The sequence below is a fragment of the Zingiber officinale genome, chromosome 5A, assembly GCF_018446385.1.
Source record: "Zingiber officinale cultivar Zhangliang chromosome 5A, Zo_v1.1, whole genome shotgun sequence".
NCBI lineage: Eukaryota > Viridiplantae > Streptophyta > Magnoliopsida > Zingiberales > Zingiberaceae > Zingiber > Zingiber officinale.
The window spans coordinates 101,297,588-101,441,766 of record NC_055994.1 but is presented as its reverse complement, the minus strand read 5'-3'; the positions used below and the strand labels follow the sequence as shown (position 1 = coordinate 101,441,766).

Here is a 144,179-nt window from a genome sequence, read left to right as displayed (position 1 = left end):
ACCTCTTCATCTTCTGTATCTGTCTTTATCAGTCGTTGGAAGACAACCTTGCTTGAGAATTTTATTAATGACTACAAAAATGCAAATTCATACATACTTAACCATAATATATTGTATTCAAATTTGAACTATTCTCAAATAAATTTCTTACTGTGAAGAAGGTTGAACAATAAATAGACTTGTTGTATGTCCTACCAGACGAGGATGTTCCCCCTAAATAGAATCTTGCAATACGTATCTATTATCTCCCCATTTGTCAACATCTCTCCATTCACACCAGATAAGAGGGAATACACATTTAAAGCAAAGGGTGGCTCCTCCCAAACAAATTCATTTGTAAATCTACAAAATAAAGCAATGATTATAATTTATAGAATTTAATTATAGAACCATATAATCATCTAAATTAGAAAAAGTATATAATTGTCTTGACTTATAAATTAATTACATCAACTATGTAATTCACATACTTTAGTTTCTTCAACACTTTTAACAAGTATGCCACATCTTGATCTTGTTTTTTTTCTTCGAAGTCTTAAATTGCTTCTTCATAAACTATATCCATCAATATAAAAGAATTTTAAATAGTGAATTAAATCAAATAAATTACTATAAATTTTGCAAATATCTACTTACATCAATGGCTTGTTTCTTGATTTGATTTTGTGAAGCAATCCTATCTACATCATTCTCTGCCTCTTCTTTAGATTCATCTTCCTTTAATTCTACAATCTCTCTTTCTTCTTCCATATCATCCACATTAATTTTTCCTTTTCCCTTCTCCAGCACATCATGTTCCTTTAAACTTTTTTCCCCTCTCCTTGTCTTGAAACGTTCTCCGCAGGCTCACATATTTGTATATTTCTTCGCTGCCTCTTAGATAAAATTTGGAGCCACAATGGACTATCAATTGAAGTATCTCTGTAATCATAGCAACTTCTATCACATCCTCTCCTACTTCTAGTTGCAAAAGCTACTGGTTCGCATTGAGGATCGTCTACAGACTCACTATATTGAGATTGCATGCCTTTATTTTCTAATATTTTAAGTAAGTCTTTCACCCTATCATTCAAATGCATGTTCTCTATTGTTAGCTCCTTAACTCTGTTTGATTGAATAATGCAATTACAATATTCCTTATTACTTTGCCTTCCTTCTTCATTTACTTCAAACTGTGATGTGGCCATTCCACGTGTAATGTCATCAACACCAACAAGGTTCTCAACCAATGATTTCTCATATTGGGTAGGGATTAGGTCAATCAGAACCTATCAAAATATTTAAACACATGTTTAAAAGATTCCTTTTAACCAAACTAAGGTCACAGTAATTAAAATTTACCTCTTTAGATGAGACTCGATTGAACAAATCCCTTACCTTACTAATATATGAAGGAATATTCCTTCACTTATTTATTCTTGCTCCTTCTATTTTGTAAGGTTTTTGGATTGGAACATACTCCAAAAATCATGCCTGATTTACCATCTGATGGCAAGTGTTAACTATTCATAAATGTACGTAAATTTTTGTTAAATTTACCATCATTTTTAAACTTACTGCCAAAAGACCAGCAAAGCCCTTTAGGTAAGGGAGGTTGGTGTTAGAATGTGTTGTCCGAGTTAAAAAAAAAATATGTCCCCAATCTTAGGTAATTGTGGAGCCATAAATTCATGGATAGCTTCAACCTAGTTGAATCTAGCAAGATTCTCAAAATCATCTACTATATCTATAAGACATAACGGGACCTTATATGTACTAGAAGAAAATAAGACACAAACAAATATATACAAAAATAGAATTTGTAAAATAATAGAACATCATCTTCTCCTTCAACGCGATTGCCATAAAATTTAAGCAACTCCTCAATTCTTGATCTAGTAGCTTCTTTTTTGTTTGAGAAGTATGTTAGAAAGATGTCACCGCATGCTTTATTTGAATTGATCGGAATCGAAGCTCCTCGGTCTGCAATACCAAGCAGCAGTGAAGCGTCTCTTCTTGTGAAGGCAACGAGAACGCCTGACCAAGTTAAATGATTAGTTGACATCTACCAACATATACATAAGTATTCGCCACAAGGTGGGCCTGATACGATATCGTACCAGGCCCTCGTTAGGCCTGATACGATATCGTATCATGCCCATGTTAGGCCTGATACGATATCGTATCAGGCCCACGTTAGACCTGATACGATATCGTATCAGGCCTAAAGCCCCTTATTTGCAATATGAACCCACTATCAGTGTCATTAGCTGACAAAAATATTCACCTTTACAAAATATTGGAGTTTACTATACAACTACTTTGTAATAAAATTACATTGTACCTGAGAATCTGAAGGTTTGAGTACTTGAATCCCAATTTTGAAATATATTGACCAAAATACCATGGATATACTGCATATCTTGTATGTCCAAAAAAATGTTAAAGGATGACTGTTTGATCACTGTTATATGTCAGTCATGTAAAATCACAGATCCATGATGCCTTCCATTCTTTGTGGATGTTTGAAAAAAACTTTTAAAGTGACCTAAGACACTGCTCTAATGCAGCTTCTGTCCAACATGAATCCTAAATTTTGAAAATTTAAAAATTTTAAAACCATTCTCGTTGAGCTTTTCAAAATCACAGAGTTTTAGATTAACAGAGTTTAGAAAGGTGATACCTTTACAGATAATTCAAGTGGAGAGGACGATACGCCCGATCCCCTTCTTTGTGCCATTATAAAAGAATATTATTGACGGAAACCCTAAAATCCTACACCTGAGCCTCGCAAACACTGGATTTTTTGGTCTAAATACTAGATGTCGCTTGATCAAGGTACGAAGACATTACGTAGGGTTTCACTAGGGGGATGATTTCGTCACAATATTGGAGTTGCTATCGGAGACTTACGAAGAACACCCAGGCATGCTCGAGTTGATAGACGAAGGGAGAAAAATGATCACACTATCATTTTTAAATCAAAATAATTCAAAATATGGTTCGGATACCTGAAAAATCATAACGAAAGAGGGGAAATTGACGAGAGGGTTAAAATAGAAATTTCACATGATTTAACTAAGCCCTTTGATAAATACAAAATTATGATACATTTTTTAATAAATATAATATCCAAAAAAAACGTCTTTTTGGTGAATTATCGAATTTCTAAAAGTCTGTGTTTAGACGTCACTGGATGCTGTAGCTACTCGTAATCGGCAGCCGCCTCGTGATTTTGACGATACAGCACGAGGCCACGACTCTAACGCAAACCTCCACCGCTAATTAATTCCTTGAATATTGTTATGCCGGGTTAGTTCATCATGACGTCACAATAACGGCGAATACGATGGTCGTGGGCAAAATGATTACCTTTTGGACATGATTGAAGGGCGTTTCAGGGCAAAATGAATAAAGAAATCCATTTTAGATTTAATTGAAGGGCATCGTATTAATTAAATAGGCAAAATGATTCGAGAGACCCCTTTTGAGATCAATTAAAGGGCATTTTTATTAAATGACAAATTTAAAGTTTATCGATAGTCCAAAATGATGCTTTATGGATATAGATGTGATACTTTTATATTAAATTTAATTCAATCAAAATTATTATATGAGAAGATTTTTTATTTTAAATTATTTTTTTATTAATTTGACCAAAATTATTTAAATTTATTAAAATTAATTTAAAAATATTACAGTGGTGAACACTACTAAATTGGTATAATAGTATTGAAATAAAAATTTTTGTTTAGGATTAAAAAAATATTAAAATAGGTTTTAATTATTAAAAAACTGTATTCGATAAAAAAGAAACAGACGCCATGTTTGACCTTTTTGACCTTGTAAATGAGATGCGGATTAAAGATATTCTTGCACTGCGCGTGGCGTGTGACGCCAGCAGTGACTCCGTCTGACTACGCCTTCAGTCTTCGACGCCATTTGACCATTCAGGGTGGAGCCTGTCGACCCTTATGCACCATCCCAAAAACCCCTGAGCAGCAGAGATGCGAATCTATAAATAAGCGAGGCATCTCTGCCCCTTCACTGTTCATCGTACCTCGCAGCCCTCGATCGCCCCATGACGAACTCCAGCGGTAGCACCTCGAGTAGAGTTCCGGCCAGCCAAGCCCCTCCGGCGGCGCCGCTCCGCATCATCCGGATGCCGGCGTCGAAGCCGTGGAGGCGCCCGAATCGCCCCCCGCCGCAGGTGTTCTGCGTCGACCGAGCTGGCTTTCGCGAGCTAGTTCAGAGTCTCACCGGTGCGCCGCCGATGAATGCGCCACCGTCCCACTCCTCCGAGCCAGTGATTGAAGCTGGTTCCGCGGCGCCGCCGCCTTCAGGACCGCCGGTGGCGATCAGTGATCGCCTGCAGAGCTGCGTCGAGGAAGAAGGCCGTGGATTTGGAGAGGGACATCAGAATGTATGGCTGTCGACGGCGAGGCCAGCAGCTGGAGATTGGATCGACACTTCTATTGCTTGCTTTGGATTTCAGCAGCCGGTGGCGAGCAGTGATCGCCTGCAGAGCTACGTTGAGGAAGAAGGCCGTCGATTTAGAGAAGGATATAAGTATGTATGGCCGTCGCCAGCGAGTCCAGCAGCCGGAGATTGGATTGACACTACTACTGATTGCTTTGGAATTCGGCAGCCGGTGGTGATCAGCGATTGTCTTCAGAGCTACGTCGAGGAAGAAGGCAGTCTATTTGGAGAGGAACATCAGTATGTATGGTCACCGCCGGCGGATCCAGCAGCCGGAGGTTGGCGATCTAACTGAGAACTGATGATGTGGGAAAATTTTAAAATTAATAAAATTAATTATTATATGTAATTCAGAATTTTAAGGGGTGATTGTTTGGGGGGTTTGGAATGGGAATGGAATGAAACATGATGTTTGGTTTGGAGAAATGATGGGGGGTCTCACAGATTCATTCCTCTAAACATAGGAATGAACCATTACCCATAGAAATGGGTGGTATAGGAATCATTCCCATTTTATTATTATTGACAATCATTCTTATTCTCATTCTGTTTCCCTTACCCGAACCAAGTAATCTTTATGATTTATTTGTCTAATATTTAATATAATGAAAAGAAAAATGATATGATAATCTTAGGAAAATGTCCAGAGATACACATATAAAGTGTTGAACTCATGAAAAGTAGAAGTAAAAATAATAGGTTTATATATATATATATATATATATATATGCATATCGCGAAAAAAAAAATTAATAATTACACGTTTACAAATGAATAATGTTAGACTCAAATGGACTTTTATTCCATAAATCAAGTAAGAGATCATACTCATGGCCATTGCAAAAAGCGCATGCATATATATATATATATATATATATAAATATTCATATCAATTTATTTATTACTATATCTAAAATTTAAAATAAATAATTCACTTTATTAAATTTAAATAATCATTTTTCACTACACACTATATCAAATAGACAAACATCTTAAAATTTTTATCATCCTTAATTTTTTTTATTATTTTCTTCTCTTTCTTCTATTTTTTATTTTTTATATTTATGGAATTAGTGGAATGAGAGAGATTAAAAAAAATGAGTGGAAAGAGAGAGATTAAAAAAATTATTATTTTATTTTTAGGGTGGAGGTTTTATTCCCTAAATTTAGAAAACCACTATTCATTAAATCTAAATTTAGGGAATGGATAGAATAACTAATGCAGAGGGTTTTTAGTTACCCTATCCAAAATTTAGAGTAAAATCTTTGGATAGGGTAGCTAATGTGGATGCTCTTAGTATTTGAATATTTGGACAAATTCTGCTACAGTCAAAACACGCCTGCACAAGAAAATATTAATGACATCTACGTTCACTCAGTGAAATGAATAATTATATTATTGACTTGATCCACCGGCCGCCCTAAGGATAATCAATAAGATTAACTGAAATTATGATTTTTTTTTTAATTAATACTCAGAACATCCATATATTTCTCCATGTATATGTAGCCCTCACTTTCATATCACTTTTTTTATTAACTTCCATTTAATTTTAAGAAAAAATACAATAAAAGACATATAAATTTAAGAAAAATACTACTTCATACAAATACAAATATTTTATAAATTTGAAATTGAAATACAGAGGTAGAAACCATATTCACTTTCTTATTATTATTATACTATTCCAAATGTGTCACTGATTGTTGCACAACCTTATTCAATTAATCAATTAGGCATACTTTTTCTTTGTCTTTCCTCTTTGCTACCTTATGTCCCATTGGACGAGATCGGACTTCTCTATCATCTAGATCAACAGTTGTGTTAGGATTAGAAGAGTTAGTATATGCACCTGATGATTTTGATGTTCTTGCTTTCTTTGTAGTCCGTCGCTCTGAGGATTGAGGAGCATACATCAGACTATCTTTCATAATCCTCCACACATGTTTATATTAGAAAGTAGTTTTAAAAGTACTCTTGTATTCTTCATGTGCTTACACCATCAAATCCTCTTCACTCCATCCGTTTAGTCGATCATTATACCATTTAGTTTAGATTCCATTATATCTATTCACAATCTTTTTCAATAAAACTCAATGTGATTTTGCTTTCTTCGCAATTCTCTTTTTAGCTCCCATATCTCGATTGGTATTATAGTATGTCGCCATCCATTTCCAAAAAGACTCACTCTTCTGGGTATTACCAACTACTAAATCTTCACTCATAATTGTGTAGGTCGTTGCAAGGAGCTTATCATATGCTACTGATCCGGTGGTAAGGTGGGGCCCACCCGGCAGGAGGTCAAAGTAGTCAACGTCCTAGGCAGCCGTCCGATCAGGCGAACTACCTCCCCGATCAGCAGGAAGAACAACCAGTCCGACACTTCGATGACTCGGTCAGACACCGAGCTTCCGATGCTTATAAAGCTCAGAGCAGGGAGGGACGAAGGTCGAGCGGCCTCCCCGCTCGGCTAATCAGTGGACGCAGCCTCGACCTGGCAGGCAGGACTCCCTCACTCGGCAGGGCGGAGCCGAGTAGCAGGTCATCGGCCGAGCGGACGCTCGGCCCGGCCATTGTATCACCCAAACGATAAACTAGACGAGCGGCTCTCCCGCTCGGCCTAATAACAGACAAAAGGGGCGGTTGGTGATATCTTCCTAAGGACCAGCGTCACCGATGGGCTACATGGTTGACGGCATGGTCGAGCAAAGAATCGTACGGGGGAAGCTTCCACTGTCACGTCAGGGATATACTCGGGTTGTTCGGGTATGGCGTCAGACACGCTTTTCTGACACGTCCTTTCCAGGTATGCTTTGAGAAGCACACATACCTTGGGAAGTGTGCATGCGCCTCCCGGTAGCCCTATATAAGGACCCCCAGGCTTTGACGGAGGTATGTTCACTACTGTAGCTACAGTTACGCTGCTGCTCCTTTCTTCTCTGCTTCGTTCGTTTGCCGCGGGTATCTGACTTGAGCGTCGGAGGGCCATCGCCGGGGAACCCTTCCCCGGCTCGGCACTAACGACTTATGGTTACAGGCTTAGCTCATTGGAGGTTCACGCCATCTTCAGTTGACATCCAGTCAGCGTGAGCGCCACCTCCCCAGCGTCCTTCGACTCACTCTCGGACAGGATCAAATTTGACGTCGTCTGTGGGAACGTACCTGAATCCGAGCCGAGGAGATGGAGGAAGTTGGACGTCTCCACACCGTGACGCTCACCCCAGAGGAACTCGACGCGCTCATTCAAGTACGAGTGGCAAAGATAGCTGAGCAGCAGCAGCAAAAGGCACTAGCCGACCGGCCGGAGCAACTCTCCATATGGGGACAGAACAAGATGTCGACCGACACTCCAGGAGAGGTTCTACCAGCGCTCATTCCATTTCACCGGGCATTATTTCAGACGCCCTCAGAGATTGCTCAGGCCAACCAGGATAAGGGCTCTTCATCAGATGAGGCCCCCGTTCGGGATGCAAGAAAGGGCAAAGCGCCCTGAGCTGATTCTTCGCCCGAGCGGATCAACCGACAATTCTCCGAGGACATTCTGTAGGATCCGTTGCCGAGGCACTACGCTCCCTTGGCGATCAGAGAATATAACGGGTCGACCGACCTGGACGACCATCTCGGTAAGTTCGATAATGCTGCTACCCTTCATCAGTACACAGAGGGAGTCAAGTGTCGAGTTTTCCTCACCACTCTCTCTAGCTCAGCGCAACGGTGGTTTCGGAGGTTGCCGAATGGGTCGATTAGAAGCTTTAAAGACTTCCGAACGACGTTCCTTCACCACTTCGCGAGCAGCAGACGCTATCAGAAAACAAGCGTAAGCCTGTTCTGTTGGTTGGTCCTAGGAAGATCGTATCGGTTCCACTGTACAAAAATTTTGTACAAGTGTCGAATCTTTCCTAACAACTTATTGTGTTCTTTAGAAATTAAATCCGGAATTGCAAACGGAACTTAACATTATTGATTCCAAATTTAACTTATCTGTTCTTAGTGGTTTAGATTTGGATCACAAACGATACTTAACATTATAGATCCAAATCCACCTAGGTTACAAATTTAATTACATATTTATTTCAAAAATTGGCTCCCAGGTCAAACATGACGAGGCACTTGGCCTTCTTGGGTATGGGAACATCTACCACTGCCTCGACAAAGCCTCTTAACGAAATTCAATATTTAATTCCCTTATATAACACTAGGTTTAACCAAAAGGAACAATCGAATCACAAGATCAAAAATATAAGAAACACAAATTCGAAACAAATTCGAATATCTAGAATCTCTAGCCTCTTATGTTTAGAATTTATACAAAGAAAACTAGTATAATGCGGAAAACAATTACTAGTTATACCTTTCTTTGTAAGCAATAACCTCTTGATCTTCTACCGTAGTCCTCTTCTTATCTCGGACGTTGTGTGGGCAACAATCTACCTAGATGAGAACCACCAACACCTTCCTTCTTGCAAGATTCGGCCACCAACCTTCAAGCTCCAAGGGATGCAAGAGCAAAGCCTCCTTTCTCTCATTCTTCTCCTAGCAAGAACCGGCCATCATCAAGAGCTCCAGAAGAGAGATGAACCAGCCACTAAAGAAGAAGAGAAGAGGAGAAGAATATGGCCGGCCACACCAAGGAAGAGGAGAGGGAATACTAGATGATATGTTGTGTAAGGTGAGGCACCTCTACCCCCTCTTTTATATTTCTTGGTCTTGGCAAATAAGGAAATTTAATTATAATTAAAATTCCCTTATTCTCTTAGCCATTGGTTAATAAGGAAAATTTAATTAAACTTTCCTTTTAACACTCATCATGGCCGGCCACATCACAAGCTCCAAATAAGGCAAGTTTTAAACACAAAATTAAAACTTCCTTATTTGTTTCCGGAAATTTTTTAAATAAAAATTTCTCTAATAATTTTTCTCTTCATGGTTGGTTATAAAAGAAAATTTTATAAATTAAAATCTCTCTATTAAAACATGTGGATGATTTCCAAAAAGGAAAGTTTTCTCTAAAATTAAAATCTTCCTTTCAATCTACAAATAAGAAAAGATATCAAATCTTTTCTTAATCTTTTGTAGAAACTTATAAAAGGAAATATTTAATTTTAAAACTCTCTTTTTAAATCATGAACATGGTTACAAAAAAGAAAAGTTCTATCAAAAATTAAAATCTTCCTTTTAACTACAAATAAGGAAAGATATCAAATCTTTCACTTAATCTTTTGTAGAAAGCAATAAAAGGAAAGATTTAAATTTTAAACTCTCTCTTTTAAAACCATGATATCCACATAAGAAAAAATTTTAAAATAAAATCCTTTTAATTTTATTAAGGCCGGCCACAACAAGCTTGGGCTCCAAGCTATGGTCGGCCCCCCTTCACTTGGCTCATCCCTTGTCTTGGCCGACCCAAGCTTAGACTCCAAGCTTGCTTGGCCGGCCATATAAGGGTGGGTAGGAAGTGGGTATGTGGTGGGTATAATTCTCTATATACAAGAGGCTACGATAGGGACCAAGAAGAGGAATTGGTTTTGGTCTTCCGATGAAATTAAGCTTCCCGTGTTCGCCCCGAACACCCAACTTAATTTCATCAATAATAATTCATACCACTAAAAAATTATTATTGAACTACCACACCAATCCCAAATTACATTTTTGGGCTCCTTCTTATTATGAGTGTATTAGTCTCCCTGTGTTTAAGATGTCGAATGTCTACTAATTAAATGAGTTACTGACAACTCTCTTTAATTAATATCTTAGTCCAAGAGTAGTACTACTCAACCTTATTGTCATGTCGAACTAAGTCCACCTGCAGGGTTTAATATGATAATCCTTATAAGCTCCTCTTGGGGACATTACTAGGACACAGTTTCCTTCTATAATTAACAACACACACTATAAGTAATATCATTTCTCAACTTATCGAGCCTTTTGATTTATCAAGTTAAATCTCACCCTTTGATAAGTTAAAGAAATGAATACTAAATATATGTGTTTGTTATTATATTAGGATTAAGAGCACACACTTCCATAATAACTAAAGTCTTGTTCTTTTATTAAGTCAGCACAAAAAGAACTAACCTTAAATGGTCGTGCTCTATACACTCAGAGTGTACTAGTGTAATTTTATAGTTAAGATAAACTAATACCAAATTACACTACCACTATTCCAATAATTTGTTCCTATCCATTTTAGTCATGAGCTACTGTTTATAATTTATAAATAACCGATAACATAATCTTCTGTGTGTGACACCACACACCATATTATCTACAATATAAATTAATTGAACAATTACACTTAGCATATAAATGTAAACATTTTTGACCAATGTGATTCTTTATTTCAAAATAAATGTTTACAAAAACTAAGCTTTTTTAGTATACACTCTAACATATTCTCCATGAAGCAGGGCCAGAGGGAGACTCTCTGAGCCTACATCCAGCGCTTCAGCCAAGTGGTGATGGATATCCCCTTGAGTCTCGCCCGAGACCATGATGAATGCGTTCACGCAAGGGCTCGTGGACGGGGACTTCTTCCGGTCGCTCGTCAGGAAGCCTCCCCGTGATTACGACCACATGCTGAAGAAGGCCAACGAGTACATCAATGTAGAGGAAGCTCAGACAGCAAGAAGGAAGGAGGCGTCGTCCGTGTAACGACCCACCTTTCTACACTACTACTACTCTCTAAAGGTGACCGTTACTTGACTACTAACTCTACTTAACCAGTACGCTACTTAACTTCGAGAAATCCCTACCGAAAAATTTCGGCAGAGTCTCCCCTGTACCGGTGACCCCAAACTGGGATACAAACACTATATACACAGCCACAGGCGGCTGGAACATATTTTTCACAACCACGCAGAAATAATAACACGACACTAAAAAGAAACTATTCTAGCAATAGAAAACTATATAGCTCCAACAATAGGAAATAACTCAACTAACAATGCGGAATAGACTCAATTAATCAACATAGACAAAGGAAACAACTAATACAATCTCTATCAACTTAATAACTGAAAGAAAACTCAAAAGGAGTCTTGACAGTTTCCTTAGCAATCTCATGATCTCTCCATAGTCCTGGCATCACACACCGTCACAGCATCTCCTTGTCGCCTTCCTTTCATACTTTAGCTTTTCCTTTATCTGCAGTAGGAGGAAATGCAGTCTATAAGCATAAAGCTTAGTGAGCGCTATCTACTCACAAAAACTCGATATGCATGTATATGAATAAAAACATGCTAAAACTGAATGCTAACATGTAAAGCTACTCATGCTCATAAATAACAAAGGAACTAACTGAAAAGCTAACATGTAAAGATAATCATGCTCATAAATAGCAAAGAAATCTAACTAACTGAAATACTAAACATGTATAGCTAATCATGCTCATAAACCAATAAAGGAATCATACTAACTGAAATACTAAACATGTATAGCTAATCATGCTCATAAATAGCAAAGAAAACAACTAACTGAAAAGCTAACATGTAAAGCTAATCATAGAACTATCATGTGTATCAATAAGAAACTGAATTGATACCTAAGCTAAACTAATTAATGCTAAACTGAGTTTAACTTGTATTCACATAACTAATTGGTGAAGTTTTGAAAACTATTTACATAATAGATTAAAATAATAATCATGCTGCTGATGGGCCCGGCAACTGTACTTGCTGTGCGCGCATCCCTAACTAAACCCGGGATTGCAAGTTCCGAGTCTAGTAGGGTTTACTAGGTTATCTAAACCTAGGGACGACTGTGGGAGCCCAACCCAATGGATATCTAATCCAGTACAGTGCCACTGCTGAAAATAAAATACTGATTTCATAGCTAATTTTCTTACCTTGCTTTAACTAGGTTATCTGAACCTAGAACTAGGTTATCTGAACCTAGAGGCGACTATGGGAGCCCACCCATTGGACCGTAGTCCCATATAAGCTGAAGCAAGACTAAATAAGTTATTTTAAATGCTTCTACTGCATTTACTGAGCTATTAAAATGTCTACTGTAGCATTATATTGAGCCAAGCATCTTATCAAGCACTTGGGGTGCACTAGAACACACTCTACGTACTGAAAATCTGTGTACAAAGCTTAACATAAATCTGCATGCAAAGCTTAACAAAAATCTGTGTATTAAGCTTATCAAAATCTGCATATTAAGCTTATCAAAATCTGCATACTAAGCTTATCTAAAAGCTGCATGCAATACTTATGAAAATCTACTTATTAAAAATCTGCATACTTTACTTATGAAAATCTGCATGCTATAAAAATAGAACTGCTCATGTTATTCTAATAGCAAGGGGACTAGAAATCTAAATCTGTTCATGTAGTTCTAAGTCATTAACCAAAAGGCTATTGGGGATGCGTGGTCATACTTAAAGACTTTTCCCTAAAGGTGGAGTTACTTGACTAAATTGCTGTTGCTTCTACTGTGAATGTGCCATATCATACTCTAATACCTTGGTTGGGCATGAATGAAATTGGTCAATAGGTGCATGTGAAATAACTGATATGTGACTAAAGAAAAGCCATAACCTTAGATATACGAGATGGAGAGTCAACTTACACATACAGCTAATGGTATACTCTTTTATTAACAAGAGGGATCAATCCAATAAATCTAATGGGAATTGCTACTGTAAACTCAAAACCATACTTGTTCTACATGCTACATTTATATATATCATTTCTGTTCCTCATATGCACCAACCGAAACTGGGCAATGAGGGTTGTTCGTGCCCATTGCAGCAAGAAAAGGAAGTCTAAACTAATGTGCCAATTGAAAAACAGCTAGGGCTAATTGGCACAAACCAACCTGCACAGCAAACCTAAAAAGAAAACTACTTGTGCCCTTTTCATTACTCAAATCAAACTTCATGCTAAACCAACAAACAAATTTATACCATCTCAAGTTAATTGCCTAATCCTTCACGTTCTTAATCTGGAATCCCAAACTACCCAGAAGAAGAAGTACAAAACACAAAACTCGTGTAGAAATCCAAATCCTCAATTCACGGCAGAAATCTTCAAAGACAAAACTCTTTCGAAAACCAATCGAAGGGAACTACTCCTACTGCAGGTGAGAAGCAACTCACCTTTGCTTGTCCTTGCACTTACAACCGAGAAGAAGGGAAGGAGGGCTTCTAGGGCTCGGGTAGCAGCTTTTCCGGCGTGTTCTCGGAGCTCTCGGGCTTCTCTCCGTCGGGAACAACCACCGTGGATGAGGGACGGCTGGAATCAAGTCTCGCCGGCGCCGGAATCTCCAACCCTAGCTCGCTCTAGGTTTCCGCCGCAGCTTTGCGCCGTCGCGAAGGAGAAGAGCGAAGGAGATTAGGTTTTCGGGAGAAAAAGTTGGGTTTTCTTAAAATCCCAAAACTTATTTCCTTTTATAAGTATTCGGATATAACCCAACTATACTATAACCTTATTTAACTCTATATAAGATTAACATAAATCTCTTATCCCAGCTGGTCAAGCCGGTTTGGCTTGGTTCAGTCCGACCCGAGGTCGCGGGTTTGAACTTCTCCTCCAACATTTTTTTTTTTTAAACTTCTTTGGTTTTGTAAAAATACTAAACGATCTCCAAAAATTACGCAAAAATACTCTAAAGATTTCTAAAAATCTCTAGAATATTTTAACAGTATTTTCAAATATTTTTATGGATGTTTGAAACTCAGAATAGGGAAAATTGGGGCGTTACAGTCCGAGCCGTCCTCGACGACCGAACAAAGGCCGTCGATCAGCCATCAACCTCCGAGATGACCTCGAGCTGAAGGAGTACGCACACATCAGGAAGCAAGGCCACACGTCGTCCAGCATATTGCCGCTGAGCGGCCAAGACCCAAGGGGAAGGTATGGACCCCTTTGTTCTGCTCATTCCATCAGTCCGCAACTCACAACACCCGCGATTGTCGCGGATTCAACTCGGTCGCCCAACCGGCGCCTAAGAGTTATTGTCGTCGGTCCCCCTCTTCTGACCGACGTCACAAGCACCATCATTCCGGTCATCAAGAGGACACAAGAAGATCCCCGTAGCCACCTCGTCGAAGAAGCACCGATCCGACCAGAGCCGCACACGACCGAAGCAGGTCGTCTGCTCGTGAGGAAGAAAATAGAAGTAACACCGCACCCATCGCTGGTGGGCTGACCAGCGGGGACTCCAATCGGGCCCGAAAGTCTTATGCTCGACGGTTGGAGATCCATACTGTAGGTTGCAGCAGGGAAAAGGCGAGCGGCCCAAAGATCAGCTTCGGCCCCAATGATCTTGAAGGAGTTGAAGTGTCGCACGATGACGCCCTCATTATCCGAGCGATAATCGCCAACTATATCATTCATTGTGTATTTGTTGATACTGGTAGCTCGGTCAACATCATCTTCAAAAAAGTGTTCGATCAACTCCAAATCGATTGCGGAGAGCTACTGCCGACGACAACCCCACTGTACGGGTTCACCGGTAATGAGGTCCAACCGATCGACCAAATCAAGTTGGTCATATCACTTGGGGAGGAGCCGCTCAGAAGGACAAGGACCAAGAATTTTATTGTGGTAAACGCCCCCTCCGCCTACAATGTCATCCTGGGCCGACCGACCCTCAATGAATTCCGAGCAGTCGTCTCGACCTTCTGCCAGAAAATCAAGTTCCCAGTGGAGGATCGGGTCAGAGAAGTAAGAGGAGATCAGTTGGCCTCTCGGCACTGCTACATCAAAATGGTCAGGACAGAAGCAAAGTCCGCTCGAAAGACGCCCCGGCTGGAGGTAAGTGCCATAACTGAGAAGCCTCCTTTAGTTTATGAAGAAAAGGAGGAAGTACAAATACATTCGGGTCGAGCAGAAGCAACGACCTTCATACCGTCTGACCTGGAAGCCAAGCAGAAGGCCGAGCTGATTAGATGCCTTCGCCAGAATCATGATGTCTTTGCATGGTCAACGCATGAGCTGCCCGGCATTTCCCCAAGCGTCGCACAGCATGAGCTCCACGTCCGACTGGATGCTCGGCCGGTGAAGCAAAAGAAGAGAGACTTTAGTACTGAGCAGAATCTGATTATTCGGGCGGAGATTGAGAAGCTACTAGAGGTCGGCCATATACGCGAGGTTCAGTTCCCGAGCTGGCTCGCTAATATTGTGTTGGTCTCCAAGCCAGGCAATAAATAGAGGGTCTGTATCGACTTTCGGGATCTTAACAAGGCGTGCCTAAAGGACTTCTATCCCTTGCCCAGGATAGATCAGATGGTAGACTCCACGGTCGGGTGCGAGTTGATATGCATGCTAGACGCATATCAAGGATATCATCAAGTGCCGCTCGCCCGTGAAGACCAAGAGAAAGTCAGCTTCATCACTGCCGATAGTACGTACTGCTACAACGTAATATCATTCGACCTAAAGAATACAGGAGCCACCTATCAAAGGCTGATGAACAAAATGTTACGATGGCAGATCGGCCGCAACATGGAGGTATATGTCGATGACATATTAATTAAATCCCTCCGAGCCGCCGATCTCTGTGCAAATATCAAGGAGACCTGCCAGACCCTCCGGGCGTACGGAATCAAGTTAAATCCTCAGAAGTATTTGTTCGGTGTAAAAAGTGGGTGCTTCCTGGGATATATCGTCACCGAGTGGGGCATTGAGACAAACCCCAGCAAGGTGAAGGTACTTCAAGATATGCCACCACCTAGAAACTTGAAGGAAGTCCAACGCCTCACCGGCCAGATAACAGCATTATCACGATTCATCTCCAAGTCATCTGACCGGAGCCTTCCTTTCTTTAAGATTCTGTGCCGAGCCACCAAATTTCAGTGGGACGACGAGTGTGACCAGCCCTTCAAGGAACTCAAGGCGTATCTGAACTCGCTACCCGTTCTAGCTAAGCCTACTGTTGGTGAACGACTCCGGATCTATCTGTCTTTGACCGAGCACGCTGTCGGCTCGGCACTGATTCGGTCGAACGGCAAAGAATAGCTAGTGTACTTCTTGAGCTATATATTAAAGGATGTTGAATCTCGCTACACCGGTCTTGAAAAGCTTGCATTTACATTAATACTCGACGCACGAAGGCTCCGTCCTTATTTCCTTGCTCACACTATCATTGTGATGACCAACAGCCCTCTGGGAAGAGTTCTGCTTAACCCAGAGGCGTCCGGCCGATTGATCAAATGGACAACGGAGCTCAGTGAGTTCGATATCCAATATCAACCTCGAACGGCCATCAAGGCGCAATCCTTGGCAAATTTTATCACGGAGGTACAAAACCCTGAACCCGACTCGATCTGGAAAGTATACGTCGATGGGTCGTCCATCCAGCAGGGTAGTGAGATTGGCATACTGCTTATATCCCCACAAGAAGAGTGGGTGCAGTTGTCCGTTTGACTAGAATACCGGGCAACTAACAACGAAGCTAAGTATGAGGCACTTATAACCGGCCTACAAGCCGCTCGACATGTCGGCGCTAGCAAGATTCTTATCCACTCTGATTCTCAATTAGTCGCTCAATAGCTGAGTGGAACATTCGAGATCAGTAATACGCGGCTCAAGTTATACGCCGAAGTCTTCGAAAAGTTGAAGGCAAACTTTCAGGAGGTAATCATCCAGAAGATCCCCCAAGCAGAGAACCAAGCGGCGGACGAGCTGGCCAAATTGGCAAGCTCACTCTCACTAATCGTCATTACGCAGCCGATTGAGCAAGTATCTTTGGTGGCGCACATCAATCGGATGGAGGGGCTCACTTTCCCTAGCGATTGGAGAACGGTCATAGCAGAGTTTCTACGATCGGGAGCTACGCCGTCCGATCGAGAGGAAGCTCGCTTATTGAGAAGAAGAGCTGGTCGTTTCACCCTAGTCGGGGACCAACTCTACAAGAAGGCCTTCTCCAGGCCATTGCTTAAATGTGTCGGGTCGGACGATGCTGACTATATTCTGAAAGAAGTACACCAAGTCTCCTGTGGAGGATATTCGGGCAGTCGATCGCTAGCGAGGAAGATTTTGTTGGTCGAGTACTTCTGGTTGACTCTACAGGAGGATGCCGCTCAGACAGTACCTAACTGCCTGTCCTGCTAGAAGTACCACCACCTCTCCCACTGGCCAACTGAAGAGATGAAGGCTTCCATTGTGTCATGCTCGTTCGACCAATGGGGCATGGATATTGTGAGACCCTTCCCTATGGCGACCAGACAGCGAAAGTTTCTACTCGTCGCAGTAGACTACTTCTCCAAGTGGGTTGAAGCCGAGCCACTGGCGAAAATAACCGAACAGATGATCCAAAAATTTATTTGGCAACATATCATCTGTCGGTTCGACATCCCGTGCCGACTCATCTCAGACAATGATAGACAGTTCGCCGGATGGAAACTTAAAGAGTGGTGCGAGGGGTATGACATCCAACAGGCTTTCACCTCCATAACATACCCTCAGAGCAACAAACAGGCTGAAGTCGCCAATCGGGAGATCTTGCGGATTTTGCGAGTTCGGCTTGACCACATCGGAGGTAGCTGGGTGGACGAGCTCCCCGGCATGTTATGGACAATCCGCACAACCCCTAAGGAAGGCACGGGGGTAACCCCGTTCCACCTGGTGTATGCCGGTGAGGCGGTCGTCCCGGTCGAGGTTGGAGTTGAATCCAATCAAATGTAGCACTACAGCGAAGACAACGCTGAGCGGAGGCTTCTAGAGCTGGACTTTGTGGATGAAACATGTGACAAAGCAGCTGTTCGGCTGATGGCTTATAGGCAGAGGATGAGACAGAACTACAATCGGCGAGTGATCCCGAGGTCGTTCCAGGTCGGCAACCTCGTGTGGAAGAAGGTGAAGCCGGTTGGTGACGTCACTAATTAAACTAGAAGCCCCGTGAGCTGGACCATTCAAAGTCGTGGAGAAACTCCGCTCAAGCGTCTACTACCAGAGGATGAAGACGGGTAGAAACTAGAATGCCCTTGGAGCCCGAACCATCTCCAGATGTACCGAGCTGGATGAAAGGTGCGCCGATGTAATTAAGGTGTACCCCCCATTTTTCCTGTTTCCTTTGAGCGCAGGATTGGAATGAAAAACAAAAGATTACCAAAATTATCATCGAGCGGCGACGTTAAACCCAAGTCTCCACCGACCGTCAAGCGGCGACGTTAAACCCAAGTCTCCACCGACGGTCGAGTGACGACCTTAAACCCAGGTATTCACTGAATCGTCGAGCGGCGACGTTAAACCCTTGAGTCGATCAGCGACCTTAAACCCAAGTGGTATGATCCTAGCAAATTTATCAGTAATGAAAGTACGGTCGTAGCAGCCGATCGGGACTATACAGACAGATACTAGCAAAAGAACAACATATGAAGAAAAATCACAAAAAGATTTCATTGATGATAAGTCAAACACTGTTGAGCAGCAGGAATACATTCAGAGCTTCCAAAAATATTCTCTATAGACCCCTCGCTCACTCGATATAGTCGAAGGCTTCATCGGGAATGGAGTCGAGGAGCTGGACGCAGTTAACATCGCTGTCAGACATGGCTTCGGAGACGTGGGCGTTCGCCTTGAGCTGACTGAGCGTCGCGTTGATGGCCAGCTCAAACGATCGGACAATCCGATTGGTCGCCTTTTCCAGGAATTGGTCCGAGCGGAGGTATTGTTGCCTCAGGACCGCGAAGCGGCCCAGTTCAACCTCCTATTAGGCTGTCAGTGCAGCACGGGAGGCCTTCAGATCCTCTTCAAGGCGCCTCACTTGATCTTGGAGCTCCGCCTCTTTAGCCGAATGGCTCTCTCGCTTGACGACCAAAAATTTTTCCGCATTCTTTAGCTTCTCGCCCAACTGACGAGCCTCCTGGTTTTTTAGTTCCAGGTCGGCATTAGCTCATTGTTTCTTTTTAGAGGCCAGCTCGAGTTTCCGATCATAAGTCTTTAGTTGTGCCTCGATCTAACCCAACCTGTCAGCCTGGTCAGCCGACTTCTACTGCTCCACTATGAGGAGTTGTTGGGCCTTTTCCAGGTCAGCCCGCAGCTGAGTGATCGGTGGCCCCTGGGAGGAAAAGGAAGCACCTCCAGAGATTTTGAGCTTCTTCAGCTCATCCTCCACTTGAGCCAACCGCTAGCACATGGCAATGTTCTCCACCCAGAACTGCAAGCATTAGTGTTGATCGAAGGTAATTCATGAATTGATGAGAATACTAACCCCGGTGGACATTTTCAAATGACTATCGGCGAGCGCGCCAGGGGGTTTCACCATCGTTCGTGCCCTTGCTTCCTCCCAGACACGAGCGAGCCAACCACGAATGTAGACCTGATGTTGGGGAGAGCTAGGCTGGTCGCCTGACGCAAGAAGGTTCTCCGTCGGCAAGCGAAGCATGGCGGTGATGGATCGTCACCCGCTTGGCGCCGATTGAGAAGAGGTTGTCGGGCCGGAAGCTTGGGCAGGAGGGACTGGAAGAATATCGAACCATTTTATCCTCCACCTAGCCGGAGGCAAGGAAGTAATCGGCTGAACGGCGAGCGGCTCCGGTAGGTCAGCCAAAGATGGAGTCCGATCAGAGGAAGTAACCTCCACTGTTTCAGGGGTGGCTGGAGCTGGGGTGCCTCCTCCCGCCGAAGCTTGTATGGCCGAAGTGGCGAAGCAAGAGGGTGTGTCCGTTCGGCATCTCTTTCGAGTAAGCGGTACCTCATCGCCCGAGGACCCTGAGCCCTCAGCTTGGGCAAGTGGCACTTCTCGAACTGGGCGCGGGTCAGCCGCCCCTCCTACGCTGGGCGTTCGATCGGCGGTCCCTTCGCCCACAGTTGGGGTCTCCCTAACTGTACCCTCTTGAGAGCCGACGGGGGTCAAGCCGAGCCGGTCCATCTCCTTGGTTACAACCGCGTCAATCTCAGCTTGCTTGGCCTTCATTATGTTGGCTACCCGATCGTGCATCATGATGTCAGCTGCAAGAGAATAAAAGAATCAGTTAGACTTAAGGGAAGAAGGTTGAGAAATTTCATACCTAGACTGCTCGGGAGCTTCGTTCGAATTGGACTGAGCCCGAACACGTACATCACACCCTCCGACAACAACTTATGGATGTCAAAGTTCAGGTCGACCAGCATGTTTACAGCATGGAGGTAGTCTGATCGAGTCTTGTACCTCTTCAAATCGGGTTGAGAAGGAAGCATGACCTGCCATTTGGTCTGGTAGCTTGGCCGCTCGGGGAGTCTCAAAAAGAAGAAGTATTCCTTCCAGTATTTGTCAAAAAAGACCAGACAGATCCGGGATTGGAAAAGATAAGTGCCCAGCTCGGACTGTTTAGGATAATAGAAATAATGGAAGACCTGAGGGGTCAGTGGAATGTTGTGCACTCGGAACAACACTACCACGCCGCACAGCAGGCGAAAGGAGTTAGGAACAAGCTAAACAAGCGGAACACAGAAGTAATTGCAGACCTCGGTTATGAAGGGGCGGACGGGAAACCAAAGACCGACCACGAACTGGTCTCGGAAGAAACAAACCGTGCCGACCGACGGATCATTGGGCCGATCAGATGGAGAGGCTAGAACTATTTCATGGTTGGAAGGAATGCCAAAGGTGTTCATCAAACTCGTGGCGTCACCCGCGTCGAACCGGGTCTCCATGGTAGTATACCAGAGACCGGGAGTGGGGTCGGACAGTTGCGAAGAGCTCGCCATGGCCAGAAAATGAAAAGGCAGAAGGTTCGATGGGAAAGATGGCTGGAAAACACAGAAAACGAAAAGCTACGGAGGTGGAAAGAACAGTGAAAAGTCAGGCTAGAGGGAAAAGCTTACAGGAAGGGTGAATGTAGTCGCTGCTGAAGGAATTTGGTGATCGACGGAGCACGGAGCACGGAGTACGCAGGAGATCGTCGACGATTAGTAGGGAAAAAACAGGGAAGTGAGCGAGGAGGAGGAGCGAGGAGAAGGGCTCGGCCGACCAAAGCCGTCCGATTTAGGGCACGAGGATCAGAATGCACATCCAGCCGTTGAATTTAAATCGCCAAACGTCACATCAGCAGCTGTCACCTCGGACATGCGGTGACTGTGATGACAACGCGTGGTGCCCTCCCACAGGGCAGCATTTAATGGGCGTGGCTGCGTGCTCGGCCTTAATGGGGATGATTTGCGTGTATCCCGAGGAGATTCAAGTTGCGTCAGCATTGACTGCCCGGCTCACGCCCCTCTGGGAACAATGAGGAAAAAATATCCAAGTACAAAGGCTCAAAGCGCCGATCGACACAGAAAGATCAGTCTTACATAGGTCGATTGGAGTCCAAACTACCCATTGGCCGATCGGCCAATCGGTCACTAGACCACTTGTCCAGTCAGTCGGACTTGCAGCCTCCTTCGACTAGACTTGAGGAGGAGGCACATGATTCGGTGGTAAGGTGAGGCCCGCCCGGCAGGAGGTCAAAGTAGTCAACATCCTAGGCAGACGTCCTATCAGACGAACTACCTCCCCGATCAGCAGGAAGAACAGTCGGTCCGACACTTCGACAGCTCGGTCAGACACCGAACTTCCAACACTCATAAAGCTCAGAGCAGGGAGGGATGAAGGCCGAGCGGCCTCCCCGCTCAGCTAATCAGTGGACGCAGCCTCGACCCAGTAGACAGGGCTCCCTCGCTCAGCAGGGCGGAGCCGAGTAGTAGGTCATCGATCGAGCGGACGCTAGGCCCAACTATTGTATCACCTAGATGACAAACTGGACGAGCGGCTCTCCCGCTCGACCCAATAACAGACAAAAGGAGTGGTTGGTGATATCTTCCTAGGGACCAGCGTCACCGACAAGCTGCATGGTTGACGGCATGGTCGGGCAGAGAATCGTACGGGGGAAGCTTCCACTGTCACGTCAGGGATATGCTCAGGTTGTTCGGGTATGCGCGTCAGGCACGCTTTTCTGAAACACCCTTTCCAGGTATGCTTTAAGAAACGTGCACACCTTGGGAAGCATGTATGCCCCTCCCGATAGCCCTACATAAGGACCCCGGGCTTCGACGGAGGTATGTTCACTACTGTAGCTATAGTTACGTTGCTGCTCCTTTCTTATCTACTTCATTCGTTTGCCGCCGGTAGCTGACTTGAGCGTCGGAAGACCATCGCCGGGGAGCCCTTCCCCGGCTCGGTACTAATGACTTGTGGTTGCAAGCTTAGCTCGTTGGAGGTCCACGTCATCTTCAGTCAACATCCAGTCAGCGTGAGCACCACCTCCCCAGCGTTTGTTGCTAAATGATTTTGAAGTTGTTCATCTGTCATGGCTCGTATATCTATTACAAGGAGTTGATGTGCTTGGATAAGTTGACTCACTTTCTTATTATTATTATACTATTCCAAATGTGGCATTGATTGTTGCACAACCTTATTCAATTCATCAATTATGCATACTCTTTCTTTGTCTTTCCTCTTTGCTACCTTCTGTCCTATTGGATGAGATTGAACTTCTCTATCATCTAGATCAATAGTTGTGTTAGGATTAGAAGAGTCAGTATATGCACCTGATAATTTTGATGTTCTTGCTTTCTTTGTAGTCCGTCGCTCTGAGGATTGAGGAGCATACATCGGACTATCTTTCATGATCCTCCACACATGTTCATATTAGAAAGTAGTTTTAAAAGTCTCTTGTATTCTTCTTGTGCTCGCACCATCAAATCCTCTTCACTCCATCTGTTTAGTCGATCATTATACCATTTATTTTAGATTCCATTATATCTATTCACAATCTTTTTCAATAAAACCCAATATGATTTTGCTTTCTTCGCAGTCCTCTTTTTAGCTCCCTTATCTCGATTGGTATTATAGTATGTCGCCATCCATTTCCAAAAAGACTTACTCTTCTAGGTATTACCAACTACTAAATCTTCACTCATAATTGTGTAGGTCGTTGCAATGAGCTTATCATATGCTACTTTTCATACTGTTCGCTTGCTATGATCTTCATCTGATTCATTGTCCATCTATGGTGCTTGATTAAGAATAATATCGTCGGACCCTATTTTAGATGAGAATGAAGGAAATTGTGAATCGAGGACTGTATAAGGTATTTTTATACTTTTATCACTATCAGTTGCATCAACACTAGCTCTTTTCAATTCATTTGATTGAATTTTCGGTGATTGAAGTGGATTAATTCCATGAGATGGAGCTTACATGAAATATTGACTACTCTGCTAATATTCTAGAGGATATATATAAAACAGAGCTTGAGGGTCGTCACTCAAAGAATTTGAATAACTTTAGAAATTATAGTAATATGATGATAGATATGGAAAAGTCTGGAAATTTGGTGGGTATTGAGTGGGAAATGGAAGTTGAGGATTGAGAAAATTATGACGAACTTAAAAACTTTTTTTATTAGAATTTTCGTCGATATTTAAAGAATTGAATAAATCCCTCGGAATGTGTTAGGACATAGCTAACAGAGTAGGTTTATTTAGGGGGCGTTTGGTTTACGTTTTCCACGCTGTTTTCTGTTTTCATTTTCTGAGAAAATGGAAAACGTGTTTGGTTTGCGTTTTCCACGTTCATTTTTAAGAAAATGAGAGAGTGTTTTCTAAGAAAAAGAAAAACGTGAAAAAATCATTTTCTAAAAAAATGAAAAACGCGCATTTTTCAGAAAATGAAAATGAAAATAGGGCAAACCAAACGTACCCTTAGTTTTTCATATGATTACGTTTTTCATTTTTATTATTTTAATTTAGACAAGAAAAAAAATGTGCATGGAAACAAGATTTTCAAGAACTTCTAAAGGGCTCTGCTTTTGTTTATACTGGAAGGAATTGTTAAAATCATATGATTACATTTTCCATTTTTTTTATTATTTTAGTTTTGTCAAGGAAAAATGTGCATGGAAACAAGATTTTCCTTATTAAAATGAAGGATTTCTCAGGGGTTCTGTGAATGTCTCTGTGTATTTCTCAGGGGCTCCTTATGAAAGGATATTTATGATGGATATAACAAGAAAATCATAAAAGTGATATGAAAATAGGAACACCCTACCTCATGAAGATCATTCCTCGGGATCGAAAATTCCAGGCGGCGGCCTTGAGAAATGAAGCAAGAGACGGCGGAAAACGTTGATCAAACTTTGACACCTCCATCCATCTTCGGAATCAGAGTAAGGTTCAAATTTGACTAAAAGCCTTATGTAATGTACTTTGTAATCGCAGAAGCATTAGGCTAAGTCCACCAGCCCAACTCCTTCCAAGCCACAAGTGCTATCCTTCGAGACCAATTCCCAATCAGGTTTCCAAACCAATTCCCGATCAGGCTTCCAAACCAAATCTCGGACAACCTTCCAGACCAATTCTCGGTCAGGCTTCTAGACTAAACCCCGGACAAGCTTCCAAACTAATTCCTGGCCAGGCTTCCAGACTAAATCCCGGATAGGCTTCCAGACCAATTCCCGGTCGAGCGTCCAGGCCAACTCCCAGTCGAGATTCTAGACTTTCACCCCCAGTACGAGTTATAAGTGAGCATGCTCTCACACCTCCAGACTCTCGCCCCAGTGCGAGTTATAAGTGAGCATGTTCTCAAGCCTCTAGACTCTCGCCCCAGCGCGAGTTATAAGTAAGCATGCTCTCACGCATCCAGACTCTCGCCCCAGCGCAAGTTATAAGTGAGCATGCTCTCACGCCTCTAGCTCAAGTTATAAGTGAGCATGCTCTCACGCCTCTAGCTCAAGTTATAAGTGAGCATGCTCTCACGACCAACGACCTCTCGATCGGGATTCCAAACTCTCGCCCCAAAGCAAGTTATAAGTGAGCATGCTCTCACACCTCCAGACTCTCACCCCAGCACGAGTTATAAGTGAACATGCTCTCATGATCAACGACCTCCCGGTCGGGATTCCAGACTCTCGTCCCAGTGCGAGTTATAAGTGAGCATGCTCTCACGTCTCCAGACTCTCGCCCTAGCACGAGTTATAAGTAAGCATCCTCTCACGCCTTCAGGCTCTCGCCCCATCGTGAGTTATAAGTGAGCATGCTCTCACGACCAACGACCTCTCGGTCGGGATTCCAGACTCTTACCTAGCGCGAGTTATAAGTGAGCATGCTTTGATGACCAACGACCTCCTAGTCGGAATTCCAGACTCTCACCCCAGCGCGAGTTATAAGTGAGCATGCTCTCGCGCCTCCAGACTATCGCCCCAGCGCGAGTTATAAGTGAGCATGCTCTCACGCTTCCAGGCTCTCACCCCAGCGCTAGTTATAAGTGAGCATGCTCTCACGACCAACGACCTCTCAGTCGGGATTTCAGACTCTCACACCAGCGCGAGTTATAAGTGAGCATGCTCTCACGTCTCCGAACTCTCGCCCCAGCGCGAGTTATGAACAAACATATTCTCGCACTTAACAACCCATGGGTCAGCTTTCTATACTCTCACCCCGAGCAGGTTATCGACAAGCAAAGCATTCTCTAACCACCCCTCAGGGTCTACATATAATAAGAAAGTGCCAGGGAGGAAAAGAAAAAAGAAACATGAATAAAGATCGGAACCCAACCAGATTTGTATTTATTTGATAAAATATAGAAGACACTCCTCAAAATCTCATTTTTGCATTTGAGACATCTAAGTGATCAGAGTTATCTTCTAGTATCAGCAGTCGGTCGACACTTTGGGCAAAAGTGTTCCGCTTGACTTGCTTGCTCCAGATAAGCTCGCGCCTGAATAAGCTCCGCCTTGGTGGACTGAATAATGCGACGTTGCTAAGCAATAGTTTCCTCTTTGAGCCAGTTTTCTTCTTGAAGAAGGGTTATAGAAGAGGTGTGTTTCTCTTTCAAATATATCAGGAATTGGGCTTGGTTCTCCAGGTTTGAATAAGCTTTCTGTTTCAACGCTACTTCAGCCCGGGGCCGAGATTTAACGGCCAACCAAAGTTCCTCAATTTCTCGGCGAAGAGAAGATTGAAGATCTCTATCCTGCGTCATCTCGGCTAAGGTCGTACTCCTTTGGGTAAGCAGTTGAATCATTTGATCCAATTGTTAACGAAGGCGCTGCAATTCATTCGACTTGGAATTCAAATCCATGGTTAAGGAACGCCAGTAGAAAGAAAGTACGATTTTATGGATGGCGATCATCCTCTTTTTACTATCCCCTGACCAGTTATACTTAGGTATTAAATCTATGACTAGATCACTATGTAAGCTAAAATCAAAAAATAATAACTTAAAAATAGAAGTTCTTGAATTAAAAACAATCTTAGCAAAAACTGTGCTCTTTAGAAATGTATGATAAGTTAAAGGAAGAAAATGAAAAATTGAAAGACCAAATTAAAAAATCTAGAACTTCTGCATGTCTTAATAAAAATGCCTAGAAAAATTATAGAAGTTTAAATTGATATCTTAAATATCATAAGGGGTAAATTAGAAAAATATTATAAAAGTATATTCCAAAGAAATTTCTTATTAACCCTGTTGGTAAAAAATTATTTTAGGTCCCAAAATCCTTTTTAAAATAAATAAAGGATTATGCATGTTTAGAAATATTAATTTACAAAACCAAGTTTGTATGTTTATAATAATTATTTCTAAATTTTTTTTTTGTTACAAGAATAGAAAATCTCTTAGTATTAAATTTTTTAGAATTTTTATTCAAATAAAATATTTTTTTAATTAAAAATCATAATTTAAAACTTAAAATTCTTCGGATAGGTATTTTGAAAAATCTAAGTGATCCGGTGGTAAGGACGGGGGACCCTCATGGGAGGAGGGTCAAAGACACGTGGAGGTCAACCCCAAGTTCGCGCCGAACGAAGGATGCTGGGCCGAACGGAAGGATGCCCTGCCGAACTGACATTTGACCAGGAGCTTCCCGGGCCGGATAGAAGACAACCCGACCATGGGCGGGTTTCCGACGCTCATAGTGAAAAGGGTCACCTGGCCGAGCGGATAGCCCGCTCAGCCAAAACATAAAGCATCGTTGCTGTGGAACACTCTCAGCCGAGCACCCGGTCCAGCACGTATGACCGGTTGGACGAAAAGGGACTGCCGACCGGCCGGACACTCGCCATATAGTAAGGAGAACAGGACAAGGAAACATCCTCTGACAGCGGGTATGTCCGAGGAGCAGGCCATACGCAGGATCTTATGACAGGGGTCCGCTGTCCCGTCAAAGACGTGCTCGGACTGTAGCAGTAAGGGGTCAGGTAAGCTTTCCTGACAAGCCCATATGGAGGTATGGGCTAAGGACACGTATTCGCCTCGATATGTGTGCGTGAGTCCCTTTCCAACCCTATATAAAGGGCCTCACCTTTCACCGGAGGTACGCATTCTACGATTCTTGGAGCCACTTTCTTGTTGAGCTTTGCCTGACTTGAACGTCGGAGGGTCGTCGCCGGGAACCCCTTCCCGGCCCGACTTCTGTGCAGGTTCACCGGAGGTCCGTGCGGACAGTCAGGAAATCTACGTCAGTCGTTTGGAGAGCACCACGTGCCCAGCGTCCGTTGATTCAGCTTTCGGACATGATCAATTTGGCGCTGTCTGTGGGAACGCTCCTGCATCCGATCGGAAGCAATGGACGAAGCTGGACGACCGCACACGGTGATGCTCTCCACGAAGGAGCTCGACGCTCTAATCAAGGCAAGAGCAGCTAAGCTCGTGGAGCAACAGAGAGAGAATGCGCAAGCCGAGCGGCTGAGGCAACAAACAACGTCAGCATCAGGTGGCCGAGCGGAGGCAATGATCCCCGAGCGGAGGTAATGATCCCCGAGCAGACGCCTCCCCCGAGACAATGATCCAACCGGCATTTAAGGGGGAGCACCGCCGAGCGGATGAAGATGGATTGTGACTTGGATCAACCATGAAGCGTAAATTATCTCCAGCCTTTCCGAGGCAGGGTGAAAGGTGCACCAATATAAAGTGTGCTGTATATTTTCCATTTGGCTGTATATTTGAAATGCAGGAAGCAAAATGTTAAAACACAATTGGCATTATCTGCCGAGCGGCCTATCTTCATGGTGTATAAGATCCGAGCCACCGACTCAATGGCGAAGACCCCGTGTTGTTCGGCCGGACGTAAAATTATCCGAGTCAAAGGCTTAATAGCGAAGACCCCTGTGCCGTTCGGCCGGGCGTATAATTACACGAGTCAAAAGCTCGATGGCGAAGATCTTGTGTCGTTCGGCCGAGCGTAAAAATTATCTGAGCCAAGTGATCGAAGACGAAGACCCCTCGCCGCTCGGCATGGCGTATATCATCCGTGTTGAAATTAGCCTTAAAGGCCGTCGAGCTCTGACGTTAACAATCGAGAGATGAGCCGGCGTCTATAAACCCTCCGAACGGAAGACCGTCGAGCTCCGACGTTAAAAATCGAGAGACGAGCCGGCGTCTATAAACCGTCCGAGCGGAAGACCATCGAGCTCTGACGTTAAAAATCGAGAGACGAGCCGGCGTCTATAAACCGTCCGAGCGGAAGACCGTCAAGCTCCGACGTTAAAAATCAAGAGACGAGCCGGCGTCTATAAATCGTCCGAGCGGAAGACCGTCGAGCTCCGACGTTAAAAATCGAGAGACGAGCCGGCGTCTATAAACCGTCTGAGTGGAAGACCGTCGAGCTCCGACGTTAAAAATCGAGAGACGAGCCGGCGTCTATAAACCCTCCGAGCGGAAGACCGTCGAGCTCCGACGTTAAAAATTGAGAGACGAACCGGCGTTTATAAACCCTCCGAGTGGAAGACCGTCGAGCTCCGACGTTAAATATCGAGAGACGAGCCGGCGTCTATAAATCATCCGAGCTGAAGACCGACGAGCTCCGGCGTTAAATATCGAGAGACGAGCCGGCGCGGATAAACCCCCCGAGCGGAAGACCGCCGAGCCCGACGTTAAAAATCGAGACGAGCCGGCGTCTATAGTCCGAGCGGAAGACCGCCGAGCTCGACGTTAAAATCGAGACGAAGTCGGCGCCTATAAACCATCCGGCGGAAGACCGCCGAGCCCGACGTTAAAATCGAGACGAGCCGGCCTATAAACCCTCCGAAGCGGAAGACCGCCGAGCCCGACGTTAAAAATCGAGACGAGCCGGCGTCTATAAATCATCCGGCGGAAGACCGCCGAGCTCCGACGTTAAAATTCGAGAGCCGCCGCCTATAAACCGTCCAAGCGGAAGATCGCCGAGCTCCGACGTTAAATATCGAGAGCGAGTCGGTGTCTATAAACCGTCCGAAGCGGAAGACCGCCGAGCCCGACGTTAAAATCGAGACGAGCCGGCCTATAAACCGTCCGAAGCGGAAGACCGCCGAGCTCCGACGTTAAAATTCTAGAGACGAGCCTATAAACCGTCCTAGCGGAAGACCGCCGAGCCCGACGTTAAAAATCGAGACGAGCCGGCGTTAAAATGGTCCGAGCGGAAGACCGTCGAGCTCCGACGTTAAAAATCGAGAGACGAGCCGGCGTCTATAAACCGTCCGAGCGGAAGACCGTCGAGCTCCGACGTTAAAAATCGAGAGACGAGCCGGCGTCTATAAACCGTCCGAGCGGAAGACCGTCGAGCTCCGACGTTAAAAATCGAGAGACGAGCCGGCGTCTATAAATCTCCCGAGCGGAAGACAGTCGAGCTCCGACGTTAAAAATCGAGAGACGAGCTGGCGTCTATAAAACATCCGAGCGGAAGACCATCGAGCTCCGACGTTAAAAATCGAGAGACAAGCCGGCGTCTATAAATCATCCGAGCGGAAGGTCGTCGAGCTCCGACGTTAAAAATCGAGAGTCGCGCCGGCGACTATAAACCCTCCGGCCAGAAGTAATGCTGTTTAGCGGTAATTCTAGTTAAAGCCATGCATGTATTCAACTAAGCGAGTTCGGCGGACCAAGTGTGCAAGCGAGCGGGTTACCAAGAGTACCCCGTAAACATCTGACGAAAATCCCATTTGCGAAACGAGATATATTCAGCCGAGCGGAATAGCTATACAAAATACTTCGTGAGAAATCCCTTGCAAAATGCAAGAGAGGTGGGATGATAGGCGATTAACGAGGAGAAGCGGAGGATGGTTTCTTGGATGCGCCGCTCGACACTACGGGCGTCTAGTCAGTCGGACTATGCGCCTCCTTCGACTAGACTTGAAGGGGAGGCATGTGATCCGGTGGTAAGGACGGAGGACCCTCATGGGAGGAGGGTCAAAGACACGTGGAGGTCAACCCCAAGTTCGCGCCGAAGGAAGGATGCCGGGCTGAACGGAAGGATGCCCTACCGAACTGACATTCGACCAGGAGCTTCCCGGGCCGGACAGAAGACAACCCGACCATGGGCGGGTTTCCGACGCTCATAGTGAAAAGGGTCACCTGGCCGAGCGGATAGCCCGCTCGGCCGAAGCATAAAGCATCGTTGTTGTGGAACACTCTCAGCCGAGCACCCGGTCTAGCACGTATGACCGGCCGGACGAAATGGGACTGCCGACCAGCCGGACACTCGCCATATAGTAAGGAGAACAGGACAAGGAAACATCCTCTGACAGCGGGTATGTCCGAGGAGCAGGCCATACGCAGGATCTTATGACAGGGGTCCGCTGTCCCGTCAAAGACGTGCTTGGACTGTAGCAGTAAGGGGTCAGGTAAGCTTTTCTGACAAGCCCATATGGAGGTATGGGCTAAGGACACGTATTCGCCTCGATATGTGTGTGTGAGTCCCTTTCCAGCCCTATATAAAGGGCCTCACCCCTCAACGGAGGTACGCATTCTACGATTCTTGGAGCCACTTTCTTGTTGAGCTTTGCCTGACTTGAGCGTCGGAGGGTCGTCGCCGGGAACCCCTTCCCGGCCCGACTTCTGTGCAGGTTCACCGGAGGTTCGTGCGGACAGTCAGGAAATCTACGTCAGTCATTTGGAGAGCGCCACGTGCCCAGCGTCCGTTGATTCAGCTTTCGGACAGGATCACTAAGTTTTTGGAAAATTACAATTATGTGTTTGAATACATAGAAACCTAATTTTTGGACTAATAAAACTATTTTTAAAATATTTATTTCTCAAAAAAATTATAACAAGTCAAAAAAAAAATTCGTATAATCTTTATGTTAGAAATTCTTATCCAAAATTTTTTCTACTAATAAAATCATTGAATTTCTGTTCAAAAATATATTTTTGTAAATTTTGAACCTTAAGACAAATTTTCAAAATTTAAACTCATTTTTTTTGTAAATGTGGTTATTAAATTGTGAAAATTTAGATTTTTTTTATAATTGAAATATGTTTCCTTACCTTTAGAGAAGTTTCAAATTCTTTATCTAACTTTGCATTTCCCAACTTTATTTTAGATGTGATCAAAGGAGGAGAATGAGAGTTGAGAGCTTAAGTCTAGGGGGAGATTATATTTGTACTTTTGTAGCTTGCAAATGTTACAGTTTTAACTATGATTTTGACTATGACTTTTCTCTAACTCTAACTCGAGTTGATACACATCAAAAGAGAGGAGATTGTTAGTACCCCAAGGTAGTTTTGATGTGGTCAACCGAGTTAAATTAGGTCTTGTGTATATTTAATACTATGTTTAAATGTGCAGGAACTTAGAAGTACAAGAAGTCGAGCGAAAGACGCAGCTAGCGAGAAGGATGACACGGGAGAGAGTCGACAGGCTCGGTGCGTCCGAGGGATGAGGTGCTGTGGAAGAGTACCTTGACAGATAAGAAGGAAGCGTGTGACGTTTCCGAGGGATGAGAAGCCGGAGTTGAAGCTGTTGGTGCGGTTAACACTAACGGTCTAACTCAGGTTTTGATGAATGACAAATCAGGTTAAGTTAGGTTTGTTGTGATCTAACACTCTGACCGAGTGTGCAGACGAAGTCCAGACAGGTCGAGACGCGTTCTCAGGAAGGGGACATTAGGCATCGATCTGGCTTAGATCCATTTCAGATATCTAAGTCGAGATCGTAACTAGATTCTAGTCTCGGAAAGACGGAATCTAAGTCATACTCTTTATATTAAACCTATAAATTGTGCTAACACCTTGTTTTGCAGGATATGCCTTATCTATTTGCCTCGGACTAACCTTGTCTTGCAGGAAAGCTGTCCTCTGGAGAAAGGTGGCCCGGGCGCCCGGAAGGGATCCGGGCGCCCAGGAGGTGAATTTTATCCAGATTACGCATCGCCACGTGGAGCTCGTTGGTTGGACTTTCCACGTCTTACCAGGGCGCCCGGAAGGGATCCGGGGCGCCCCGAGCCTCATATAAAAGGAGAGTCAGAGGGGAGGTTAAAAACAACAACTGAAAGAAAGTCTTCTACTGCTTGCTCTGCGCTCCTGCGACACCAACAAAGCTCCGACAACATGCTCCTTCACCTTTTTGTTAAATTCTTGTCGGTATTTGCTTTATTTCCATTAGCATTCCTGTACTTTAGTTTGTAACAATTTTCGAACTGCTAGTAATTGCCCATCGAAAGCACCCTTGTGTGCGGGCCTTGGAGTAGGAGTCGACACAGGCTCCGAACCAAGTAAAATCAGCTTGTGTTATCATTGTCCTTTTATTTCCGCTGCGCGTAACTCTTTTCGAACAATTTTGTTTATCGATATTCACCCCCCCTCTATCGAACGCTTACGATCCAATAAGTGGTATCAGAGCAGGTACCGCTCTGATTTGGTGCAACCACCAATCAGACAAGAGGGGATTTGTTTTAAATTTTTTTTCCTTTCTTCGGATTTCAGTGTTTCGTAAAATTCCAAACTGGTATAATTACCTTTTTGGAAATTTCCTTCCGTCGTAAATACATCTAAATTGGTGTAACACCAATTTAGCTATTTTTTCCTGCACTACTAATCCAAGACCAAGTCTTGGAACCGGGTCGGACCACATCAGAATGCAAAAGAGCTGTGGGACAAATTGATCGAGCTGCACGAAGGAACCAGCGACGCCAAGGTAACGAAAAGGGATTTACTATTAAATAGAATATTTAACATAAAATGCAGGAAGGAGAAATGGCGAGTCAGCTACACGCGAGGATCAAGGACATCCTCAACGGACTCCACGCGATAGGCCACCAAATGGAAAATAGGGATCTGATAAGGTACGCCCTAAATGCTTTCCGCGTAATTCCTTGTGGGCATCCATCGTGGATGCCTACAAAATTTCTAAAAATTTATCAAAATTAAAACTAGATGAACTCTTCTGCGAATTAGAACTGCATGAGCAAACTAACGCCGAGGTCGAGAAAGGTGTAACCTTATTTGCAGGTTCCTCAAGAGAAAAGAAGAACAAGACTGAACCTGAAGAAGACTCTGATCAGAACTCTGAAGACGAAGAACACCTGGTGAACCTGGTAAGGAAGATGTTCACCAGGAGAAAAAGGAGCTTCAGCAAAAAGGACCTTCAGAAAATCAACTCTCCAATCGATTCAAGGAACGTGACGTGCTTCGGTTGCAACAAAAAGGGCCACTACAAGAACGAGTGCCCGAAATTGAAGAACGACAAACCAAAGCTAACCAAAAAGAAGGCGCTCAAAGCAACATGGGACGACACTTCCTCGGACGAATCAGAAGCCGAAGAACAAAAGAACCAGAGTTACCTCGCGCTGATGGCCCGCGAAGAAGAATCGGAGGATGAATCGGAAGACGGGTCCAAACCCGAATCGAGCCACGAGTCCGTACTCGTTTCCGAAGGTTCCGAAGAGGTATGCTAAAATCTAAACAGAAAATTTTTTAAAATTATTTCCTGCTTAAACAATAAATTAGTAAAAATAGAAAATGAAAATAAATTACTCCTTGAGGAAAATCAAGACCTCAAGGAACAAATCAAAAGCTCAAATCCAACTCAAGATATAACACTTAAGGAGGAGAATCTAACACTAAAAACAGAAATTAATAATCTAAAGGAAATACTAGAAAAATTCACAACGAGGTCCAAAAACTTAGATTTAATTTTAAACAATCAAAAAGCAAGTTACAACAAAATTGGACTTGGTTACAAATCAAGTTCAACTAAAACCTTTAAATCATTAATAACCCAACACAAACCAACACGTAAAGCTTGGGTTCCGAAAGCGTGTCTCACCACGCAAGTAGGACTTAACCAATTCTACATACCTAAAGAAAAAATATATTATATAAATTCAAATAAACCAAAACCAAAATACAAACCTAAATCAAACAACTCAAAATCTAAAACCCACCAAAAATTAAACTATCACCAAGTTAATTATAATTATAAAAGAAATAGACATAAACCAAAGAACAAAAATTAAATTAATGGTCATTAATTCAGGGGGAGGCTCCAGAATAGCTGGTACCTCCAAAACTAACCTACCCGGCAGGGTAACCCCAACCAACCTACCCGACAGGGTAATTAGGACTAGTTAAAAAGGGTTCAAGTTTAACTTGAAAAATGGTACTGGTGAAGTTTTGGATGATAGTACGTTAGGGAAGCTTAGTCTATGCATGTCTAGGAAGATATGGCTTCGACCTGGTGCATCTGGCTAAGTGGAACTGACTGAAGCTACCCTTAATGAATCCTAACCAGTTAGACCAAGGTTTTGTACTAAGTTCAGTGGATAGGAATATTTGGAAAACCTCGAAGGCATGGTTACTTTAATGATGTCCGAGTGACTCACCATAGCCTAGAAGTTTATCCAGAGAACGCCTATTTGTTGAACCCAAAGCTAAACCTGAATCTAACACAAGTTAAAAACAAACCCTAAAGTTGTACCTAATTCATCTCACAAAATTATAGGATTCCCTGATTGACAACATAGATCGGGTGAGATGACTAAGAAATTTAAATTAATTCAAATTAAAATTAAATTAAATTAAAATTAATTCAAATTAAAATAATATTAAATTAAAATTAATTCAAATTAAAATAGTATTAAATTAAAATTAATTCAAATTAAAATAATATTAAATTAAAATTAATTCAAATTAAAATAATATTAAATTAAAATTAATTCAAATTAAAATAAAATTAAAATTACAATTTTTTTAACTGAAAAATTTATTCTCAAAATTAAACTTAATTTTTTTTAACTGAAAAATTTATTTTAAAAATTAAACTTAAACTTTTTTTAACTGAAAATTTTATTTTAAACTTAAATTTTTTAACTCGAAGGGCTGACCGGACGTCTGGCAGGTAAGTAAGTCATTGGAGGGGAGTGACTGTGAGGACGCGTTCCCGGGAAGGGAACATTAGGCATCGATCCGTTTTAGAACCATTTCGGATATCTAAGTCGAAATCGTGACTAGATTCCGGTCTCGAAAATACGGAATCTAAGTCATACTCTTTATATTAAACCTATAAACTGTGCTAACACCTTGTTTTGCAGGATATACCTTATCTATTTGCCTCGGACTAACTTTATCTTGCAGGAAAGCTGTCCTCTGGAGAAAGGTGGTCCGAGCGCCCGGAGGTCCAAGCGCCCGGGAGGTGAATTTTATCCAGATTGCGCGTCGCCACGTGGAGCTCATTGGTTGGACCTGCCACGTCTCACCAGGGCGCCCGGAAGGGATCCGGGGCGCCCCGAGCCTCATATAAAAGGAGGGTCAGAGGGGAGCTTAAAAACAACAACTGAAAGAAAGTCTTCTACTGCTTGCTCTGCTGCTCTGCGCTCCTGCGACGCCAACAAAGCTCCGACAACACGCTCCTTCACCTTTTTTGTTAAATTCTTGTCGGTATTTGCTTTATTTCCATTAGCATTCCTGTACTTTAGTTTGTAACAATTTTCGAACTGTTAGTGATTGTCCATCGAAAGCACCCTTGTGTGCGGACCTTGGAGTAGGAGTCGACACAGCCTCCGAACCAAGTAAAACCAGCTTGTGTTAGCATTGTCCTTTTATTTCCGCTGCGCGTAACTCTTTTCGAATAATTTTGTTTATCGATATTCACCCCCCCCTCTATCGAACGCTTACGATCCAACAGAAGCTTGCTCAAAAAGAAGGCCGGAAGATGAGCCTGGATGAGCCCAATTTCGGATGGACGAAATCACCCACGTGATCTAAGTAGTAGAAAAGCAAACGGAGTACTATGGAGCTGCTGGAGGCGCCCTCAATAGCGTTGAAGGCACCCTCGCGCCTTTTTGGTGGAAGGCGCCTTCAATCCCTTAAAGGCGCCTTCACGCCTTTATGGAAAGCGTCTTCAACCCTTTGAAGATGCCTTCTATTAGGCAAACAGTAACCGTTAGCGAAAATAGAGTTTATCTTCACATGGATAAAAATTGTCACGCTGGAGGTGCCTTTAAGCCTATTGAAGGCACCTTCCAGTCTTGGATAGAATTTTTCAGGAAATATAAAAAGACCCCCGAAGCTAGGAAATATTTAACAAATTAAATATTCATTTTCTAATAACTTTCTGAGCATTCAACGAGTGCAAGAGACTTCTCCGCCTTCACCGAAGGAGATCTTTAGTGATTTCTTTTGTCTTGAATTAACAACCACGTAAGTTATAACAAAGTAACTTTCTTTGTCTCTTTATTTTATTAGTTGTTAAATTGGTTTAAGTTAATTGTGCTAATAATCTTATTTGAAAGATCAAGAAAGATTCATTTTAAATTTACAGGCAATTTAACCTCTCTTCTTGTAGGTCGCACGGGTCCTAAGAGTATTTTCTTGTTGACGATTTTCTCTAGAGTTCTCTTTTGTGGCTACTCAATTATATGACAATTATATAATTGAGTCAAATGTATGCTTGGTTTCATCTAAATTGAATGAGGATATTTGTTGATCTCAAGGGTTTATCAAATGCATAAAGATATTCATGTGGCTGTGGCTGATCTACTTCACTTATATAATTAATGAGTTGTTAAGACTTAAAAAATGGCAAGTGAACCTTGCATTGCATGTTTGTTTTTGTTTGCTTATCCTAACTCATGTGTTATTACAGTATATTGTGATATCGGCTAGCGATTGAGATAGAAAAAATTGATGGTAAAAAAAATGATAAAAAAAAAAAAAAAAAGGAGAAAGATGGAATTTGAAGTAGTATTTTAACTCTTTTTAAATAGTCTCTTTATGTCAGAAAAAATTGATTAATTCGAGTCAAAAATTAAATTAATTATTTGTTTAGTTTAATTTTTTATTTTTATAAAAAAACAGTTTTGTTTTTTTTTAAATTTTTTAAAATTTTAATTTATTTAATCCAATTTTAACCGAATACTTAATTAAACAAAATCACACCGTAATAGTTAGACATATTTAAGATTTTGAATGGAGAAATATCTTAAGCATTTTTTGTTTAATTTCAATCGGATAAAAATTACTATATGAAGAATTTTTATGCATAAAATATTTTTTATTAATTTAATCAAAATTGATCGAAATTATTTCAACTCGATTAAAATTTATTTTTAAAATAATGTAGCAATGACGCCAGCAGTGACTACGTCTGACTACTCAGTTCGATTCCATTTGACTATTCAGGTTGGATCCTGCATGGCGGCCCTCCTGCACCATCCCAACTTCCGCTCAGCGGCGTCAGCGTGATGAACTTTTACGCGTGACCTGCACAAGCGATGCGAATCTATAAATAAGCGAGGCATCTCTTCCCTTTCTCTGTTCATTGTACTTTGCAGCACTCGATCGCCCCATGATCAACCCGTGGGAGTACCTTAAGTAGCGCGAAGTCCCGGCCAGCCAAGCCCGCCCCGTGGAGTCGCTCCGAATCATCCGGATGCCGGAGTCGAATCCGTGGAGGCGCCCGGAGTGTCCTCCATCGTTGTTGTTTAATCAGCACCGATCAAAAGCAAAAGGAAATTGAACTGATCAGTCGACCGAACCCATGGATCGGTTAACCGAACGATCAATCATTAAAGGCATAGTAAATACGAATTTCGGCAAAACTCGACGAACAGGGAAGGAGTCTGTTCGGTCGACCGAACAGAGGGATCGGTCGATCGAACCCTTAATGGTCATTAATTGTCGAAAATCGAATCGGCATCGAATCTCAGCCAAGAAGGAAGGGAGCTGGTTCGATCGACCGAACCCAGGGATCGGTCGACTAAACATCGACAATTCTTATATAAAGAAGCTCGAGGTCTGAGGTTGTGCAACATTTTCTGATTGACTAAAAGTTCTCCTCTGCGCAAGTCACTCGTGCTACAAGTCTTCTACAACTCTTCAAGTTATTCCGTCCGGAAGTATCGACCAAGCTTCAATTTCCATATTTGTCGGTATATTATTTTAACTTGCATTGTATTCATTTATCAGTAAGATAGTAGGTTGTTACTAACTTGCTCATCTGTACGCACTGCTTCTTTTTGATATTTTCGAAAAGAAGAGTTATAGTGGATTGGCCATCGATGCAGTCAAAGATTATCGGCTTTAGAATAGGAGTCGACCTAGACTTCGAACCAAGTAACCGAACGAGTCTCTTTTTACTTTCCGTTGCACGACTTTATTTTTAATCTCTTAAAAGAAAAGTTTTTTTTTATAAAAGCATGATATTCCCCCCCCCCCCCCCCTACCCTATCGTACTCGTTCGATCCAACAATTGGTATCAGAGTCTTATAGCTCTAAAAGAACTTAATCGTTTTTCAAAGCATTTTTTAAAAAAACTTTCTTTTCTCTTATTTCTTTTCCTTTTCTCTTAGAAGTTTTTTTTATTACTTCTTTTTCCAACACTAGTAATCTCAAGATAAGAGTCTTGAAAATATGTTTGTTATTTTTTCAAGGATGTCGAACTTTTACCAAGAAGGATACAGCACTGTCCGACCTCCACTGTTCAAAGGAGAAAATTTTAGTTATTGGAAAAATAGAATAGAGTGTTACTTGAAGTCTGATATCGAGCTTTGGTTCACAATATTGAAAGGCTACACACCTCCGACGAATGACGGGACACCATTAGAACCAGAAGATTGGACTCCCCTAATGATCAAGAAGACACAACTAAACTACAAGGCGATCAACATCATTCAGTGTGGGCTCACAATGGAGGAGTTAAATCGAGTTGGCCCCTACGACAACACTAAGGAACTATGAGACTGCCTAGTAAAACTACACGAGGGGACTGACGAATCAAAAGTAAATAAACGAGACCTTTTATTAAACAATTTATTTAACATTAAAATGCTTCCTGGAGAAACGACATTGCAACTACACGCTCGACTAAAGGACATTCTCAACAGTCTCCATATGATCGGACACAATCTGGAGAACCGCGACACAATAAGGTACGCACTAAATATCTTTCCGCTGAATGTTTTGTGGGCATCAATTGTAGATGCTTACAAAGTTTCTAAGGATCTTTCAATTCGTAAGTTAGATGAGTTATTTTGTGAATTGGAATTACATGAGCAATCTAATGTGAGCTATGTCGAGAAAGGAGTTGATTTGTATGTAGTTTCAAGCAAGGAAACCAAATCAAGAACAAAGAACGAGTCAAAAAGTGAGTCAGACTTTGACTCAACAAATGAAGAAGAACTAGTTAGCATGGTCCGAAGATTGTTGACAAAGAAGAAATTCAGAAGAAGTGTCAAAAAGACACTACTTAACCAGATGCAAAACAAATCAGAAATGATTTGTTACGGATGCAACAAGAAGGGCCATTTCAAAAATGAATGCCCAAATCGGAAGGAAGAAAGACCCAAGTCAACAAGAAGAAAGAAAGCCCTTCATTCGACATGGGACAAGTCATCCTCCGAGGATTCCGATGCGGAAGAACCAAAGCATTCTAGCCATCTTGCCTTTATGGCAAGAAACGAAGAATCCGATTCCGAGGAAAAGTACGAGTCCGGAAACTACAACGATTCCGAGATCGACATCGAGTCTGAGAGAAGTCACGGATCCGCATCCGTTTTCAAAGGTCCAAATATGGTAACGATTTATTGGAAGTCAAATTTATTTAAAGTTGGTAAATGTTTGTTTAGAAAATTATCAAAATTCAAAAAACAAAATAACTTGCTACTTAAGGAAATAGACCACTTTAAGAAGCAAGTTAACTTGAGTGACTCGACTAACCATGTCGGAACTTCAACTCAAGTTGCAAAACTTGAGGAAGAAAATTCCAAATTGAAAGGTCAAGTCGAGTGACTCAAGAAAACGTTGAAAAAGTTCGAACTGGGATCCAAGTATCTAAATATTGTACTTGAATCGCAACGAGCCGTGTATAACAAATCAGGACTTGGCTATCAAGTAATGGTATACACTTAGGCGCATTTAATAGTATCCTCCCCATCAGAGTCACTGCTATTATTTTGTGTGACCGAAGACAACCCAACTATTGATTTTATTTGTCATAAAGTTAGGTTGACAAAATAATAAAATTAATGGGTAAAATCTCCTCTTACAAATGTTTGAATTAGTATACGTCCACACTATCGTGGCATACTAAATTCACGGTGTTTTCAGGTGTTGGTGAATTTAAATTATATTGTTTGAGGGATCAATATTATTTTAAATTTTAAAGTTTTGACCAAATAACTTATTTTGTGATTCTCAGGATTTCAAAATGGCTTTCAATCCTCTTGCTATTATTTAAAAAGAAAACAAACTTACTGGTCCCAATTATATTGATTGGAAACGAAACTTGGACATTGTTTTAACTGTTGAAGGGTACAAGTTCGTACTTTTTGAGGTCTGTCCTAACGTGCCTGATAGCAATTCTAGTGAAGAGGAGATTGACAGACATAGGAAATGGATCAAAGTAGATGAAATGACGCGGTGTTACATTTTAGCTTCTATGTCAAATATGCTGCAACATCAGCATCAGGCCTTATCCACTACCTATGACATGATGTTCAATCTCAAAGAACTCTTCGGACACCAGAATCGGACTGCCAGGCAGGAGACCATGAGAAACTTAATAACGATCACCATGACTAGGGGACACCCGTAAGGGATCATATCCTCCAGATGATGGCTCATTTGACGAACTATCCTCGCAGAAACGAAAACAATAAAAGTATATCTCATTTATTAGTTATTGAAATATGTTTAATGGTGTTATCTATCAGTACCTGGTGTGTAGATACGGGAGTCACTGATCATGTTTGTAATTCATTGTAGGGGTTCCAGGAAACCCGACGACTACATGAAGGGGAGATCACTGTCTACATGGGTAATACTACGAAAGTGGCGACTGTTGCAGTGAGAGATGTTTATTTATCTTTTGATAGGAATAAAACATTGATTTTGAGAAATTGTCTTTACGTACCATGTTTTAAAAAGAACTTGATTTCAGTTTTAAATTATTTATGGATGGATATTCTATTTCTTTTAATGACAAAGTAGTTATTAAGAAAAATAGGAAAGTTATCTATTCTGGTACGTTGGTTGGCAATTTGTACACTCTTAATCCAATAACTCCCATGATGCAACAAATGGAAATTAATAACACATCTTCTAATTCTAATAAGAGAAAACATCCTTTGGAAATGAACTAAACATATCTTTGGCATCTAAGGTTAGGTCATATTAACTTAAGTAGGATTCAAAGGTTAATAGCCGATGGACCTTTGGGTTCATTGGTGGTGGAAAACTTTCCAATCTACGAGTCTTGCTTGGAAGGAAAAATGACCAAGAAGCCTTTTAAAGCACAGGGGTATAGATCTAAAGAAGTGTTGGAATTAGTTTATTCTGATTTGTGTGGACCTATGACTATCCAGGTGAGAGGTAATTTCGAATATTTTGTCTCTTTTATAGACGATTATTCGAGATATGAGTATATTTACTTGATGTGCCGCAAGTTTGAGTGCTTTGATAAGTTCAAAAAGTACAAGGCTGATGTGGAGAAACGTCATGGTAAAAGTATCAAGACACTACGGTTTGATCGTGGTGGAGAGTACCTCTTAGGAGAGTTTAGGAATTACTTATCAGAGGCCGGGATTTAATCCCAACTATCTGCACCTAGTACACCCCAACAGAATGGTGTGGCGGAATGAAGGAATAGAACTCTTATGGAAATAGTTAGATCGATGATGAGTTATTCAGAATTACTAAATTCATTTTGGGGATATGCTCTGGAAACGGCGGCGTACATTCTGAACTTGAAACCTTCTAAGTCAGTACCCTCTACTCCCACATAATTGTGGAACGGGCGTAAGCCTAGTTTGAAACACATTCGGATTTGGGGTAGTCCAGCACATATGCTGAAGGAAGACGCTGATAAGTTGGAAACACGTACAGAAGTTTGCTTGTTTGTGAGTTATCTTAATGGAACGAAAGGTGGTTTGTTTTATAGTCCCAAAGATCAAAAGGTCATTGTTAGCACCAATACCTAATTTTTAGAAGAGGATTATGTAATGAACCACAATCTCATGAGTAAAATTATTTTTGAGGAAATAAGAGAGGACACGTCTAATTTAATACCAACGGTACAAGATGAGATATCACAAAAAACTACAACATGTGTCACAAATGATGCACAATTACAGGTAGTGTCTCGTCGTAGTGGGAGGGTTGTTAGGCAACCTGGTAGATTCATGTTTTTGGGAGAGTCTTCGGACTTGATCCCCGGAGAACATGAACCTGATCCCTGAACATATGATGAAGCACTCCAAGATAAAGATGCAGCATCTTGGCAAAGTGCAATGAACTCTAAAATAGAATCTATGTATTCTAATCAGGTCTGGGAGCTTGTAGAACCACCAAATAGGCATGTTGAGGGGATGAGAATTAGATGTATGACAACATTTATGGCATCATAGTCTTTTAGTATAAGTCGAAGATTGTTGGGATGTATACTATAAGCCTAGCTTTTGTATGAACACCTGTTTTAAATATTTTGAAATGAGAATCACTTTGGTCAAATGTTTGCATTTTATATTTATATATATGTCAATACAGTTGTCTATTTAATTTATATTGTAGATGACATGGTGTGTGGTGTCACACAAAAGATTATGATATCAGTTCCTTATAAATTATAAATAGTAGCTCACAACCAAGATGGATTGAGACAAACCATTGGAACGGTTGTAGTGTAATTTGGTATTAGTCTGTCTTGACTATAAAATTACACTGGTACACTATGTGTATATTGAGCAGGACCGTTTGTGGTTGTTTGATTTGTACTGACTACATAAAAGAACAAAACCTTTATTATTATGGATGTGTGTCCTCTTAATCCCTATATAATAGCAAGCACATATACTTAGTATTTATTTCTTTAACTTATCAATGAGTGAGATTTATTCGTTAAATCAATAGGCCCGATAAGTTGAGAGATAGTACTGTTTATATGATGTGTTGTTGATTATAGAAGGAATCTGTGTCCTAATTATTTAGACTGATGATGCCCCTTGAGGAGCTCATAAGGATTATTATGTAAACCCTGTAGGTGGAGTTAGTCCGACATGATAATAAAGTTGAGTGATACTACTTTTGGAATCAGATGTTAATTAATTAAGTTGTCGGTAACTCATTTAATTAACGAACATACAATATCTTAAACACAGGGAGATTAACGCACTCATGATAAGAAGAAGCCCATATTGTAATATAGGATTGGTACGGTAGTTAAATAATAATCCTTTAGTGGTATGAGTTATTATTGATAGACTTGAGTTGAGTGTTCGGGCCGAACACAGAAAGCCCAAGCCCATCAGGAGGCCTAAACCAATTCCTCCTCTAGGTCCCTATTATAGCCTCTATATAAAGCATCACATCCACCCATCCATGTTTTTGGTTAATCTCATCTTCCTAGGGTCGGCGGCAAGGATTATAAAAGGAAGTAGGTGGCGGTCCCAAAACCTAATTTTCCCACAATTCTCTTCTCTTCCTTACTAGGGCATGTGCTTCCTCCTTGCTAGGGTCGGCACCTCTTCTTTGCTAGGGTCGGCACCTCTTCTCCTCCTTGCTAGGGTAGGCGCCTCTTCTTCTCCTTGTGGGCGGTGGCTTGGAAAAGAGAAAGAAGAGGAGAAGGAGCCCCATCCTAGAGCCTCTCTTGGTGGCCGACAGCTTGGGAGAAAAGAAGGGAAGGGTGCTTATTGTCTTGGTAGATCGTCGCCCACACAACGTCCAAAAAGAGGTGAGGAATACAACAGAAGATCAAGATGTTTTTGGCTATAAAAGAAAGGTACAACTAGTTCTTTGATTCCGTTGTGTAATTAGTTTAGTTTTCTTTGTATCGATCCTGAATACCAACACAAGAGGCCAGCGATCTTGTACCTCGATCAAGATGTGCTTTGATCCGTCAAGTACTTGCTCGATTGATCAAACACATGTCTGATCGAACATGTGAGTTGTTAGGAAAAGTTATGTACTTGTACAATTTTTGTACAGGGGAAATTGAAACAGAACGGAATTCCAACGCCTTCACATATGACCGGGGATCAACATAAATTTACCAATATCAAGTTCAAAAACCTAGGATCAGTTGCCTTTGGAAACAATGACAAACTAAAGGTAATTGGTACAAGTGAAATTCAATTACAATCTAATTTATCAATTAAAAAGGTTTTACTTGTTGAACATTTTCATTATAATTTGCTTAGTATAAGTCAATTATGTGATTCAGGATTTAAGGTCAAATTTCTTTCTTCTAAATGTTTAATAAGTTACAATGATTCAGCTACAATATTACTAAAGGGATTTAGAGATAAAAATATATACTCAATTAATATACCTAAAACATTACCAAAGTATTTTTTAACACATCAAGAAGATAGATAGTTGTGGCATAGGAGATTAGCTCACACCCATATTAGGAATTTAATAAAATTAAACAAAAATGGATTAGTTAAGGGTCTACCAAAATTAGGAAATCTTGAAAATAAGTTTTATAATTCTTGTCAAAAAGAAAAACAAATTAAATCAACTCATAAATTAACTAATCAAAATATAACTAATAAAATACTTGAACTCTTACATCTAGATTTATTTGACTCTCATGGTATAAAATCATTAAATGGAAGCCTATACTATTTAGTAATTCTTGATGATTTTTTGAAATACACTTGGGTTAAATTCTTATCTAATGAAACTGAAACTTTTGAGACATTTAGAAATTTCTGCAAACAAATAGAAAATGAAAAAGAAGTTAGAATTAAGAAAATTAAAGTGATAATGAAGGAGAATTCAAAAACCAATATTTTACTAATTTTTTGTTTAGAAAATGGTTATTACTATGAATTTTCATACCCAAAAACTCCACAATAAAATGGCCTAGTAGAGTGCAAAAATAGAACTTTACAAGAAGCTGCAAGAACAATATTAAATAAATACAATTTACCTAAATATTTTTGGGTTGAACCTATTAATACATCTTGTTATATCCAAAATAGAATTATAATTAACAAAAGTCAAAATAAAACATCTTATGAAGTTTATTTTAATAAAATTCCTAACATAAAATATTTTAAAGTCTTTGGATGTAATGTGCATATTTTAAACCTTAAAGATTGATCAGGGAAATTAACTTCAAGGACTCAACAAGGAATTTTTCTTGGTTATTCATCTACAAGTAGAGCCTATAGGGTTTATAACAAGACCACCTTGAAACTTGAAGAAACCATTAATGTAACTTTTGATGAAAATAATATCATTACTCAACTAGGTTCAACCAATCAAGAGGAAGAAGAACAATTAACACAAACCAAACAACCTGAAAATTCTAATCCACGAATTTTAAAATCAAACGCTAATCATCCGATTGACCAAATCATAGGTAATCCTAAATTAAGGGTTCAAATAAGATCCGCCTTTAGAAACTGAAGTCAAATAGCACTAATATCCAAAATTGAACCTAAAACCATTAATGATGCATTGTTAGAGCCCGATTGGGTAATTACGATGCAAGAAGAGTTAGGTCAATTTGAAAGGAATCAAGTTTCGGATCTAGTCCCTCCACCAAAAGGAAAGACAGTCATTGACACCAAATGGGTGTTTCGAAATAAATTAGTTGATCTCGGAGAAATCATAAGGAATAAAGCTTGATTAGTTGCCAAAAGGTTTAGTCAAGTGAAAGACTAGATTATGACGAAACTTATGCCCCGGTAGCTAGACTTGAATCAATTAGAATATTGCTAGCCTACGCAGCATATAAAGGATTCAAATTATACCAAATGGATGTTAAATCCACTTTCTTAAATGGGCAAATTAAAGAAAAAGTTTACGTAAGTCAACCGCCTGGTTTTGAAGATCTTGAAAACCCAAACTATGTCTTTAAGCTAAAAAAGGCATTGTATGATTTGAAACAAGCACCTAGGGCTTAATATGAAAGATTGTCTAGCTTTCTAAAATCGAAAGGGTTTAAAGAAAGTCAAATTGATCCTACACTTTTCATTAAAACTCTGAATACTGACATTTTCATAGTCCAGATTTATGTAGATGATATAGTATTTGGCTCAACCAGCTCAAAATTCTTAAAAGAATTTGTCACTTTAATAGAAAATGAATTTGAAATGAATTTGGTTGGTGAATTAAACTATTTTTAGGGCCTTCAAATCAAACAAACTAAAGATGGTAACTATGTACATCAAACTAAATACACGAAGGACCTACTTAGAAAGTTTAATGTGGAAAACTCAAAAGAAATTAAAACACCTATGACCAGTAACATTAATCTAGATAGTGACGAAAATGGTAAATCAGTTAACTTAAAATATTATTGAAGCATGATAGGTAGCCTACTCTACTTAACTGCAAACATACCTAACATTTTATTTGCAGTAAGTATGTGTGCACGTTATCAAACTTGTGCAAAAGAGTTCCATTTATCTTTAGTTAAAAGAATTATTAAATATCTTAAAGGAACAATTAATGTAGGAATGTAGTATCCTAGAACATCACAATTCGACTTAGTTGGATATTCTGATTTGGATTATGCCGGATGTAAGTTAGACCGAAAGAGTACTAGTGGAGGATGTCAATTGCTAGGATCTTTAGTTAGTTGGTTTAGTCGTAAGTAACATTGTGTTGCCTTATCTACCACTGAAGCCGAATACATAGCAATGGGTGAATGCGTAGCTCAATTGCTATGGATATCTCGTACCTTAAAAGACTTTAATCTTGAATATAAGAATGTAAAAACTTATATTGATAATATAAGTTCTATAAATCTAACTAAAAATCCCGTATATCACTCTAGGACTAAACATATAGACGTTAAACATCATTTCATAAGGGATCATGTATCCAAAGGAAATATTGAACTTAACTATATTGAATCTAAATCAAACTTAGCTGATATTTTTACTAAACCATTACCTAAAGCTGAATTTAGTAACTTAAGAAGACAATTAGGGATGTGTTTTATAGAGTAGGCTTCTTAACATGTTTTTGAAAAATATTACTTAGTAGTTTTTCAAAATTAATTTTGTAAACTTTCCCTTTCAAAATTTTATTTTCCAAAATTCTTTCAAAATATTTTTATTTGTCTGGAGTAGTCTAGGCTCTTCCCGTAGAATTGCATGATCCTATAGCTTTAGAAGCAAGCATCTCACAAGCACAGTAGGATCCCTTGCTTGTACAACCTAGAATGGGTGGGATGCTTAGGACTTAGCCTAAGATTTCATATGCTTATTGTTGGGACCTTGACGCCCGCTAGAGGCGGGTGAGCGGGGGTGAATAGCGTCTCACCCAAATCATCACTTCTTACACTTGTTAGTACGCAGCGGAAAACAGAAAACAAACTAACAAGAAGAAAGCTAAGCCCTATAAGCAATAAGGAAAGACAATAAACCAAAACAAACCGTAAGACAAGGCATTTACGTGGTTCAGAGATTAGTGCTATGTTTACTCTAGAGTGTGGATGAGGAAAAGAAAGGAATCAACGATAGAAAGTTATCATTGGAGGAAGAGAAAAGAAAGGGTGAAGAAATCTTTTCCTTTGCACACTTGTTTACCTTGATAGAGGAAGGAGAATACTTATGATGTAATTTTGTAAATAAAAAAGGATGCATGCGTCATTTTTTGGTACATAGTGTAATTTTGTGAGTTAAAAAGGCTACATGCGTCATTTTTTTTTGTATATGGTGTAATTTTGTGAATGCAAAAGGGATACATGCGTCATTTTTTTTCCATTCGCTGCTTTCCGTCCGATTTTGAGGTGATCGATTTTGACTCCAAAATTATCCGCTAATGGATTGCGTTACTTTCCCTTCGGAAAATTTTAATGAAGTAAACGACGGAAACTTTTCCACCGTGGAAACTTTTCCTTAATTTTACTTTCCACTCTCCCAAGTAAACAGAGCCTAGGACTCCTACTCCACGGCTATCTGTAAGGTGGACGATCCCAATCAGTCGGTGGATGACTCCCCAGAAACCTCCGGCTAGCTCAAACCTCCTGCTCGATGGAGAAACCTCACCACAACCATGATCCAAATACTCTTAGATTACAAGAAGAGCTTAGAGGCTTTAGAAGACTACTAATAGGGGTTAACCACCTCTATTTCGTCAACCATGCCCAAACACCCCGAGCTCTATTAAATAGAGTTCGGGAGGAAAACACCAAGTATTTTCCTGCCACTAGTCAACTGGTGTATGCACCAGTCGACTAGTCCTTTAAGTGAAGCTGACTGTTACCCAACGGTCGGCTACCAGTCAACTGCTATAGTGTACCAGTAGACTGCTACATTGTACCATTCGACTACTACAGTGTCGCTACAGTACTGCTACAGTGTCTCTGCAGTACTGCTACAGTAACTCCTAAAACCATAGGATTTTGCGCCGAGTACAATCACTCAACACTCATCCTCGCCCGACCAACCTAAATCTAGCCTTCCAGCCTCCTTCATCAGCCTCGCATCCCTCGGATGTTTCCCCATCCTTCATGTCTTGCCTTCTGGAGTTTCCTTCGGCCTTGTCCTTATTGTCGGGTCTTCCTTTGCCAAAAGGCTCCTCACTTCCGAGACTTCATCTATTGTCAAGTCACACTTAGACTTACGTTGTCAAGACTACATACTTGGACTTACACCGCCAAGACTCATCCTTGGACTTTCCTCCTTTGCTAAGATCACACTTGGACTTTCCTTGTTGTACCTGTATCATGCACACTCACAATGCATATCAAATAAAACAATAAACATAACTTAAATCTTTGTCCAAACATCAAAACCTAGGGTACTCAGATTGCTCCAACACTTATGTCAGTGCATCGCTATAAATCTGGGCTTTAAATAACATACATTGATCAATTTGAGTTTACTAGCTAGTAACAACCTAGTCAGTCCCAAATGCTCAAATTGACCAACCTAAGTCAATAGCTACTATCTTATGGTAGTTAGCATTATACTAAGGTTGGGCATTTAATCATAAGGATATTTTTTTAGTTTTTTTTAACCATGCTTGGCTTTTTAGAAATTATCAATTTTAGGGGGAGCTTCGAGCTAAATTTTAAATTTTACCTTACAAAATTTCAAAATCTTTTCCTTTTTATAAAATCATTTTCAAAATTATTTTCATTACTTTTTAGAAATTTTTTCAAAATATTACTGTAATTTTCAACTTTGTGGCAATTTTTCAAAATTTTACACTTCTCAAATTTTTCATAATTTTCAAAATTATTTTTCATTTTGATATAACTTGATAGAAATTTTTAAAATTCCTTAATTTTTCAAAGAATCTTCATATTTTTTTTTTCAAAATTTTACTCTTCCTAAATATTTTTCTCTTACTTCTATTTAAAAATAATAATAACAATAATAATAAAAAATAAATAAAAAAGATTTGCTCCACTTTATCTTTACTAAATTTTATCTTTCTTAGTATTCCAAATCTTAACTTCATTAACTTTTTAAATAATTTTCAAATTTTATACTTTTCGAAAGATTTATATTTCCTAAAACTTGTTACAATCTTCAAACATTATTAAAAAATTACTAAATTTTTAAACTTTATCTACTTTACGAAATTTTAATTTTTCAAATAATTTCAAAATTAAACTGGGTTGTTAAATATTTAAACTTTAACTTTTTGCAATCAAAGGTTTAATTTTCTTTCTAGCATTCTTACTTATACTTATTCTTTGGTTTATGAGTTTTTCCCTATTTTTGATGTATGTCAAAGGGGGAGAGGTAGTAAATTCAGGGGGAGTTAGTTAACTCGGGGGGAGAGTTAAAATTAAAATTGCTTGTTTATTTAATTTTTGCATATTTTAACTTAACTTTGAATTCTAATTGTCAAACATCAAAAAAGGGAAGATTGTTGGTACAGGTTGCACCAGAATCAAACCTAAGTTTTGATGTTGTCAAAGCTTCAAGTTAAGTTTTGTTGTGATCTAACAAGTTGACTAAGTGTACAGGTTGTTTACTTAACCGAGAAAGACCTAGTTGGAGGCTAGTCAGGAGAAGTTTTAGCAGATCGTGGAACCCAGGTGAAAGTCCAAGTGGGTCAAGAGGACCTGACACTTGGCGGTGTGATCGAGAGGTCTGGAGGACCGAAGATCAAGAGAAAAGTCTTGGCGAGCCAATCAAGGCTAAGTGAAAAGTCTAAACTAGATTTGGAGGATCAAAGTTTGGCAGGTAGGTTGAGGTAAACAACTAGAGGAGCGACAGTGAGGTCGGGTTCCTGAAGGGAACAACCTAAGGTCGTTGATCCAACTGAAAAACCAGGAAAGTTTCCAAGTTGAGATCAAAACAGTTCTACTATCTTATATTACTTACACATTATTATATTATTGTGCTAACATCTATTTTGCAGGATTATTGTCTAACACTGTTTTGTAGGTTCGGCCTGATCGGTCGACCGAATCGGAGGATCAGTCGACCGAACATGGGAAAATCAAAGTAATTTTTAGATCAGGCCAGAACATACCAGAGTCCAGTCAAAGCTTGATCGATTGACCGAACAATAAGATCGGTCGACCGAACCCTTATGACTCAGCACAGACTAATTCAATCAGCACCGATCAGAAGCAAAAGGAAATTGAGCTAATCGGTTGACCGAACCCATGGATCGATCGACCGAACGATCAATCATTAAAGGCACAGTAAATGTGAATCTCGACAAATCTCGATGAACAGGGAAGGAGCTTGTTCGGTCGATCGAACAAAGGGATCGGTCGACCGAACCTTTAATGGTCATTAATTGTCGAAGATCGAATCAGCATCGGATCTCAACCAGGAAGGAAGGGAGCTGGTTCAGCCGACTGAACCCAGGGATCGGTCGACCTAGCATCGACAATTCTTATATAAAGAAGCTCAAGGTCTGAGGTTGTGCAACGTTTCTGATTGATTAAGGGGTGTTTGGTTAATGAGTTTGGGAATGAGGGAATGGAATGATAGTAAAAGATAGTGTTTGGATTGTGGGTTTGAGAATGACATTTTGGGAATAATTACTAGATTTATGGGAATCAACCAAACTCATATAACTTGATGGGTTTCATTTCCATTCTTATTCACATTCCACCCTACTATCAAACTCATACCCATAGTCATTCCCATCATTTAACCAAACGCCCCCTAAAAGTTCTCCTCTGCGCAAGCCACTCGTGCTACAAGTCTTCTACAACTCTTCAAGCTACTCTGTCCGGAAGTACTAACCAAGCTTCAACTTCCATATTTATCTGTATATTATTTTAGTTTGCATTGTATTCATTTATCAGTAAGATAGAGGTTGTTACTATCTTGCTCATCTGTACGCACTGCTTCTTTTCGAGGTTTTCGGAAAGAAGAGTTATAGTGGATTGTCCATCAGTGTGGTCAAGGATCACGGGCCTTGGAGTAGGAGTCGACCTAGACTTCGAACCAAGTAATCGAATGAGTCTTTTTTTACTTTCCGCTTCACGACTTTGTTTTTAATCTCTTAAAAGAAAAGTTTTTATAAAAGTGCGATATTCACCCCCCCCCCCCCTCTATCGCACTCATTCGATTCAACACTTAGGCCAGGTGTTATACCTAACAGATCATCCCAAACTGCCCCTAGTCATACCTGGGCGGGACAGAAAGGTGCTACGCGACAACAAGGCCAGGGAATCGTAACCGCATGTCAGAGAATAACTACTGTATGTCAGGGAATATTCTAATGGTCTGCGGTCATCTGTGAATGAAACCTTCTTTCAGTCCATGAGAGGGTGCCACGCGTCCTCCATCACCTGACAGGTCCTGACACCCGACATTCTCTGGCATCGGTCAGGCTCTAAAGGTACGCACTTTAATATAAAAAGGGAGGTCTTCTCCCTTGAGCAGGTACGCTCTTTCGCACATTCGCACTTGTCTTCTACTTTTCTTTCTTCTTCGTACACTATTCTTCTGGGGAAAAAGTACCTGACTTGAGCGTCAGAGGGCCTACTCCGAGGACTTTTTCCCTGGTTTCTGGCCTCTAACATTCTGTGTGTTTGTCTAAGTGTGTGCAGAGCTCCAAGTACCGAAGTACCGTCGTCTCAGTGACCATCGTTCGTTAGCACCACGTGAGGGTCCATTCTCTTGGGCACGTGTGATAAGGGTGTCCCAGCCGTCTCTCCGTCAACCCCAACAACAGCTCATCCGACCTTCATTTAACTGAGATTCTGAACAAGATCAATATATTATTGGTGTTAATATATATTGAGTTGCATACATATAATCATTAATTCCCTCAGGATAGATAGTTAGATAGTGTATAGTATTATTGTCATCCTAAAGTGTAGGGTTAAATTCTAATTAATAGTTAATAGTTGGGTGTCTGTCCTCCTCCTCCAGACTAATAGTCACTCATATTTTTTTTTTCTGTGTTGATTTAAGAGTAAAAAATAAAGACATCAAATACAATATTAAATTTGTTAATGACACTCTAAACATAACGGGAAATGTTTTACATGCATAGATGCACATGATTTTTTATTATTATTATTATTATTATTATTACTTTATATATATATATATATCCTACCTAAAACTAATTTTCATTTAGATAAATTATTTTTAACATAGATATATATATTTATTCACAACTAAATCTATCTAATATTCCTCATTAGTGATTATATTAATTCAATTTAGACATTTGTATAAATAAATATATGAGAAAATTTAAGAACTAAGTCACAACGCATATTTAAGATTTTAGATGGGTTATATGAAGATTTTGATTGGAGAAATATTTTGAGAATTTTATATTTAATTCAATTGGATCAAAATTACTATATGAACAATGTTTTTTTAATTAATTTGATCAAAATTATTAAAAATCAATCAAAATTAGTTCAACTCGATTAAAATTAATTTAAAAATATTGTAGCAGTGAACACTAAATTATATAAACTGTAATAGTTATAATATTCGGCAATTTATCAAAGGGCGCACGTGAAAATCTGAATTTATCAAAAGGCGTACACTATTTTTTTATTTACCAAAGAGCATACTTTTTTAAATGCATTTCCTATTTTACCCTCCTGATAATTTGACTTTTTCTATTGTTTTTCTTTTCTTTTCTTCATTATATTTCTCTCACCTCTCTCTTTCCTCTGTCGGCAGAATATAGGAATAACATTATTCAATTTTTAATCACATTTTAATACATTTGAAGATGCCAAAATAAATAATAGACATCATATTTGGACTCCTTGCAATTTTAGAAATCCACAGGAACTGAAATGGGTGCAATCGGAGCTTTCTAGGTCGATCAGTGGGTTTCGGTCAAAACCCACTGATGGACCTAGAGAGCTCCGATTGCACTCATTTCAGTTTCTATGGATTTCTAAAATTACAAGGAGTTCAAATATGGTGTACATTATTTATTTTGGCTTTTTTTATAGATGTTAACAAGCAAAATCAAAGAATCGGCATAAAAGCCCACGTTGGGCCTGATATGGAATGATATCAGGCCCAACGTGGGCCTGATATGATTCCATATCAGGCCTAATGTGGGCCTGATATCATTCCATATCAGGCCCATGTTAGGCCTGATTTGAGTCCATATCAGGCCCATGTTGGGCCTGATTTGAGTCCATATCAGGCTCAATGTGAGCTTTTTTGTCGATTCTTTGATTTTTGCTTGTTAACATATATAAAAAGCAAAAATAAATAATAGACATCATATTTGAACTCCTTGCAATTTTAGAAATCCATAGAAACTGAAATGGGTGCAATCGGAGCTCTATAGGTCCATCAGTGGGTTTTGACCGAAACTCACTGATCGATCTAGAAAGCTTCGATTGCACTCATTTCAGTTTCTATGAATTTCTAAAATTACAAGGAGTTCAAATATGGTGTCCATTATTATTGTTGGCACTCCTAGTGGTAGACCAGAGGTTTTGAAAACCCCTAAATCTCTCTTTTCTTTTTTTTCCCTTTTTTTTTGTTTAGGCCTGATATGAAGAGATATCATGCCCATGTTGGGCCTGATATCTCCCCATATCAGGCCCAATGTGGACCTGATATGAGAGATATCAGGCCTAGTAACAATAAAAAATAAAAAAAATAAAAAGAAATAAAGAGAGATTTAGGATTTTCAAAAATAATAATGGACACCATATTTGAACTCCTTGTAATTTTAGAAATTCATAGAAACTGAAATGGGTGCAATCGGAGCTTTCTAGGTCGATCAGTGGGTTTCGGTCAAAATCCACTTATGAACCAAGAGAGCTCCGATTGCACCCATTTCAATTTCTATGGATTTCTAAAATTGCAAGGAGTTCAAATATGGTGTCCATTATTTATTTTGGCTTTTTATAGATGTTAACAAGCAAAATCAAAGAATCGGCAAAAAAGCCCACACTGGGCCTGATATGGACTCAAATCAGGCCCAACGTGGGCCTGATATGGAATGATATCAGGCCCAACGTGGGCTTTTATGCCGATTCTTTGATTTTGCTTGTTAACATCTATAAAAAGCCAAAATAAATAATGGACACCATATTTGAACTCCTTGCAATTTTAGAAATCCATAGAAACTGAAATAGGTACAATCGGAGCTCTCTAGGTCCATAAGTGGGTTTTGATCGAAACCCACTAATTGACCTAGAAAGTTTCGATTGTACCCATTTTAGTTTCTATGAATTTCTAAAATTACAAGGAGTTAAAATATGGTATCCATTATTATTTTTTGGCACTCCTAGTGGTGGACCAGAGGTTTTGAAAACCCTAAAACTCTCTTTATTTCTTTTTTTATTTTTTGTTATTACTAGGCCTGATATCTTCCATATCAGGCCCACATTGGGCCTGATATGGGGAGATATCAGGCCCACATTGGGCCTGATATGAAGAGATATCAGGCCAACGTGGGCATGATATCTCTTCATATCACGCCTAAACAAAAAAAAAGGGAAAAAAAGAAAGAGAGATTTAGGGTTTTTCAAAACCTCTGGTCCACCACTAGGAGTGCCAAAAATAATAATGGACATCATATTTTCACTCCTTGCAATTTTAGAAATTCATAGAAACTGAAATGGGTGCAATCGGAGCTTTCTAGATCGATTAGTGGGTTTCGATCAAAACCCACTGATGGACCTAGAGAGCTCCGATTGTACCCATTTCAGTTTCTATGGATTTCTAATATGGTGTCCATTATTTATTTTATCTTTTTATAGATGTTAACAAGCAAAATCAAAGAATCGGCAAAAAAACCCACATTGGGCCTGATATGGACTCAAATCAGGCCCAACGTGGGCCTGATATGGAATGATATCAGGCCCGCGTTGGGCCTGATATAGAATGATATCAGGCCCAACGTGGGCTTTTATGCTGATTCTTTGATTTTGCTTTTTAATATCTATAAAAAGGCAAAATAAATAATGGACACCATATTTGAACTCCTTGCAATTTTAGAAATCCATAGAAACTGAAATGGGTGCAATCGGAGCTCTCTAGGTCCATCAGTGGGTTTTGACCGAAACCCACTGATCGATCTAGAAAGCTCCGATTGTACCCATTTCAGTTTCTATGAATTTCTAAAATTACAAGGAGTGAAAATTGTTGGTTGCTACTCGGAAAACCTAGAGGTTCCACTGTACAAAAATTTTGTACAAAGGTCTGAACCTTTTCCTAGCTACCATGTGTTCTTTTAAATTAAATTTTGGATCGCCTGCGGAACTTAACACGTTTGATCCAAAACTTAATCTATTCGTTCTTTTAGGTTTTGACTTGGGTCTCCTGCGGAACTTAACACGTTCGACCCAAATCACCTTAAGTTATTAATTCCATTAAATATTAATTTCCATAATTGATTCCCAGTACTGACGTGGCGAGGCACATGGCCTTCTTGGATATGGGAGCAACCACCACCGACTAGACAAAACCTTTTATGGAAAGCTAATATTTAATTTCCTAAAATAACTTTAGGTTAACCGAAAAGAACAATCAAATCACAAGGAAAAAAAAACAAAAGAACACAACATCAAAAAACATATTCGAAATACTAGAATCGCATGCCTCTTGTATTTGGTATTATTTCCAAAAATAACTAGTATGATGCGGAAAGAAAAATTACTAGTTATACCTTTTAGAAAGACCTCTTGATCTTCTACCGTATTCCTCTTCTAACCTCGGATGTTGTGTGGGCAATGATCTTCCGAGATGAGAAACCACCAAAGCACCTTCTTTTCCTTTCTTTAAATTTCGGCCAAGCACAAAGCTTCCAAAAGATGAAGATCTTTTCCACCAACCAAGCTCCAAGGGATGTAAGCTTTCTCTCCTTCTTCCTCAAGCTAGATCCGGCCACCAATTAAAACTCCATGAGCATGAAGAGGTTCGGCCACAAAGAGAAGAAGAAGAGAAGAAGAAAGGGCCGGCCACACCACCAAGGAAAAGAGGGAGAAAATAATATAGAGTCCTTAGCCTTGAAGCCTCCTCTACCCCCTCTTTTATAATCCTTGGTCTTGGCAAATAAGGAAAATTTAATAAAAACTTCCTTAATTCTTTTGCCATGAAAAGAAAAAAATTATTTAATTAAAAATAATTTTTCTTCTCCAATTTATTTGGCTGGCCACACCATAAAATTTCCAAGCAAATAAAATTTTAAACACAAATTCAAACTTTCTTATTTGCTTCCGGAAATTTATAAAATTTCTCCAATAATTTTTATCCCTTCATGATTGGTTTATAAAAAGGAAATTTAGTAAATTAAAATCTTTCTTTTAAACATGTGGATAAAAAGAAAGTTATCTCTAAAAATTAAAATCTCTTTTAATCTACAAATAAGGAAAGATATCAAATCTTTTCTTAATCTTTTGTAGAAACTTATAAAAGAGAATATTTAATTTTAAACTCTCTTTTAAATCATGAACATGGTTAAAAAGGAAAGTTTTCTTAAAATTTAAAATCCTCCTTTAATCAACAAATAAGGAAAGATTTCAAATTTTAAACTCTCTTTTAAACATGTAGATGATTTACAAATAAGGAAAGTTTTTACCAAAAATTAAAATCATCCTTTTAAACTACAAATAAGGAAAGAGATTAATCTCTTCTCTTAATCTTTTGTAGAAAGTTATAAAAGGAAATTTTTTATTTTTAAACTCTCTTTTAAAATCATGATATCCACATAAGAAATAATTTTAATAAAATCCTTTTAATATTCTAGTGGTCGCCACCCAAGCTTGGGACCCAAGTGGTCGGCCACCAACATGACTCATCCACTTGATCTTGGCCGGCCTTAGCTTGGGTTCCAAGCTAGCTTGGCCGGCCCCATTGGATGGGTAAGAAGGTGGGAATGTGGTGGGTATAAATCTCTATATACAAGAGGCTACGATAGGGACCGAGAGGAGGAATTGGTTTTGGTCTCCTGATGAAATTAAGCATCCCGTGTTCGCCCCGAACACACAACTTAATTTCATCAATAATAATTCATTCCACTAAAGAACTATTATTGAACTACCGCACCAATCCCAAATTACATTTTGGGCTCCTTCTTATTATGAGTGTGTTAGTCTCCCTGTGTTTAAGATAACAAATGTCCACTAATTAAGTTACTGACAACTCACTTAATTAATATCTAGCTCCAAGAGTAGTACCACTCAACTTCATCGTCATGTCGGACTAAGTCCACCTGCAGGGTTTAACATGACAATCCTTATGAGCTCCTCTTGGGGACATTCTCAACCTAGATTACTAGGACACAGTTTCCTTCTATAATCAACAACACACACTATAAGTGATATCATTTCCCAACTTATCGGGCTTATTGATTCATCAAACTAAATCTCACCCATTGATAAATTAAAGAAATAAATATCAAATATATGTGCTTGTTATTATATTATGATTAAGAGCACACACTTCCATAATAACTGAGGTCTTTGTCCCTTTATAAAGTCAGTATAAAAGATACGACCTCTAATGGTCCTACTCAATACACTCTTAGTGTACTAGTGTAATTATATAGTTAAGATAAACTAACACCTAATTACACTACGACCTTCCAATGGTTTGTTCTTTTCCATCATGGTCGTGAGCTACTGTTTATAATTTATAAGGTACTAATAACATGATCTTCTGTGTGTGACACCACACACCATGTTATCTACAATATAAATTAATTGAACAACTACATTTATCACAAATGTTGACATTTGATCAATGTGATTCTTATTTCTAGATAAATGTTTATACCAAAAGTTAGGCTTTTAGTATACACTCTAACAATCTCCCACTTATACTAAAAGACTAAGCTACCATATCTGCTGTCATACATCTGATTCCCATGCCTTTCAAAAAACTCTTGCCTTAAGGACCTTAGGTTATCATCTGATGCAATCTAGGCGGCAACAACTTCTCCTCGTTATACAATTTCTCGTATTGGGTAGTACTTGCGCTCTATTGTGTTTACTTGTCTTATAGACTCATGGTTTCTTAGAGTTTGTTATTGCACCATTATTATTACAATAAATTGTAATAATCTTTGGACAAACTAGAAATCATATCTAAGTCTATCTTGAGGTAATTAAGTCATTCAGCTTTTATGGCTACCTCACAGGCTTGCCATATACTCAGCTTCTATGGTGGAGTCCAGAAAAACACCTATGCTTATCACTCTTCCATAGTTATGACTTTTCCTCCTAAAGTAAACACAAAACCCCGAGGTCGACTTATTATTGTCCCTATCCGATTGGAAGTCAAAATCCGTGTAACCGGGACCAAAATAACGCCTTGTAAGCTAGCATATAATCTCTAGCGTCTCTAAGGTACTTTAATATATGCTTTATCGCAGTCCAATGTCCTTGTCTAGGGTTACTTTGATATCTCGCTAACTATGCCCTTGGCAAACAGATTTTGATCTTGCATAGCATACATTAGGTTGTCTAACGCCAAGCATAAAGAACCGCCTACATGTCCTCAATCTCCTTTGATGTCATCGAGACATCTCTTTAGATAAAGACACTCCATGCTTAAAAGGTAAGAAACCTTTCGAGGAGTTTTGCATGCTTAAAATGAGCAAGGATTTTCCGATGTATCAAGCTTGGGATAAGTAAAATATATTTTTCTTTCGATCCCTTATTATTTTGATCTCAAAATATATACATTCTCCCAAGTCCTTTATATCGAATTATTTGGACAACCATACCTTTACTTCGACAACATTTTGATATTGTTTCCAACTACCAAAATGTTATCTACGATAGTACAAGAAATACCACCACGCTTCCATCACACCTTTGTATACACAAGACTTATCCGTTTACTCAATAAATCCATAGGTCCGGATTACTTTGATAAACCAGATGTTCCAAGATCTTGAAGCTTTGCCTCAATGACCGATTGAGCTTACACAAGATGCTCTTAGCCCTTTGCAATGAACCCTTCGTTGCTTTATATGGATGCTTTCATCAAGACTTCCATTAAGGAATGTCTTGACATCCACCGCCAAATAGATAAAAGAATCCAGATAGACTTAAACATGGCTACCAGTGAAAAAGTTTCCTTTTCATCAAGCCTTGCTTTGAAAGTTACTACCTTCCTTTCTATCCCTCTTTCCTATTATAGACCTTTTACACCCAAAGGCTTTTACACCATTTGGTGGTTCTACAAGCTTCCAGATTTTATTAGAATACATATATTCTAATTCGTTATTCATTACTCTTGCCAAGATGTTGCATCTTTATCTTAGAGTGTTTCATCATATGTCCGGGGATCATGTCCTCCAGGGATCGAGTCCAAAAACTCTCCCAAAACATGAATCTTTTTAGGTTGCCTAACAACCCTCCCACTACGACAAGGCACTTTCTGTAATTGTGTATTATTTGTGATACGTGTTGCAGTTTCCTTGTGGTATCTCATCTTGTACAGTTGGTACTAGATTAGACATGCCTTTTATTATTTCCTTAAGAACAAATTTTCTTATGGGCACATGGTTTATTACATAGTCCTTTTCTAAAAATCGGTCATTGATGCTAACAATAACCTTCTGATTTTTAAGACTATAAACCTACTTTCATTTCACTAGGATAACCCATAAACAAGTGAATTCCTGTCCAACTTATCATTGTCTATCTTCTGCATATGTGCTGGACTACCCGAATCCGAATATGCTTCGAAATAAGCTTACGCCTATTCAGCAATTCTATATGAGTAGAGAGTTCTGACTTTAGAAGGTACTATATTCACTCCCGTTTCCAGAGTATATCCTTAAAATGATTTTGATAATATTCTTAATAACTCATCAATCTACTTATTTCCATAAGAGTCTTATACCTTCCTTTTCCTACACCATTCTGTTGGGGTGTACCAGGTGCAGTTAGTTTGGATTGAATCCCTACTTCTGATAAATGACTCCTAAATTCTCCCAATAGGTACTTGCCACTACGATCTTACCGTAGTGTCTTGATACTTTTACTTTGTCGTTTCTCCACATCAGCCTCGTACTCTTTGAATTAATCAAAGCACTTAGACTTGCGGCACATCAAGTAAATATATTCGTATCTCAAATAGTTGTCTATAAAATAGATGAAATATTTGAAACAACCTCTTGCCTGGATGCTCATAGGATCACACAAATCAGAATGAACCAATTCCAATATATCTTTGACTCCATACCCCTTAGACTTAAAAGCTTCTTGGTTATTTTTCCTTCCAAGTAAGACTCGTAGGTTGGAAAGATTTCCACTACTAATGAACCCAAAAGTTCATCAGCTACCAATGAATCCTACTCAAGTTAATATAACCAAGCCTTAGAAGCCAAAGATATAATTGGTTCATTTTCGAAGGTTACTTTCTCTTAAAGTTAGAAGATGTGTTACTAATTTCCATTTGTTGCATCGTGAGAGTTATTGGATTTATAAATTGCCAACCAACGTACCAGAACAGATAACTTCCCTCTTTTTCTTAATAACAACTTTGTTATTAAAAGAGGCAGAATATCAAGTTCTTTGAATAGTTTAGAAACTGAAAACTAGTTCTTTCTAAACTTGGTGCGTAAAGACAATTACTAAAAAATCCATGTTTTATTCTTATCAAAAGATAAACATCTCCCACTGCAACAGCTACCATTTTTACAGTAGTGCCCATGTAGACGGTGTTTTAATTTTCATTTAGTTACCGGGTTTCCTGGAACCCTGCAATGAATTGGCATCTGTATCTACACTCCAGGTTCTGGTAGATAACACCACTAAACATGTTTCAATTAATGAATTAAATACACCTATATTGTTCTTAGTTCTAAGAAGACAGTCTACCTTAATGTCCAAGTCCTATTTCCAATCATTACAATTAGGATTACTAAGTCTTTCTTATAGTATGACTACTAGGGGATTGACAAACATTTTAAATCCTAAGAATCACAAAAATACTTGGTCAAGATCAACTCCTTAAAAATCCCCATGAATTTTGTATGCCACGATAGTGTGGACGTATACAAAATCGAAGAGGAGATTTTATTCATTAATTTTATTATCTCGTCAACTTTACTTTATAACGAATAAAATTAATAGTTGATCTGTCTTTGATCAAATATTTGGTCAAAAACTTTTAAATTTAAAAAAAAATATTGATTTCTCAAACAATATTATTTAAATTCACCAACACCTCAAACACCGTGAATTTTGCATGCCACGTTAGTGTGGACGTATACAAATTCAACATTTGTAAAAGGAGGGTTTTAACCCATTAATTTTATTATCTTGTCAACCTAACTTTTTGACAAATAAAATTAATAGTTGGTATCATTTGGTCACACAAATAATAGCAGTGACTCCGATGGGGAGGATACTATTAGATGTGTCTAAGTGTATACCATTACTTGACACTAAGTCCATTAATAAGATTATGCCCCTTCCGTTGGGGAAGATCACACGCCTTTAAATTCCCACCACAAAATGGAAGTCTGGTAGTGATCATAATCAAGCCATCCACATCAAGGAAGGCACTCAGAGCCAACGCGCAAGCTTGTTTGCATCACTTACAAACCAGTAATGGAGACCATGAGATTTACTTAAAAATCCCTCTCCCACTTAGTTATTTATAAATGAGGAATTTTAACTATGCTAGCCTACTAAATATGTAAACTAACATGCACACACAGCACAATATAAAAGCAATAAATAGAAAATTCTAATTTTAAACTATTATGGCTTTTATCTCTTGTTGTCCTCCGTGTGTTGTCATCCCAAGCTGCTGCCATATTTGGCCACTGCCATCGGGTCTAGCTGTCGCATCCATCTTGCTCCTAGTTCCGTTGTGCCTCTGGTCCTTAGAAGGTTCCACGCTTTGCAAGATTCGATCCGCGACATAAATAGAATTTTACATTTTGATCCTATATTCCTCGAAGGAATGTACATGTAAACTAGATCGAACATAAAATAAAATTTACATTCATCGATCCTATATTCCATAAAAGGAATGTACATGTAACTAGATCAAAAATAAAATCCTAATAAAACTAAATATATCTCCTGCTGTATTTTATAATACAATCATGCACACACAATAAAATGCCCTTGACATGTCCAAGGGTCCAATCACACACATAATAACTATAAGCCATAATAGTTGGATCCTGCATCCACAAATTAGCACATCCTACTATTATCCTGCCTAAATTATGTATCACATGTGCATAATTAAGCTAATACCAAATACACAGAGGCAAAACCCTAGCTCTGATACCAATTGTTGGTTGCTACTCGGAAAACCTAGAGGTTCCACTGTACAAAAATTTTGTACAAAGGTCTGAACCTTTTCCTAGCTACCATGTGTTCTTTTAAATTAAATTTTGGATCGCTTGCGGAACTTAACACGTTTGATCCAAAACTTAATCTATTTGTTCTTTTAGGTTTTGACTTGGATCTCCTGCGGAACTTAACACGTTCGACCCAAGTCACCTTAAGTTATTAATTCCATTAAATATTAATTTCCATAATTGGTTCCCAATACTGACGTGGCGAGGCACATGACCTTCTTGGATATGGGAGCAACCACCACCGACTAGACAAAACCTTTTATGGAAAGCTAATATTTAATTTCCTAAAATAACTTTAGGTTAACCGAAAAGAACAATCAAATCACAAGGAAAAAAAACAAAAGAACACAACATCAAAAAACATATTGAAATACTAGAATCGCATGCCTCTTGTATTTGGTATTATTTCCAAAAATAACTAGTATGATGCGGAAAGAAAAATTACTAGTTATACCTTTTAGAAAGACCTCTTGATCTTCTACCGTATTCCTCTTCTAACCTCGGATGTTGTGTGGGCAATGATCTTCCGAGATGAGAAACCACCAAAGCACCTTCTTTTCCTTTCTTTAAATTTCGGCCAAGCACAAAGCTTCCAAAAGATGAAGATCTTTTCCACCAACCAAGCTCCAAGGGATGTAAGCTTTCTCTCCTTCTTCCTCAAGCTAGATCCGGCCACCAATTAAAACTCCATGAGCATGAAGAGGTTCGGCCACAAAGAGAAGAAGAAGAGAAGAAGAAAGGGCCGGCCACACCACCAAGGAAAAGAGGGAGAAAATAGAATAGAGTCCTTAGCCTTGAAGCCTCCTCTACCCCCTCTTTTATAATCCTTGGTCTTGGCAAATAAGGAAAATTTAATAAAAACTTCCTTAATTCTTTTGCCATGAAAAGAAAAAAATTATTTAATTAAAAATAATTTTTCTTCTCCAATTTATTTGGCTGGCCACACCATAAAATTTCCAAGCAAATAAAATTTTAAACACAAATTCAAACTTTCTTATTTGCTTCCGGAAATTTATAAAATTTCTCCAATAATTTTTATCCCTTCATGATTGGTTTATAAAAAGGAAATTTAGTAAATTAAAATCTTTCTTTTAAACATGTGGATAAAAAGAAAGTTATCTCTAAAAATTAAAATCTCTTTTAATCTACAAATAAGGAAAGATATCAAATCTTTTCTTAATCTTTTGTAGAAACTTATAAAAGAGAATATTTAATTTTAAACTCTCTTTTAAATCATGAACATGGTTAAAAAGGAAAGTTTTCTTAAAATTTAAAATCCTCCTTTAATCAACAAATAAGGAAAGATTTCAAATTTTAAACTCTCTTTTAAACATGTAGATGATTTACAAATAAGGAAAGTTTTTACCAAAAATTAAAACCATCCTTTTAAACTACAAATAAGGAAAGATATTAATCTCTTCTCTTAATCTTTTGTAGAAAGTTATAAAAGGAAATTTTTTATTTTTAAACTCTCTTTTAAAATCATGATATCCACATAAGAAATAATTTTAATAAAAATCCTTTTTAATATTCTAGTGGCCGGCCACCTAAGCTTGGGACCCAAGCTTTGGCCGGCCACCTACATGACTCATCCACTTGATCTTGGTCGGCCCTAGCTTGGGTTCCAAGCTAGCTTGGCCGGCCCCATTGGATGGGTAAGAAGGTGGGTATGCGGTGAGTATAAATCTCTATATACTAGAGGCTACGATAGGGACCGAGAGGAGGAATTGGTTTTGGTCTCCCGATGAAATTAAGCATCTCGTGTTCGCCCCGAACACACAACTTAATTTCATCAATAATAATTCATTCCACTAAAGAACTATTATTGAACTACCGCACCAATCCAAAATTACATTTTGGGCTCCTTCTTATTATGAGTGTGTTAGTCTCCCTGTGTTTAAGATAACAAATGTCCACTAATTAAGTAAGTTACTGACAACTCACTTAATTAATATCTAGCTCCAAGAGTAGTACCACTCAACTTCATCGTCATGTTGGACTAAGTCCACCTGTAGGGTTTAACATGACAATCCTTATGAGCTCCTCTTGGGGACATTCTCAACCTAGATTACTAGGACACAGTTTCCTTATATAATCAACAACACACACTATAAGTGATATCATTTCCCAACTTATCGGGCTTATTGATTCATCAAACTAAATCTCACCCATTGATAAATTAAAGAAATAAATATCAAATATATGTGCTTGTTATTATATTATGATTAAGAGCACACACTTCCATAATAACTGAGGTCTTTGTCCCTTTATAAAGTCAGTATAAAAGATACGACCTCTAATGGTCCTACTCAATACACTCTTAGTGTACTAGTGTAACTATATAGTTAAGATAAACTAACACCTAATTACACTACGACCTTCCAATGGTTTGTTCCTTTCCATCATGGTCGTGAGCTACTGTTTATAATTTATAAGGTACTGATAACATGATCTTCTGTGTGTGACACCACACACCATGTTATCTACAATATAAATTAATTGAACAACTACATTTATCACAAATGTTGACATTTGACCAATGTGATTCTTATTTCTAGATAAATGTTTATACCAAAAGCTAGGCTTTTAGTATACACTCTAACAAAAATATGGTGTCCATTATTATTTTTGGCACTCTTAGTGGTGGACCAGAGGTTTTGAAAACCCTAAATCTCTCTTTATTTCTTTTTTTTTATTTTTTTATTTTTTGTTGTTACTAGGCCTGATATCTTTCATATCAGGCCCACATTGGGCCTGATATCTCCCCATAGTGGGCCTGATATGAAGAGATATCAGGCCCAACGTGGGCATAATATCTCTTCATATCAGGCCTAAACAAAAAAAATGGAAAAAAAAAAGAAAGAGAGATTTAGGGTTTTTCAAAACCTCTGGTCCACCACTAGGAGTGCCAAAAATAATAATGGACATCATATTTTCACTCCTTGTAATTTTAGAAATTCATAGAAACTGAAATGGGTGCAATCGGAGCTTTCTAGATCGATAAGTGGGTTTCGGTCAAAACCCACTGATGGACCTAGAGAGCTCCGATTGCACCCATTTCAGTTTCTATGGATTTCTAAAATTGCAAGGAGTTCAAATATGGTGTCCATTATTTATTTTGGCTTTTTATAGATGTTAACAAGCAAAATCAAAAAATTAGCAAAAAAGCCCACATTGGGCCTGATATGGAATGATATCAGGCTTTATGCCGATTCTTTGATTTTGCTTGTTAACATCTATAATAAGTCAAAATAAATAATGTACATCATATTTGAACTCCTTGTAATTTTAGAAATTCATAGAAACTGAAATGAGTGCAATCGGAGCTCTCTAGGTCCATCAGTGGGTTTTGACCGAAACCCACTGATCGACCTAGAAAGTTCCGATTGCACCCATTTCAGTTCATGTGGATTTCTTAAATTGTAAGGAGTCCAAATATGGTGTCCATTATTTATTTTGGCTTCTTCAAATGTATTAAAATGTGATTAAAAATTGACTAATGTTATTCCTATATTCTGCCGACATAGGAAAGAGAGAAGTGAGAGAAATATAATGAAGAAAAGAAAAACAGTAGAAAAAGTCAAATTATTAGGAGGGTAAAATAGGAAATGTTTTTAAAAAAAATGCGCTCTTTGGTAAATACCAAAGTAGTGTACGCTAAATTCAGATTTTCAAGTGCGCCATTTGGTAAATTACCGTATAATATTATTGAAATAAAAATATTTTTAAGATGAAAAAAATATTAAAATACTGTCTTTATTATTAAAATAAAAACTCTTTCAATAAAAAGCATAAGGACACCTATTCAATGTAAATGAGACACAGTCATGCGGGATAAAGAAACTCTCGAACTACGGGGAATGTGACGCCAGCAGTGACGACACCTTCATTCTTCGACGCCATTTGACCATTCAGGCTGGATCCTGGCGGCCGTCCTGCACCGTCCCAAAAACCCCTCAGTGGCGTCAGCGTGATGAACTTTACGCGAAAACCCCCTCAGTGCCGTCAGCGTGATGAACTTTTACGCGAGTCGTGACCTGCAGCAGCGATGCGAATCTATAAATACGCGAGGCATCTCTGCCCTTTCACTGCTCATCGTACCTCGCAATCCTCGATCGCCCCATGACGAACGACCCCAGCGGTAGCACCTCGAGAAGCGTCGTCCCGGCCAGCCAAGCCCCCCCGGCGGCGCCGCTCCGCATCATCCGGATGCCGGCTTCGAAGCCGTGGAGGCGCCCGGAGCGTCCCCAGCTGCAGGTGTTCCGCGTCCACCGAGCTGGCTTCCGCGAGCTAGTTCAGAGGCTCACCGGCGCGCCGCCTACGAATGCGCCACCGCCCCACCCCTCCGAGCCAGTGATTGAAGCGGGTCCCGCGGCGCCGCTGCCTCCAGGACCGCCGGTGGCGATCGGTGATCGCCTGCAGACCTACGTCGAGGAAGAAGGCCGTCGATTTGGAGAGGAACATCAGTATGTATGGCCGTCGCCGGCGGATCCAGCAGCCGGAGATTGGCGATTTCAGGGTCATTAACTGAGTACAGTTCTGTTGACATGGGAATTTAAAATAAATAAAATTAATTATTATGTGTAACTCATAATTTTAAGTAAGCTTTTATGATTTATTTGTCTAATATTGAATATAATGAAAATTGGCAAAATAAGAAATGCGATTTTTTTTTTAATAATTACACGTGAACAAATAAACGTTCAACTATTTTAATCCGTTCCATTGCACCAATTCCGTCAAAGTCAAAACGCGACAACTGACGCTTCATCATTGAAAATATTAATGACATCTGCATACACGTCAGTGAAATACATAATTATATTATTGACTGGGCAGTGATTTATGGCCGACATCATAATAATATAATATATTAATAACTGGTAGTTTTTAAAATTCATTTGCTGTAAACTGGCCAGCGTATCTATTCAATACGAAGCAAGTTAAAATTATATAATTACGTTTTTTTAGTTTCATTATATTAATTTGATGTAGTTCAAGTTCTTGATGATTTTCTAATTTTAGTGGTCTTTTATAGCCTCTCAAAAACTCTATTCGAGACTAGAAGACGTCTCTAAGATAGTCCAAGGTGTCTTCCATCAGGTAAGTCTTATCCGTGGAAGATAAAACCTTATCTCTGCTAATGGTCACTGGAAGGCACCTTCTATAGGCTAGAAGGTGTCTTCGATGAACAGTACGAAGGTGCATTCAAAGGCTTAGAAGGCGCCTTCGATGAATAATGCGAAGGCGCCTTCTAAGCCTTTGAATGCGCCTTCGGTACTGTTTATCCGAAAATGGTTAACTTTCTTTGTTAACCATTTTTCTCTTCGCTCGCTTAGGTGATGCTCTAGTCGTTCGGAATTAAACTCACCCTAACCTAACTCCGGCCTTCTCCTCGAGCAGCCTTCCTCTCCGCCTTCGGTACTCTTCTGCAGTACCTCGTCTTTCGAATGCACCGAGCCCGTCGACTCTCTTCTCGTGTCATCCTTTTCGCTAGCTGCGTCTTCCACTCGACTTCTTGTGTTCCTAACTTCCTGCACACTTAGACAAGGATCAAATACACACATGACTTAACTGAACTTGGTTAACCACATCAAAATTATCTTGGGTACTTACACAAGGCTCCGCCCATCACTTCTCCTGGGCACGACTCATCGTCTACTCCCGGTTGGTTCCAATGCTAGCCAGACCCCAAGGCTCCACTCATCACTTCTCCTAGGCATGACTCCCAGTCTACTCCCGGTCAACTCTAGCATCAGTCGAACCCCAGGGCTTCGCCCATTATTTCTCCTGGGCACGACTCTCAATCTACTCCCAATCGTCCCCAACGCCGACCGGACTCCAAGGCTCCGCCCATTACTTCTTCTGGGCATGACTCTGAGTATACTCCCGGTTGGCCCTAATGTCGGTAGGACTCCCGGGGGCGGATCTTCTGGACCAGGAATTCCTGGTCCCCCCCCTGGACCACACAACTGGTATAAAACTGAGCCCCTCACGTGTAAACCATGTGCACACGCCAGCGCCCAAGACCTCCAAAAACCCTAGCCCTCACAAACTCTCCTCCCTCGAGCGTCGAAGTGTCGCCTCCCTCCCTCCAGCGCCCCCGGCGACCTCCCTCGTCGCCTCCGGCCTCCAGCACCTCCCCTCCCGCGACCTCAAGCGGTCTCCAGCATCGCGACGACCTCCCTCCTACGACCTCCAGCGACCTTCGTGACCTCCAGCCTGGCGAACTCTGCTCCTGTTGCCTCCCTCGTCGCGGCGACCTCCCTCCTGGGACCTCCAGCGCCGCCCTCCAGCGTCCGCGACGACCTCCAGCAAAAGCCCCATCCAGCCCCTCCACTAGCCAGCATCGCCGACCTCCAGCCAGCATCACCGACCTCCAGCGCCGCTAGACCACATAATCGGAGACCCCAGCAACCTCCCGTCCTCCACCTCCAGCGGCCTCTAGCGACTAGCATCTCAGAAAGTAAGAACTTTTTTAATTGTTGTTGTGGTTTAGGGTTTAGCCTTTTTAAACTGAAATTATTTAGCTACATAAAGAAGTTGAATGCAAACTTTAGAATTCTCAAGCTTAAATCCACTAGCAAAACCAAGTTTGAGCTTGAAATCAATCTCCAAATTTATATACCAAACTAAGCCTGTGGCAAAGTTCAGTCCATCTCGACCCTTTTACATACTTGCTTCTAATACCATTGCGGTGCAAACAGGAAATATGCTAGGCTAAAAGGTATGGATACTTTTGGATATCCATTTTAACGATTTATTGAACAAGTATTTTTGGACACCATGACAGGCATGGGATGGATTGGAATTTTATGGATATGGGTAGTTGGTACTCGAATAAATTTATTAATATTATATAAAAATAAATGTTATTAGAATCACTAATTTCTTATTTTTCTTCTTTCATGGACAAACAAGTTGGATGCTAGGTGATACCTATGATACATTGCCCGTTTAATCGGGTATGGATGCCCAAGTTCATTATATGGAATGGGCATGGATTTGCATAGATAGAATAATTGATAACTTCATAAACAAATTTGAGAATTTTTGTGCTCACCATCAAGATAAGGTTTCAGCTTGGACTCTAACAAATCAATATTCTTCTCCAAGTAATCCATGCAGTAGACAAGGCCTAAAGGCACATAAAAAATAGTTAAAAAAAAAATAGTATCTACATACAATTGTTGTAAAAGTGTGTAAAGGAGTTGTTTCACTGATCTTACCTCTATTTGGACCAAGAGAATGCTTCGACATTACATCATTGAGTTTTATTAGATCATCAATATTCACGACACATTTATATCTGTTTATGTCTTGCAGTTATCTTATACAACCATCTAATTTATGTCTTTTTCCCATATTGATATTGTTCAGGTACAAGAAAAAAAATCATGGCATTTGGCTCTTCATTAGCATCATCTTTCACTCGACGATGTATGAACGATGAGCAATGTGAAGCTCCCCACATATTATGTAATTGTGGGTTACGAACTATTCTCCAAACATCATGGACAAAATTTAATCCAAGAAGGCGATTTTTTTCATGTCCAAAATATAGAGTAAGTTTTTGTTATATCAACACGGTATTGTGAGTTTTATTATTGAGTTTTAATTAAGTTGATTTGAAATTTAGCAAAGAGGATGTGGCTTTTTATTATGGTATGACCCAGAACCGTCAGAGAGAAGTAAGACAATTATTAATGAGTTGAAGAAGAATAACAACAAATTAAAGTTGAAGATTAGTGAATTGAAGAAATATACTAGTTACAAGGGTGGAGTTGAATACAAGGATGTTTTGGATGATGGGAACAACAATCATATAATAATGCAGTTGAGTGATGAAATATGTTCATTGAATAGGAAATTCAGAGTTGCTATCTTTGTAGTTGTATGTACTTGGATTGTGATGATGAGTATGTGGTTGATGTAACTTATTTTTTGATGTAATTTGATATTGTGATGTAATTCTAAATGGTGTGACGCTTATATGACAGTTAGCTAATGGTTATTGCTAATGTATTTCTAGTTAATTCCCATTATTATTCTATTATCTATTTGGTTTTGTAAACATGTTGATTTCTCAAAGGCTGGTCTATAATTGTCTATTGGGCCAGTGTTTGGATCGTTGAATACTATTCAAATTCATCAGGAAGTGATTCCATGGTTTATCATGGATGGCTTTGTTGAGTTGATGAATGCTCTAGAACTCTAATTTGCTTCATTGGTTAGCACACTTGGTGTTTTGTGGTGATGGCTGTGAAAACAAATGGAGCAAATGTATGTGATAAAAGCATTTCTGATCTTGTTCATGTTCCCTAGTGGCAACAGGAAGTGATTCCATGGTTAGCGGAACATCAGGAAGATTAGAATTGTTATCTGTTTCTCTTTTTCTTTTGCTTTCTTTCTTGTGAGACTATCCGAATTGAGGTATTATTTGAGTAGGTGTTAGAGCACATGTTCTTTCATTGGCAAGTAGATAAATTCCATGAAAGATAATGTGAATATATTTGGTGATTGAAGCTAAACACACCATGAGCTTGCATTTTTTTTTCTTTTTGATTTTTGACAAAGTAAACCAAGCTGATATTTATCCGTCAACAATCAATAAAATGGCATACTGCCCAAAAGAACTGATAAGATGAAATATTGACCGTAGCATAATCCATCACATTCATAATTAATGTGATTTGTTTTTCACATTTAATGTTTGGGTCAAATGAAAGCTCTGGATGCTTATGATTCAACATATCCTTTTCATACCAACCATCAAACACAGGATTAATGGATCATTCTGATATAAGTCTACAAAAAGCTACGTAATACTTGTAAAGTTGACCAGCTAGAGTTCGAATTGCTATGAAGTTCTGAACTTAGCAGCTCAAAACAAAAAAAATGACAAAGACAACCATAGGGAATTTGCCAGCTGACTAAATTAAACTGTAGCTTCTCAGAAGTGGACAAATCCAGCCAAATTCCATCCGAATATAAACTCTATCTTCTTAGAAGTGGACAAATCCAACCGAATGTCATCCGAATATAAACTGTAGCTTCTCAGAAGTGGACAAATCCAGCCGAATGCCATCCGAATACCAGCCATATATCACCTACTACAAGCTGAGCAAAACCAACCGAACTTTAGTTTAATACTAAAGAAGTAAACTCAAATCAACATGAACTTTAGTTTACCACTAAAGAAGTTTTCACAAAATCCAGCCCATCAAAAATTACACTGCTTCCAAATTTAACAAAAACGTACAAAATGTACAAAACTTGAAATTATAGCATTACATACACACTTTAATCACCAACCCCAAGCAAAAAAACCACTATACCTTTTGTAGCATTATTCCAGGTAATTTGTCGGAAAATTACCAAGATGAGATGGTTGATGCACCTATGACATAATAGTATCAAGTATATTATCAAGTGTATACTCAACTGTAAACTATTTAAAAAACCAAGCTAATTTACTAAATGGTGTAATCATCTAACTATAGTATTAGTGAAAGCAATGCAAGTTGCAATCAGTGTAGCAGTGGCAAATGCAGCTAACTATAGTATCAGTGAAAGCAATTCAAGTTTATGAAGTTATCAATTATTCTATCTATGCAATCATGAACCAAAATTGAATAGTCGAAGTCGAATCAGTGCAGCAATGACAAATGCAGCAATGGTCTCTCGAGGTCTATTTGTACTTTCCAAATGATCTTGTTGCAATCAGTGCAGCAATAGCAAATGCAGCTAACTACAACAACAGTGAAAGTAATTCAAGTTTATGAAGTTATCAATTATTCTATCTATGTAATCTTGAACCAAAATTGAATAGCCGAAGTGAAATCAGTGTAGCAATCAGTGCAGCTAACTACAACAGCAGTGAAAGCAACGGAATTTTGCAATAATGTGAAAGATTGTGAACTTGTATTAAAAATAAATACCTAAGAAAGTTGTGATGCCAATAATGGTGGGAATTGAGTCTCAGTCATATTAACACTATCAACAGAGCTACCAATTGTTGGCACGAAATTTATAAGCTAAGACAAAAAAATAAAATACAGTTTTAGATAGTTATAACATAAATTTAACAACAAATAATACCAAATAAATAAAAAATTGAAAGTTATGGAGTAGAGACCATTACAATCGTTTGTTTTACTCGATGCTTTTCTTTCCCTTGAAGTCTTCTCTAACCCACCTTTCAACCTTTTACCTGAGATTGCTTTCTTCTTGGTTTTAATTCCTTTCACTCTAGTAGAGTTCCCTTCACCATAATCAAATTCTCAATATTCTTGGCTCACTTTTGATTTTTGGATATTCGATTCATTAAGTTGTAACTTATCATCCACCATTTTACACAAGCTCAACATAACATCTTTAACAACCTTGTAAGTGTCATCTCTTTCTGCTGCCTTGGTTAACCAACTGAACATTCAACCCACACAAATCTTTGTATCGCATGTTTTGAAGTACTTTTGGATCCAAACTAGCATTATTGGCCATTGAATCATTAACTCCAAAATATCCAATTTTTACTTTTCTTGTCTACCTTTTCAGTACATACTGACTTTGGATCTTCATGATATTATTCCATGTAAATATTTTCAGAATATGAGAACACAAAATTTCAGCAAATTCATATTTTCTGCAACTACACTAAATTTTTTCAGACTTGTTATCAAGTGTAACTATATGATAGTTTCTCTTTTTGTGAAGAGTAACTTTATATTTTGTAAATGTATCAACATCCTCACAAATTTCAAGATTAGAATCATGAGATAAGTACCACTCTTGTTGAAAACACTTGTATACCTCAGGAGTATAAATTTCACTAGCATACTTTAAAATCTCAATAGGAAACATTAAATATGGAATAATTGTACTTGATCTGAAATCAGCTTTTAATTCCTCATATCGACGATCATCAAGGAGTCTTTGGAAGTGATTGAAGAAGTCTAAAAACTTGTGTTTATAAGTGACATATTTTTTCACAATACTATTCATACTCTCACTTCTTTGGGTTGTAGTCATATCTGCACAAAACATTTATCATCCATATACTAAAGCTCATTTCTCCTTTATGTGGTACATGCGCCTCAACCAATCATTGTCTTCAAGTGCATACTTGGCCAACATCATTGTTCCATGCTGAAATAAAATCTTCCTCTTCATCAAAATCATATACACACGAGGCAAAATCTTTAGCAAAGTCTCTAAATTGAGAAAAAACTCCACTCCAATGTATGGCGGCATTTTGATAAATGTGCCAAATGCACAAACGATGATGTGTTTCAGCCTATCTAGAAGCTAATGTCTTTGCCATTGCTGTATCTTGATCTGTAAAAATAGTAGTTGGTTTTTTCTCACCCATAGCTTTAGTTAATGTATTAAACAACCACTCAAAAGGCAAACTGGTTTCATCATATAATAAAGCAGCACCAAAAAGTATCGATTGTTTATGATGATTTATGCCCACAAATAACGAATTGACCGACCTTCATTGTTTTTTTCTGTAGGTTGTGTCAAAGCAAACAACATATCCAAAAGTAGCATAATTAGCTCTCATCTTAGCATCGGACAAAAAAATATCAGTAATCAAATCATCTTCATCAACTTGAATAGCATAAAAAAAATTAGGATCACCAAACTGCATTTGCTGCAAATACTCCAATATACCCTCTGTATCCCTAACTCTCATATTTATTGTTCTTTTAGATTGCAAGTAATTTTTGTAATTCTCAGGAATAAATCATAAATTCTCCCTCCCACCTACTTGTCTCACCATAAGATCATGAGATGCTTTTGAGGGGATTCCCACATCACTTGCAATCTCAATCTGTTTCACTGCAGAAAAAGGTATATTTCTATGACTTCTATAGAGGTGAGTTTTGTTTGGACTTGAGAGATAATGATTATGCTCTTTAACAAATTACACTTCAGTAAACTTGCTTTTTTCGATTACTAATCTTCATTTTAGCCTCACAACCAAACCTAGTTTCATCACGACTTGCTTTGAAATAAATATCTCGTTTGTCTTTTCCTCCTTTGCCTTGGGCACAATAATAAAAAATCTTTATCAAGTAATTTACCTGATTTATCATTGTGGATTTTACCTCTCCTTACGCAAAATCTAACTTTTTTAGCATATGCCAAATAAAATTGATATGCATCTTCTTCTGTATCAGATTCCAACCCCAATTGTGGTATATCCAAATCTGTTTCAATGTTTAAGCCTATAAAATCAAACAAACAAAGAAAAATATATTAAAAGTAAAATTCGATATATTGAAACTCCATACATTCCCAATATGAATCTTATTACCTTCATCAATAACATCAAAGTCATCTTCCCGACTAGCTTCATTTTCTTCAAAGTTCAAATTACGACAACTCGTAGATTCACCCTCCATGATAATTACTTTGATCTAGCGGGGAAAAAACACAACGAATAGTCTAAAAAAACAACGACGAAAAATTATTGTATTGCAGTAGCACTCAAACACAAATATAATAGTGGAAATCCTTCAGCTAGATAAATAAAGAGTAACTAATGAATCATATAAAGTCTAATGCATGAAAAAATATTTTTAAATAAAATTTTCAGCTAGTAGACTCCATTACAGTGAATCACTAAGCTGGGGAACTTCTAAAAAAATAGCAACTCAAAAACAACGCATCAATAAGCTTGGGAACTATTTGGTGCAAAGTTGAAAATCACTAGTAACTGCCAATTGTGGAAATCGGGCAGCAACACATTCAGGTTTGCAAATTGTATATACAAAATCAAATTTTCAACTACTATTACCTATTTGGTGTAAAGTTGAAAATCATTAGTAACTGCCAATTGTGGAAATCGAGCAACAGCACATTCAGGTTTGTAAATTGTATGTACAAAATCAAATTTTCAACCACTATTACCTAATCCAGGGAGGGAGGTGGCTGGAGGTGAGGGAAGTCGTTGGAGGTGGTTGGAGGTCGCTGGAGGCAGCGGGAGGGAGGTCGCTGGATGGGGCTTTTGCTGGAGGTCGTCGCGAACGTTGGAGGGCGGCGACGCTGGAGGTCATAGGAGGGAGGTCGCCGCGATGCTGGAGGTTGCTCGAGGTCGCGGGAGGGGAGGTGCTGGAGGCCGGAGGCGACGAGGGAGGTCGCCGGGGGCGCTGGAGGCCGACGCTGGAGGGAGGGAGGCGACGCTTCGAGGCTGGAGGGAGGAGAGTTCGCGATGGCTAGAGTTTTTGGGGGGTTTTTGGGTGTTGGCGTGTGCACATTGTTAGGACCTTCAGATAGCGGCTAGAGAGGGGGGGTGTGAATAGCCGACCCCAAATTCGCGTTTCTTCCTACAATTTTAGTTAGCGCAGCGGAAATACAATGTAGAAATGAAACAAAGAATAGCAAACCTTAAACTCGACGATGTAACGAGGTTCGGAGATGAAACTCCTACTCCTCGGCGTGTCCGTAAGGTGGACGAAGCCTATCAATCCGTCGGTGGATGAGACCCCAGAAAACCGGCTAATAGAAACTCCTTCTAGGTGGAGAAACCTCGCCACAAACTTCTTGCAACAGCAAGATAGGAGTACAAAGATACAGCACAATACAAAGGCAGTAAGAATGTAAAAACACAGCTTGCCTTCTCGTCGACTGGATGAAGCAGCAACTTCACGAAACACCTACAACAGCAGGAACCAGCCGAAGGAATCTTCCACGAAGCTTCAGGAAAATGAGAGCTCAGCAAAGCTCTAATTGCAGTAAGATCAGAAAGAAAAGAGAGGCAGCCAGAGCTCACAAGCCCTTCCCTGTAGAAACCCTCTTATATGAACCTGCGAAGAAGACAAAGAAGACACAGAGAGAAATCTAGCCGTTGTGTCTCAACGGCTAGACCTGGACCGATCAGGCCATAGCCTGATTGGTCCAGGACATTCTTGATCGGTCTGTGGACCGATCAGGCCCTAGTCTGATCGGTCCCCAGACCGATCCCACCTCTGTGTGAAGAGAGGTTGTCGATCCCTGATCGGTCTGTGGACCGATCAGGCAATGATCAGTAGCTTACTGATCGTTTTCTGATCGGTCTGTGGACCGATCAGCTAACCTACAACGAACCACTGTTTGGTTACTGATCGGTCACCAGACCGATTAGATAAACCTGAGTATCACTGGATCGGTCACCAGACCGATCCAATGCCTTAGAGCTTCTCAACCCTAAATCCTAAAGCCTTCCCGGTCTAGAGAACGAGCTACCGAGCCCTCTCTGACCTAGTCTGGAGAAACGAGCTACCGAGCCCTCTCCGACTTCCATGTCCGGTCCAGAGAACGAGCTACCGAGCCCTCTCTGACCTAGTCCGGAGAACGAGCTATCGAGCCCTCTCCGACTTCCACGTCCGGTCCAGAGAACGAGCTACTGAGCCCTCTCTGAGCTAGTCCGGAGAACGAGCTACCTAGCCCTCTCTGACTCCATCCGGTCCAGAGAAAGAGCTACCGAGCCCTCTCTGACCTAGTCCGGAGAACGAGCTACCGAACCCTCTTCGACTTCATCCGGTCTAGAGAACGAGCTACCGAGCCCTCTCTGACCCTGTCTGGTCCAGAGAACGAGCTCCCGAGCCCTCTCTGACCTAGTCCGGAGAACGAGCTGTCGAGCCCTCTCCGACTTCGTCTGGTCCAGAGAACGAGCTCCCGAGCGCTCTCTGACCTAGTCCGGAGAACAAGCTGCCGAGCCCTCTCCGACTTCCCATGCCAAGCTTCCATACTTGGACTTCTCCCGTGCCAAGCTCCCTGCTTGGACTTTTCCGTGCCAAGTCTCCATACTTGGACTTTTCCCGTGCCAAGTCTCTATACTTGGACTTTACCGTGCCAAGTCTCCATACTTGGACTTTTCCCGTGCCAAGTCTCTATACTTGGACTTTACCGAATCAGGTCAACTCAAGTCGGGTCAACCAGGTCAACCTTGACCGAAGGTTGTACCCACAATCTCCCAAGTTTGTATTCTTGTCAAACATCAAGATATAACTTTTCTATTCTCGTCAAACATCAAAATACAACTCGAGTCAGGTCAACTCGAGTCGGGTCAACCAGGTCAACCTTGACCTAAGGTTGCACCAACACACATGGTTTGCATGTGAGGGGCTTAGTTTTATACTAGTTGTGTGGTCCAAGGGGGACTAAGAATTCCTGATCCAGAAGATCCGTCCCCGGACTCCTGGGGTGCAGCGCACCACTTTTCATGGACACGACTCCTAATCTACTCTCGGTCAACTCCAGTGCTGGTCAGGCTATCGCTAGGGGACAACGCTGTTAGGGAATCATAATCACTTGTCAGATAATAACGACTATTTGTCAGGGAATATTCTGATATTCTACCATATACAAGCCACATAACCTTCTTTTGCTCAATGGAACTTCGTCGTACATTCTTCATCATCCAACATACTTTGACATCCGACATTCTCTAACGCTTCATTATCATGGAGGTTATGCGAGGCAATATAAAAAATGGGGTCCTATCTATTGTCCAGGTACGTGCGTACACACGCATCTATTACAGTTTTACTTTTTCTTGTACTTTTTGCTCGGCCCTTTTTTTTGACTTGAGCGTCAGAGTACTTGTGTCAAAGACCTCTTCCCTGATTTTCACCTTAACGCTCCCGTGTGATCTCTCTATGGTGTGTGCAGGCTCATGGTACCACTTTCGACGTCTCCTCCCCGCTCCTCTTGAAGATCTAAAAGTCTACAATGCATCTTCGGGTCCAGAAGTCTAGTTCTCTTTTTATCAATGTTTTCGCCCTCGTCACCAACCCCGTCTAACTCAGCTTCCGGACATGATTAATCAGTATCTACTCCGAGATACCTTTAAGACGACTTTGCAAAACCACCACGACTGATCACATGTCCATTTCGATACTAACCGAAGGTAAGAGACGACGTGATATAAGAGAAGAACCCAGATCCAACTTATGCCTGTTGGCTAGTACAATCCGATGGCACAAATTGGGATAGCAACTTGTTGTCTGGCGGCGGGAGTTGGCGCCTTGTTGGTCGTGCTAAACTTGCTGTTAACAGCTTATTGTAGGGTGCTGGTCACACAGCTCCAGAGTACAAACTCACAAAAATGTCTAGCTATGTTCTCAAGATGAATTTCTGGTGCACCTCTGTGATTTCGATTTTACAAGAAGAATTCAAAGACTTATTCCATTGTTTTGTCATAGAGAAGGGTACCGCTATGTAATGATAAAAGTATTCTTTACCAAAACAATGAACAATGTTTGGTTGACTTTGAAATGAAAGTTTATATTGTTGTTTGATTCCATCGTGAACGGTAAATGATCGCGTTGTCATCTCCTGAAACATCACAGTCCAAGCATGGAGGTGAAGCTAATGGAAGAGTGCATGCCAAACCAGGAATCCTCCCTTTCCCCTGTTTCAAGGGAACCCAAACGGATGCCCTGTGGACTTGGAATGATCCCATTCCCAACCTGCGTTACATCGCAGCGAGTCCTCTGACTGCATCATTCATCAAGATGGATTTCAGGCAGAGACCTGCTGCTCGTCGCCGTGTTTATGATGATTTCACTCCGCCCCATGAGCTTGTTCAAAAAGACGACGAAGAATTATTCATCATTAATCTCACGGGTATATTTGTTTTGTTTTTTTTTTTGGCAAGAGGGATTATTATTCATTCCTGTGGATGATTATTAATATTTCATGAAAAACTCACACTGCAGGCTTCGCCAAAGAACAACTCAGGGTCCAAGTGAAGAGACCGAGCAGAAAAGTAGTGATCATCGGCGAGCGCCCCCTCGCCGACGGCAACCGCTGGAGCCGCTTACACAAGGAATTCAGCGTCCCCGACTGTTGCAACATACGAGGCGTCGGCGCGAAGTTCAACGACGGAGTTCTTTGCCTTTCGCTGCCGAAACTGTCCTTCAAGTCCCCTCCGAAAGAGGAAAAGTATGAGAAAGATAAATTTGGCGACACAACGGAGCCGGGGAAGAGAGGACTCGATGCGCCGGCTCGCGCGATGCCTGAGCTTAGGCTCGGCGATTGGAAGCTTAAGGTTGGGAGGTTGGACTTCGAGCTGTATGAAGTCAAGCAGCTTGCGATGACTCTGGCCGGCGCTGTGATCGTTGCGGGAGCACTGGGAATGTACATGCATCATAAGCTGGCTCAGACTGACGAATGCTGAGCTTTGAATTGTGCTTTGATAGCCATTTAGTTCTGATCCAATCTCCAACTTGTGAATGGAAGGATAAATGAAGAATGTACAAACTCATTAGAGCAATACTCACAGAACGTTTAGAAAAGATATCTTCAGGATTAACTATTTAATTCAATTAGCATTAATGAAAGGTTTCAGTTGGTACGCTAGTAATATTTGCCATTAATGAGATATGATTCGATTTAGAACCGTTCGATTAAGACTGAGACTGTCTTAAAAAATAACTAAGATGATATTTGTGTGGAGCTTTGCTTTAGTGACTAAAATAGTGGCTTGACTCGAGTCGAGTCGCTTGGTCGACTTTACCCACACGTGCAACGCACGCTCGCGTCGGCCGTGCGGTTCAAGTGAACCTAGGGTTTTGGGTGGTTTTGCTGAAAGGTTTCAGTTGGATCGTCTCCTTTTCTTCTAGAGGCTTCGAGGCCGAGATCTCGACTCGTTCTCGCTTCTTCTCCTTTCTTCTTGGTTGTCTCTCGTCGTTCGTCCAGGGTTTGGCGAGATGTCGTTCGGGTTGCCGGCTTATGGCATTCAAGCGATGCTCAAGGAAGGGCACAAGCACCTCTCTGGTCTCGATGAGGCCGTGCTCAAGAACATCGACGCATGCAAGCAGCTCTCTGACATTACACGCACCTCGCTCGGCCCCAACGGTTTGTCTATCCAAAGATCTTTCTTTTGAGCTCAAAGTGCCGATCTCATTTATTAACCCCAGTTATCTATAAGAATGTCGGTTACGCATTGTTGTTTCAGTCTCAAAATCATATCCAAGTGGTCATTTTGTAGGTGAACTGCTTCTTATTGAATTATCTTAGATAGATAAATTGCCTTGGGGTTCCATTCTGGTTCATGAAGATGCCAAATAGGCCGTGCGCATCTGTTTGGCCTTACATCCTTGCCTTTTTCGTCCTCTTAAGTTAACTTGTCACATTACAAACTGTATATAGATGTTTAGCTTTCTTTTTTGTTCGTTTTTGGGATTACGAATTGTTGATCTCATTCACGAAGGCTATAATATGATTGAACTTCACATAACTTTGATTTCTTATCCGAGTTCAGCTAATGCTCTTTTGATTATGGTACTTGTTAGGTATGAACAAAATGGTTATCAACCATCTGGATAAGCTTTTTGTGACAAATGATGCTGCCACTATAGTGGATGAGCTTGAGGTGCAGCATCCAGCTGCAAAAATTTTGGTGCTAGCTGGAAAGGCCCAACAGGAGGAGATTGGTGATGGAGCTAATCTAACCATATCATTTGCAGGAGAGCTTCTTCAGAATGCAGAGGAACTGATTAGGATGGGTTTGCACCCTAGTGACATAATAAGCGGTTATACAAAAGCCGTAAATAAGGTTATTTCTGTCTTGAACTAAACACTGTTTAGTTTTAAATGCACAGATTTAAGGCCAGCTTAATTTATACTTCTCTCATCTTTATGATTAGACAGTTGCAATTTTGGATGAACTGGTGGAGAAAGGATCAGAAACCATGGATGTTAGGAATAAAGATGAAGTCTTTAACAGAATGAGAGCTTCTGTTGCAAGCAAGCAATTTGGACAAGAAGATGTTCTATGCCCTCTCATTGCTGATGTGAGGATTTCAGTGCTTCACCCATTCAATTATTGGTTTTGTTCTGACAATTGGTTTACTGTGCTATCACATGCAGGCGTGCATCCAAGTTTGCCCAAAGAATCCAGCAAACTTTAATGTTGACAATGTTCGAGTTGCCAAACTACTTGGAGGTGGTTTGCACAATTCATTAGTTGTACGTGGTATGGTCTTGAAGGGTGACACTGTTGGTACAATTAAGCGGGTTGAGAAAGCAAAGGTACTATCTATAATGGTTCTTAGATGTGCTTTCTTATTGGTGTTGAAATTTGACATTTTAGATGGCTGTGCTGGTGTAGACCCAAACTCGACAAAGAGTTACTATCCTAATGTGTTGCAACAAAAATAACCAGTGGAAGTGTATATACTTTGGAATATTAGTGATCTTTTCCCACCTTACTGATCCTTTTAGGTGACTTGTATGTTCTTCTGTTTCTTTTATTAAGTTATTACTATCTTTTCAAAATCTGTCATGGTTGTTGATGTTGGATGGGTGAGGAAGGAGGAAAATAGTTGATGTTACACTATGTATCCCTATCACATCAAGGGAACAATTTTTTTCTTAGGACAAATCCATCAAGAGGAGAGAAAGGGGGGTAACTATGAAGGAATCCAAAAGAATTGAGAAAGAATCATCAAGAAGAGAGAAAAAAGGATATAGAATCCACCTTCAAAAGGATTGAGAAGGACTCTACCTTATTTAGGAAACATGAAGAAACACATCTTCAAAAGAATAAGTTAATTCATTCATTTGAACTATCCTATTTACAATGAGACCTTTATAGATTATAGACAAACTTAGAAACATAGGAAGTAAGAAAAAGTGAAAATTCTCTAACATAAGTTGTGTCCTGAACCTAAGTATCTATTCCATACAATACAGTTTCTCAAGTATCAAACAAACATACTTATATATATGCACATATTGGATTTCATATGATGATTCTTTCTTGTGGGTGACTATCAGTGTTCTAAATGGCATCCCGCCAGGCGTCAACTGCATCGCCTCAGGCAAAGGTGGTGCTTTAGGTGGTAACTCACCTTCTTCTGCCATCGTTGCGCCTGGAACCACTGCTGCTGCCGCTGTTTCACTACAGCAACGCGTCCAAACGCGTTGCGGCCCTGTGACGAGTCTGGATGTGTTGTGCCCTGGATGCATCATTTGTGCTTGAAGATGGGCCCGAAAGCGTCACCTGAGCCCCACGACGGGCCCGGATGCATCGCCTGACCAAAACAGGGTGCGTGGTTTAATTAAACTTTAGGTTAATAATTTTAATCAACTCCTAGCTATGATTGAGATAATTTAAATAGACTTAATTAAAGTCTAATAAAATTATCCTATTAATTATATATATATATATATATATATATATATATATATATATATATATTATTTTATTTTATTTTTGAATATTTAGATTAAATTTTTTATATTTAATTAATATATTTTATTAAAAGTAAATATAATAATAATAATGACTATTTATAATATTATATTATAAAAAATAGTAAAAAAATTCAACCGTCTACGCACGGCCTCGGTAGCCGAGGCAGTAGGCTTGCCACCGCCTACCGCCATTTACAATACAGAAGTTCTGCATGATTATTTCTTTCCATAATATATATAACATTAGTTCTGCAATTAATTGCAATACAGAAGGATGTCCAAACGAATATATTATCATTGAAGTTCAATTGAGTTGAGCCAGGATGTTTTGCATTTCGATTATAAAAGTGACTGTCACTTGATGCTTGATTTCTAGAATAGTGAAATGGATTACCTTCTCTTTCTTTAACACTTTGATATTCATGCTCCAAAACATGATGAACAACCTGTCCCAAGGTTTCCACATGTGCAAGACATTCTCGGAGAAGCTAAATTACCTTCTTAGTTTCTCCATCTCTACCTCACACGAATCACGTTTTGGTGGGAAGGATAGGGTTGGTCTAAGACATCTAGCTATCCCAACTTAGGCTATGATGCAAAATTAATTAAGGACGAGGAAAGAAAAGTTGTTGAAAAGATAGTAGTTGATGCTACACTAGATAACCAAACCATGTGAGAGAATAGCATTCTTTTTATAAGAATCCAATAAGAAGAGAGGAAGGGAGATAATTACCAAGGATCCATCTTCAAAAAGAATTGACAAGGAAACCAGTTTATTCAAGAGACATGAAGCTATCCATCTTAAAACAAAAAGAGTAAGATAATTCATATTTATTTTTTTTTAAATTAAAAAAATTTACATAATTTCACTTTTATAGACTAAACAAACTTAAAAAGAAAGAAAAAGAGTAAATTCCTTAATAAAAATTGTGCTTGCAAAGTTGCAATCCAAGTATCCATGTCACCATAATAAAAACTTTCAAGTACTAATATAAACATATTTTGACTGTCATTAAGTAAGCTTGAGTGTGCTATTTGAAGGGTTGCTCTGATTATCGCATCAACCCTTATGATTGGATTGATCAAAGAACAAGCAATCTAAAGGGTCCAGTGTTGTATAGTTGGAAAATTTAGAACTCAAATTGTTAGCTCCTAATCAGTTGCCATTAATTTATGAAAATGTTGTCCTTGTTATGAATTTTGGATTAATGTGTTACGAAAACACATGATTGTGTTCCTGCTCTAATTCGTTGTTGGGAAAACAGAATCATACTGATCTGTTTTGGTTTCAAATTCTTATAACAAACAAGTTATAGGCTAGCTCATCTTATTCGGATGGGAGAAGATGCTAGTAGTAACTCTAAATCAGTTCCTATATCAATATGCAATATAACGGATAGAGAGACACACCAAATCCGGTTTGGTGGTAGGGCTACATTCCAAGAACTAAACTTACAAATGTATACAGTATTATTATAGTTAACTAAACCAACGTAATATATTACCATGTACAGCTTTCATAGTAATGCCCCACATCAAACATTAGAAGCAATTCAAGAGAAACATTTAATTAGGGCATATTGGAAGATCTTGGACCTTGTATTTCATGTCAACAGATGATTACATCCAAGTTGGTGGTTATTTCAGAAATGTTTTCTGTGACGTACTGGACTGTAGGATTGCATAGCAGATACAGTCCCAGTGATTCATCTCACATGGGAACAGAATCAGTTTGGGATTGAATCAAATCAAATTCCAGGCAAATGTTAGATTGAACAGGTAGAACTGGTTTCATGAATTTAGTCTATCCTTGAAAGAAGTATAGTTATTGTATCAGGCTTTCTATTTCACAATTGATCTTACCAAGTCATTCCTTGGTAGTGTTGTGGATCTTACAAATTTGGTATAAGAAAACAATCTTTCGTGCAATCAATTTTTTTCCTACGCAGACAAGTTCTCTTCCTACTTGTTAGTTTGCCAGCATGGCATTCAGATATACAAGTAATTTTCCATATTTTTTTAAAGAATTATACATCTAATCAAAAGCAATTTTATGGTATAAAGTCTTCTTCTTCAAACAATTGCAAATGTGATTGTCTTCTTTAAATATTAATTATTGATCTCTAAGTTTTCACCTTTGAACAATGAAATCGTGAAATTTGCACTTGTAATAAATAATAATGCTAACTGTTTTCAGAATTTATCAGTAGTTTAGTTAAAGTAACTTAAGATTTTTCCCATGGAGTCAAAGATCTTTCACCATTCACGTAGATAGTAGTCTTGACAGTCTTTTTCTCAAAAATCTGTCATTTCACAAATAAAAACTAAAAAAACAATGGATTTAAGTTCAGGCAGTGGCATGTATATTATGCTACAGTGAGGAAAGCAAGAATGGAAAATTAGGATAGTCATTTTTCCCTGTGAAAGAAAGGCTAGCGACAGTGAAAGAGAGATGAGCCATCTCCTCAAAAGAAAGGGGGTGTTGCAGCATTGCACTTGCAATTCAAGGACAACCTATTAATTGGAAAAAGATTTGGCTGCTTGAAGTTAGAGCTGGAACATAATACAAAGCTATTGAGGATAGTAAACCTAGGTCTGATCCGTATTTTGAATTGGTTAAAAATTCATGTACCTCCATATTTGAGATAGTAAAATGAACCCAGATCTGTTGAGGATCAGATAGGGATCATATGATTTGGTTGGAAGAATTCTACAGTAGACTGTACTTTGAGATGCATGTGTTTCCTGTGGGTGGGTATCTTTTGGGAAATTCCTGCCCATGGAATATAGAGGATTTATTTCTCTGAAAAATGTTAAGACTCACCACCATCCTTACTTCTTTTTCTATTTGACAATTTGTTTGCTTGTCTATACTCATAATCTAATGGCTAATGCACTTCCCTTTTGATAGATTGCTGTATTCGCTGGTGGTATTGATACGTCAGCAACTGAGACAAAGGGAACTGTTCTTATTCACACTGCAGAACAGGTACTAAATCTGTTACCTAAAAATTCATGTGTGTATGGCTCTTTCTCTATTCCTTCTTTCATTTTTGGTTTGGGCAGTATAATAAGTTTTGGGTGTGATTAATTGTTTTGATTTTTTTTCCTGTTTATGTCTAAAGAAATTTCTGATAGTTTGTAACTTTCTTGTTCACCATAGCTAATGTAGGTTAGTTAAATATGTTGCAGCTAATTAAAAAAATTACAGATGTTGAGTGGGATATGAAAGTTACAGGAAATAAAATAATGCTACCATTTGCATAAAATATAGTACAAGAGCTGATAGGTTAAGTTGTTATAGAAGTCTTTTAGTAAATGATAATATATTTTAGCAAATACTCTTTATTAGCCCCTTATAAAACTCCCGTTTCAATTAAATCCAACTGACATGGAATAACAACAGTATGTGATTGTTGATAATATGAGTAATTTAATTTATAAATTATATTGTTTATTATTTTTATTGTGTTATTATGCTATTTCATAAGCCAATATGGTATCTTATTATGATCGAACATCATTGTAATCTTTATATCAAATTATTTAATTTTTCTAACAGTTTCTTATTTTGCCATTCATACAAATCTGATAGGTTGATACTTTAGATTTTCTTTAACCAAATGGTCTTGATGCTTGCACTTATTTTGACAACCACGCTATCTGCTAAGCCTACCAACATAGATGGTACATTCATGGGATGCACTGATTCTGGTTCCTTTGTGTAACTACTCTCTTTGCACAAATTTGGTCAAGTATATGGAGTGATACATAGATTGACTTAAAAATTATAGGCCTTATGATGCAGTCATAACTCATTGTTTTTAGAATTTTTTGGATGGTTACTCATTTATGCCCAATGTACAATTCAATTTCCCAATTGTGAGGATTAGACAAAGGGTTGAATACTTTTATAATTTGCAGGTTGGAGTTTGTTGCACAATATGCATCATATTTATTTGTTTACTTGCTCACGGTATTTCTCATTTCTGTATATATGAATATGTCAGAACATTCCAATAAGCCAGCCAAGACTCACTAACAAAAAAAACTCAACATCAGTTAGCCAAATCCACCTCATCCCACTTCCCAAGTCCAAAACTATAACTTAAAGCCCATTATCATTACTTCTCTAATGTTTTTTTTGTGTGTACACGTGCGCATTTGTACTTGGGGACATGAACCTTGCATCTAGGGTTGAGCAATCGGTTAAAACCGAACCGATTAAACCGATAACTGAACAAACCGAACTTGTTTTGAGCCGACTGAACCGACCAAATTTTTCAAAAAAAAAACGAACCGACCGAACCAATAAAACATCGATTAATTTGGCTTTTGACCGAAATAATCGAATTTTTTGATCCGGAATCTATTGCAATCAATTCCGGCATCACCAATCAATAAAACATCGGTTAATTTGGCTTTTGACCGAAATAATCGAATTTTTTAATCCGGAATCGATTGCAATCGATTCCGGCATCACCAATCAACTGGGAATTAGTTTATCGCGAGGAATCATGAAGGAACTAGCCCCAATCAATTGGGAAATGTCCCCAATCGATTGTGACATCCCCAATCGTTCCCCAATCGATTGGGGAATGTGGGTTTGTCGCAATACTCAGTGAAGGAACTGACACCAATCAATTGGGCTGCATGGGTTCAACTTATAATATCAGTTTAACCGAATTCCAATTTTCAAAACCGAAACCGAACCGATTAAACCGATATAACCGATATTTGAAGGGAAAAAAATGAATTTCTGAATTAACCGAACCAAACTTTTAATTTTGGTTGGTTTGGTCGGTTTATTCGGTTTAACCGAACTTTTGCTCACCCCTACTTTCATCAGCAAAAGAGCTGTCTATCACCTTCTAAACAGTGAATTATTTCATTCTGTACTCAAATCTTCCATTGCATTAGTCGTGTTTTAGGATCTTTGCTCATGTCCTGCTGTATACTACTCCATATTACTTCAATGAAACCTATGAAATTTATCATTTGTCTTCAACTGTGGAGGTGAGACAACTGGTTGGATTTTTGGTGATATTTAGATTCTAGTAGTATTGACACTATTACATTTCTAGACTTCTATGCATCAAACTGCTTGGAGGATGTGCTTTAGTGCTAGCAATGTGTGCTCTGGGGATAATATGCTTATATCTATTGTGATGCAAATAATCTTTAATTTGCAGCTAGAAAATTATGCTAAAACTGAAGAAGCTAAAGTTGAGGAGCTTGTCAAAGCTGTTGTTGATTCTGGGGCAAAGGTGGTTGTCAGTGGTGCAGCTGTTGGAGATATGGCATTGCACTTTTGTGAACGCTACAAGTAATTAGTTTGTTTCCTTAACGCTAGCAGTACCTCTTGTTTTACATTTGGTTGATTTTTACTAGTCTTCTTGGAGGGAATTTTGTTATGGAGGGAACTAGGATGTGAAGTTGATGCGTAATGTAAAATTGTTTATGTTTTTTCAAAGTTTTTATTAATTCAATATTGAAATGATTATTTTGGCCTGTCCTTCTAGCGTAGTTACCATGTAGATATTTTGTTTAGTTTCTTATCAGTAATATTTTAGGTTGTGTCACATTGTACCTTTATCTAGAAATCTTCCAAGGATTGCCATATATGCATTTGATATCCTATGCATACCACCAGACTTTAGAAACCTATGCTGAATTTGTTTCTAAGATTTTCAATGAACATGAGACTTTCACATAAATTAGGTTTAGCCTTGAGATTTCTTGGAAGAAGAGGCCTGCAAGTTGGATATGCGAAACCAAAGCATAGATTTAAGTTGTGTTTTTTGAGCACATACATGAACTTATTCCCACAACCATGTAAAAATGGGTAAATAATGATGCAATAGATACAATCTAATTTTGCTTTAATTTTTTACTTTTAAAATTTCAGACTTATGGTTCTAAAGATCAGCTCTAAGTTCGAACTGCGAAGATTTTGCCGGACAACTGGTGCTGTGGCGCTTGTGAGTTGATTTTGAGTGCACTTTTCTTGGAAAAAAGGCTTCATAATTTAACAAATTTTTTTGTCACAGCTCAAACTCAGCCAGCCAAATCCTGATGAACTGGGATATGCTGATTCCATTTCCGTGGAAGAAATTGGTGGTGCCCGGGTATTTTTCTTTTTTTTTCTTTGTACTGATTTATGTTTATTTTTTCTTTTTTGGCGCATGCTTCTTAAGTTGCATGCTCACTTTCTTTTGGACAGGTAACCTTAGTGAAGAATGAACAAGGTGGGAACTCAGTCTCTACAGTGGTCCTACGAGGTAGTACTGATAGTATACTAGATGACCTTGAGAGGGCTGTTGATGATGGTGTTAATACCTATAAGGTGAGCCACCATGAAGTTATCCTTGGAATATGTTGTCTAACAGTAGGGTCTCTGATTACTGTCACAGGTATCTGAATGTTTCACATGACTGAACAATTTTCTATTTATTGTTTCCATCATTGATCAGGCAATGTGCAGAGATAGTCGCATTCTTCCTGGCGCTGCTGCAACTGAGATAGAGTTGGCCAGAAGGCTGAAGGATTTTGCATTGAAAGAAACTGAGTAATTTTTCCTTTCTGATTTAATCATGACTTCTTGACTCACAGATTTTCAACTCTTGCAACTAATCTGTGTGTATTTAAGTATCATAGTCTAAGATAAAAAAAAAGTCTTATATTTTTGATTCTAGAAAGGCTTCATTGGATCTGATCAGACCATATGTATATCTCACATTTGTTTTGATCCATTGTAAGGAAACCATTGTTAAGAACTTGGTGAAAAATATTACTAGATGACTAAATGGAATATTGTTTTATTGATGTGCTCACAATGAGCATAGGCAGTACCTAGGCTTGTAAGAGGCACCGACTCAGGGTATTTATATTATCTGCCATAGAACTTGTTCCAATATGCATGCTTTCAAATATCCATCCCTGATATTTTGGAATTATAGTGCTATTTCATGCTTTGGTTGAGCTAAGTGAAAAAAAAGTTTCATCCTTAGCTGTCACTATGTGATTGAATAAAAAATGTTGTGTTTAGATGTTTTAGTTTCTTGTGTAAGGTCTACTCTAAGGTTGATAGTTGTATGTAGTTAATAGTTTAGTTCACAATAAGCATTTTACATTAGGTCTAATGGTGTCCTTGTTTAGTGTAATTCATCTCTTGACTTTATCTGAGAGCAATTAAAATCACGGTCTAAGATCTTGTTCTGTTATGGTCTGCATGGGCGAAATATTTCTCTCCGTCCGCCAACTGACACATGGAACAACACAATACTAGATGCTGAACCTGCTGTCCAATTTGATGAAGGTTGAGCTCTAGATTCCCCTTTTCCACCACTCATGTCATCCACAAGGCTTCGACAATGAATCAACTCTTCCCTATGTTCAGTGCTGCTTATGTGCATAACTATATTATGGCCCTTGTTACCCTTGGAAACCAGTAAGTCATGTTATCCTTTTCCTGCCACCTGCATATATCAAGATTTAAATGAAGCAAAAGGTGATTTCGCTCACCCTGAGCGCCCCTCATTGCCGGCCTCACAGTGAGATGAAGGACGGTAAATCACGGTACTGAGCAACCTCTTAGGTGGGAGGACATTTAATCCTGGGAACGATCTCCAAAATCGACCCTTGCCCAACCACCCGAGTACCAACTCGGCTACACCTATGGGGGCACATATATCAATATTTAAAATTTGACTAGGATGTTGGCATGAAGCTTGTAATCCTGTAATCTCCTACATAAATCCTGTCGTGCCTCCTCTCAATCAGAGAACTAGACCAAGTTGTTGGCTTGCAAGGTTGTAAACAAAGTCCTACATTGAAAACACATGGAAAATATCATGAGTTTATAAGTGAAAGATATCTCCATTGGTATAAGACCTTTTGGGTAGAGCTCAAAAATAAAACCATGAGGGCTTAGGTCTAAAGTGGACAATATTATACCATTGTGGAGATATCTAAATTTCTTTTGGTCCTAACAATTGGTATCAGAGTCTGGACTGCTAGAAGGTCTAACCGCTGTGCACAAGAATTATGGTCTAATTGAGTTATGTGAGCAGAATATTAACCTCGAACAAAGGAAGTGAGGGCTCTCGTGTCCGGATCAAGAGGACCATACACTAGGCAGGAAGTCTTAGTTGCGGCTAGGCAAGGAAGTCCTAGTGGATCGAGGGGCAAGAGGACATGGTGGGTCAAGGATCAGACGTGGGAAGCCTGTGATCCTTCATTTGAAAAGGGGGGGGGGGGGATTGTTGGGTTGCAAGGTTGCAAACAAAGTCCTATATTGAAAATACATGGAAAAGATCATGAGTTTATAAGGGAAATATATCTCCATTGGTACAAGACCTTTTGGGTAGAGCGTAAAATCAAAACCATGAGGGCTTATGCCAAAAGTGGACAATATTATACCATTGTGGAGATATTTAAATTCCTTTTGGTCCTGACACAAGTCAAGGTTCAAATGGGTCCCTTCTCATTTCTTAAGAAAAAAAAAAGAAATAAAAAAAAAAGTTGCTAGATTTTAAGGATTAAAAAAAAAGGAGATGACAGTAATTTAAAATGCAAATTGTTAAGTGCCCACTTTCCTCTTTTTTTACTTCAGTGTTGCTTCATTCGTCGAATGTTACCTGCATAGATAAGGTGAGATAGATGATTGGTACACATCTCCTTCCTTTCTCGGAGTAAAATGACCTGAAATATAGTCTTCCCTGTCTCTCTTCTAAGCTTAGAATAGGCGTTGAAACTTTAGTCTCAATTTTGTTTGCTATTATTCTTTTTGTGCATTGGAATTTACTACAATTTGCTAGAAATGGGGTTATGGAGAGATATTTTTTTATCAATCAGATAGTCTCATGCTAAGAGTTGAAACATGTTCCGATTTATTGGGGTGAAATGTAACGGTACTTTGGTGTTAATGAATGCAAGGATTAACATTTTGATGCTGAAAATTTCTGTCTGGTTATGATAAGTATGATTCATATTGACACACAAATGTACCGACTTAGCAGATCTGCTTCTCTAACTAGCCTTTTCTTTTCTCCAGGGAAATTTTTATTTTGGAACATGTTGCACCTTACCTACAACATCATCCATGAAATGTATATTTAGTTTATTGTGTCATTTATTTATTCCAATAAATACATAAGGAACTAAAATATAACATTCTTGTAGAATTTTAGAATAGAAAAATTATTGTATTACATTCATCATGGAATAACAATTAAATGAGTGTATATGTCTTGATAAAACCTTGACTTAAAAATGCCAATGTGGAACTAAACTCACTACACCTATTAACCTAATACTCTTTAAATACTCTGGTTCAAGTTGGTGCATAAATACTCCCATGCATGCAATAGAGTGAAGGAAAGAAAGCACTTGAGTGTCCTAAGTATGGATAGAATAGCTCAACCCTTTGCTAAAACTAGCAAACTGAGAACATGTCTTTTTTGTTCAGGTCCTCACTAGAGATGAAAATGATAGCTCAAAATCTCGAACCTTTGCCAGAAATAGAAAATTGAGAATATGATGTTCTCTATTTAAGTTTTCACTGGCTCCACTGGTGCAAGTGCAAAGCAAAAGGAAGATTGGAGAACTAGACATAAGGAGAAGTGGCAATTTAAGGAAAGGACCAGAGATGGAGGTTCTTCTGTGCTCAACATAATACCAGATTGATTCAACATTAATTATATTTTCACTTCTTTGGTATTATGTTTCACTTCTCAATAATTCTCTTTCTTAATCAATGATCCAACAACAATGATATTTCTACTCTCTTCTTTGGTATTATGTTTAGCTTCTCAATAATTAGAAGTCTCTTTTAGGATAGTATTTGTTATGCGTAGAGGGTACTAATCTTTCAAGTTTGTCAAACTTGGTACAGGCCAAGACATATATTTGTATTGCTCAATGCAATGCTGGTCCTAGGTTGTCACGGGTGAGATATGTACAGTGGTGCCAATTTGGTTTCTCCGTCCTCTTTTGAGAAAAATTCACATCACCCATATTGAGTGAAACTACCATAAATTAATTTCATGAATATATGACAGTACCAACCAGTACTGTTAGTAGTCAGAAGTAACTCTAGTATCTTGTTGGTATCATCTGACTTGAAATATGTAGGAAGGACATCAAATTAAGTTACTTTTGTAGTTTAATGCATAGGTAGAAGAAATGATATTAGACCTATAGGACTGATACTCAGTGTTTGGGTTAATTATTTAACACATGTTGTGGTTGTTTTAACCATGCATATGTTTGTTTTGAGTAGATCTTGTATGTTTTTTCAATCCAAATGAATTTTGAAGTTGGGTTCAACATGTTCAGGAAAACTGAGTTCCTTTGAGAGTCCTATCTATAAGAGAAAAGGGAGAGCTGTACACTGAACTTTTTGCTGGATGGTTGTTATGAATTGCAGAACCAGGGAGGCTTGAAGTTGTTTTAGAGTGTAAACAAACAAACATACGAGGATGGACACACTGGCAAATTGGGAGTCAATAGCCCAACGATACTGAAATTTCTACTGCTATCAGTATGAAGTGTTGTAGGAGGGCTAGGTTATTAATTTGACCAGCAATGCTGAAATTCCGGCTTTTATCAGTTTATAGTCTTGTAGGAGTCAGCCTTATAGATCTGTGTCCTACACAAAAATTATGATGAATTTAGCTAGTTAAATGATCAAGATATTAACCAGGACTTTACAGTGTCTGTAATTTATAATTAGTCCTTTATCACAGGTGCCATGCTTCATTTTGTAATTACCAATCTAGAGTCAGTACTTGATGAATGCCCTAAGACTTATTTGTTTTTTTAATTCCTATATATATATATTCAAGTGTGTGTTTTTGTTGTTTAATCATCAATTGGTGTTAATTGACACTGCTAATGGACTTTGGGAACTATCTACCTTAGACATTCAACTTAACCAATTTTACTTTCTTTGTTTCACAATTGCAGCTTGGATCAATATGCAATTGCAAAATTTGCTGAGAGTTTTGAAATGGTGCCTAAAATCCTTGCTGAAAATGCTGGACTCAATGCAATGGAGATAATTTCTTCCTTGTATGCTGAGCATGCTAGTGGAAATTCATGTGTCGGCATCGACCTAGAAGAAGGGGTCTGCAAAGATGTCTCAACCATGAATATTTGGGACATATATGTGACTAAGTCAGTCCATCTTCCAATTCCTCTGCTTCATAATAAATTAAATATTTGCAATTGAAACTTAAGGCTCATCTTCCTTTTTCTATCTTTTTGTTTTTTTTTGTTGGTTTTTTGCACATGCTAATTCAGTTGTTTAATCCTATCATTGTAATTCATCTATGGCTTCTGCTGCTTTCTTTTTGTTTTGTTTCCTGTTGTGAAGAAGGGTAGGCAGAGAGGCTCTTGAAATTAATATAATGAGCATGGCAGTATTAGTTTCTAAAGGATTTGTTAAATTCCTGGAAATGTGAATTTAGTGATTAAGCTAGTTGTGCATGCTTCATACATAATTGAAATCAGCCCAGCTGTTTATTTCTCTTAGATATTTGGACAGGCAAATACGGAGGACAGATTGTTTTGTAAGTTTGAGAAATTGGATAACATGACTGTTCTCACATTCATAACTCTGTTTATTACATAAATTTGAAGTTTCCGTAATATTGCATCAATGAATGGCTCTCAAGTTCACTTCAGAAAACATAGAAGAATTGTTACATAATTTAGGTTATAGATGTATGTTTTGAGTCTTATATATGGATAAATGCTAAATTCATTTGATAATTTAGAGTAGATAACTCCTCTTGGATGAGATTATAGAAATGTTGGATTTGATACCTTTAGCGAAATTGGGGTTGTAAATATTTAGGAAATCTTTGTGTTACACACGGCAAAGTGACAACAAAAGAAAATGGAACATGGATGCTTTTGGTTTCACTTTTCTCTTGGAATTTTGTCTACTGCAGTCTCCCTAACTACATTCCTTCCCTGGAACATTGTGGCAGATATTTTGCTCTTAAGTATGCTGCTGATGCTGCCTGTACTGTTCTCCGTGTTGATCAAGTGAGTCACATATCATTCTTCCTGTTGAAGCCACATGTGTGATTCATTTTCGGTTTCCCGAATTTCTCATATCTTTGGCATTAAAATCTCAATTGTGCAGATAATAATGTCGAAACCAGCAGGTGGGCCAAGGAGAGATCAACAACCCGGCATGGATGAGGATTAACTTTTCTAATAAGTATCACATGGTACCTGACCAAAAAAATAGAATATTATGGTTATCTATTGTTTTGTGCGTGAAATCGCCGTGAAGGTTTTGTTGATACATTGGAAATCCCCTGATGTTCTTTGTTTAAACGAGTACTATTCAGGTTTATGAGTTCAAAGTTAAGATTTGCAGGGTTAGGGTGATAAATAATTTTGCATGTGTTGGAAAGCCGATTATCACGTATGTCTTGAGAATTCTCTTTGTTGGATTATCTGCCAAAAATATGAACATATGTATCTCAATCGTGTTTAGTTAAAAACAATTGATGCGAAGAGAACCATACTTTTGATATGGATGAATGAAATATAATGGAATAAAAAACTGTATATTTTTTTTTTACGAACATATGTATCTTGGATTTGATATGCATAAATGAAAACGAACGGAATAATAAAAATTGTGAATAAAATCAAATGTAATATAATGGAGTGAAATAGTTAGAGGAATGACTTTATTTATGTCCATCTAAAATATAAATTATATGGCTTATTTGATTTGTTACAAAGAGAAAAATTGAACACCTAGGTTAAGTTTGGTTGGGTGTAATATAATTTAGTTTGTAATGTAATGTAATCTTGATTATATTATTACGTTTGATAATGTAATGTATGTAATATTTGATTACAAGGGTGATTATATTTTTTGGGTGATTATATTTTTTTATTTGGTGTTCATTATTTTTTTATAAGAAATGTAATTCGTATTATTATAAAATGATAAAAAAATATCCTACGACTTTTATCGACGGTTGTCGCACCTCTGTCGGAGCTTGCGGCAATCAGCGATCGCCGTCGTTGGTCTCCTCCGTAGGGCAGCGATCGGCCGCCGGCGATAGCTATCGATGGCGGCGGTGGGCGGTGACAGCCGACGATGGTGGACGACGATCGCTGTGGACTAAGGGTATATTCGGTATTTAAATTTTGATTAAAAGATAATCTCATAATGTAATTGGATTACATAATATTTACTTTGTAATCTAGATTACAAAACTTTATTACTTTTTGTAATCCAAATTATATTATATTACATAAGTTTAAAATTAAATTAAATAAAATAATCAACTTTATAATATAATCCTAAAAATAATATATTATAAACATATTTCCAAAGCTCAACCAGTTTCCATTACAAATTGATAGAGTAAGGGCAATCTGGTATATGAAGAAGAAGAATTAACCATATTAGATATATTGTATGCAATTTTACTTTACATTTAGTAAGAGATTATTTTTGCTACAACTTATAACACTGCAAAGTCAAGCATTCAAATTCACGAAGAGAATAATCTTTGCTAAACATTCAAATTCCACCAAATTTGGTTAAATTTCTACTTGAAATCTTTCATAATAGGAAAAAAAAAAAAATTAAATCCTTCATAATAGAAAATAAATTAATGAGCATCTATATTCACGAAGAGATTGATTAAAAAACAACCAAAAGACAGCTTCATTTTTATTAACATCCAGCCCAGCAAACTTTCCAAATATATAACTAAGAACATAAACAAGTAGAACATCTATTGCATTCTTATTACAAGGAGAAAACAACTACAGATGACAAATAAGTTCACCGTAGATATGCTCAGCTTCTTTCTGGTATGAATCTAATCAATGAAAAGGAAATGCTTGTCAAAAAACAATATACATCAACATGCCTCCCACGGGGCAAAAGTATGGAAAAAAAAGCCAGCTGAGCATATCCAGATTTTACTAAACTATCATTGTAGATTCCTGCAGGTTGGACAATACCACTTTCCTTTAAATCTCGTTTCTGGAGTCAGCCCAACACATGAATAATGAAACCATTCACCTCCTTCACACTGTAAATGAGAATGAAAATGGAGGAATAAGATTAGATACATTTCAACATCCAAGAATCACCTAAAAGCCATTGACACTTTTAAAGAAATAAACATGTGCTACTTTTTATGCGCAGGTTGGAAATGACAGAATAGAGCAGGGTACGTGATTAAGGGAAGATTTTCCATGCGCGAGAAGAAATGAAGCCAAGACAAACATGATCAAATACTGCTACTTAGATAATTTAACATGATTGTTTAAAAAAAAAATGGATGTGAAACATAAATGGGAAAACTAACATTTAAAATTGTTACTTGGAGAATATTAACATAAAAAAAAAGCTGACAAGGTATTGCAATTAGGAAGAGAGGAATGCAAGGTTTATATAGCAACAAAAACTAGGGGAAAACAGCATCAAGTGCAATGCACTTCATATAACAGAGTTGTATTGCAATACGAAGCAGAAAGTTGCAAGAACTGCATCTTGCTAAAAACCGTTAACTTACATTTTCATTGTCACAGGCAATCATATCACCAAATGATACCTGAAAAGGAGATAAAGTTTATTCTTGCTACAACACCGCGGTAGACTAGATATGAAAGAATCATGTAGTTATTCATGAACAGAAATTTAAATTATTACAAAGTTAATAACTGAACCTGATGGCAGACACAATACGTTGGCTCATTTGGATCAATAGGCTGATCCACATCAGAAGATGCTGAAATATTTTTCTTATGACTGCCTGGAGGAGGCATGAGTTCAATATCCATTTCTCGTTCTCTGTCCCAATCCCTTTCTCTAAACCTCTTTGGTTGAGGAGTTATATAACCCCCCCTGCGTTTATCATTATTCACTAAAGGAAGTGGAGGAAGAATAGCTGGTTCTTCAGGTGAAATCTTTCCTTCTGTAAAACAACAATCAGAGAATTGATTATCTCGTTAATACAGACAATTGTAAAACCTTAGCAACCACTAACCAAAGTATCGCTGTTATTTAGTCATTAATGAAAAAGATATAAATATCTGCTAGACTATAAGTTAGTAGGTATCACCAGACTCCAGCACAATTACATTAGCGAAATAATTGAAACCCGAAAGGACCCACCCAAAATTTCTATATTATGAAAAGTTTGAAGTAAACCCTTGGTTAGGTGGATGCTGGAATGGAAGGACACTCATGTAGAATTGGAAAAAACTAGAGAACTACAAATTGAACATGATTACTGCCAAATAGAAACTTGCACCACCATGTTTCAAGTCTTCTGCAAACTGGCTCAAATCTTCATCAAGACGCTTCAAATGACTCTCTATCTGCAGGAAATAACAATTCAATCAGGGACCTACATCTAAGTTAATATGAAAGAAAGCATAAAATCATAAGAAAGCAGTGTCATGCAAATTGTGTGAAAATTGATTTCCAAGTATGGAATACAATCTAAAAAGCAGATAATGCATCTTAATGGACTTGACAAGGAGGCACTACGAATAACAGAACATAATAAGGATTTAAATAAAAAATAGTTTAAAGGAGCATGCGTTTACGCTATATCCATTACAACCATGTGCACAGTCAAAGTTTATCTTCAACTTTGAAAATTAATTGCTTTTTTTTGTTCAATATTTGCACTCTAAATCCACATGAACTTATATCAGGAAAAGGGAGGGTTTCTGTTTTTGAACAGTGAGGTAGTTAACAGTCTACAAGTTATTCTTCTAGAACTCATGATCAACTCTTTCTTTGAATAGTCTAAAAAGTAGAATCCACTAAGAGCACAAAATGATGAATTTGACTAATAAGCACAATCATGCCTTGCTTTAGGAATTTCACTACAATAATAAATGTCATGGCAAGGTGAAAGGTAAGGCAAGCAAACAACTAGATCAAAGGTACCTAGTAAATTTGTCTTATTTTTTCCTTCAACAGTGATTTTCACCATGATCTATGAAAGGTACCTAGCAAGCAATGATGGTTGATGAGTTTTGTCAAGACCAACAACTTCCATTAGCCAATACATTTAGGATACGTTTGGTTGTAATGTAATTGAGCTTGTAATGTAATCAAATTTGTAATGTAATGTAATGTAATCCTGATTACATTACTACGTTTGGTAATGTAATGTATGTAATCTTTGATTACAAGGGTGATTACATTCTTTTGTTTGGTGTCCATTATTTTTTATAAGGAATGTAATTCGTATTATTATAAAATGACAAAAATATCCTACGACCTTTACCGGTGGGCGCTACATCTTTGTCGGAGTTTGCGGTCGCCGCCGTCGCCGGCAGTGGGTGGGGGCAGGCGACGATGGGCGGCGACAGATTAAGGGTATATTTGACATTTAAATTTTTGTTAAACGATGACCTTATAATGTAATCGGATTACAATGTGTTTGTTTTGTAATCCAGATTACAAAACTTCATTACATTTTGTAATCCATTTTTAACTTGTAATGTAATGTAAGATTACATTACAAGGCAGATTACCCCCTACCAAACGCAGCCTTAGTATCTTCTGCGAATGTAGTTGTTGTTTTCTGCCTAGTATCTTTTGTATACAAATGCAATCATGCATTTGTATTTCCCAGGCAGCGCATTAAAAATTGAAATGATGGCTTACTGCTAAAGAAAAATCAGTTTCCAATTTTAGTATTTCCACATTTGGAAAATTACATTGCAAGTAATGTTGACACTAGCAGTAATTTCTCCAGGTAGGTTGGCTAATGGTGGAACGACCCAGCCCCTTGGGCGGCCCCTTTTTATTGTAACGACCCGGCCCCTTGGCGGTCCCTTGGGCAGCCCAAATTGGCGACCCCTTATATCGTCGACCGACGACCCTCGGCCGTGCCGTTACTCACTAGGTCTTCCCATCCCTGGCCAGTGGATTTTTGCCTTCCTCAGGATTCGAACTTTAGACCTCCAGGCTAAGTACTAGAGTTTATGAATCCTGGTAGCCAAGTGAGCGCCCCTTATGTCATCGACCGACGACCCTCGGCCGTGCCGTTACTCACTAGGTCTTCCCACCCCTGGCCAGTGGATTTTTACCTTTCCCAGGATTCGAACTCTAGACCTCCAGGCTAAGTACTAGAGTTTATGAATCCTGGAGGTCTAGAGTTCGAATCCTGGGGAAGACAAAAATCCACTGGCCAGGGGTGGGAAGACCTAGTGAGCGCGCTCACTTGGCTACCAAGATTCATAAACTCTAGTACTTATCTTGGAGGTCTAGAGTTCGAATCCTGAGAAAGGCAAAAATCCACTGGTCAGGGGTGGGAAGACCTTGTGAGTAACAGTACACGCCCGAGGGTCGTCGGTCGACGACATAAGGGGTCGCCAATTGGGCCGCCCAAGGGACCGCCAAATGGGCCGCCAGTTGGGCCGCCCAAGGGGCCGAGGGGCCGGGTCATTACAAATGGAGTATCAAAGTAGGGATAGGATAGCAGAGAAGGGTTTATTCTCTGAAAAATGAAAACCGTTCATATTTACTCTTGTGATTGACTAAGTCATTTCAAAATAAGATCCACTTTTTAAAACAAAATGTAACAATCTAATCCTATAAAAACACATATAAAATCTAACATCTAGGAATTATCTTTGTCATTATAAACATGAATGTTGACATGCATTTTGAACCTCACAACGAAATTTACACACAAACTGATGTATTGTTTCTTTTAGTTGTGAAGATAAAATTGTGTAAGGTTCCTTCATTCTTCATCTAGAGTACATCATACTTGACTGATGAATGGTCTTTATGTGCTACCTTAGCATAACAAAACTCATTACCAGATCATATGCTTGTTGGGCGAGCAAGACCTTCTCTGTGCAAAGGCTCAATGCATTTTCCTGGCTTGCTTCAATCTCTTTTTTCATCTTCTCAAGTTCTGCTTCAAGATCTTCATGGCTTACCTTCTTTGAGATGTGAGAAGGAATGCCTAACCAATATCTTGTTTGTTCTTTAGTTTGGTTTATAATACCTAGGTGCCAAGTAAGGGAAACAATCTTTAACTAAGACATCAAAGCAAGAAATGGAGAAGAACCTCATTAAAATAAGAGATATAAATAAAATTGAGGAAAATACTTGGATATAACTGTCTTCCTACATCTAACATCTCAAACCAGCCCCAGGTTATGTTTAAAAATCAAAGGTAGACCTGTTGAATTAGCAGGAGAGAAAATGATACAAACATTCATCAGATCGTTGGAGCATGGTTCCTTAAGTAAGAAATCACCTAACAAACCCTGTAACATCCAGTTTAATGTATAACTATTCAGATCTGCAATGTTAAAAAAAAATCAATAGACAAATGTAAAAGGACAACTTGCTGGTTGACAGGAACTCAAACAATAAATTAAAGCTTTATGTGATTTAAAAGTGGAAATAACTTCATTGATCAGCAATTTGAAAAAGTGTAATCGCCCAAACTTCACACCTAGGCTTCTCTGACACTTTTGTATGCCTTCATTATCATCAGTAGCTAGAAAAAGTACAATTCAGTGTCCTAAAAATTTTCAAATATTTAACCCAGTAGAATAGTATAAGTAGTATTTCTTTTTCAAGACAAATTCAGACAACATAAAAAATAGACTATATCAACTTGTGTTATTACTTAGAACTCATAAACATGCATGAGAATTGATAGGTTGAACATGGATTTTAGAAAAGCTGCCTAGGCTCAAGGCTTCTGCCAGGTTGATCCGACAAAGAAACAAATGAAAAACACATAAATATTTTTTGCTTAACTTTACTATGTAGCATATTAATCACAATGTTAAGACCAAGTGAGAACTATCTATCTATCAATCTCCACAAACATTATGCAATTGAATAACCAGTCTTTACAGATCACACCGGAGTATATAGCTTGGTTTCATCGCAAGCAAAGTTGCCAATTATTTCGGTCATAACAAATTGCTCCATTGTAGCTTAAAAAGGTCATAATAGTTACTTAGTCATCCACTGACACATTTTTTTTTCCTTTAGTCAATCTTTCATTACTTCTTGAGAAGCAAAATTTTGCTTATCGAAGATGCAATGTTACTGATTGAAGTTATCGTTGAGCTATGGTACGCGTAAATTCCTAATTAGTTGATTACTAATAGTTTTAGCTCCTCATGACAGTTCAGATGACATACACGAGATAAACCTAGATAATATATTTGCTCACTGATCACAAAATGACATTTCAGCCAAAAAAAAAAGGACAACTTTAATCCAATATGCATATCAAGCATCGAGCCCGATCATGTATGGCCATGATAAAAGGGTACTTTGGAAGATAAAACGCATACCATGAGCCCTCTCATCGAGCTCTCTCATGGTGGACAGCAGCCTCTGCAGCTCTGCCGCCAACGTACTCGAATCTTTATTTAAAAAGAAGAAAATAAAGGTCAAAAGATCAATCTTTTAAGATCGAACGTAAACGAGAGCATTGAGCAGAGATTCGTTCGCCTACACTCCAAATAATCGTCGACGTAGACCCCCGTTCTTGCAATCGCCATCGTTCTTTCGAACTAGGGTTTCCCGTCTTCGCTGCTCGAGCGTAGCCAAGGCCTCAAGATCCGGCGTAATTTAGCAACGGTGCTTTGCGGACGGTTGGTCCGCTCCGCGAGCCGGTCGAACCATTTTTGGTTAGAAAATATTTTTTTTTGTATTTTTTAGAAACAAAAAATTTATATAAAAAGAATGAGAATTGTAGGAATTCATAGACGATAAGAAATTTAGAAAAAAAATGAAATAATATAGGATATTAATAATTTAATTCTAATTATAATAATAAATATAAAAGGAAACTAGTAAGTTTCTTACAAAATTGATGGGATTTTCAAATTTTTGCACGATTTAAAAATTTACCTTAAACCATTCAGGAATTAAGGAGATATTCGATAATTGTAGTTTTCGAGGGGCTTTTTTGAAAATATGTGCCCTAGTTATAATCCCCAGGTCGGGATTGGCTTCTTTCCCCTTCTCGGTTCCTCTCTCTCTCTGTTCCCTCTTCCTATATATCTCCCGATCTGCTCCTCTTCGTATAAAAGTCGATCTTGTTTGGATTTTCGCATATATATTGCGTTCCCGCTTGAATCCATCCGTCTTCGACCGCGCCTCGCCGGATTCACCTGGAATCTGCGGCAGCTCCTATATCTTCGTTGTCAGATCGGGTGAGATGATGAGATCTTTGCTTCTCCATCCTTCCCCGCTCCCTTTCTTCACGTGCTTTACTTCATCATCCTCGGTAATGCCCTGCTAAGTCGGTAGGTCTTGGTGATTTCTCATATACTTTCTCAGGTTCGCAGCGATTCGGCCTGTGACGAAGTCGGTGCGGAGATTAATTGATAGTCAGTTCTGTGTTTCAGTAGAAAAATTCGTCGAGAAAGAAAGTGAAAAAAAATCATGTCTATTGAGCAAATCATGTCATTTTGTCCGGTTTGTATATAAAAAAGAAGCACTTGGAGAGTTGTTGGATCAGGTTAAGGAGAAGGGGTAATATATATAGATATAGATATACTCGGAAGGAAATATCTTGATCGTTTCTGTATAAGTGGCACATGGCCGAACAGGGCCTAGAGGGGAGCCAACCTGTTGACCTCTCCAAACACCCTTCTGGCATCGTTCCGACACTTCAGTAAGTTCCTCTTCGCAGTATTTTTACTGTGTAATATTTGTAATACGTCTCTTTGACTCTGATGAGAGGTAAAGCGGCTATCTTGAGCATATTATTCCTTGTCACCATAATTAATTATCTATGGTTTATTCCTTGAGTCTTCTTGTGAAATTCTCGTATTCCTGAGCTTTGTTATCGAACAACTTTTGAATGCTTACCGTTGCAAAGTCACCTGATATAATGCAACTCATCTCATGTGGGATTCTTGGACATCAGTTTGCTTATCCTTTCAAAACTTGTGTTGACTGCAGTTAATCTGATTCCATGTACCTTTGATGCAAGTAAACTAATGTATTTGCCATTCGGGGGTAGTTGTCTCAGAAAGCCTATAAAAAGGATTCAATTATAGGACATATTATGCACAATACAATCTGAGAAGAATCTCCTTCCTTGTCAATTAAATGCTCATTTCTTAAATTTTTCCAGGTTTTATTTCTTGTTAAACAAAAGTTGTCTTCAGATCCTCTTGTGTACTTCCACATCAAATGGAGGTAGAGTCATAGGTACAGGTTTGTAGCTGTTCTTCTTGCCGAGTAAATGGAGGTAGAGGCAGCTTGGTCACACGTGGTGGAACATAGATGTGTACTTTGAGCACAAGACGTAGTGCTATTGCTCAATGCGGCTGGAGGAGGCACTGGCTCACAGGTGTCTCAGGGAAGAGAGCAGGAAGGCATCTTGTTGGCTAGTGACAGGAACAAGGAGAAAAAGGGAAAAAGAGCAGCGTTTGCTGCGTGTGTTACAAGTAAAGGAGAGAAGACATGGATGAGCGGGAAGGCGACTATCCTTCCTCCTAGGGGATCTTTTTCTTTGAAAACTTTAATCCTAGAAAGGAGACTCTAACTTTGTAGAATTTGGAGAAAAAAATTGTACTACACTCATTAAGGTGATGACTATTACATAAGGATATATGGGCTCATTATAAAATCCTGTATCTAAAACTACTAATTGAGGACTAAATCCATTTAATGAATAATGCTATTAATGTAATATCATAACTACCTATATAACAAACCGCTCATGAGGCTTAATGTGTTCCTTTAAACTGATTTTTTATGAGGATCTTTTATGAGTTTTTATTGCTTTCTGGTGGTCGAGTTAAATGTGAATTTCTAGCCCCACATCCGGATATGATTTTATGGTGATTAGTTAACTTATCTTTATTTCATCTTTCTGTACCCTATATGAGTCAGAATTAGTGATCTTTCATTTGACCAGGAACATTGTTTCAACTGTTAATCTGGACTGCAAGTTGGATCTTAAAGCAATAGCTCTACAAGCTCGTAATGCAGAGTACAATCCAAAGGTATGATTTATTGTTAGAAAATGAATGCCATGTGTTGTTTTTCATGATCCTCTTATAGAATGGTCTACTTTGATAGGCTAATCATTTCTTTCTTTTTTTCTCATGGAACATTATTCTGAAGCTATCATTTCTAATTGTTACAAACATCTGAACTCTTCGTTAAACTATTTAGAACTTGGATTGATTGGGAATTCTAGGATTAACTGAACAATATACCGAGATGATCATATAAATTTTTAGTGATAAGCTGAACAATACCTTGCGAACAATTATGTACATATTGAGAACTAGGAGATTCTTATAACTTGCACCATGGTTTGAAGGAAAAAATTGTATTTCTCATTTATAGAATGAGAGTGTACTCTCTACAACAGGCCATATAAGTTAGCTTAATGGTTTTTCTATTCCTTTATGCAGCGTTTTGCTGCTGTTATTATGCGAATAAGAGAGCCAAAAACTACTGCATTGATATTTGCATCTGGAAAGATGGTAATTAATTCTTCTTTCATATTTTTGAAGTTCTAGATTCCCTTTTCTTGTACTAACTCAATATTATATTGTTTTTTTTAATGGAAAATATTTATGTTCTTGTTGTACTTCTGGGAAGTACTTTTTGCTGCTTTCAATTGCTGGTGTGATTTATTTTTGCAAAATCTCTCAAGTATAGCTGTGCACAGTTATCCCTTCCAGAGTTTCAATCTCTCTTAAATTAACAAATCTTCACAACACCCTTGTTTTCCAATTAGAGAAACTTAATGAAAATTCATCCAATTTTAATTGTTTAAGCTATGCTCAAAATATTTGATATAAAGGCATCCTTCCCTACAAAGAAGGAAACCACTAGGGTAAGAAAGAGGTATGGAAAACTCTTATAAAATATTTTTCATCCCATCATTTTCCTTGTAGGGAAGGAAAGAGGAAGAGAAGCTTAAGTTTCTCAATTTTATTTGTCAAGAATATACAAAAAATCAATCAAAAATAGATTTGAGTTTTTATTTATTTAATTTTTAAAGTTGAAATGAGTTTCATTGCATGTGAAGATTTCCACCGAACTTGGATGGAAGCAATATAATGGAAAAGTAAGGACTAGCCTTTTCCTTCCTTTCATCTTTCCTCCAAAAATAGAGGGAAAGTTTTGCGTATGAAATCTTTTTGATACTTTGTTTTCTTTTGGGTTTCCTTCACTGGTAGGAAAATTACCAATATGAACTTCAGAGAGAAATTTGTGATCTTCGGAACTTTTGCATACTTATCAATACACAACACACCTTGTTCTTGTATTTTCATTAATTCAGAATTATTAGTACCTTTATTGTTATCATGTAAGATATACGATGGTGACAAGTCATGAATGCACTAGTTTGTTGTGTTTATTGATGCAAAGTTACAATTCCATACAGTCAGCAGACAACTGATTGAACATCAGTAGTAAGCTTCTGATAAAACTCCAAGAGAACAAAAATTTTTGTTATACCAATGGTCAATCACTTCAGGAACATTAAGCAGACAGTTAAATTCCCACATTTCATCTGAGGGATATCAAAGAGTTCATGGATAGGTATGCATTTTTAATTCAATATTAGAGCGACTGGTTGTAACTATAAGCACCCGCCTGTTCCAGACTGCTTGCTCATCGTGGCTTCATAGACTTCTCTTTGTTCATGTGCCAGGGTAGGTTGCTTGCTGCAGTTGCTCAGGTTGCCTACTCAGGCTGGAAACTCCCTTACTATGGCAGTTTTCCTGTGAACCAAAGATCATCATTGTGGTTGTCCACTAAGATCAAGCTAGGCCTAGGCTTCTGTCAGGAGTTTCCCTTGCAGTGGCACATGGGATATTCATCTTAAAGCTAGCATTATCCTAACCTTGTTCTTTTTTAACATAGTAATGTTACTTGGACTCAAAAAAGAGTAACTATAGGTATGTTAGATTTGAGTCTTACACGTGATTTTTAAAAATGAGGACATGAGAACTCGTTAAAAAACAATCCAAATTTAGAAGACACAATTAATCTTAAATTTTAAATACTAATATCAATCAAATATTAGCTATATATATATATATATATATATATATATATAACCTAACTTATAATAAATAGTAATTATGACTGATTATAACAGAGTATAACCAATTGCTTATAAGATATAATTTATAAGCTGTGAGTTTATAATTAGTTATATAAGCCATATATTATGAGTTATAGTTTATAAGTTAGATACTTATATAACGTATAGCTTATATTAGGTGCGTTATGTCCCCAATACCCCAACCCTAATCCCACCTTCTGATGCTTGTGCTCTCCCTTCCTCTCTTTTGACAAGAGCCACTCCCATCTCCTAGCAATGTGAGCACTGAACTCCACCACTGCAAGCTACACCACTAAACTCTGAAATCCTGTACTATACTCCCATCCTCGCCTACACCGTGGATGACACCATCGAACTTTACTTCCTCCTAGCACAATGGCAATCACAGGTAAGTAAGATACTTTCATTTCTTTCTTCTTCCTCTTGCTTCCACTGGCTGTCTGCTCAAACTCTTATTTCATATCTGTATGTGTTATGTCGATGTCTTGCACAGTATGAAACTTCTTTGTTGTTCTAGTGTTACCTTCCGTTTACAAAAGTTTGACACTTGGGTTGTTTCTGACCCACTAACGTTCTAAATCTGCATGGTAGGTATGTACTGGAGCAAAAAGCGAACAGCAATCAAAACTCGCGGCAAGAAAGGTCTGATCATTTCAGTTGTGAATGCATATAATCTTAAATGATCTATGACCAGTGCTTGCATAGTTGTTTAATTATTGCTTAGTATATATGTCTGAATTGGGACTTAAGAATATCTGACTTTGTTCGTTGGCTTTTCAGTATGCTAGAATAATTCAGAAGCTTGGTTTTCCTGCCAAGTTTAAGGTGTCCATCCTTTTTATTTTCTTTTTTGGGTACCTCCTTCGTGGTTATTTTGTTGTTCTTAATCATTGTGATATTCTAATGTCAAATATAGGATTTCAAGATTCAGAATATTGTGGGTTCATGTGATGTCAAATTCCCAATCAGGCTAGAAGGCTTAGCATATTCTCATGGTGCCTTTTGCAGTGTAAGTAAATGATTTTTCTGAGAGCTCATTAAGCTTAACTATGTCATATATTATAGGAAAGTATGCTGCAACTTTCTGTAGACTTTCGCTGATGCATAATTGCCTTCGATGACCCTCTGTTTCTTCTTATTTGAAAACTCTTATGCATGTCTTTTTAGTCGGAGATATATTTTCACTGACAAACCAGATGACACTTTGGAATCCTACACTTTTTTTTCTTCTTGTATTTACCTTTAACCTCATAGCTTTCCTAGTGTTTTCAATATTCTTACTGCAATTGTTTCAAACAGTATGAACCAGAGCTCTTCCCTGGTCTGATCTACCGAATGAGGCAACCAAAGATTGTGCTACTGATTTTCGTATCAGGAAAAATTGTTATTACTGGAGCTAAGGTATCGAACAAACTCTACAACATACAGAGCTGATTTGGTTGGTACTAATGTGATATTCTATTCAAGGTGAGAGAAGAGACTTACACAGCTTTCGAAAACATATATCCAGTTCTAACAGAGTTCAGGAAAAATCAACAATGGTAAGGATCTCGAAGTTGTTTCATTCTTCATTTACTATCTAACCACCTTATGTTCATTGGTAAACATGCTTTTGTTGAACAGAGGTAGATGCCCTTGGATCGGTGCTAATGCTATGACATGAAGAAAGACTTCAGGGCTCGCTGTTTACATGTACTTAATAGTATTCAAGATTTGTCTGGCATGATGTAAACTTAACGTTCTAAGAGTAAGCAGCTTGTTCCAACTATGATATAAGAAGATTTTGCCTCGTATGTTTTGTATGCTTTGAATTTTAAGAGCCGTTAATTTTCCCAACTAACCCCCAAGACATTGGTAACAACTAATAATCACCAACCATTTTTTGGGTTTGTTTTATTCTTTCTCTGTTTAAGGATTGTTTCTGTTTCAAAAACTCTTCAAAACCACTTTAGTGCAGGTTGTTGTATCATGATGGTGTTATTTTTTGAAATTCTACACTATAACGGTGTTGATCTTGGAATGTAATATGGATAAAAATAGAAATAAGTGTGTTTTGGGAAATGCGTTCCTTTAGAGAATTTCATAATTTTAAGTGTGTTTTTTCATCGGGTTTTTTTTATTTTAATTACTAATTAGTTTTTAATCTATTTTAAACTTAATTAATAACATTATCCTACTAAATTTAAAGCATTAAATCACTCTCTAAAAAATAATTAAGAAATTAAATAGATGGAGCTCTGAAATATGCAGCTCTAGTATGCACCTGTTTCGATTTCAAATTTGTATGTGGCGTTGAATTTATCCTAAAATAATTGTTGAATCAAGTAACACTACGATGATGTTCAATTTTAAAAAAAGTTTTGTTATTAAATTTATCGGTTAAGGTTGAATTGAATTAATTAAAATTATTTTTTTAACTAATCAAATTTATGAGAAATTTAATGATTAGTGATGGATTTATTGGTTAAATTAATCAATCTTTTTTTTAAAAAAAAATTAAAATTCTAAAATAACCAAACTATAGTTTCAAATCTGACTCTGTTTAACCAAACATTTACTTACTTCTACCCGATCTCAATTTGTTAGTGATCTATACAATCTATCCCCAAATAAAATATATATATATATATATTTTTACCAAAGTGAACTATTTCATAATTTTAAAATAATGTGGACGGGTGGCATTTTGCCACGACTATCACTTGACCACAACACAATTAACACAGAGATATTGTTCATTCATGATTCGTGTCAAACTCGACCATCATAAATGCTGCAACATCCATATCTACAGCTCTCTGTCTCTCTGTGACTGGTACCAAAATTTTGCAATCGGCAAACAATTCCTATCCGAAGTCTCTGACTCACCCTGCACCAACCTCATCATCTCGACTCCTTCGTTTCAAATCACTCAAACCGAATTCTCGCACGAGGACACTTCGTCGGGCCTGCACGTGTGCAGCATGAAGTCGCAGGCCGCGACTGCGTCCGCGATAGTGAGGAAGATCCACTCGTGCCCAATGGTTTCCAGCACCTTCGACGAGTCCAGCTTCTTCATCACCTCGCTCCCCGGGTTCGCCAACACAAGCTGATCGCATTAATCAATCGCAACCAAACAAGTTAGTTCTACAAATCAAAGCATCGGCATTATTATTATAACTGAATTGATGATCGCAAACGTTTTAATTTACACCTTGATGCCAAGTCTGTCGATGACCTTCTTGACCTCTTCTAGCATGCCAATTCCACTGGTGTCGATACCACCCACAGCTGCAATCGGAGAGATATCGAATTCAGAATTCATGAACAAGTCTAAACAAATTATAGAATGAAGTAGAGTTTCAAGCTCAATTAATTACCTCCCAAATCCAAGATCAAGTACTGTAAACTCGTCTTCCCCTCGGAGCTCTCCATCTCCTCATCGATCCACCTCGATATCCTATCGAGCAAACATCGATCGATGTGAATCTATCAGAGCAAGAACACTTGAATTGGTTATTGGTGTGTGTGTATATCAATGCTTACCTCTCTCTCAAGTAGCTAGCGTTGGTGAAGTTGATTGGAGCATCAATGCAGAGGATAAGAACTCCGGGAACGCTCTGTGCCATCGGATACTGATCGACTCTCCGGTACGCCATCGAGTTGGGGATGTGGCCGAGGACAGTAGTTCTTGGCCTCGCAATGAAGAGCAAAACCCTCAGCAAAGAGATAGCCACCTGAAATAATTAAGTAATGATCAAATTGAGTGTATTTGTTTGGCGGCAATTGTGTGGTGATTGGACTTACGGCGATGACTAGTCCGATCTCGACGCTGCCGAAGACGACGCCCAAGTAGGCGCCCAAGCACACGCAGAAGTCGACCTTGTCGACGCGCCACAGGTGGATGGCCGCCTCGTAGTCGATGAGGCCGAGCATGGCGCCCATGATGATGGCCGAGAGGACGACCAGAGGGGTGTAGTGAAACAACGGGGTCAAGAGCAGCAAAGTGACCATCACCGCCGCCGACATCACCACGTTCGACATCGCCGTCTTGCAGCCGGCGTTGTAGTTGACGGCTGACCGCGAGAACGGCCCAGTCGTTAAGTAGCACGAGGTCAACGAGCCCACAATGTTCATCGTCCCAAATGCTATCATCTCTTTGTTGCCATCGATATGGTAATTCTTGAACATAGCAAAGCTTCTTCCTACAGCAATCCCTTCCTGCAACCACAAATAACATAAGAAGATTTGAGAATACGACAAGATTTATCATCTTTCTCGTATGGAAGAGTACTCACTGCGAGGGCAATTATGCCGGTGACGATGCCGGTCTTAAGTGCCACAGTGAGATATGGCGACGTGAAGGTCAAGCTCGTCACTGAAGGTGGATTCAGCCCCTTCTTCAGGTGCCCAATCTGCAAATTAATAATGTATTATACCACCGAAAGAAAATCATCCACATGCTTCCTCAAGAAAACAAATAAGAATTACTCAAAAGCATGGACGCTCACCACTTGGACGCCATGATTTTCTGCGTGAGTGACGTAGACCAGAAGGGTCGCAAGAATCACAGAAGTCAAGGGAGCAGCCGCTGAGACCCAGAAGAACCTCGGCTTTCTCTTACTCTGTTCAATCGTAAATTAAGTTTTTTATTTTAGTAGAATAAACAGATTAGAAAACACTGAGTTGGCAGGTAGCTAGCCAACTCTTATTTTCCTGATTAACAATTAAAATAACCCCCTTTGGTACACTAGCCTTTGAAATTTCAAAAGGTTTCCAGAAAACAAGCAATCGAACACCAGTGAACGGTAAGAGGACAAAAACAGAGGTGCGGTGTTATGAGTTCAAGTTGCGTGCACGCATAGTTGAACTGGGAGGCAATCGACAAGAAGGAGACAGGGTTCAATAATTTGCAGAGGCGAGTCATGGGCTGGCTTGTGGTCCTTGTCTATAATGCAGAGTTTTATGATATCTGTACTTACGAAGAAACGGGTGAGGAGAAGGAAGAAGAGGAAGCAGCAGCCGAGCACAGCGCTTTCCCACCTCCACTGCATTGGGAAGAAACGACACGGAGCATCATTTTAAGAGAGAGGGAAATATTGGATCGAAATTGGAGATTTGGAGTTGGATGGGAAGAGGAATACGAACCAGATGAACTTGAGAAAAGACCGACTTCATGACAGAGACCACGTCTGTAGCAGAGGTGAAGCGATCGAGGCCGAAGATGCCCTTGAGCTGCTGAAGACACACCACTGTGGCGGCCCCTGCCATGAACCCCACTATGGTTGCGTGCGACAAGAAGTCCACTATGAAACCGAGCCTGCAGCGATCGTTGAGTTGAGAATTAATCGGTTTCGGTGATTCAATTCATTAGATTAAGAAATCGGTGTTGTAGTGGGAAACTACCTGAGGAAGCCGAGGGCGGCTTGGAAGAGGCCGGCGAAGAAGGTGGCGGTGAACGCGACGTGCAGGTAGAGTGACGGCTCCTCCGTCGGGGAGATCTCGTTCGAAAGCATGGAGCCGATCAAGAGCGACGAGACGGCCACCGTCCCGACGGCCAGGTCGCGCGAACTGCCCATCATGGCGTACACCAGCGGCGGCACAAAGCTCGAATCTTTTTCGACGGCGGCGCGAATTAGTTAACGAATCCATCGAAAACGAACAAAAGATGGAATTTTTACAAGGGTCGAGTGATTACAGAGGCCGAGGATGGGAGGGAGGTTGGCGAGCTTGGCGTAGCTGATGCCCTGGGGGATGGCGAGGCTGGCAATGGTGATGCCGGCGATGAGGTCCGACTTGAAGAAGGAGAAGGTGTAGGTGGGAGCCCAGTCAAAGATGGGGAAGAAGTACTTGATGCCGAGCACGAGTTTCCGCCGCGCCGGCTGGTGGCGGAACTGCCGGAGAGGGTCGTCCGGAAAGAACGTCTCCTTCAGGTTCGCCCTGAAGGTGTCCAGGAACGGCCGCACCGGAGGAACCGGCACCCGCCGCGCGAACTCCGTCACCGCCGGCACGTCCGCATTCCCCATACAACTCGCGAAAAGTCGGAGGAGGAGGAGAAGAGAATGGACAAGGAGCAGCAGTAGCAGAGCAGGCGCTTGGGCACAAGGAGAAGATCAGCAGGATGGAGCCTTTATATAGAGAGGTGGCGCAAAGGGAGGCAGGATTTCCTGGACCACTTTTTGTGGTCTAGGGATATGTCACTTGTATTTGTGATCGGATCATGATCGTGATTCAGTCGTAAATGGTTGTGATTCATTCTTGGGTTCACCGCTTCCACTAAGTTATAATTTTTGTTCGGAGCAGGTAGTCGGAGGCCGCCCGGAGGACATCCTCATTCGACGTCCAGTAACCTGACCACTTATCCATCACTAGAGACCTCCGTCTATTCGTTCCAAATAAAAACTATAATCTAGTGGAGACGATGAATCTAAAAAAAGATCCTAATAATTTACAATCGGATTGCGATCACGATCTGACTGTAAATACAAATGGCACATTTGTGTTACAAGAGATCTGTGCTCGCGCAAAGGTCCCCTGGGTGGGTATGTGTCAGGCATCCAGAGGCTGTTCCTCTGTGGACCCGATATCAAGCCAGCAGAGCCCACGTGGACCGACGTTCTGCGATAAACAACGTGCGTGGTTTGAATTGCTATCGTCATCCTTCTGGGAATGGAAATCTGTCTCTGTGGCTGTGACGCGCCGCCGACAGAGAAACCGGGAGTGGACCCAGCTGGACGCGGAGATCAATTGCACGGAAAGCGATTTGCAATTCCAGTCCCCGATCGCCAAGTGGCGGCGTGTCCTATTTTTACATAATTTTCTACTCGGAAAATCCAACTTGATTTCTACTCCATCAGTGGCCTTGAATTGGACCATGAGTCAAACCGCCGGTCCAAATTGTCCAACCGCCTTACAGTGAACCAATTGATTACTTCGGCGGCTTGCCTCGTGCCATAAAATTAGCATTGCAATGTCATTAACACCTTCACGCGTTAATGATAAAGTTTTTTATTTTATTTACATGTATTAACGTCTTCTAAGAGTGAACACGTTAATATTATCTATATCGGCGTTAATACTTCGAATATTAATGTCATTATGAATTCTCTCATGGCGTATACTATGAAAGTAATTTTCAACAGGTTCATGGGTTCGATAAGGAAATTTTCTTTTATCTTTAATTATTTGACTATCAGTAGAATCATCTTTAAAAAAAAAAACAAAAACATTGAGGTGCATAATTACATGTTATTGGGGTTATAGATATTTACTATTCGATTTCTAATTATAATATATTTATAGAAATTTTTTTTCTAAATCAAACACACAACTAAAAATACTGGACTTCTAGCTAATTCTGTCATATTGATAGCTGATTAGTCAATGATTCTAACTAGATTTATTATTTTTTTTATTATATAATTATATTGGGATATAACTTATGAATTGACATAATTAATATTTGTAAGAATATTTATTCTAATATGTATTAGAATTAATTTTTAATATGTACAAAATAATTAATTAGATGTTTGATGCCCCTATAAAATCGTTATGTTAACTTAGACGAATTAATAAATAATATTTTTTAATGAAAGATTCATTTAAAAATATCATTTGTTTTAAACGTTCTCGGATTTATCCCAATCATCTATGAAAAAGTTTCATGGAGTATCGCCTCCAAGATTAATCCATATGTCCTAAATCCCCGAGGCTAACAAAACAAAATCTATTTATATAAATAAATTAAGGATAGTTTTTTGTAAAAAATGAAATTAATATTAAAAAGAAAAATTGAACGAATGCACAGGTGGACGTGGTTGGAGCATTGAGTGGCCGCACACGTGGTTGGCTCTACGGAGCCACTTTACTCACTGCTAGCGACGTCCATCTTCTCCCATGTTCTAATACTTCTCCACGTAGGGCTAAGACTAATAACAGCTAATCAAGATTTATAATATTTTAATTTATTAAATAAAATAATCAATCCAAATTTAAAATAAATTTAATCATTAAAATAATTATTTAAACTTAACTGGAGTTTTTTTTTTACGAACGTGAGTTTCATTGAATCTTGAATTTGATTCACGTCGATATTATTGAATGTAAATTTATTTGATTATTTAAAATTTTATAATTTTAAATTTATTTTATTGATAAATATAATTTATAAATTTTATTGATGAATATTATTGATGAACAATTTATAAATATTAATGAGTTAAAAATATATGCATTTAAATTTATTCATTTAATCTAAGAACGGTTCAAACTTATTGATTGAATTGATTTTATTTGTATTGAATAAATATAAATAAATTTTTATTAAATTGAACATCAAATTTGTCCATAAACGTTTGGTTCATTTACAATCTTATTTATAACAAAGCCTAAGAATTATAAGGGAAGAGGAAGGAGTGTTAGGACTCGTGCGAGCTAGAGGGGGAGGGTGAATAGATTTAATTGCTTCTTGTCTTAATATAAGGCTCGTCGTTTGAATACAACGGAAATTTGAATCAATACTGACATCACATGCACAACTTCGGGATTTACTTGATATCCGTCTCTTAGACGACTAATTCAAAGTATATTCCTAGTCATCTTCCTCCACTACGAACTTCTCTTTTTCGAATACCTTCTAGAGTCAGAGAAGCTTTTCACAACATGTTTTTATAAGAACACAACAAAAAATGAATACAAATACAAATAAAATTAAAAATGACTTTACAATGAGAAACTTACTTTGGATGTCTTTTTGTTACTTGAAAAACCTCTTGTTGATCCGAAAATACATCAACACTTCGCCTCAGAATCTCTAAGAACCAGGCCCTTTGAATCTTCACAAAACCCTCTTTTATAGGGTTGCATTTTGGGTTGATTTTCACCTACCAATTGATTGGTAGACTTCATCGATTGATTGTCACATTCGATCCGATCCTGTAAATCACGCAGTTTGGTCGATTGATCCTGACAGGGGGGGGCAACGTCGGCGGTCACCCCCCTTGTCGGCGGTGGAATTTGGGGTTCATCTGGTGGTGTTTTCTTGCACATATATGGTGGAGGTGATGAAGAAGGCGGTGAAGCTCGACGTCGAGCTCATCGTGGAGGAGCAGAACATGCTGTCAGTGGGATACAAGAACGTGATTGAGGCACGTCGGGTTGCGTGGAAGGTGTTCAACTCGATGTCGCGGAAGGAGGAGGCTAGGGGGAACGAGCAGCACGCGAAGATGATAAAGGAGTACAGGCTGAAGGTGGAGTTGGAGCTCTTTGACATCTACAGTGACGTCATGACTGTGATCAACGAGCATCTCATTCCGTCTTCAACGACCGCAAGATCGTTGGTCTTCTACAACAAGATGTGAGCTAGATCTGAAAGTTTGGATCAATCGAAAGTGACTTTGAGGATTAACTTCGGTATCTGGTTTTAAATGTAGGAAGGGAGATTATTATCGCTATCTGGCAGAATTCAAGACTGGAAACGAGAAGAAGGATATTGCAGATCAGTCCCTGAAAGCATATGAGGTGCCCTTTTTGTCCTGAATGGTCTCTCAAATTTCACTACTATTTTTGGTCCTAGATCTATTTTGCCTCTAAGATTATCAGCACGCCAATGTGTAGTTGTAAAATTACAACTGCACATTGACGTGTTGAGCCCCTTGTTCATGATCACCCACCGACAGAAATGGAGGATACCGTCCCTTGTTCGTGATCGCCCCTCCATGCTTAAATTCTTAGATCTGCCACTGGATCTTGATGATCGTCGACTGAACCTAAATATGCCTTTCTTGCGTTGATTCGATTTGATCTTTGCCGTTGCCAAAATTAGATTGGTAGACTGATCTAAGTTTTCCGTTGTTTGATAACATTATGTTTCCAAGTTTACAAAAACTTGTTTGTGTTTGTGCTACGCTGGCCAGATTGATCGACTAAACTGCCTGTTTGGTCGATCGAACCCTCGATCAACTCCAGTTTACAGAACTTGCTTGTGTTTGTGCCATGCTGACTGGATTGGTCAACTGTACCACCCTCAGTCAACTCAAACTTTATTCAATCTGTAAAATAAAATCAACACAATAACAATATAATAATAGTCATGTAAAACAAAGTTAGATAGATATATAAGTGTCTGAATGAGACATTTTAGGACTGTCTTGATCTCAACTTAGAAGTCTCCTAGTTTCTTTAATTGAATTAACGCCTAAGGTTTGTTCCTACCGAGACATGACCTCACTACACTCCCCCTTAGGAGCTTACCTCAACTCACCTGCCAAACATTGGGTCCTTGATAAGGTCGCAACTGTCACATGCCCAAGTCGAATTAACAATTTCTAATCAATCGAAACCCCTTAGCCTGCACTAAGGTAATATAGTAAAGGGCTCGAGTTGTTGCTCACATAGAACCAATCGTAGGATGTTTGTTTTCAGATAAAATCGAATAAAGGGAGTTTTATTCTCCAAACCTAATGCAATAAATGAAATCCTAACTAACAAGCAATGATGAACCCATAGCTCAATGTCACTCTACACTACCGATAACACCATCAACATGTATAAATAAAATTAAATAGCAATCCTATCTAACTATTGAAGATTACCCTGTATCGCATTATCACGCTACGACACAAGAAAATTCATCAATAGGCATGATGCAGAAACAAATGGAATTGCAAGACAATTAATTAAATAATGTAAATGCAGAGAAAACAACCAACATGAACAAGAAATAAATCCTAATTAACCAATCCAATTTCCCAATCACATACGAGAAGTGTTCCACCTGTCACACACGGAACCAACAAGGAGAACTCCACTATCACTTGGAAACCTCTTGACTTTGGTGGACGATGACGCTGGTGGTCAGAGATGAATTCGACGAGGGTGGAAGCGCAATTTCCTCGAAACAAACCATTTCGAACTAAATCAGAAGTGTTGTCCAGAAATCATCAACTCTAGATTCAAGCCTGATTAAACCACATCGGCTGAACCGAGATTGGATGGAGTCAAAAGTAAACTACATTATGGATTCCTCACTGAAGACAAATGTGGACCACTAGAGCTAGTTAATTGACGCTCCTGCCTTCTCAAACCACACCTGTGAGGATGCCCAAACTTGCTCCAAGGCTAGACTGTGGAAGGGTGAAATTGTCGCTGAGGAGAGGGAACAAGGAACACCACTGTAGTGGAAGACCCATGCATGTTCAAACCATGTTGACAAGGATGCCTAACTGGAGTTGATGATGGAGATGAGCCACACTCGCCACCCGCAAGAATGTCACTTCCGCATTCTTCACTGCGCCCGACATAGAGCTCCGACTAGAATGAGGAGTTGGAGAAGAAGGCCTCGTCGGAGAAACCACTCTGGCTCTGCCCGATGGTCGTCGGCGTTGCAAATTTGCCGGAAGTTGCTACCGTTGTAAATCCGCTAGAAGCTACCACCATCTCTTCTTCGTCTTCGATCGGGAAAGAGGAAAGGGGTTGTTGTGATTTTAGTGAGGGAAGAAACATATAAACTCGAAGCTAGCACTTTTTCTTGAACCGGAAAAACCTTTTATTCCTCTCTTGAATCAAACCAAAATCTGAACCGGTTGGAACCAACTGAACCAGACCAAAATATAAATTATTTAAGGTTATTTAAATTGGGCCTTTAAATTGAGCTCTTTCTTCTCCTTTAAACCTTTGGCAATTAAATCAAACCATGATTAGACTAAACCGGTATTCTTCCTCTCAATTGTTGTCTCCCTCTAGTATTGCAAAATAAAATATAATCAAATAATATCTAAAATACCCATAAAATGTATAGGAATTGAAATGAAGACTAATAAAGATTCAAACTCATGAAACATGCTAAAAGCACATATTTGGATATATGAGAGGATAAAAATACCGATAAATTATATTAAAATAACATGTCCAAACGATGACCATCAAATCCCCCACACTAATTCTTGCACGTCTCGTGCAAGTGAACAAAATAAGAAAACAATTGAAGATGCATTCCCTAACAGTTTTCAATCATATTTAGACGATTGTGAAAGAAAGTTACCTAAGATTATCAAATTCCAATGACCTAAGCATTCATAGATTCAATTCATATGTTGATTAACAAACATGATAACTTCAACCCATAATAAGCTGAGAATGATAACAAAATAGATCACACAAGGTAAGTGATGATAACTCTCCTCTCATAATTATGCAATGGTGGAGCTCACTCAAGCTCCTCATGGTTCATACACTACCATATGCTAGCTTTTTTTTCTATTCATCACTATCATATACATAGGAATGCACAATAAAACAATGAAGGCTTATTTGGAATGTAAGGGAAACATGAATCAAGGAAAATGACATCTGGTTGGAAGACCTGATGGGTCGAAGAGTCAAGTAGGTCTGTAATAGTAAGTGAGGTAAGCACTGGAGGAGAGAGTTTAGTGAGGGCAAGTCCCAATTAGGGGATGTAGGCATCGGTCTAGCTTAGATCTATTTTAGAAGTCTAAGCTAAGGCCATGACTAAATCCTAGTATTGAAAAGATATGATCTAATTAACAATCATTTTGTTCATTTTATATTGTGCTAACTCTGTATTGTAGGGTATTTTTACTGACACTTTTATGTAGAAAAAAAGCTGAAAAACTCGGGTTCCAGGTGCTCAGATTGCTTTCATGCGCCTGGAGGTTCGAGCGCTCGAAATGGACTGAACCCGATAAGCGCCAGTATGAGGTGGCGTACTTTGGTTGGTTGACACACGTCAGGGTCCAGGTGCCCGGAGGGGGTCTGGGCACCCTAAGGTGGATAAAACTTCGTGGATGAAGTTTGACGAGGTGAGGCCACGTCAGCAGTCTAGGTGCCCGGAGAGGACCTTCAAGCACCCGGAATAGCCTATAAAAGTAGCTTCAACTAGTAGCTTCAAATTATAAATTCCTACGGCTTTCATACTTGTGAGCTGCTCCAAAAAGATCTCTGGGATACCGAAAAACTGCTCCAACAAGTTATGCTCGAGTCTTCCATTTTTGTATTGTCAGTATTCTTTTATTTGTTGCAATTTATACTTAATTTTTGTATCTATCATTCATGATTATAGTGATTGTTCAACGAAAGCACTCAGCGAGTGCGGGTCTTGGAGTAAGAGCCGTTGAAGGCTCCGAACCAAGTAAAACTACTTGTGTTATTCACCCCGGCCCTCTAGTGTTTTTACGATCCTGCATACTTGACCTCTTCTCATATATTGTCCAAACATCAAAACTTAAGGTCGAATCTACTCGAACTTAGTTAAACTAATTAACCTTGACCCGAGGATGATTGCACCAACAATCTCCCAATAACAATTTCGTAGCTGCTACAACATGGTTAAACCAGAATGTTATAGTAGCTACGAAATTGTAGCTGCTACAATATGGTAGGATCACAAACAAGAATAATATAGCAGCTAAGGTTCTTAACTGCTACAACGTTGTATATGCTAATTCTAATGAGGCGTTGTTGTTGGGAGATTATTTGGTGCAATCGTCCTTGGGTCAAGGTTGACCAGTTTGACTAAGCTAGAGTGGTTTGAGTTTTGATCTTTGGACAATATGTGAGAAGAAGTCAAGTAGGTCAAGGTTAATCTGATACTTGACAATGTGTGAAAGAAAAGTTCAAGTGAGTCAAGAAAGACCGCATATTGGCAAAGAAAAGTTCTAACTGTGGTTAGGTAAAGGAAAGTCTAAGTGGGTCAAGGAGAACCACACGTTCATAAAGGAAAGTCCTAACTGCAGATTAGGCAAAAGAAAGTCTAAGACCACACGTTGGCAAAGAAAAATTCTAACTACGATTAGGTAAAGGAAAGTCCTAACTATGGTTAGATAAAGGGAAGTCCAAGTGACTTAAGGAGGACCGTATGTTGGCAAAAGGAAAGTCCTAACTGCGGTTAGACAAAAGAAAAATTTAAATGGATTAAGGAGGATTACACTTAGTAATCAAAAGTCTAACAGAAAGTTGGCACTAGATGAAAGTATAAGTGAGTCAAAGGTTAACTGGACACTTAGTGAAGAAGTCCCAACAGGTCGCGGTTGACTGGATATTAGGCAAGGGAACCCTAAACTTGTGTTAAGTGAGTTAGGGTTGGACAATTGATTGGGCCAAAGCCAATCTATTAGATGGCGGTTGTTCTCGTGAGAATAGAGAGGCAATGGATCCATTCAACCCTCTTCAATCAATTGGCCGTAATCGATTGAAGTGGGGTTTTTCATGAAGCATAATGTTTTATTAGGCTGAATTAATTGGGAAAGTGCCCAATCGATTAGGAGGTCCCTCGTGACAAACTGTGGCTTCTGAATCGATCAAGTGATCGATTAAAGCCACTCAATTGATTAGGTAATCGATTGGGAGAAGAAGTTCATGAGCGAATAGTGGGTTTCTAAGTCGATCAAATGATTGATTAAAATCTTGTGATTGATTGGCTAATCAATTGAGAGAAGAAGAAAAGATCCATTGCGAGATTTAGACGGTTGGATTTGCTTGGATATGACATGACAATCAATTGACGGAAAGGTCAATCAATTGGGAACCTTAATCAGTGGAATATAAAGATATTTGAATATTCAAATCATCAACTACTTCTTCTCCGCTCTTCAACTCCAGTTCTTGAAGCTTCTTGGAGACAAGTATTGCTGCACTTTCCAAATATCAAGAGTCAATCCATAGCAACAAGAGATCAAGAACAAAGATCATTCATTATTGTATTTATTTCCTTGTTATTGTTGTATTTCCTATTGTATTTCTTGTATTTATTTGTACGAGACTTCTCGTTCTCTAGAAGGAGGTTTTTATAGTGTACTATGAGTGAGGAGAATGGATCCTTAGATTAGTCATTTTAAAAAATTAATTACCAAGTAAAATTAAGATGTTAACATTATTTCAAATTTTTTACTATAAATTATTATCAATAAAATGATTGAAGTTATCCCTTCTAACTTTCAAAATATTTTAATAGTCGCTATAATAAAAAAAATAGCGACGGAACATTTCTACCGTGAAAATCAAGCACTTATAATTTTGATTTTCACTTTATATAAGATATTTTATTATATTAAGTTTCGTCCTGAATCTCACAAAATGTGTTGCTACACTGTCTCACAAAAAAAAGCTAAGATTTTTTTCAGTGCAAAATCACACGAACCATTTTGTCGTCGCGACACTCGAGAAGGAAAGAAAGTGACGAGACCTTTGTTAGCCTCTGCCGCTCAAACACATTTGGGGGCTGAAGGCGATCGGTGAAGAAATATTAGGGCTAGACAAAATCAAATAGTGTCCCTTATGAGCTAAGTGATGATCAAATTAACGATGTGGATCAAGATTTATAAACAAGCTAAGTCGAGTTGAGCTTTGGAATATTCAAGCTTACTTGATAAAATAATTGGATAAGCCGAGCCAAGTTTAAAATAAATCAAATATTTAAAATGATTATTTAGGTTTAACTTGGTTTATTTTTTATAAACTTGAGTTTATTTGAAGTTTGGCTTGAGTTTAGTTCATTTAGATGTTATCGAGTTTTCAATTCAAGCTTGGCTTGAACTTGATTCGAGTTTCGTTCATTTAGATGTTATCTTATTTGATTGTTTAAAATTTTTACTTGTTTGATTGTTTATTGAACTTAATAATTCAAACTTATTTATTTATTTTAATTTTTTGTTTATTTAATATATTGATAAAAGTTTTATTAATGAATATGGTTCGTGCATATAATTCATTTGTTCATGAACGTTGTTCATGAATATTAACGAACTGAACATATATATGTTCGAATTTATTTGTTTAGTTTAACAAGTTGTTCAAACTTGTTTATTTAATTGATCTTGTGTATATTGAATGAACATAAATAAATTTTTACCAAGTCGAACACCAAGTTTGCTCATGAACTTATGAATATAACATTAACATGATATGACATAGCGTGTGTTGATATATTTCATTTTCAATTGGCAATAATGTATGACTAATAAAAAAAGGGTCCGGTACACGAGTCTCCCGTCATGTGGGGTCCCGGGGAAGGATCCATTATATACAATTTTATCTTACTTTTTTGCAAAAGGCTATTTCCCATATTTAAATTCGTGATCTTTTGATTATAAAGTAATAAATTTACTATTACGTCAAGGCTTTCCTTTCGACGTATGACTAATAGAAGATCCAAATTAAAATGATTATAGCGTGAATTATTTCGAAGAATATGTTTTGTATGTCATAATTAACAATGAAATGATAAATGACACGGATACGCGTTTGAGTTGGCAAGATCGACTCAATCAACATCAAATTGAAGAATAATTAGGATGTTGGAGAGTCAAAGCAATGCTATATAAATATGATAAAGAGATTGCACAAAGACGTGTTCAGGCTAATTTGACCATCAACTTCAATTGCACTATTCGATTTGTTTTTTTCTCGTAGCTTTCTGTAGTTTCTTTTAGCTTGCAATAGAGGAACTCATGGAATTAATGATGCAAGAGAGAAGAGAAAGACACAACAATTACTCTTAAGGCATACTCAACAAACACTAATACAAATTGTGTTTGTTTTGGATTCTTCAATGACAATGAAGATGGAGAAAAAAATATTTGAACAAGAAAAAAAAATGTTGGAAGCAATGAGGTGTGATGAGGAAATTGGATTAAAAGTTGGACAATTATTTTTTATTTCTTTATTTTTGTTTCTCTCCCTTCAATCTCTTATTGCCTTCCATGGTTGAAATTTGCTACTCTTTGGGTTTCAACTCCGCTAACTTGTTTCTTCATCTTCTTGTGCTTTTCATTTTTTTCCTTTTTCTTTCTTATTTTGCTTTCCTTTCCCTGACCTCACTCTTATGAGGAAGGGGACTAATTAATTGCCTCATGTTCTCGAGCTATTTGTCCACATGATTGAAGTCCACTAATTTATTCTTACGTGACAAAAGGTGACTTGTTCACCTCAAGTGTTTCTTATCATTGTCCCCACAATGAGATAAAAGGAGTAAATCACACATGCATATACACACGTGTGAGTGTCTCATTAGTTAGTTTTGTTGACCAATGGAATTTATGATATTGTCCACTTTAAACTTATATTCTCATTATTTATTTTTAGATTATATCCAAGAGATCTTGTACTTCTATCTTATAAACTCATGATATTTTTCATATATATGTTTTTCTAATGTGGAACTTTGATTGTATTTCTAATAATTCTCCTTTCAAACTAAGGACCACTATACTCCAATCGAGGTCATTCCTTTCCACTGTGTTTGGGTGCATGTCTTAAGTGAAATACCTAGAGCACCATCTTCCTCAAGAGTTTATCATAAAGTTTTTTTTTTTTTTTTGTTGAGAGCCCCTACCATTATTTTTATGGTCCGGATCTCCCCTATCTCCTTTGTTAAGGTTCTCCGCATGACTATCTTGACTATGACTCTGATACAATTTGTTGACCAATAGAATTTACATATTTCTATAATGACAATAATATAATATTATCTACTTTGAACCTAAACTCTCATAAATTTATTTTTAAATTTTATCCAAAATATCTCATAATATTTTTCATCTTATAACCTCCTTATTTTCTCTATGTATTTCCAAAGTGATCATGTCATCAAGCTCCTTTACGAGTTAGACTTTGTCGTATCTAGTACTCCAAGCGAAACAACATCCCCAAAGGATTTTATTTTTCCTAATTTAGTTTGCCATACTTGACACTTCTTTCACTTTCTAATTTGTATACCTTGTTTCGATTCATCTCTTGTAAGATAAAAACGATAAATCAATTATTTTCAACGGTTTTCGACGATGAGATATCTCTACATCACACAAGATAATTGAATACACATACAAATGAAGTCCTTATACAAAAGCCTTTATAAGGTATATAAAAACATGTAAGGAGCATCAAAATATATCTTTTCTTTCTAGTCGTGTATGATGATACTATGAGAACTAATAATAATATTATTATTATTATTATTGTTGTTGCTGCTATTGTTGTTATTGTTGTTGTTGTTGTTGGAGTTATAAGATTGTAAATAAAGTTCTACATTGAAAACATATGAGAAAGAATATAAGTTTATAAGGGAAAGATATTTCTATTGATATAAGACTTTTTAAGTAAATCCCAAAACTAAAATCATGAGTGCTTAGGCTCAAAGTTAATAATATCATATCATTGTGCGGATATCTAAATTCGGAAGTGAGGACTCTCGTGTTTGGATCAAGAGGATCATACATCAAACGGAAAGACTTTCCGCTTGAGGGTCCCACATTAAAAATATATAAGAAAGATCATGAATTTATAAGGGAAAGATATCTCCATTGGTATAAGGTCTTTTGGTAAAATCCAAAAATAAAAGTCAAAGTGGACAATATCATATAATTATGGAAATATCTAAATTCTTTTCGTCCTTATTATTATTATTATTATTATTATTGGGAGATTATTTAGTGTAATCCCCGAATCAAAGTTGATCGATTTGACTAAACTCAAGTGGATTCGATATTAAATTTTGATGTTTGGATAATATATTGTGGACAATATGTTTGAATAATATATTATGGATAATATATTTAGATAATATAAAAATAATACAAAATTAAATGTTGACAAAGATTTGCTGTTTATAATTAATTCATGAGTAGTGGCATAAAAATTTGATAGTTAAAAAAATGTAAAATATATCTATATGCATTAGATTGCTTTAGTGGATTCTCCAATAATTTTGGAATAAAGTACTAATGTTTAAAAGGGACTAAAAATTATAGAGATGTGCACTAGCAATTTTGCGAAAATAGAATGATTTATTTTTATTGATTGAATGAATAATTAAATGTCTAAAAATATTCTTGTAGACTTTGAATGCATTGATATTAATTTGAGTCGCACGAGGATTTTTAATCAAATTTAGGTAGGAAATTAGAATTAAATATAGAAGGGAAAAGAATATAAAATTCAATGCACCTTGTTAAGCTAATTGAATCATCTAACCAAAATAATACCGTCTTACAAGAGAAAAGGTTCAACCTTTACATCAATTTTACTATACCTATTTAAAAGAGAAAATATTAGTCATTATTCTAAAAGTTAGTAGTCATCCGTGATTTATCTCCTTCATGTTGATCTGGGACGGATTGACGGGGGTATTGGGATGAACGTATTCAACTTTTGCCACCTTAAAAGGATTATCAATATCTCAAAGTGGTGATTCTATAACGGAGCATATTCACTAGATCCTAAAAGTCATATCAACTAATTAACTACTAGTTATGATCTATCCAAAACACCATAACAACCATCTCCCGGGATCAAGTTACTTACCATACAACTAGCTCACCGACCGACCCGATATAGTGGGATCAAGACCAACAATTCCATTAACACTCAATCTTCAAATGCTCTAGAAAGCAATAGATCCACTAGAACCACAACAATGCTCAAAAAGAAGGAATGGGACATTCATGATAGCCGAAAAGGTAAAAAAAAAATCTGAAGAACATATTGATCAAAAAAGAATGAAATTAATAATAAAAAATAAAAAAATAAGCAATAACTGCTCTACCAACCAAACGCATCATAACACAATTATTAAAAGCATGATCTTTGCCAAAAGAAAGCTTCAGCCCTATCTGCAACAACAACTGCATCTACACAAGTAATTTGATAAGCATAAAGAAATATTAATTTAGTTTTTCTCACAAGAAAAGAGACCGTCGTCCAACCAAGCACCGAAAGAACTAATTAAGAATAGATTTCCCTATCATAATGAGAAGAAAAAAAAATGTTTTTTTTTTCCATTTTTAAAAATAATGTATATAGAGATTTGGTGTGATAATTAATAGACTATTGTGATATGATTAATACTTGTTAATAATAAATAGTTCATGATGCTATAATTGCTTGATGATAATCGACCATAATAATAGTTAATCCCAACAATATGATTATATTAGGCTTAAGAAAGCTAGGTTTGTGCAAATGATGATGACCGCAATTAAAGTCATAATGTGTTGACCAAGTACTCTAAATCAAATTCAACCTTACAAAAATGTTTTTTACTAAATTCTTGGCCAACTATTTTATGAAGGCTCTAATGAAATTGTACATGGGCTTTCTATCAAGATCCACAATTAATCAAGAGAACATGGGCCCAAACCAAGTCTTTAGGTGTGCTCATACATACTAAACCTTGATTTAGATATGCTTACGGTTGTAAACAAGTCGAGTCGAGCTGAGATTTGAGATGTTTAAGTTTATTTAATAACGTAGCCAAGCCGAGCCGAACTTAAAATGAATCAAGTTTTTCAAATGAGTGTTCAAACTTGACACTACAAGAATTTGGACTTTTAGCGACGCATAGCACGGTCAACGTCGCAAAATATGACCTTTTGGCGATGCGTGGAATGTTTCGCGTCGCTAAAAGATAGAACATTAGGAGAGAATTTTCTCACATTTATTTTGTATCATTTAGCGACGCATTAGACAATATGCATCGTCAAATGAAGGTCTTTGGCGACACGCACATCACTCCACGTTGCTAAAAGATAGCGCAAATTTTACCTGGATCATTTGGCGACACGACATAGAAAACACGTCGTCAAATGTGGCACTATGGCGACGTATTCTGCACTCAACGTCACTAATAGTAATGAAAATTTTTCCCACCTCAAATTGTGGTTATTTGGCGACGTAGATACATTAACCGTCGCTAAAATAAAATTCGAGATTAAAAATTTTTCAAAATTTTTATAAATTATAAATAAAAATAAATATAATTTGAAAACGCATTAGAAAGAAATTTATTAAATAATTAATATTTTAATTTGTTTTAATAAATTAACTACCCGTATTCTTTTTTAACAAAATTATAAATCAAAATAAATATCATTTAAAAATAAATCAAACAAATTATTAAATAATTAATATTTTAATTTATTTTAATAAATTAACGGTTCGTATTCTCTTTTAACAAAATTATCAATCAAAATAAATATCATTTAAAAATAAATCAAACAAATTATTAAATAATTCTTATTTTATTTTATTTTAATGCATTAAAACCCTACCCTATTCGTTCCCGCTAAACCCAATTTCACCAAAAAGCCTTCTCGCATGCCGATTTCTTCGTTTGTGCTTCTCACCATTATCGATTTTTCTGTCCTGTGCATCTTGCTCGCTAAGGATCTCCTGCTCTCTCTCAACCGGTAAACCTTCTTGTCTGCTGATTTCTTTGTTATTGCTTCTCACCATTGTTGTGATTTCTTCTCTCCTGTTCATGATATTCCATGACGTCCCTAGCTTCTCTGCAATTCTAGGACATCTATGTCATCATCAAGCAAGCTCAGACCTATGCTCCATTTATTCTTGTCCTTTCTTTTCTTTTGCTTTTAATCAATGTCTGAACAGTGATTCTAAAGTTCTTCAATGAACTGGGGAACAATGACAAAGAAAAATTAAGAGAATTGCCTAAATTCTAATATATTGTTGTTTTCAACTAGAAAACAATATGCGTCTGTTCCGATCCTTTAAGGTTTTATAGATTTAAACTTAAATGGTTAATTTGTCAACCTATCTGGAAGCTGAGTCAACCAATCCTTTAAGCTTTTCATTATGTTTGATATTATTTTATCAAAAATTGTTCATAGAAAGTAATTTTTTTTATAGGATTTTCTCTTTAATAAATTTCATTTTATTTTATCATTTAATAAACATTCTTGTGTACAGATAAGATGTTACCTGCAGCTTAATATTTTTCAATTGTTTTATATATTTTGAATTGGCTCCAGTTTCACAAAATGACGATTGACAAAAGTTGGATGAGTTTGACGAATTGAATCTCTCGTGAATATAAAAATAGTGTTCGGATGTTTGTAGCATGTGATGTTGAGTACATTAATGAAGAGGGGAAAATAAGATGTCCATGTAATAATTGTTTGAATCATCGGCTACATCCACTGAGCTTAGTAGAGATACACCTAGTACGATATGGCATACAACAGTCATACAAAGTGTGGGATTATCATGGTGAGCAATATGAACATCCACCAATAGAGCATGAAGATTTATCTGATACTGATGCCCCAGATGAAATGACAAATGTTCTAGCTGATTTGACAGGACCAGTAGAGATTGGAGAATCCAGTGAGCCTATTCAACAAGAAGGTTTCCAAACTGAGAATTTCGATGATATGTTGGAGGAAATTGAAAAAGAACTATATCCTGGATGTGTAAATTTCTCGGCACTTAATTTCTTGGTAAAATTAATGCATGTGAAAGTACTCAACAAGTGGAGTAACAAGTCTTTTGATATGTTACTTAAGTTAATGAAGCAAGCATTTCCTCAAGCAATATTACTCGACTCACACTATGAGGCAAAGAGAAAGTTCCGTGAATTGGGACTAGGGTACGAGTCAATCCATGTCTGTGAACATGATTGTGCTCTTTTCTAGAAAGAAAATGTTGGGTTTGAGAATTGTCCTATATGTGACTCGAGTAGATGGGTTGACAAAAATGCAAAAGGGAAAAAGGTACCAAAAAAGGTGATGCGATACTTTCCCCTAACTCCTAGATTAAAGCATTTGTATAGTTCTAGGCATACCGCAAAAGATATGAGATGACATGATGTTGAGCGACCAAAAGAGAATGGTGTTTTAAGACACCCAACAGATGGTTCTGCTTGGAAGATGTTTGATAATAAATTTCCAGTATTTGGCATGGATCCTAGAAATGTGCGTCTTAATTTGGCAACAAACGGTTTTAATCCATTTAGCAGCATGAACACTACTTACAGTATGTGGCCTGTTATAGTTGTTCCATATAACATGCCACCTTGGAAATGTATGAAGTCTGAAAACATGATGTTGTCTTTATTAATTCCTGGACTGACATCTCCTGGAAAAGACATGGATGTGTTCCTTGAGCCACTTATAGAGGAGTTAAAAAAATTGTGGGAATGTGTGAATACTCGAGATGCAGTAACTAGTGATACTTTCTTAATGCACGCAGTAGTTTTGTGGACTATCAATGATTTCCCTGTGTATGCTTTAATGTCTGGATGGAGTACAAAAGCATATAAAGCATGTCCAACTTGTAATGAAGAAACTTCTTCAAAAGGCATAAGGAGTAAGATAGCTTATATTGGACATAGACGTTTTCTTTCTCTAAATGATCCAATGAGACGAAGCAAACAATTTGATGGTCAAACGGAAAGAAGATATCCTCCTAGTGAAATAACTGCTAAAGAAATATTAGCTCAGTTAGAACATGCGCATGTTGGTATTCCGGGAAAACATAAGCAATATGGAGGTATAAAGCACAAGCGTTCTCCCATCGAGCTTAATTGGTCGAAAAAGAGCATATTTTTTCAGCTTGAATATTGGCAACACTTACCACTTCGGCATAACTTAGATGTAATGCACATCGAGAAGAATGTAAGTGATAATGTTCTCAGTACGCTGTTGAATATAGAAGGAAAATCAAAAGTCACGGAAAAGGCAAGACTAGATCTTCAAGACATGGGGATTATGAAAGAGTTGCATCTCTACAAAGATGGAAATAAATGGAAGAAGCCACCAACAACACATACATTAAGTTCTCAAGAGAGAAGATTATTTTTTCAATTTATCAAATCAGTGAAGTTTCCAAATGGTTTTGCCGCCAACTTAGCAAAAAATGTCAATGAGGCCACTGGTAAAATTTTGGGACTTAAGTCTCATGACTATCATGTTTTGCTCTAGCGTTTATTGCCAGCAGGAATTAATTAGGTCATACTTGAACAAAGAAGTTCGTGAAACTATTATTGAGTTGTGTAATTTCTTTCAACAAATATGTGCCAAGACATTGAACGTGAGTGATCTTAAATTGTTGGAGACAAATATTGTTCTTATTTTGTACAAGTTGGAAAGAATATTCCCTCCGATGTTTTTTGATATTATGGTTCACTTGATTCTTCATTTACCACAAGAGGCAATGATGGGTGGTCCTGTGCATTTTAGATGGATGTATTCCATTGAACGATCTATGGGTATCTACAAACAATATGTTAACAATCGAGCACGTCCAGAGGGGTCAATTGCCGAAGCTTACATTGTTAATGAGGCTCTAACCTTTTGCTCAATGTATTTTCGAGATATCGAAACCCGATATAATCGCCCTGAAAGAAATGATGATAGGGTGAACACTTGTTCATCTCGAGTTATTTCTGTATTCAAGCATATTGGTCGACCTTTGGGCAAGAAAGAGGTCATGGTTCTTGAACCTTCGTTACGGATTAAGGCAGAGTGGTATGTGCTAAATAATTGCCAAGAAGTTGAAAAATACCTTGTGTAAGTCATATGTAACTCTTTCAATTATTGTCTTTACCTAAATGCATATTTTTAGCTGATAATATTATTTTAAATATCATGTAGAGAGCATCGAAATGGTCTACTGGCAAGGGGAGTGTGTAATTTGGAGCAACAACAAGAAGTTGAATTTCCATTGTGGTTTAAAGATAAGGCAAGTAAAAAGACCTGTTTACATTAGTACGATAAATGGTTCGTTTAGATGACTTGGTTTATTTTTTATGAGTTTGAGCTTGTTTGAAGTTTGGCTTGAACTTGGTTTGTTTAGATGTTATCAAACTCTCAATTCAAGCTTAGCTTGAGCTTGGTTCGAGCTTGGTTCGTTTAGATGTTATCAAGCTCTCAATTTAAGCTTGTTTGATTGTTTGAAACTTTTAGTTGTTTGATTGGTTATTGAGCTTGATAATTTAAATTTATTTATTTATTTAATTTAATTTAATTATTTATTTAGCATATTGAAAAAAAAAATATTAATGAATATGATTCGTGAATACTGTTTATGAACATTATTCATGAACGTTAACGAGCTGAACACATATGTGTTCATGTTTATTTGTTTAACTTAATGAGTTGTTATCTTATGTATATTGAACGAACATAAACAAGCTCTTACCAAGCCGAACTCCAAACTTATTCACGAATGCTTGGTTAATTTACAGCCCTAGATATGCTTGCCCCCACGGGTGTAGCCGAGTGGGTACTATTGGATCGAAAAGAATTTAGATATCTCCATAATTACATGATATTGTTCACTTTGGGCTAAGCCCTTATGATTTTGCTCTTGGGCTCTACCCAAAAGACCTCATCCTCGACCCACCAAGTCTTCCTACCCCTCGATCCACCCGACTTACTAGGACTTCCTGCCTGGTGTCTGGTCCTCTTGATCCAAACATAGGAGTCCCACTTTCTTTGTTCGAGGTCAATATTGTACCCACATGGCTCAATCAGACCATAGCTCTTGTGCACTGATCTGGCGGTAAGAACAGGGGACCCCATTTTGAGGAGTCAACGCCACGGGGAAGTCAAAGGGCCAGGTGGTCCATCGGAAAAGGAGGGACCGACCGGACGCTCTAGAGAAGGGCCGATCGGCCGACCGGAGAAGGGTGGCTGACCGACCGGATGGCCGACCGGTGTTTAACTGATGGCCAAAAGGCGCCCCGATGGGAGTCGGGGTTCCGGCGCTCGATTGAACAGGAACGAAGGGCCGAGCGGAAGTCACGCTCGGCCGAAGACATAAGGTAGCATACTGCTAACAGTATCCACAAAGCACATGACCAAGAATCTCCCAAGTAAACCACTATATATGTCCGGCCGGACGTAAGGTGGAGGCTGTCCGGCCGGACGCCCCGACATGGAGTAGGGAGAGAAGGACAAGGAACATCTTCTGACAGCTGTCATGCTCTATGACTAGGCCATACTCCAAATCTGGCGACAAGGTGTTCTGCTGTCCCATCGAAGACGTGCCTGGACTGTAGCAGTATGGTGTCAGGTAAGCTTTCTGACAAACACATACCGAGGTATGGGCTGAGGACACGTATTTGCCTCGGTAGGTGTGCGTGAGCTCCTTCACCGCTCTATATAAGGAGCCTTATACTTCGCCGGAGGTACGCGTTCTGAGAGACTGGGAGCCACTTTCTTGTTGTCGAGCTTTGCCTGACTTGAGCGTCGGAGGGTCGCCGCCGGGAACCCCTTCCCGGCCCGACTTTTGTGCAGGTTCGCCAGAGGATCATACGACCAGTCGAAGATCTATGTTAGCGACTTGGAGAGCGCCACGTGCCCAGCGTCCGTTGATTCAGCTTTCGGACAGTATCAATTTGACGTCGTCTGTGGGAACGCTCCTGTATCCGAACGGAAGCAATGGACGAAGCTGGACGACAGCACACGGTGACGCTTTCCACGGAGGAACTCGACGCTCTGATCGAGTTGAGGGCCGCCAAGCTTGTGGAACAAAAACAGAAGGCACCAGCCGAGCGGCCTGAGCAGCAAGCAACATCAGCATCCGGTGGCCGAGAGGAAGCACCTCAAGCCACCGTTGCATTCCATCGGGCCCTATTCCGCACTCCTGAAACTGCAGCAACTAATCGAGATCGGAGATCTTCTTCGGATGAAATGCCAAGACGAGATAACAAAAAAGGGAAAGCCCCCCGAACGGACGCCTCTCCCGAGCGGATCAACCGTCAATTTTTAGAGGCTATTCTACGAGACCCTCTGCCCAAGCACTATGTGCCTCGGACGATCGGTGAATACAATGGAGCCACCGACCCGGATGATCATTTGGGTAAGTTTGATAACACGGCAACCCTGCATCAATACACAGATGAGGTGAAGTGTCGGGTTTTCCTCACCACCCTCTCTGGATCGGCTCAACGGTGGTTTCGGAGACTGTCGAACGGATCTATCTCAAGTTTCAAAGACTTCCGAACGACCTTCCTCCACCACTTCGCAAGTAGTCGGCGCTATCAAAAAACCAGTGTTAGTCTGTTTGCCATCAAACAGGAAGCCCGTGAATCGCTCCGAGCCTACATCCAGCGGTTCAACAGAGTGGCCATGGATATTCCAACGGTCACCTCGGAGACCATGATGAATGCCTTCACACAAGGCCTCGTGGATGGGGATTTCTTCCGATCACTCATTCGGAAGCAGCCCCGGGACTACGACCACATGCTACACCGGGCCAACGAATACATCAACGTGGAGGAAGCCCAAGCGGCCCGAAAAAAAGAAACTCCTGTTAGAGTGTATACTAAAAGCCTAGCTTTTGGTATAAACATTTATCTAGAAATAAGAATCACATTGGTCAAATGTCTACATTTATGATAAATGTAGTTGCTCAATTAATTTATATTGTAGATAACATGGTGTGTGGTGTCACACACAGAAGATCATGTTATCGGTTCCTTATAAATTATAAACAGTAGCTCACGACTAAGATGGAAAGGAACAAACCATTGGAAGGTCGTAGTGTAATTAGGTGTTAGTTTATCTTAACTATATAATTACACTAGTACACTTAGAGTGTATTGAGTAGGACCATTTGAGGTCGTTCTTTTTATACTGACTTTATAAAGGAACAAAGACCTCAGTTATTATGGAAGTGTGTGCTCTTAATCCTAATATAATAACAAGCACATATATTTGATATTTATTTCTTTAATTTATCAATGGGTGAGATTTAGTTCGATGAATCAATAAGCCCGATAAGTTGGGAAATGATATCACTTATAGTGTGTGTTGTTGATTATAGAAGGAAACTGTGTCCTAGAGATACTAGGTTGATAATGTCCTCAAGAGGAGCTCATAAGGATTGTCATGTTAAACCCTGCAGGTGTACTTAGTCCGACATGATAATAAGGTTGAGTGGTACTACTCTTGGACTAAGAAATTAATTAAATGAGTTGTCAGTAACTCACTTAATTAGTGGACATTCGATATCTTAAACACAGGGAGACTAACACACTCATAATAAGAAGGAGCCCAAAAATGTAATTTGGGATTGGTGCGGTAGTTCAATAATAATTCTCTAGTGGAATGAATTATTATTGATAAAATTAAGTTGTGTGTTCGGGGCGAACACGGGATGCTTAATTTTATCGGGAGACCAAAACCAATTCCTCCTCTCGGTCCCTATCATAGCCTCTTATTTATAGAGTTCTATACCCACCTATACCCACCTTCTATACCATTAATAGGGGTCGGCCAAGCTAGCTTGGGAACCAAGCTAGGGCCGGCCTAGGTATAAAATTGGGTGGCCGGCCCTAGCTTGAACCCAAGCTAGTGGAGGCCGACCAAATTAAATTTAAAAGGGATTTTAATTTTAGTTTTTATTATGTGGAAGAAATAATTTATTAAAGAGAATTAAAATTAAAATATCTCTCTTGTAAAAGATCTACAAAAGATTAAAGAAAGAGATTAGATCTCTTTCCTTATTTGTAGATTGGAGAGTTATTTTATTTTCTCTTTAAAAATTATCCACATGTTGATAAAATTAAAATTATAGAAATTTCCTTTTATCAACCATGAAGAGATTTTTAAAGAGAAATTTTATTTTTAAAATTTCCGGAAACAAATTAGGAAGTTTTAATTGTTGATTAAAACTTGTCCAATTTGCTCTCCAATGATGTGGCCGGCCATTGAAGTTTAATTTGGAAAATTTGTTTTATTTTTCTAAATTAAATCATGTCAAGGAAATTGAGGAAATTTTATTGTAATTAAATTTCCTAATTTGCCTAGGCCAAGGAATATAAAAGAAGGGGTGAGGGTGCCTTCATGAGACACAACCTCTATTATTTTCTCTCCCTCTTTTGTTCCTTGGTGTGGCCGGCCATCCTCTCCCTCTCTTCCTCTTGTGGTGGTCGAACCTTTCTCCCTTCCTTGGAGCTCTTGTGGTGGCCGGATACTACTTGGAGAAGAAGAAGAAGGAGAGAAAGTTAGCATCTCTTGGAGCTTGGTTAGTATTTTGATTTTCTTCTTTGGTAAAGTTCTTCCTTTGTGGCCGAACCTTGCTTGGAGGAGAAGAAGGTGGTTGGTGGTTTCTCATCTTGGTAGATCGTTGCCCACACAACGTCCGAGGTTAGAAGAGGAATACGGTAGAAGATCAAGAGGTTTTTCTACAAGGTATAATTAGTAATTTTTATTTCCGCATCATGCTAGTTATTTATGGAAATAATACCAAATACAAGAGGCTTATGATCTAGTATTTCGAATATATTTTTCGATGTTGTGTTCTTTTGTTTTCTTTCTTTTCCTTGTGATTTGATTGTTCTCTTTGGTTAACCTAAAGTTATTTTAGGAAATTAAATATTAGCTTTCTATTAAAGGTTTTGTCTAGTCGGTGGTGGTTGCTCCCATATCCAAGAAGGCCATGTGCCTCGCCACGTCGAACCTTTTATGGAAATTAATATTTAATGGAATTAATAACTTAAGGAGACTTGGGTCGAACGTGTTAAGTTCCGCAGGAGATCCAAGTCAAAACCTAAAAGAACAAATAGATTAAGTTTTGGATCAAACGTGTTAAGTTCCGCAGGCGATCCAAAATTTAATTTAAAAGAACACATGGTAGCTAGGAAAAGGTTCAGACCTTTGTACAAAATTTTTGTACAGTGGAACCTCTAGGTTTTCCGAGTAGCAACCAACAATTGGTATCAGAGCTAGGGTTTTGCCTCTGTGTATTTGGTATTAGTTTAATTATGCACATGTCATACATAATTTAGGCAGGATAATAGTAGGATGTGCTAACTTTGTGGATGCAGGATCCAACTATTATGGCTTATAGTTTTATGTGTGTGATTGGACCCTTGGACATGTCAAGGGCATTTATATGTGTGTGCATGATTGTATTATAAAATACAGCAGGAGCTGTATTTAGTTTTATTAGGATTTTATTTTTGATCTAGATACATGTACATTCCTTTTATGGAATATAGGATCAAAATTGTAAAATTCTATTTATGTCGCGGATCGAATCTTGCAAAGCGTGGAACCTTCTAAGGACCAGAGGCGCAGCGGAACAAGGAGCAAGATGGATGCGACAGCTAGACCCGGTGGCGGTGGCCAAATATGGCAGCAGCTTGGGATGACAACACACGGAGGACAACTAGAGATAAAAGCCATAATAGTTGAAAATTAGATTTTCTATTTATTGCTTTTATATTGTGCTGTGTGTGCATGTTAGTTTACAAGTTTAGTAGGCTAGCATAGTTAAAATTCCTCATTAATAAATAACTAAGTGGGAGAGGGATTTTTAAGTAAATCCCATGGTCTCCATTACTGGTTTGTAAGTGATGCAAACAAGCTTGCGCGTTGGCTCTGAGTGCCTTCCTCCATAACGGATGAGCTTGTTTGCGGATCACTAGAACAGACTTCCATTTTTGGATGACTATAGGAAGTTAATTAAGAGCGTGTGATCTTCCCCAACGGAAGGGGCATAATCTTATTAATGGACTTAGTGTCAAGTAATGGTATACACTTAGATACATTTAATAGTATCCTCCCCATCGGAGTCACTGCTATTATTTGTGTGACCAAATGAAACCAACTATTAATTTGTCATAAAACTAGGTTGACAAGATAATAAAATTAAAGGGTTAAAACCCCTCTTACAAATGATTGATTTTGTATACGTCCACACTAACATGGCATACAAAATTAACGGTATTTGAGATAATTTTATTTGTCATAAAGTTAGGTTGACAAGATAATAAAATTAAAGGGTTAAAACCCCTCTTACAAATGATTGATTTTGTATACGTCCACACTAACGTGGCATACAAAATTAACGGTGTTTGAGATAATTTTATTTGTCATAAAGTTACGTTGACAAGATAGTTAATGGGTAAAACCCTCCTCTTACAAATGTTGATTTTGTATACGTCCACACTAACGTGGCATGCAAAATTCACGGTGTTTTGAGGTGTTGGTAAATTTAAATAGTATTGTTAGAGGAATCAATATTATTTTAAATTTAGAGTCTTGACCAAATATTTGATTAAAGATAGACCAACTATTAATTTTATTCGTCATAAAGTAAGGTTGACGAGATAATAAAATTTCCTCTTTGAATTTGTATACGTTCACACTAACGTGGCATACAAAATTCATGGGGATTTTTAAGGAGTTGGTCTTAACCAAATATTTTTGTGATTCTTAGGAAGATGGTCAATCCCTAGCTGATATACTTTAGGATAGACTTAGTGGTCCCAATTATAATTGATTGGAAATAGAATTTGGACATTAAGGTAGACTGTCCTCTTAGAACTAAGAACAATATAGGTGTATTTTATTCATTAGTTGATACATGTTTAGTGGAGTTATCTATCGGTACCTGGTGTGTAGATATGATCATGTCTGTAATTCATTGCAGGGTTCCAGGATACCCGACAACTAAATGAAAATAAAAAAACACCGTCCACATGGGCACTACTGCAAAAGTAGCAGCTGTTGCAGTGGGAGAGGTTTATTCTCTAATAGGAATAAAATTTGGATGATTAGGAATTGTCTTTACATACTAAGTTTAGAAAGAACCTGATTTCAGTTTCTAAACTATTATAGAATAGATATTGTGTCTATTTTGATAACAAAGTTGTTATCAAGAAAAATAGGCAAGTTATCTATTCTGGTATGATTGGTTGACAATTTATAATCCAATAACTCCCATGATACAACAAATGGAAATTAATAACACATCTTCTAACTTAAGAGAAAGCAACCTTCGAAAATGAACCAATTATATCTTTGACATCTAAGGCTAGGTTATATTAACTTAAGTAGGATTCATTGGTAGCTGATGAACTTTTGGGTTCATTAGTAGTGGAAATCTTTCCAACCTGCGAGTCTTACTTGGAAGGAAAATAACCAAGAAGCTTTTAAGTCCAAGGGGTATGGAGTCGGTTCATTCTGATTTGTGTGATCCTATGACTATCTAGACAAGAGGTAGTATTGAATATTTCATCTATTTTATAGACAACTATTCAAGATACAAATAAATTTACTTAATGTACTGCAAGACTAAGTACTTTGATTAGTTCAAAGAGTACAAGGCTGATGCGGAGAAATGTTAAAGTAAATGTCACTATGGTAAGATCGTAGTGGCAAGTACCTCTTGGGAGAATTTAGGAGTCACTTATCAAAAGTAGGGATTCAATCCCAACTAACTGCACCTGGTACACCCCAACAGAATGATGTAGTAGAAAGAAGGTAAAGGACTCTTATGAAATAATTAGATAGATGATGAGTTATTTAGAAAATTATCAAATTTGTTTTAAGGATAAACTCTGATAACGAAAGTGAACATAGTACCTTCCAAGTTAGAACTCTCTACTCATATAGAATTGCTGAATAGGTGAAAACCTATTTTGAAGCATATTCGGATTCGGGTAATCCAGCACATATATTAAAGAGAGACAATGATAAGTTGGATAGGAGTTCACTTGTTTGTAAGTTATCCTAGATAAACAAAAGTAAGTTTATAGTCTTAAAAATCAGAAGGTCATTGTTAGCATCAATGACTGATTTTTTAGAAAAGGACTATATAATGAACCACGTGCTCATAAGTAAATTTGTTCTTAAGGAAATAATAAAGGACATGTCTAACCTAGTACCAACTGTACAAGATGAGATACCACAAGAAAACTGCAACATGTATCACAAATTGATACACAATTACAGAAAGTGTCTTATATTGTAGTGGGAGGGTTGTTATGCAACCTAAATAGGTTCATGTTTTGGGAGAGTTTTTGGACTCGATCCCTGGAGGGCATGAACCAGATCTCCGGTCATATGATGAAGCACTCCAAGATAAAGATGCAGCATCTTGGCAAAGAGTAATGAATAAAAGAATTAGAATATATGTATTCTAATAAAATCTGGAAGCTTGTAGAATCACCAAATGGTGTAAAAGCCGTTGGGTATAAAAAGGTCTATAATAGGAAAAGAGGGATAGGCAAGAAGGTAGTAACTTTCAAAGCAAGGCTTGATGAAAAAGGAAACTTTTTCACTGGTAGTCATGCTTAAGTCTATCCGGATTCTTTTATCTATTTGGCAAGAGGATGTCAAGACAGCATTCCTTAATGGAAGTTTTGAAGAAAGCATCCATAAAAAGCAACCAGAAGGGTTCATTGCAAAGGGCTAAGAGCATATTGTGTGTAAGCTCAATCAGTCTATGGACTGAGGCAAAGCTTCAAGGTCTTGGAACATCCGGTTTATCAAAGTAATTCAGATCTATGGATTTAGTAACCGGATAAGTCTTGTGTATACAAAAGATATGATGGAAACGTGGTGGTATTTCTTGTACTATACTTAGATAATATTTTTGGTAGTTGGAAACAATATCAAAATGTTGTCAGAAGTAAGGGTATGGTTGTCCAAACAATTCGATATAAAGGACTTGGGAGAATGTATATATTCTTGAGATCAAAGTAATAAGGGATCGCAAGAAAAGAATATTTTACTTATCCCAAGCTTCATACATCGGAAAAATCCTTGCTCGTTTTAAGCATACAAAACTCCAAGAAAGGTTTCTTACCTTTTCAGGATGGAGTAACTTTATCTAAAGATATGTCTCTATAGACATCAAAGGAGATAAAGGAAATAAAGGCAGTTCTTTATGCTATGGCTGTTGGAAGCCTAATGTATGCTATGCACGAGATCAGAAATATGTTTTGCCAAGGGCATAGTTAGCAGATATCAAAGTAACCCTGGACAAGGACAGTGGACTGCAGTAAAGCATATATTGTAGTACCTTAGAGGCACTAGAGATTATATGCTAGCTTACAAGGCAGTTAATTTAGTCCTTGTGGGTTGCATGGATTTTGACTTCCAATCGGATAGGGACAATAATAAGTCGACCTCGAGGTTTTGTGTTTACTTTAGGAGGTAAAGTCATAACTATGGAAGAGTGATAAGCATAGGTGTTTTTCTGGACTCCACCATAGAAGCTTAGTATATGGCAAGCCTCTGAGGTAGCCATAAAAGCTGAATGACTCAATAACCTCAAGATAGACTTAGATATGATTTCTAGTTTGTCCAAAGATTATTACAATTTATTGTAATAATATTGGTGCAGTAGCAAACTCGAAGAAACCATAAGTCTATAAAGGCAAGTAAACACAATAGAGCGCAAGTACCACCCAATACGAGAAATCGTATAAACGAGGAGAAGTTGTTGCTACCTAGATTGCATCAGGTGATGACCTATAGATCCTTCCACCGAGGTCCTTAAGGCAAGAGCTTTTGATGGACATGTTGAAGGGTTAGGAATCAGATGTATGACAGCAGATATAGCAGCTTAGTCTTTTAGTATAAGTGGGAGATTGTTAGAGTATATACTAAAAGCCTAGCTTTTGGTATAAACATTTATCTAGAAATAAGAATCACATTGGTCAAATGTCTACATTTATGATAAATGTAGTTGCTCAATTAATTTATATTGTAGATAACATGGTGTGTGGTGTCACACACAGAAGATCATGTTATCGGTTCCTTATAAATTATAAACAGTAGCTCACGACTAAGATGGAAAGGAACAAACCATTGGAAGGTCGTAGTGTAATTAGGTGTTAGTTTATCTTAACTATATAATTACACTAGTACACTTAGAGTGTATTGAGTAGGACCATTTGAGGTCGTTCTTTTTATACTGACTTTATAAAGGAACAAAGACCTCAGTTATTATGGAAGTGTGTGCTCTTAATCCTAATATAATAACAAGCACATATATTTGATATTTATTTCTTTAATTTATCAATGGGTGAGATTTAGTTCGATGAATCAATAAGCCCGATAAGTTGGGAAATGATATCACTTATAGTGTGTGTTGTTGATTATAGAAGGAAACTGTGTCCTAGTGATACTAGGTTGATAATGTCCTCAAGAGGAGCTCATAAGGATTGTCATGTTAAACCCTGCAGGTGTACTTAGTCCGACATGATAATAAGGTTGAGTGGTACTACTCTTGGACTAAGAAATTAATTAAATGAGTTGTCAGTAACTCACTTAATTAGTGGACATTCGATATCTTAAACACAGGGAGACTAACACACTCATAATAAGAAGGAGCCCAAAAATGTAATTTGGGATTGGTGCGGTAGTTCAATAATAATTCTCTAGTGGAATGAATTATTATTGATAAAATTAAGTTGTGTGTTCGGGGCGAACACGGGATGCTTAATTTTATCGGGAGACCAAAACCAATTCCTCCTCTCGGTCCCTATCGTAGCCTCTTATTTATAGAGTTCTATACCCACCTATACCCACCTTCTATACCCACACAATAGGGGTCGGCCAAGCTAGCTTGGGAACAAGCTAGGGCCGGCGTAGGTATAAAATTGGGTGGCCGGCCCTAGCTTGAACCCAAGCTAGTGGGGGTCGGCCAAATTAAATTTAAAAGGGATTTTAATTTTAGTTTTTATTATGTGGAAGAAATAATTTATTAAAGAGAATTAAAATTAAAATATCTCTCTTGTAAAAGATCTACAAAAGATTAAAGAAAGAGATTAAATCTCTTTCCTTATTTGTAGATTGGAGAGTTATTTTATTTTCTCTTTAAAAATTATCCACATGTTGATAAAATTAAAATTATAGAAATTTCCTTTTATCAACCATGAAGAGATTTTTAAAGAGAAATTTTATTTTTAAAATTTCCGGAAACAAATTAGGAAGTTTTAATTGTTGATTAAAACTTGTCCAATTTGCTCTCCAATGATGTGGCCGGCCATTGAACTTTAATTTGGAAAATTTGTTTTATTTTTCTAAATTAAATCATGTCAAGGAAATTGAGAAAATTTTATTGTAATTAAATTTCCTAATTTACCTAGGCCAAGGAATATAAAAGAAGGGGTGAGGGTGCCTTCATGAGACACAACCTCTATTGTTTTCTCTCCCTTTTTCCTTGGTGTTGTGGCCGGCCATTACCCTCTCCCTCTCTTCCTCTTGTGGTGGCCGAATACTTCATCTCTCTTGGAGTTCTTGTGGTGGCCGGATACTACTTGGAGAAGAAGAAGAAGAAGGAGAGAAAGTTAGCATCTCTTGGAGCTTGGTTAGTATTTTGATTTTCTTCTTTGGTAAAATTCTTCCTTTGTGGCCGAACCTTGCTTGGAGGAGAAGAAGGTGGTTGGTGGTTTCTCATCTTGGTAGATCGTTGCCCACACAACGTCCGAGGTTAGAAGAGGAATACGGTAGAAGATCAAGAGGTTTTTCTACAAGGTATAATTAGTAATTTTTATTTCCGCATCATGCTAGTTATTTATGAAAATAATACCAAATACAAGAGGCTTATGATCTAGTATTTCGAATATATTTTTCGATGTTGTGTTCTTTTATTTTCTTTCTTTTCCTTGTGATTTGATTGTTCTCTTTGGTTAACCTAAAGTTATTTTAGGAAATTAAATATTAGCTTTCTATTAAAGGTTTTGTCTAGTCGGTGGTGGTTGCTCCCATATCCAAGAAGGTCATGTGCCTCGCCACGTCAGTACTGGGAACCTTTTATGGAAATTAGTATTTAATGGAATTAATAACTTAAGGAGACTTGGGTCGAATGTGTTAAGTTCCGCAGGAGATCCAAGTTAAAACCTAAAAGAACAAATAGATTAAGTTTTGGATCAAACGTGTTAAGTTCCGCAGGCGATCCAAAATTTAATTTAAAAGAACACATGGTAGCTAGGAAAAAGGTTCAGACCTTTGTACAAAATTTTTGTACAGTGGAACCTCTAGGTTTTCCGAGTAGCAACCAACAACTCCAACCGAGCGGGTTCCTCCTGCCGAGCGGAAGTCGCACGCTGCTCATCAGCC

The 144,179-nt window shown here is 38.5% G+C and overlaps 5 protein-coding genes across 7 annotated transcripts; 3 read left to right on the top strand and 2 right to left on the bottom strand.

Annotated features, from left to right (window-relative positions):
• The first annotated feature begins 79,678 nt into the window (after nucleotides 1-79,678).
• LOC121983074 lies at nucleotides 79,679-80,598 on the top strand. Its single transcript, XM_042536053.1, has 2 exons — nucleotides 79,679-79,894; nucleotides 79,987-80,598. The coding sequence occupies exons 1-2, from the start codon at nucleotides 79,783-79,785 to the stop codon at nucleotides 80,445-80,447; spliced, it is 573 nt and encodes a 190-aa protein (XP_042391987.1). The 5' UTR covers nucleotides 79,679-79,782; the 3' UTR covers nucleotides 80,448-80,598.
• Nucleotides 80,599-80,859: 261 nt separating this feature from the next.
• Nucleotides 80,860-95,879, top strand: LOC121981250 (T-complex protein 1 subunit theta-like). Of its 2 annotated transcripts, XM_042533678.1 has the most exons (13): nucleotides 80,860-81,127; nucleotides 81,565-81,827; nucleotides 81,919-82,065; nucleotides 82,142-82,303; nucleotides 86,382-86,459; nucleotides 88,663-88,796; nucleotides 89,379-89,451; nucleotides 89,521-89,598; nucleotides 89,694-89,816; nucleotides 89,944-90,038; nucleotides 94,439-94,648; nucleotides 95,467-95,524; nucleotides 95,625-95,879. In XM_042533678.1, exons 1-13 carry the CDS (start codon nucleotides 80,980-80,982, stop codon nucleotides 95,688-95,690), a joined length of 1,635 nt encoding a protein of 544 aa, XP_042389612.1. In that variant the 5' UTR covers nucleotides 80,860-80,979; the 3' UTR covers nucleotides 95,691-95,879. The 2 variants fall into 2 exon arrangements, with proteins under 2 accessions (XP_042389612.1, XP_042389613.1); XM_042533679.1 differs by lacking the exons at nucleotides 94,439-94,648; nucleotides 95,467-95,524; nucleotides 95,625-95,879 and adding an exon at nucleotides 92,940-93,223.
• Nucleotides 95,880-97,232: 1,353 nt separating this feature from the next.
• Nucleotides 97,233-103,152, bottom strand: LOC121981248 (PHD finger protein ING2-like). Of its 2 annotated transcripts, XM_042533677.1 has the most exons (8): nucleotides 102,985-103,032; nucleotides 102,821-102,892; nucleotides 101,610-101,682; nucleotides 101,315-101,505; nucleotides 98,782-98,845; nucleotides 98,192-98,439; nucleotides 98,038-98,076; nucleotides 97,233-97,551 (listed from the first exon to the last, which is right to left on the bottom strand). In XM_042533677.1, the coding sequence occupies exons 3-8, from the start codon at nucleotides 101,638-101,640 to the stop codon at nucleotides 97,450-97,452; spliced, it is 675 nt and encodes a 224-aa protein (XP_042389611.1). In that variant the 5' UTR covers nucleotides 101,641-101,682; nucleotides 102,821-102,892; nucleotides 102,985-103,032; the 3' UTR covers nucleotides 97,233-97,449. The 2 variants fall into 2 exon arrangements, with proteins under 2 accessions (XP_042389611.1, XP_042389610.1); XM_042533676.1 differs by lacking the exon at nucleotides 101,610-101,682 and having other exon boundaries at nucleotides 102,985-103,152.
• Nucleotides 103,153-103,494: 342 nt separating this feature from the next.
• On the top strand, nucleotides 103,495-109,373 carry LOC121981247 (TATA-box-binding protein). Its single transcript, XM_042533675.1, has 10 exons — nucleotides 103,495-103,687; nucleotides 103,815-104,151; nucleotides 105,406-105,493; nucleotides 105,911-105,982; nucleotides 108,172-108,222; nucleotides 108,361-108,405; nucleotides 108,497-108,589; nucleotides 108,880-108,981; nucleotides 109,048-109,121; nucleotides 109,204-109,373. Coding segments are annotated over exons 2-10 (603 nt in total). The 5' UTR covers nucleotides 103,495-103,687; nucleotides 103,815-104,074; the 3' UTR covers nucleotides 109,205-109,373.
• A 924-nt stretch (nucleotides 109,374-110,297) lies between these two features.
• On the bottom strand, nucleotides 110,298-113,663 carry LOC121981246 (sulfate transporter 3.1-like). The gene is made up of 11 exons (XM_042533674.1): nucleotides 113,258-113,663; nucleotides 112,966-113,173; nucleotides 112,708-112,879; nucleotides 112,542-112,607; nucleotides 112,071-112,184; nucleotides 111,858-111,974; nucleotides 111,367-111,780; nucleotides 111,106-111,296; nucleotides 110,940-111,019; nucleotides 110,774-110,850; nucleotides 110,298-110,668 (listed from the first exon to the last, which is right to left on the bottom strand). The coding sequence occupies exons 1-11, from the start codon at nucleotides 113,583-113,585 to the stop codon at nucleotides 110,492-110,494; spliced, it is 1,944 nt and encodes a 647-aa protein (XP_042389608.1). The 5' UTR covers nucleotides 113,586-113,663; the 3' UTR covers nucleotides 110,298-110,491.
• Between the last annotated feature and the right edge of the window lie 30,516 nt (nucleotides 113,664-144,179).

What these genes read in the sequence shown, in the direction of transcription:
- LOC121983074 (XM_042536053.1), top strand. Translation starts at nt 79,783, where the DNA reads ATGGATTTCAGGCAGAGACCTGCTGCTCGTCGCCGTGTTTATGATGAT. An exon ending in ATTCATCATTAATCTCACGG is followed by an intron (nt 79,895 to 79,986) that starts GTATATTTGTTT and finishes CTCACACTGCAG; the next exon opens with GCTTCGCCAAAGAACAACTC.
- LOC121981250 (XM_042533678.1), top strand. Translation starts at nt 80,980, where the DNA reads ATGTCGTTCGGGTTGCCGGCTTATGGCATTCAAGCGATGCTCAAGGAA. An exon ending in CAACTGGTGCTGTGGCGCTT is followed by an intron (nt 89,452 to 89,520) that starts GTGAGTTGATTT and finishes TTTTTGTCACAG; the next exon opens with CTCAAACTCAGCCAGCCAAA. An exon ending in TTTGCATTGAAAGAAACTGA is followed by an intron (nt 90,039 to 94,438) that starts GTAATTTTTCCT and finishes TCACAATTGCAG; the next exon opens with CTTGGATCAATATGCAATTG.
- LOC121981248 (XM_042533676.1), bottom strand. Translation starts at nt 103,030, where the DNA reads ATGGCGATTGCAAGAACGGGGGTCTACGTCGACGATTATTTGGAGT. An exon ending in CGTCGACGATTATTTGGAGT is followed by an intron (nt 102,893 to 102,984) that starts GTAGGCGAACGA and finishes TTTTAAATAAAG; the next exon opens with ATTCGAGTACGTTGGCGGCA. An exon ending in GCTCGATGAGAGGGCTCATG is followed by an intron (nt 101,506 to 102,820) that starts GTATGCGTTTTA and finishes CTTGGCACCTAG; the next exon opens with GTATTATAAACCAAACTAAA.
- LOC121981247 (XM_042533675.1), top strand. Translation starts at nt 104,075, where the DNA reads ATGGCCGAACAGGGCCTAGAGGGGAGCCAACCTGTTGACCTCTCCAAA. An exon ending in GTTTTCCTGCCAAGTTTAAG is followed by an intron (nt 108,406 to 108,496) that starts GTGTCCATCCTT and finishes TGTCAAATATAG; the next exon opens with GATTTCAAGATTCAGAATAT. An exon ending in CTCATGGTGCCTTTTGCAGT is followed by an intron (nt 108,590 to 108,879) that starts GTAAGTAAATGA and finishes TGTTTCAAACAG; the next exon opens with TATGAACCAGAGCTCTTCCC.
- LOC121981246 (XM_042533674.1), bottom strand. Translation starts at nt 113,585, where the DNA reads ATGGGGAATGCGGACGTGCCGGCGGTGACGGAGTTCGCGCGGCGGGTG. An exon ending in CCGGCATAATTGCCCTCGCA is followed by an intron (nt 111,781 to 111,857) that starts GTGAGTACTCTT and finishes TTGTGGTTGCAG; the next exon opens with GAAGGGATTGCTGTAGGAAG. An exon ending in TCGACAGACTTGGCATCAAG is followed by an intron (nt 110,669 to 110,773) that starts GTGTAAATTAAA and finishes TAATGCGATCAG; the next exon opens with CTTGTGTTGGCGAACCCGGG.